The 128,930-nt window shown below is 39.7% G+C and overlaps 1 protein-coding gene and 1 pseudogene across 2 annotated transcripts; both read left to right on the top strand.

Annotated features, from left to right (window-relative positions):
• The first annotated feature begins 7,982 nt into the window (after positions 1-7,982).
• LOC119246767 (melanoma-associated antigen B2-like) lies at positions 7,983-127,034 on the top strand. Of its 2 annotated transcripts, XM_037513108.2 has the most exons (4): positions 7,983-8,154; positions 47,905-47,985; positions 123,119-123,971; positions 125,398-127,034. In XM_037513108.2, the coding sequence occupies exon 4, from the start codon at positions 125,462-125,464 to the stop codon at positions 126,491-126,493; it is 1,032 nt and encodes a 343-aa protein (XP_037369005.1). In that variant the 5' UTR covers positions 7,983-8,154; positions 47,905-47,985; positions 123,119-123,971; positions 125,398-125,461; the 3' UTR covers positions 126,494-127,034. The 2 variants fall into 2 exon arrangements, with proteins under 2 accessions (XP_037369005.1, XP_037369006.1); XM_037513109.2 differs by lacking the exons at positions 7,983-8,154; positions 47,905-47,985; positions 123,119-123,971 and adding an exon at positions 123,978-124,022.
• On the top strand, positions 42,414-44,342 carry LOC119245722 (T-complex protein 1 subunit delta-like; annotated as a pseudogene).
• Positions 127,035-128,930: the final 1,896 nt, after the last annotated feature.

Genomic DNA, 128,930 nt, shown 5'->3' with positions numbered 1-128,930 from the left:
TCTCTGAAAACAGACATCAGAGAAAACACATATGTAGTGGAGACTTCAACACACCACTATCAACAATGATAGATCAACAAGACAAAAAATAAGTAAAAGAACTAAAGCTCTAAAATAAGGACCTAGAGCATTTGGGCTTAACAGACATCTATAGAACACTAAAACCCAAAAAAACGGAAGTACACATTTTTCTCAAGCGCACACGGATCATTCTCCAGGATCGATCACATACTGGGGCACAAGACAAACATCAACAGATACACCAAGATTGAAATCATACCACCATCTTTTCTGACCACGAAGGCATCAAACTAGAAATAAATCATAAAAGAAGGCAAGGAACTATCCTACCTCATGGAGATTAAAAGCCACACTACTGGAAGACCACTGGACTAACGAGGAGATCAAAAGAGAAATTAAAAATTTTTGAATGAATGACAAGGAGGACACCAATATCCTAAATGTATGGGATGCAGCAAAAGCAGTATAAGAGGAAAATATATAGCAATAGAAGCTCACATCAAAAACAAGAAAAGAACTCAAAGAAACACCTAATCTCGAAGCTCAAAAGATCTAGAAAAAAGAACAACAAAAAACCCCAGAACAGTAGAAGAAAGAAATAAAAAAACCAAAGCAGAAATAAATGAAATTGAAACTAAAAAAACAATCCAAAAGATCAATGAAACCAAGAGCTGGTTCTTTGAAAAAATAAATAAAATAGACAGCCCCTAGCCAGGCTCACAAAGGAAAAAAGGGAGAAAGCACAAATACACAGAATCATAAATGAAAGAGGAGAAATCACAACGGACACAGCAGAAATCAAAAGAATAATCAGTAACTACTATGAACAGTTATATGGAAACAAGTTCAACAATCTAGAGGAGATGGACAAATTCCTACAACTCTACAATCACCCAAAGCTAGATAAAGAAGAAATAGAACACCTAAACAGACCAATTACAAGCAGCGAAATTGAAATGGTAATTAAAAACCTCCCCAAAACAAAAGCCCAGGACCTGATGGATTTACAAATGAATTCTACCAAACATTCAGAGACGAATTAGTGCTATCCTTCACAAACTCTTCCAAAAAATTGAGAAGGAAGGGACAATACCAAACACGTTCTATGAAGCCAATATTACACTAATACCAAAACCGAATAAGGACAACACAAAAAAGGAAAACTATAGGCCAATCTCCCTAATGAACACTGATGCAAAAATCCTCAATAAAATTTTAGCTATCAGAATCCAACAATGTATCCATAAGATAATTCACCACGACCAAGTTGGATTCATTCCAGGGCACAAGGATGGTTTAACATCCGAAAATCAATCAACGTTATCCAACACATCAACAAAAAAGAAATATAAAAACCATATGATAATATCAATAGATGCTGAGAAAGCTTTCGACAAAGTGCAACACCCATTCATGATAAAAGCCCTTGAAATTCTTGGGATACAAGGAACATACCTCAACATCATAAAGGCCATCTATGACAAGCCAACAGCCAGTATCATTCTCAATGGTGAAAAGCTGAAAGCAATTCCATTAAGATCTGGAACAAGACAAGGATGTCCACTCTCACCACTGCTTTTCAATATAATACTGGAAGTCCTAGCCAGAGCAATAAGACAAGAGAAAGACATCCAAGGAATCCAAATAGGAAAAGAAGAAGTCAAACTATCACTATTTGCAGATGATATGATAATATACATAGAGAACCCCAAAATCTCCACAGAAAAACTAATTCAACTCATCAATCAATTCAGTAAAGTGGCAGGATACAAAATCAACACGCAAAAGTCAGTAGCCTTCCTATACACAAACAATAAATCTGAAGAAGAAGAAATCAAAAAAACCACCCCTTTTATTATCGAAACAAAAAAAATCAAATATTTGGGAATAAATCTAACAAAAGAGGTAAAGGACCTATACAAAGAAACTATAAAACACTGTTAAAAGAAATAGAAGAAGACACAAAGAAATGGAAAGACATCCCCTGCTCATGGATTGGAAGAATAAACATTATTAAAATGGCCATCCTACCAAAAGCAATATACAGATTCAATGCTATTCCAATCAAAATCTCAATGGCATTCTTCAAAGAAATAGAACAATTATTGATGAAATTCATATGGAATCACCAAAAACCCCGAATAGCCAAAGCTCTACTGAAAAAAAGAAGGAAATGGAGGCATCACACTCCCAGACTTCAAACTATACTACAAAGCCATAATCATCAAAACTGCATGGTATTGGAACAAGAACAGACATACAGACCAATGGAATCGAATAGAAAATCCAGAAATAAACCCACAGATTTATGGTCAACTAATCTTTGACAAAGGAGCAAAGACTATGCATTGGAGCAAAGAAAGTTTGTTCAATAAATGGTGCTGGGAAAACTGGGTCGCTACATGCAAAAGAATGAAGCTTGACCACTACCTCACACCATACACAAAAATCAACTCAAAATGGATTAAAGAACTAGACATAAGACCTGAAACCATAAAATACATAGAAGGAAATATAGGCGAAACACTACGGGATTTGCACATCAAAGACATCTTTACAGACACATCACCCAAAGCAGTGATAGTGAAGAGAAAGATAAACAGCTGGGACTACATCAAATTAAAGAGCTTCTGCACAGCAAAAGAGACAATAACAAAAACAAAGAGAAACCCCACCAACTGGGGAGAACATTTTTGCACCCAACACTAATGATAAAGGACTGATCACAAAAATCTGCAAAGAGCTGATGAGACTCAGCAACAACAAAGAAAATAATCCAGTCAAAAAATGGGCAGAAGAGCTAAAAAGAAACTTCTCAGAAGAGGAAATGCAAATGGCCAACAGCATATGAAAAATGTTCAACATCACTTGTAATCAGGGAAATGCAAATCAAAACTACCATGAGATACCATCTCACACCAGTGAGAATGGCACATATTAAAAAACTAGCAACAACAAATGTTGGCGAGGATGTGGAGAAAAAGGAACTCTTGTGCACTGTTGGTGGGAGTGCAAACTGGTCCAACCACTATGGAGAGCTGTGTGGAGATTTCTGGACCTACTAACATAGAGCTTCCATATGATCCAGCAATTCCACTCCTAGGTATTTACCCAAAGGACACAGAAACATCAATTCCAAAGAGCACCTGCACTCCTATGTTTATAGCAGCACTGTTTACAATAGCTAAGCTTTGGAAACAACCCAAATGCCCAAAAATAGATGACTGGATCAAGAAGATGTGGTACATATATACCATGGAATATTACTCAGCATTCAAAAAAGATAAACACATGCAATTGCAGCAACATGGATGGCACTGGAAGGGATCATGCTCAGCGAAATAAGCCAAAAAGAAAAAGAAAAAATACCGGATGGTCTCACTCATAGCAGGAATCTAGAAACTTAAATAAGGGACCAGGAAAATGAATATAAGAAAGTGAAAATCAAAATCAACAAAAAAACTATGAACCAGAGACACTTTTTTGGGGGGGGGGGCGGGGGGGGAAGGATTGGGGTCAGAATGGGGCGTTTGCAATTGTATGGGGGAATATAAAAATAAAATTTAATATTTAAAAAAAAAAAAAAAAGATAACTTCAAAAAAAAAAAAAAAAAAAAAAAAAAAAAAACAAATACAAGCCACCTTTTGTTTGACTCTTCTTTGCCACTTGTGGATACACGGAAATTGTCTTGTTTTTTTTAAAGATTTATTTATTTATGCATACAAGAACTGGGATGTAGGCCAGAGGTTGTGGGAGGTGAAAGAATCCACCAGAGACGAGTGGGGAACAGAACAGGCAGATTGAAATACACTGCTGAGTGGAGCAGTGGGCGAGACAGGAGAGGTCTGCCATGCCTTATGGGTTGCTCTGCGGCTGGTGGGGATCGAACAGGCACTGCAGAGGCTGCAGACAGCTTCATAGCACTGCGCTCAACTGCCAGTGCCACCAGGGAGGCCCTTTCTTGTTCTTTTCTACCCTCTGACACATTTGCTCTGTGAGGGTTTCTCTGGATGCCCAACACAGACTTTTGGTCTGGATGCCTCTCAAGAGTTTCCTCAAAAGGGAATTCCTCAAGTCCTGTATTCTTGAATTTCCAGTCTGTTGGGGTTCCCCTTCACACCCACCTTCAATGAGACTGAGCTTGGTAGAAGTGTAAGACTCAAGTCTAACCTTTCTGTGGGTTCCAGACTGACAATTTACTCAATGCTTTCCAGATATTTCCAGAATATACCATTGATGAATAGCATAGCAAAATGCCTTGATAACATATTTTTTAGTACTTTCGAAAATTATTAGTGAGTGTATTTAAACTTCAAGCAAATAAACCACAGTGTTGTCTGGATATTGGAAGAATCTCTGTGTTCTGGAAATAGAAATCCTGCTCAGAAGACAGGTGCTATATATTTTCTCAGGAGCTGGAGCACTGTATGTATAGACATGTCCACATTACCTGTGGGTTTCATCCTCTTTGATGGAGGATGGCAGTATTAGATATCAAATAGTTTATTGGAGTTTAGATATTTAGACCTTCTAAAGTGAGCAGCAATGAGTTTATTTAGAAATTGGTCTCAGAATTTTCTTTACAAAGTAAAATATTGCCTGATTTTTCCCTTTCTCTCCTAGAATAGGAAAATGATAATTGTGTGTGTGTGTGTATGTGTGCGCACCACTGATTCAGTGATCATCCGCCAGTGTTTTTGACAGCTGTCTACTCGTGACCTTCATACCCTGTCAAACTCTCAGGAATTAAGCTTACATGAATGCAGTTATTCCTTTTCTACAAAATTGATGTATTCTTTCACAGATACTGCCCTTTGGAAATCCAAACAATGGATTTGTGATGAGCGAGTTGTATGAACCCACTGAGAAGTTAAGCAATCTTTATTCGCAGTGACACTATACTTCTCCATTTTTATTCTGTATGATATGGAAGAAATAGCACTAGGGACATTTCCAAAATTTGTAAGTGTATGACTTCAGTTCCGTCACCTACCATTTAGTATGTGATTTTTGTCCGTGTTTACAACAATCACAGCCTCATTTTTCTCATTCTTAAAATGGGAATATATTTTCCACCTTACCCCACAAGGCTTTTGCAAATCTTGTTGTTGCTACCTCTTTGATCTTGAATAGTCCTTAATATTTTCATTAATAAAACGGAAATATTATCATTTCATTCATTGGTGGAGAGACTTCCTAAGACTAGTCTGGCGAAGATGCTCTAGTTCAATACAAACTCCTAAAGCCCTGTCAGCCTAGATAATCCCATAGGAAATGGCTTTTGTGGTGAGAGTGGAGAAAATTCAACATCATGGCATTGAGGTTGGGGAAGAGGATCAGGGATATGCCCATGATTGAATTGCTGAGCGGAGAAAGTCACCAAATCCATAGAGGCATCCTTCCATAGATTTACTCGAATATAAAGGAGGCAGTTTTTGCTGATCTGATAATGGTATTCAACCCCTTCAGCCAGTTTGGTGAGCCAACTTCGGGATGATCATGCCATTACACAGTGGTGATCAGGTCTCAGGATGGCCAGTTAGAAGATGATGAGAGGGATTGCATCATCTATATAGCTTGAATTCTTGAATTGGCTAGATGTTTGTGTCATTTTATATTTTCATAGGATTTTATAAAAACACGTGTCCAAGAAATAAAATAGCAGAGTATATATTTTATCTAAGTTACTATATATTTTTTGTGAATTTTAAAGACTGAAATACATTCCAGATGAATCACTGAGAGCCTGTTCTGCTGTTGCAATGGTATTGGTTGTCAAGACAGCTGAAATGAGAGGACCACCTGGGCTGTCACAAGCCTGGTTTCTCCAAATTGGGGGGATTGCCCTATGTACGAGGGCCCTTTGAGAACTGTGCTGCTCTCCAGCAGCTGGAGAGCTGCTGGGTCAGTGATTGTTGTTGCTGTTCGTTTGTGCTGCATGTTTTGTCTGGTGAGTCTGAAATTCATCATAAAATACAAGGAAGTTTAGGGAGAATATAGGGCACAAAGAAGGTGACGTTTGTGCTGCTTTTGAAGCATAGTGGTTCAGTATTAGTCATTTTATTTGATTTGAATTTCTGTAAGTTCTGCTCCTGCAAATCAAGGTGGAAATAGTCTATAAATGAATTTGAAAATAAAGGGATGTTGTGTTGATTATATGCTCTTCCATTGTGTAGTCTATTTTATTGATAATCTAATATCTCCTGGTGATGAAGGTGACATCTAATTTTAAAAAATAGCAGTGGCCACATATAGTATGAACTCACTCTGAATTGCGACTCATAAGCAATTAAACATGCCCCCCCTTGGATTCTTTACAGCCAATGCACTTAAAATAGTTTCTTTGGCACATCCTGCACAGTTTGATACCATTCAATCTCACTGAGATGTTGAAAGAATCGTGAAGAATAAACCAAATGTAAAGTAGAAAGTTGAAATACAAACTGATGGTGAAGAGGCCTTAAACTGTTGCCAACATCATATTTCTGTTTTATCTCAAAGAGTAGTTCTCAACCAGAAGTGATATCGCCCCCAGGGGACATTTGGCATTGACCAGAGATTCTTGGTCCTCAATACTGGGAGTTGCTACCGCCACCTGGTGGCTAGAGGCTGAATGCTGCTGAACATCCTACAATGCATAGGAATAGGGCCACTCCCCCCTGGTCCCACCAAGAAGCATTTGGGCCAAAATCTCAGTGGTGCCAAAGTAGGGGTACCCTGCCCTAGGACATAGGTATCTGATGAGATCTTGGGGTTTTTGAGGTATGCATTTTTCTACCACGATCAATTTTTTTTTTAAAAAAAAAAGATTATCCATGCATACAAGAGCTGGGGTACAGGCCAGAGATGCAGGGTGGAGGGTGAGAGGACTCACCAGAGACAGAGTGGGGAACAGAACAGGCAGACTGACTGAAATACAGTGCTGAGGGGAGCAGAAGGTGAGTCAGGGGAGGTCTGCTTCGCTATGTGCATTGCTCCGTGGCCGGTCGGGGATCGAACTCGTGCTGCAGAGACTGTGGATGTGCTCCATAGTGTGGTGCATAACCCCCTGCGCCACCAGGAAGGCCCCATGATCAATTCTTAACATACATTTCAAAAGTGAAATCAACTTCTTTGATTTAAAATACATAGACTTCTCATCCAGATTCAGGAAGTTATCATTTCATACTTACCCTCCGCAAATATTCTCTGTTTATAGAATATAGATGGTGTGAAGAGAAACCCCCATTCCTAGAGGGGGAAAAATGGTATGCGTCCCACTGATGATATGTTAGCATGAAGAGATTATCAAAGCCTGAGGTTAGATCATTAGTCATTACTGTCTCTCGGGTCAGAATTGTCACACATCAGCTATATTGTATTTATTTCTGTACTGTGTCACCTGTTGTCAGAGGATCATGATCTGAAGACGCTCCCATTGGGAGAGGGGTGTTAGGATGCTTTCCCAGCAGGCCCCACTGGTATTTCCATCTATTGTGATAACTATGGCTAGAATATGAACACATTTGTGGTATCTTAATAATTAGTGACACCCTGTTCAAAATGTGTTTTTTTGTAACAACTTTTGCCAAAATCCTTTAGGTTGACGTATATTTTTTGAGCAGTATAGCTATAGCAATAGATATTGCTTGCAAGTCTTGGGAAAACCTTTATCAGTCTGATTTAGGAATAAAACAAAGTCACTATTAGAATTAAGGAAAGCAACTGGGGTATTATGGGAAATAGGAGAGTGAAGGTCTGTGAGAATGTAGCTAAAGTGTCAGGGACACTGTCGCTGTCATATCAGTGTGAAGCCTTGGCATGGATGAAGAAGCTGCCAATCCTGGGGACATTCAAGCAATTTCAACTACCCCAAAGTGGGTGTTGGCCCAGAGGCCTGGAACTGGACACCTGCGCTTCTGATTTTCATGACATATTGAACAATAACAATTTGTATTTTGTTTGTATCTTCCAGCGTTCCTAAGAGTCCCTTTCATTGGCAAATTCTAACCTGGGTCCCCAGAGGGAAGTTGGTACCGAGAAACACAATTGCCAGCCCTAGGAATGACTGGCAGTGGTGATGTCGAGCTGACCACCAGTCCGGAACAGCACAAGCCTCCTCCTTAATGGATCACTGGTCCTCATCCTTGAAGGTAGGTGAAGATGGGCATTTTAAATGTTCACAAGATCCCACAGCGTTATAGCTGCATCTCTGTAAGGATAAGTGAGGATGGGCAGCTAAAGCCTCAGGGGTTTTTAGTGTTTACTGTCTGATCATAAGGAAACTTGAGAATCAACAACTTGTAACCTTGTCAAATTTCAGTGTTGAAATTCTCTTATATAAGAAGTGTTCAACAATGGAAATGAACAGGAGAGAATCATTGCCGTCCTTGTTGTATTCAGATGATGAGAGGTGCTTCCTGGGGTAGGGGGAGGGGAGGAAAGAGAAGTTTGACTATCTTAATTGAGAAATGTGCTCTCAGGAATATGTGACCATCTCCTACCACTACAAGCCAAGTGCTGAAATGGCATGTGGACATTTTATTTGCTTTCTCTTTGACTGGCCTTTTTTCTATCTCACTGTATTACTTTACAGTAGAAAATAGAATTTAAGAAAATGCTGGGTCCACAGTTATTTCAGGATTAAAAATAGTGTAGCTCAGACAATTTCCTACTCTCTGTAGGAAGCATCTAACTTGCGAAGGGCCTACCGGGTTTCCTTCCTTCGGAGAAATGTAGCTGGTGTCTAGTCCTTCTCAATATATCTTGGTATACTTCTAGATGTTCCTATTTTTGCTTTGGTATATTAGTCAGGGTAGAATAGCCAGTGTTTATCAAACTCTCAGTGGTGAAGAACCAGTTTTTATTATTTTCAATCTGTCACAGACTGATACTTTCGTAAAATACAATAAAGATAAATTACCCGAAGAATGAAATTGAAAAAAAAAAATAAAGCCAAGGAAATCAAAATATAAACCATGATTTGGTTTTTATTAAATTCAACAGATGTAAAATTTCTCTTTCAAATTGCCATAAAAGTTTGTAAAAACTTTCCATTTCTCTGATTAAATTCCATCTTAGATTTGTAAACCAGAATATCCCAGTGGGGACCACATTTTGGTTAAGTCTAGACAAAGCTGTGCCAGATTAACCAATACAGCAGAAACTCTCATACCTTGTGCACCTGAGGCCATATGATTTCCCACACACCCCACAAACTGCAGTTCAGACACCCAAGAGAACATCTGAGAATTGTACATACGGCAAGAGAGGGGTGTGCAAGGAAATCGCAACATATGTAGTCATGTGTGGGAGAGACTGATGGAGTTCACCAATGTTCGCTCATGTACTTTTCCATTTCCCAGACTCCTTTGCAGTTGTATCATGTGACTAGTTCTGCTAAGGGTATATGAGCAGAAGTGATGTGAATCACTTTGGGACCTGTGGACAAAGTGTTAGATGTGCTCACCTGCCTTCTCCTCGTGCTACAACCTACTATGGCTCAGGAGGGGAGGTGGTGGACCCTTTTTCACTAAGGGAAGGAGCTGACTAGGAGAGTCCAGCCCAGGAATAATCACATTAGATTTTATGTGAGCAAAATAAAAATTTTGGATCTTTCAAGCTACTGAGACTTCATCTTTCATTCGTTACTAAAGCACAGCTTAGCCTAGTGTTAATTAAATGTGGCCCATGCTGTTAAATTCTGGTCTCATCCCTGCATTTTTTATGTGTGAAGAAATTAATCTCTAAGACTGTAAGTGCCCTGTCACATGGTTTGTTAGTGGCACAGTCTGGTCCCCTGCTGGTGTATTTTCCAGCAAACAACCCTGAATTTATTTGCTTCAAAAAACATTGGAAAATGTACACATGATGTTTATTTTCTCTTCCACTGACAAAACATTTCCATTGTGCGAAAGGCCATTGAACCAGAATCCTCGTGAAAGTAGATCTGTCTTGGCATTCTTCTTCTTAAGTACAATGCTTCTTTCTCCTTCACCTTCACCTTCTGCTTTCCCCCCTCATTTTCCATTCTGTTCCCTAGTTCCTCTCATTCTTATTTATCTACTTTCTCTCTACCTTTTCCAATGTCTATAAAAAGGGCAACATACAAAATAAATGCTCCAAGCAATTATCAAATTAATCTCCTATGCACCAAGAGTATTCATATAGATAAGCTTAAGTATTTCAGTCAATGAATAGACCTTTATTTCAGATTGATAGTGAATAATAGTAAATTAAATGAGTATTTCATATAAGGAAACCCAATTCCATCAAACCTTCATATGGAAATGCTTCTAAATGGAGGAATAAATCATAGCTTCCATGGACAATTGTTCATTCTTTGGAAGTATAATCAGAATTAATGAGTTGAAAAATTGTGTTTACTACCAGTAACACTGGCCAATAAATATCTAAAATGGCTATAAAATTGGAGTGTGATTGACTCTGGGACCTTCAAATGCTAACTGAAACAGAAATGAGAAAATAAGAATGAAGTTGTTTGAGTCATTGACTTGTTTGTTCTTGGGTTCTATTGGATTATCTATTGCTGTACAACTCACCACAGCATTCAGTGGCTTAAACAATGGCAAAATTAATTTTGCTTAATTGGCAATTGGACAGGACTCGAGGGTAGTTTGTCTGTTCCACATGGCATCAGCAGTCATGCCTGGAAGGCTGGAGCTAGAATTTTCTAAAGGTTCAATCTCTTACTTATTTGGCCCTCATTACCATGTGTCAGCTGGATCTTCACTGGGGCTGTGACCAGCACGCATTCATGGATCCTTTCCTCACCTTTGCTTGGCTATTGCTGATTCCTAGACCGCCGCATGGCTGACTGTTGAATCTTGCATATCTGTTACAAAGGACTGTGTTCAATTATTTCCCTATATTAAATTCCCTCTGTTGCATTATACCTTAAAGAACTGTGGTACCGAGGATGAACAGAGATGGGGTTGGGGGGGTGGGCAAGGAAGGGAGAGAGAGAAGAACAGGGTGGAAGCTGTGTCCTTTTATGAATTCATGCAGTTGGTCTCATCTGACTACATTCTGTTCCTTAGAAGTCAGTCACAAAAGCCAACCATTTTCAAGAGGAGGAGAATTAGACTCTGACTTCAGTAGCGGGAGTGCCAAATAATGCGTGAGCATTGTTTAAAATCACTGTAGTTTCCCTCCTGTAGTCATTGGCTTGTTTTCTCAGATCCAGTCCTGTGTGCTACATTTCTCAGAACCCTGGTCTCCTGGCATCTGGAGCAGCCAGTAGAAGACATTACACAAGATTGGAGGTTCAGATGAGGGAGGAATCTAGGATAGTTTTTCTTTTCTTCCTGATTCAGGCAGTCTTCAGCAATGAATGTACCTTCTTTTTGGTTCCATCCCTCACTGGAAGCCCCTAGTCCCTGTGCCGAGTACCACCTCCTCTTCCTGGAGTCTCTTGACCAGCAGTAATGGTGGGCGACTTCTGCTTTTTCTAACCCCTGGACTCCATCCCCACTCTGTTCAGATTTTTCAGGTCTTTTGCACAATACTCTTTGTAATTAGTTCCAAATATAAGCTTTTCTTTAATGAACGACTCCAAAGAATTTCATTTTACTCACTGAATATCAGCTGTCACAGAGATTAAAAAAAAAAAAAAACAAAAACAAAAACAAAAGCCAGTGAACACCAATGTAAAAAAATAACCAAGGGGCATTTCATCAAGACAGAAAACATGTTAGGGAAAAGTCGCTTTGGTCTGTGGTTTGTTATATGCTATTTCGGAGCAATAGCCATGAAGTCATACATTGTACATCCCACACTTCACCTACATTTTTGAAAAACACGTAAAGAGCATAGATCCCTGAAGCAAACATGTTACATAGGTTTTTGGGCAGTGCTGCAGCCGGCCACACCCCACTCTCAGCGGCAAGAGGAAATGTCGAGCAAGGTAAGGTCATGTGACATGTGTAGTGCATATTTTACATGGTCATCAAATTTCATGGTGGCCACTGAGTTACCTAAAGGACCTGATGTCATTTTGAAGAGATGTGGGGTTTCGTCAGTGGGGTGCTTGGCTGACCTCTGAGAAACGTTTCGGCAGAGGCACACAGTGAGTTTACCCAGAAGGTGAAGATTTGCACAGGCACAGGCAGGGGAAGGTTACCTTTAAAAAGGACAGGTTTGTTAGGAAAAAGAAAAAGAGAGGCACCTACTTAGTCACAGGCAGGCAGGGGAGCTAGGATTTGCCAGTGTAGAAAGTGTACTATGGATAGAATGTTCTTGGGGGGGAGGGGAGGGGTTCATTCCTCTGTGGGACTGTTATCTATTGTTAAATTACTAAATTTCAGGGTGTGATTAGGTTAATTTTGTAAAGAATAGTGATTCTCTATGATGGCCTGCCATCTCCATATTCCCACCTCTGGCCTGCACCTCCGGATACTTTCTCTAGCTGTCTGATACTTGCTATAGCAATTGGTACCTAAGGATTTTATTTCTACGTCTGGTATAACAACTATGTTCATCCCTTCTACCCCTATCTCCAGTTTCTAGTCTTGTGATATCTCCATCCTAAATTGTCTACTCTTAGCCTCCATCGACCAATCAAGTTCCTCAAATTCTTCTTTTCCAACCACATCCAACAATTGTTGAATTGTTTCTATGATAGAAAGAGTATTCGTGTGTTCTTTTTACATACTATCAGATTTTAGGGAACTTTCCTTTATGTTCAAATAAAGTTTTCCCTGAACGTTCAAATGTAAAAACAACAGTTAACAACATATGACTTGGGCCTCCCCGGTGGCGCAGTGGTTGAGCGCTGGGCTGCGAAGCTGCCCACAGCCTCTGCAGCGCCGGTTCGATCCCCAGCCACCGGCGAGGGTCCCACGTGGTGTGACAGACCTCTCCTGCCGCGCCCGCTGCTCCCCTCAGCAGTGTACTTTGTCAGTCTGCCTGTTCTACTCTCTGCTCTGGCTCTGGTGAATTCTCTCACCCTCCCGTGCTTTTGACTGTACCCAGTGCTTGTATAAATAAATAATAAAAATAAATCTTTAAAAAAAAACCCAAAACATAAGACTTGACAATACAAACAAAAGAATATTTGATGGTTTTTGGAGGAATGTGGGAGCGCAATTTGGAAGAAGTTGGGTGCTTGGTGGGGTGGCAGTGTAGGAGCCTCCTCCCCTTAGATTATGGATACGATTTACTTGTAATTTTTTTTCACTTTAAAATTGAAGTCACCAATCTTATGATTCCTGCACTGCCTTAACACTGTTAATAATTAATTTCCTTTGCTTGGCATATCTTTAATTCGCACCATAGTGTTTGAGCGCTTCTAGTCTGTGGATCTGAGCAAATGCATTATTGAACATTCTTCCAACCGTTCTCTTTTCATTTTGCTGCTCTGGCGTTCTCATTACTCAGTCTCTAAAACATACCAAACTTGTTGCTTTCTTACCGAGTACATTGCTGATCGCATATTCTTTTTGTATATGTCATTCCTCTTTCCCTTTGTGTGGTGTCTAAGGTTTTATTGATGGTGCTGTCAGTCAGGCCCAGTAGGTTGATGTCAGGTGGAGAAGCGTTTACCACTTTCTATTAAGTTGCAGCATCTATGGGTCCCAAAAGCATCTTTCTGAAGAAGCAGCAGCAAAGTCACCTAATATAACCCAAGGTACACACACACTATTATTTCTGAGGCAGAAGCTTGTGCAGATGAAAGGGTTTCTGGTATATGCTTCAGATATGTACTAGGCCCGAATGGGGATAGCTCAGGTACAGCTTCTAAAGGATTCTCTTAATCTCTGCCTTTGCTGTTCTCAGGTGGTGGAAAGAACGTGGGCCTGTCACAGAGTAAACTATGCCTGGCCCCTTGGGACATTGAATGATTAATAAGAAAAGGATGGTAGAATAGAAGATGTGTAGGGACCTGAAGATTGACTATTCCCAAATGTTTAGATGTAAGAGAAGATGCAAAATACCTTCAACATCCCCCACTTGTTACATTTCTTCAATATCCTCTCACTATTAAGGCAAATGATCATATTTGTTATATAGTCCAAATCATATAACTCCAGATTGTGAGTTCTACAGGTCATCTCAGAATTTGTGGCATGCTTATATCTTAATATTATTTTTTTATTTTTTTTAAGATTTTATTTATTTATTTATACAAGCACTGGGTACAGTCAGAAGCATGGGAAGGTGAGAGAATTCACCAGAGCCAGAGTGGGGAACAGAACAGGCAGATCGACGAAATACAATGCTTAGGGGAGCAGCGGTGCGGCAGGAGAGGTCTGTATGACATGAGGGACCCTCGCCGGCGGCCGGGGATCGAATTGGCGCTGCAGAGGCTGAGGGCCGCTTCTCAGCCCAGCACTCAACCACTGCACCACTGGGGAGGCCTTAACTTAATATTTTTAAAAGGCAATAGTGACCGTGTACTCATTTTAACATTTATTAAATCCCTACTCTGTGCCATGCTCTAGATACTGAGCATATATGGAAAGTGGGATATCATTTTTCTTTGCAGTATATCAATACATATTTTTGGTAATTCATTACCTACTGAAATTGCTGGTTTTATGATATTTGTACTGTCTTTACTGTTAATAACTGCACACTCTTTACAGTGTTTATTGCTTCTGCTCGAAAGTTTCTCTTCTCCCTTCTCCATCTGTGAGATCCTGCCATATTTGTTCACTCTTCAATGTCTAACCCCAAACAACTCTTAGCTTTTCCATGAGAACTCTGTTTCCTCTTCTGAGCGTCACAAGCACCGATGATTTGTGTTTGTTTGTCTCTTTTTGCATTGGCCTCCTTGTCAGCCTTGTGACACTCATCGCTAGCCCAGAACCCGGCCTGTGTTCAATGTTCCATTAATATGCAACACCAGTGGCTTGGCTCAAGCTGCTGAAGGGCCTCTCACCTGTGAGCAGTGGTAGTTTATAATTGAGTGATCAGAAAAGACTCTGCCCACCCCTGAGAAACCTGAAGGGCATGAAAAAGCAAACCCTGCCCACATCCTCAGTAAGGGTACTTTACAGTGCCACATCCTTGAAAGTGGAATTGGGCCTTTTACTCTCTGCCAGGGGCTGTGACCTTTCAGTGCTAAGTACCTCATTGTTGACACAGCTGACAATGTTTTCATCAATTCAAATAAAGAAGTTGTTTGGCAGCAGAGTCTTGACTGACCCTGGCGTGCTAATCATCTTGGCACCTTCCTCCCTTTTTTGACCAAAGGGAAAATGTTATAAGGAGCTTGCTGCCAGGGAATGAAGAAAAGCAAGTCATGAAAAGCCCCATGAACAGTCAAAAAGTGGTGTTCAAGATGTAAGAATATTGCCCAGTCTGCGGGGTGTTGTCATTTCCTCCAGCTGTCCACGACAGCATACTGAGGAATCTTGTATTCTGTTTTGTAGGCATGAGTTTCAAAAGAGGAGATATTATAAGTGAAATGTGGGAACTGATGGGTGCTGAAAGTTTTAGTTCCCAGGCTGAGTTGTTGACTTTGACTTGGAATTCAAGATTTCATCATACCTACACTTAAGTGAAAAACAGGATTATCTAAAAACTAATGTGAAAACCCACATTCTCCATCAGTTTTTGATTCAAAGAGGAGTACACATCCTCAACAGAAAGTCTTAGGGAATTATGTGGTGCCTAGCAACAAATCAGCACAGTTGAGAATTATCAAATGCTATAAAATTAAGTCAACTCATTCAGAGAAGTTGGTTAGGTGTTGAAAAATATGGTACACACCTACCCATTATTATGCTGATTTATTCCATTGAGGCTGTGTTTATAAGGAAGGTTAAAATGTCAGGGGGTGTGGTGTCCACTCTGTACTTTATAATAAAGGAGTGATACAGCACACTTGCCATTTTCATCTCTTCCCTGCATCTTGGCATGGCACCCCTATAGGTCAGCATGGCCTCTGTTACTTTATGTCTTCTGGTTTGGTTTAACCTATAGGTAGCTCTGGGATGCTGCGTGAACAGAGGAAACAGAGAACAAGGCATCTATTCTCCAAGATCCTTTCCTGCAATGTTTCTTAGGACTGGCCTTGTTCCTCAAATTCTCCTCGTGAGGTAGCTTACTTTACACAACTTTCTCATGTTGTATATTCTAGTAATTTCTTCCTCGCTTGTTAGGATATAGGGGTGGTGACAACTCTACTGTTGCTGGCCTCAGGTTCTTGCCCTATCTCTTGTTCCCCTCCATCCCAAACTAATCCTTTGTCCTTAGTGACTCTATCAACCTTCTATAAATTATTTCAATTTTAGTATGCCATATATTTCAGGTAAAAGTGAAAAGCAAAATCTCCTGAAAGTATCTGCAAACAGCACAATAGAGCTGGGTATAAATGCTCATTATGTGATAGAACACAAATTTCCTGTAATGGAGGTCAAAAGATGAAGTATAAAAATCTGTGCCTACCTTGAAAGAGAAAATAGACTCTATTTATAAGTAGAAAAAGGAGAGCAAGAGAACATGGAGACAGCTCAGACCAATTTCACTTCGCTAACATTTTCTAGGATAGTTCAGAAAGAGCAGCTTCAGACATTGCAGAGATCCTAAGTGTCATTGAAATTTTATAATGTCTCCACTTAAATTAAATCATCTTAATCATTTCTGAATGAATAGTTCTCAGTGGATAAGTAGCCCTATCTAAGTAGAAAGACGTGTACAAGCAGTTATTGTAGTTTTGGCATTTTAAAATTGACTTTGCATTCAAAGATTGGATAAAATTGTCAAAAATCACCAAAAATAAGACTTTAAAAGAATTTTACAAGCATAGCCCTGCCTTCTGAACAGGTTAACAATATTGGTGAAGTGTATCTTTTTGTGCAGAGGCTGCCAACTTTACCTTGACTGGCACAATAAATTAAACTCAGGCTTTAAGCAGAGTAAACACTGTTCTTGTATTATTTGCTGTCCCGTGTTCATTTAAAAGGAAACATTTGGTGGTGAGGAATCTTTATCTTTTCATAGCTTTTCTTTTAAATCATATTATGATTTAAATATTCAGTTAATATATTTGCTGTTAAATCCATGGATTAAATAAGTTTAAAAGATTAGAGTTATGCTAACAATGCCAGTACAAAAATATAAAGTTCCCACTAAGTGCCAGATGCTGCTGGAGATAGCTAAGCCATAGCCCTTATGCTCAGAAATTGTAATCAAAAGGAAGGCAACAAGCATGCATTTGAAATCACAAAATCCTTTAGAGAAATTAAGTGCCATGTATATTTATAAGAGTAGATCATATTGCTTGAGTTTATCTGGAGAAGAATTTCTGAGACTTAAAAGGAAATAGATCTTGAAGGATCCATAGGTTTTCAAAATGGTAGAAATGACACCAAGTATGGGAATTGAAGGAAAAGAGAGTTACATGAAAAAACAGCACAACAAAAGCAAGACAATGAGAAAGCCAGTTTAAGGGTTAATCAGAAGTCCAAATTAACTCAACATGGGATAAAAGGATTGCATTTAGCATCCAACAGACAAGTATTATGTATTTATGGTATAAACAAAGAGTTCTGCTAGTGTCTGGTAAACACAGTAGGAATGACACAATCTCTGCCTTCAGGAAGCTTGCATTTGTGGTAAAAAAAAAAATACCTCTCATTCATATTTTGAAGCCTCACGTGGTATGAAGGAGGCAAGAGAAAATGACGGTAATGGATGTGCCTAAACTTTGAAAAAGTGTGTTTTGCTTGTGAGCCTGCAAGTCCTAAGAAGGCCGAGAGGAAAGGCCAAGCACAAGCTGTGGTCTTTATCCCAAATTGTTCGAATCAGAATTCTCCAGATCCAGTGGACAGGACCCATTGTGAACTAGAGAGAAGAATAGGACTTTATTTCCTAGTATTTCCCAAAGAAGTACTTTGTGCGTAGTACATGATAAAGCAAGCACAAGAGTGAATGGTCATTTATCTTTAATGATCAAGAGAAAAAAATTCCCTTTCTACCCCGAAGAGGTAAGTCTGTAGAAAACATTAAAGATACAATTGGGAATTAAGTACTCTCTATAAAAATAAAGATATGTGGGGGGCTCCCTGGTGGCACAGTGGTTGAGAGCTGCGCTGCGAAGCTGTCCACAGCCTCTGCAGCGCTGGTTCTATTCCCCGCCGGCCAGGGAGAACCCCACATGGCACACAGACCCCTCCTGCCTCACCCGCTATTCCCCTCAGCAGTGTCTTTGGTCCCTCTGCCCTTCTGCTCCCCGCTCTGGCTCTGGTGAATTCTCTCACCCTCCCACGCTTCTGACTGTACCCCAGTTCTTGTATAAAATAAATCTTTAAAAAAAAACTGCCTTTAAAAAAATAATAAAGATATTTGTACCTACTACTAGATAAATGACTACTTGAAAAAAATACAGGAGATCAAGTGTTATTCTTTCAAGTTATTTCTCAAATTCCTCAAATCACAGAGATCTTTATGGAACTTGTATTCCAAACATCAAAATATTCCTGATGGATGTATGCACTGCTATGTTCTTTGCAGCACTATTTAGAATGGCCAAGTTAGGTAAACTACCTAAGTGTCCAGCGACAGAGCAGTGGATTAAGAAGATGTGGTATATGTACACAATGGAATACTACTCAGCTACAAAAAAAAGATGAAATCTTGTCACTTGTCACTTTAATTTGGGCTCATTTTCTTATAACTGAGTCTGAAGAGTTCTTAGTGTCTTTCAAATAATAGCATCCTTTCACACGTGTCTTTTATAAACATTTTCTTCCAGTCTGTGACTTGTCTTCTCATTCTCTTGACATTATATTTCATAGAGGAGAACTTTTTAATTTTGATGAAATTCAGCTCATCTGTTATTACAACATGTCTTTTGTGTTGTAGTTAAAAAAATTATCACCACATCCTAAGGTCACTGGATTTCACCCAGTGTTATCTCTAGAGTGTTTTATTTAAGTTTTGCATTTTACATTTAGGTCTATCATCCATCTTCAGTCTGTTTTTGTGAAGGGCATAAGGGCTACGTCTCGATTCATCTTTTTTTTTTTTAAGATTTTGTTTTTTTTATTTACACAAGTACTGGGGTATAGGCTCGAGGTGTGGGAGGGTGAGAGGATTCACCAGAGACAGAGCAGGGAGCAGAACAGGCAGACTGACTGAAATACACTGCCGAGAGGAGCAGTGGTCGAGACAGGAGAGGTCTGCCGTGCCACATGGGAATCTCCCTGGCTGGCCGGGAATCGAACCTGCGCCGCAGAGGCTGCGGGTAGCTTCACAGAGCTGCACTCAACCTGCTGCACCGCGTCACTGGGGAGGCCCTCAATTCATCCTTTTTTGTATTTGCATGTCCTCTCCTTCCACCCTCTCTCCTTCCTTTACTGATTTCTTATTCTAGTTTATCTTTGTTTTCCTGGAAATCCCTCTCTAATTAGGGAAAATTAAAAATCCTGCCATTCCCAATATCTTTTCCCAAAAAAAAAAATGTAGAAAAGAAAGAACACAGATATTTTATGGAAAAGCATTAGACCAGATTACAAGGTGCATCACAGGCAATCAGATAACAGAATGGGAAGAACTAAATTGTACCCTTTTTATACAGCAAAATGTGTGCTATTCATTACGTACATATTCTCTACATTAATTGTAACTCGTCTCTTGTAAGCGGATTTTACAACATCTTTTGCTGCGCATTCTTTCCTAGTCCACACAGTTTACCTGTCATTGAGGGAGCCATGTTTTTGCTGGTTGTGTTTTTCTAAAGGAATACTAAAATTACTCATCTCTATGAGAAGCAAATGGTTTAAAGCTCAGAGAGGTGCTTAGGTTAGACTCCCAAGGTGACAGAAAAATAAGATTACTATCTGTTCTCATGTTTACATTTCAAAGAGGTGGTTCTCAGACCCTTAAGAAAAAAAAAAAATTCTAGTTTCCATCCACCACCAAACAACTGACCCCCTTTACTTGATTTTCCCACCTCATCCCTCTTCCCCTCTGGTAACCCCCACTCTGTTCTCATAATCAAAGAATTTGTGTTTTCACTGTATTTTGTTTATCTTCCACATGAGTGGAAGGATATAATGTTTGTCTTTCTCTGACTTATTTTGCTTATCATTATCACCTCATTCATGTTGCAAATGACAAAATTTCATCTTTTATAACTGAGTAGCATTCCATTATGTCCACATAGCACAAGTTTGCCCATGCGTCTGTCAGTGGACACTTAGGTTGCTCCCATGTCTTGGCTATTGAAAATAATACTGCAATGAATATAGAAGTGCCTATCTCTATTTATTTATTTATTGTTTTTTTAAAGATTTATTTATTCAAGAAATGGGGTACAGGCCAGATGCATGGGAGGGTAAGAGGATTCACCAGAGACAGAGCAGGGAACAGAACAGGCAGACTGACTGAAATACACTGCTGAGTGGAGCAGCGGGCGAGACAGGAGAGGTCTGCCGTGCCATTGTGGGACCCTCGCTGATGGGCCGGGATCGAACTGGCACTGTAGAGGTTGCGGACAGCTTCACAGTGGGGCACTCTACTGCCTGTGCCACCAGGAGAGACCCGCCTATCTCTTTAAATTAGTGTTTTTATATTACTCAGATGACTATCCAGAGGTGGAATAGCTGGATCATATGGTATGTCATTCTCACCTTTTTTAGGAATGTCCACACTGTTTTGCATAGTGGCTGCATCCTACTAACAACGTATGAAGGTTCTTTATTCTTCCCATCTTTGCAAGCATCTACTATGTCTTGTCTGTTCAACTCTTGAGAACATTGCACCAAATAATCCCTAAGACTTTTCAATTCTCTCATTAGTGTGACCTACAACCTAGCTACTCACAGTATGGCCCCACAACCACCAAACATCAATGTTCTTAGAAATGTACAATCTCAGGTCCACCGCAGAGCCTCTGACGTAGAATCTTCATTTTAATAAGTGATCACATGCTCTTTAAAGTTTTAGCAGCATTGGTCTCCAGTACTGGAAAAGAAAAATAAAAGAATGATGGCAGTGGTCCAAAATATGAAGGACTTACTGGAATAGAGAGACCAAATGACAGTGACAAGTTGAGGAATAAGAAAAGTAAATTGTAATCTCAAAGAATTGAGAAGATTGCTACAGAGTGAGGAGTTGCTGGGAAAAGCAGCAGAGTAGAATCTGGCATAATTCGGGACCTTGAAAACAGACTTGGAAAAAATGTCAGGGAGGGGAAGAGAGTAAATGAGCATTCCATCAAGGCATACAACATTCCAAAGTCTTCTCAGTCCCAGAAAAGTTCTTCATAACCCTGGAAATGATGAAGATCCTCAGCTAAGCTTCCTGCTCCTTTCAGATAAAATGGATGATCACCTAGGAAAATGTAAATTGCCAAACCTGACTGCTGAAGAAGACACAGAGTGAATGGATAAATGCTATAAAATATTAAGAAAGTAATAAAAATATCCACCCTTCTAAAGGTAACAAGCCAATTAGTTTTATGGGTCATTGCTACCGATCTCATCAAGAAAAGAAAATATCTTTTCTACTTAAACTTTTTAGAGCATAAAAATGATGGAAAGCTTGACAATATGTTCTACCAGGCTAGTGTAACTGATATCCAAATCTTATTAGACCTCATAAGCCACTTCCTTATGAAAATAAATGTAAAAGTCCTAAAAAAAAATTTAACAAAAAAGTCCTAGAGTGAAAGAATATTAGGTCTAATGATTTATACCAGGAATGCAAGAATGATTCATATTAAAAGCTATAATAATATAATTAATCATATTAATGAAATAGAAAGGGAATTAAATTACTTTGATTAGATAAAATTATTGTGACAAAATTCAAAAACTTTTCCAAATAAAAACTTTTAATAATTCTAATACTACAAAATTCATAACTTGAGAATGAATACCTACCAAAAACCTATAGTAAACTCATAGTTAATGGGGGGAATTTGAACAGCATTTTCATTATCTGTAGAAATAGGACAAGAGTGCTCATTATCTCACAACATTGTTCTAGAAAGCCTACTCATTGTAATAGGACATTAAAATGTAGGAAGAGCTAAAAATATTAGAGAGGAAAAGAAGCAGTTGTGATATGAATCCAAGAGAACTAACCATGGAACTATAAAACTAATTAGGAAACCCATAAAAGTGGCCAGATACATAATAACAATTCCTAAGCCCTTAAAGTTTTGATGTTTCAGAAACAACCAGTTTAAAATGCAGTGGGATTCTATATTTCTGATTCATATCGTGGAAACACAATGTTACTTTAATAAAATTAATAATCAAAAAATGCATGAATAAATGGGAAAAATAGAATATTCCTTGTAAAAATAGTGCAAATACTTTCCTAAAAAAGTAAAATGCAATGGCCCCATACTACCTATCAAAAAAATGTCTCTTGAAAGTACAACAAAGAGAATTGCTATGGAAAGAATACTTATGTATATGTATGTATATAATATATACTACATACGTATAGTACATATTCACTACAAAAATTATATTTTAAAATGCCCTATAAGATTAATAAATGGTGTGCAACATCTGTTCTAAGAAAATATACTGAAGACCGTAAAAGAAAATCTAAATAAGAGTCATAATATGATACATTTAAGAATGACTAAAAATATAGCAAATAAATTCAAGGATTCAATACCAACAAAAAAACTTACTAAGATATTTAGTAATGTGTGACAAACTGAAAGGCATGTTCTTTTGATAGCTCAAGGCCAGAAGATACTTGGAAAATAGAGATATGGGGAGGGATTCTCCTTATCAGATTTAAAATGTTTTCTGCTTCCCATTTTCCCTCTCCCCAGCCATTGGCAACCACCCTTCTGCTCTTATCCTGAGTTTGACTATTTTAGATGCCTCATATAAGTGGAAACATGTAGTATTTGTCTTGTCATGGCTGGCTTATTTCATCCATGTTGCAGCATATTACAGGGTTTCCTTGTGTTTTACAGCTGAGTTATATTCCATTTTAAGCATATACCATATTTTGTTTATCTGTTCTTCTGTTGATGGGCATTTAGATTGTTTCCACATGGTGACTATTGTGAATATTACTGCAATGAATATGGGAGCACCAATCTCTTTGCAATCCTGGTTTTGATACTTTTTGGATAAATACCCAGAAATAAGATTGCTAGATATACTGTGAAGAGGCTAGATCTTATTATGCCATAATGAATCACCTGGGTTTATTTGCATGTTCCAGAGGACTTAGGCTGTGTATCCTGTCTCATTCCCTCCCTCTTAGAGTCTGCCCACTCTCTGTATTATGTCTGTGCCACTCTTGCACACATGGGGAACATTCTGAGATCCTATACCACTCTAGGGCCTGGGGAAATCAGACCTTCTGTATCCCACTCAAGAATATGCCACAGAATGGCATGGGGAAAGACAATCATAAGGCCAGCAGATGGACAGAAAATGGAGATAGCTGTTCTGTTGCTACAAGCCCCCTAGCTCTCAAAACAAGGCCATCTACACACTGAGTCAGGGCCTTGGTTGTGAGCTGGAGCAGGAAATGGAGGATCAAGGGACCCCTTCTCAGGACTTACTAATTTGTAAACTCTCATCACTACCCCTCCTGTCAGATTAGAGTCTCATCTACAATTGAGCCAAAGGTTTGTTCTGCTAGAATTATGCTTCTGAGGTTCAAAGGACAAGACTCAGCCTTTTCTTAGAGTCTTGCTGTTGATGAGACAATATAGCTAGCAGAATAGAAAAATAGATGGCACCAACCAGACATACCCAGCCAAAATGAGCTGTTACTATATCTACTTGTAATATATTTATATCTCCATCTGTTCTGGATATTTATAAATCCCAAAAAAAGCTTTATTAGGCCATACTTTAAACCAGGTTAACGAGGTTACCTCCAGAGAAGGCAATGCATAAATGGAGATTTTAATTTTTATTCTAATTCTTCAGAATCCTTTGAAAGCTGTAGTGTAGTTGATTTACAAACTTCAGCATGAATCAGAATTATTTGATGGTTTCCTTAAAATTCTCATGGCTGGGTCCCAGACAATAATTTACATTTCTAACTAATCCCAGGCAAGGCCCACAACACTGGTCTGGGGACCATGCTAGGAAAAACACTGCTTCCAAGCAAACCTATGTAACTTGTAGTATATATAAATTTACACATTTTTTAAAAATGTAAGTCTTGGCTTCTGTAGGCATTGCCACTGAGTTTACTCGAAAGAATGACCTACTCCTTAATGCAGTAACTGTTCAGCTGCTGCAGAGGGAATGGTTATATGTGGAGCCTCTGTCCTCTACACCAGCCCATGAGTGAATGGAATGAGCTTCCCCAAACTGGGGAGGGCCTTCCCATCACTGACAGTGGTGAAATTCATTTTGCTTAAATTATTCTTTTTTTATTTTTCTTCGAAAATTTCCCACCCATATCTTTTCAAAAGAGAAACAAAAACGCATTGAGGCAATGAGGAAACATTAAAACTGAAAAATAACTGCCACAGAGGGAGCCACTGTTCTGATCATTTTTCAGCACAGATTAGTTTCACATGGTCTTCTAGAATTTCATTTAATGGAATTCTGCAACACATATACCTTAGGCATATTTATTGTTTTACATTTTAATATCCCTGTAATTGGGTGTATCCTAGAAATTGGTGTTGTCTTAGCAATAAATGGCAGTATTTGCCTTTTTTAATGTTATATAAAATAATGGAGGCTCTTACAGTCTTAGATATTTGATTCGAAGAAGTATATTGTCTATAGATGGAGCAAATATGGAAAAATATTTAGAGTCAATCTTGTTGGTAGGTTTCCCGCTTTTATGTGAGTTTGAAAATTTAATGTAAAAAAGTTTACTAATACAAAAAGGGATACCACAATTATCAAAAGAAATGTTTTCCAACTATGTGTTTGATTTTTTTTGTACTGCCTATGGACATACCAAAAAAAAAGGTTTATTCTCTGAAGGATGAGGGTGCATTTATATTCAAGTTTATTGATTCAGTTCCTCTGTGTCCTTATTATTTTTTTTAACCAATCCATCCTCTGGAAACAAGTATATTGACCTCTTTCTTCCACTAACCATATTTTAAGTTCTAATAGTTGTTTAACATTTTGGTTGCTATGTTGTTTTTGGTGAATTTAAGGTTTGTAATCTTCCTTGTAACTTTGTGCTATTTATTTTAAAATTTTTCTTTATCTGATTTAGTGCTTAATCACTGAAGATGGAAACATGAACGGCTTTCTGGCCCACCATAATGTCTAATTTTCCTACTTGTTGTCCACTTCAAGACTTTAAAAATAGTTTCACTTCCCTCCTTCTTCCCCTTTTCATTAATCCTAAATTTTGTTGAAATAATTTAATATGTTTTGTACTACACTATTATTAAAATTATCTTGTAGTAGGTAAAAACTTTTAAAAAGATGTAGCAAAATGGATTCTTTGGCTTTTCTGGTCAATTCCCTCAATATGATCCGTTTACTCTGGATATTTAGTGAACTCTTACCAGCTTTCTTATCTTTTTGTGGGAAGTGGGCGGGGGCAGGATACTTGATTCTCCTTATAACCGCAATAGCTATAGAATGTCTTCCTACAACTTCAGTATCTTTTACAAGAGGCATTATTTTTTTTGCCTCAGATTCTAGTTTCCTGCATTTGTCCTGCAAAGTAAAGTGCGAGGTTTGTGTTTTTCTGAAAAGATCTCCTTAGAGACCTGGCCTGGTTTCTACCCTTTATGGCTTTCTCATTTGCCTTTCATGTCTCTGTACAGTTGTGTATTTGGCTAAACTCTTATACTTCCTGATTTTTCTCTATTCTGGCAGATAAATCTTATTTGGGAGGAATTGCTTCTGTGGATTAATGCTTTTACCTGCTATTTTCCCTTGGCTCAGTGATTCTAACCAATAAACTCACTCTTTTTATACCATTTTATTTGCTTACATAGCCAATTGAGTATTCCAGATATATGGAATATATTCATACCAATTTCTTCTTAAGCTTCTATTCTAGCATGGCTGGGACTTTCTGTCACAGGTATTTTCTTTCCATATTAGCTTTCATTTCTGTTTTGTCTGTTCTACTTTTGGGTATGTATGCTGCAAATAACTTAAGTCTCTCTCTGCCTCCTTGCTTGTTTTTCAGCAAAAGTGGATAGTAGCACTGAAGTGATGGAGTCCTAAAGTATTTTAATTAAAACTTCATATGCAGGCTAATGAGAATGTCTCATTTACACTGGTTTCTAAACCTCTTTTATATTTAATCATGGACATAGGGTAGAATGTTGTTCCAAGCTACTGCAGATGTACTCTTTGGAGCAAATAATAAAGAACAAGGAGAAATTATTATTTTAAAACAGAACTTGGCATTAGCCCATTTTAACCCTTTCAAAACTGTTTTTCAGGCCCCTAATTTTTCCTTATAAGTATATACCCAACAGAAATACAAACATATATTCACCAAAAGACATGTGCTAGAATTGTCATAGCAGCAATATTTGTAATAATCCAAAGCCAGGGCTTATCTAAATACTCAGCAACAGCAGGACAGCTGAATGTAGCATTGTCATATAAGGGACTATTACACAGCAATTAAAATAAACAGTGTAGGGCTTCCCTGGTGGTGCATGGGACGTGTCAGCACTATGGAGCTGTCTGAAGCCACTGAGGCACGAGTTCGATCCCAAGCCAGGGAGCTGGCCCATGTGGCGCAGCATACCTCTCCTGTCTCGCCTTCTGCTCCCTCTCTCTCTTTTTCCCTGAGTTATTCATTTCTTCTTTTCCCCTTTTTGTAAATAAACCTTTTATTAACCTTTGTGTGTGCTGCAGTTGTCTCATTATAAGTCCCTTTTAAGCATGCACCTGAGGACCCACAGTCAGGCCAACCTATTTCACATTGGGATTGCCTTGTAACAGAGAAGACGAAGAGAGATTTTGTGAGCATAATAGCATATTAAAATAAAACAATGATAGTTGTCCATCTTGGTGAGAAAAATATGGTGTGACTTATAGACGTTCACTCTGAAGCATCTGAAAGCACAGTTCCTGGGATGGACTCAGACCCCTGATTGAAGCTCCCTTTAGAAAGAAAAAGGAGAGCGAATAACCTAGATGTTTATCTGAGATATGTCTGGTATGTACTAACTGGGTGACTCCAGGGAAAAGACTTTTGTTTATATTCCCTTGAGATTATGAACTTGCAGGGTATTTGTTTGTGATTGGCATGTTCTCATAATAGTCTCATAATGGTGAAACTTCTCTCTGAGAATGAACTTGCCGGCAAGCTTTAAAAGACTTACCAAGTTTATGTGTAGAAATATATTAACTTAGCTTGTAAGAAGCATTAAATTATGAAAGACCTTGAAATCATGGAACAGGTGTTTAGATGTAATTTTGGAAGCAATTGAGAACTTCTAGTTTGTTTAGGGGGTTTATAAGTATATGTTACAAACATAATTCTCATGTACCTTTGGGGAGAGGAGGAACAAAAAAGAGACACGTGGGTTTCTGGAGTGTAGAATCAGATGAACGATGCATTGATGAAGCTGGCATCAGAGTAAGACCAGGAACTGGCATAAAGGGACGATCACAATGGAACAAAAGTTGTCATTTTACTGGGTCCCGTCCCTTCTGTGTCTCAAGCTAGTGAATTGCCTTTGAAGCCTTAAGTGGAATGAGGTAGTGAATTGAAGGAAAGTGTATGATAATTGCACATCCCAACAATGAATAACAGCAAGAATGACACAAAAAATTGTGGTGCACACACTAGATGGTGCATATTGAGTTTTGTTGTCAGCACCTTGTATGATAGCTTATCTCATAATGCTGGCACATTGAACCGGAGTAAATAAAACCTTCTGTACCAAGAAGACTATATTTTTATTCTCAGTGATACATGACTTCAGGTATCTTTAGAGGAAGGGAGAACATACTGGAGTTCAATAATAACATGTTTATTATAGTACTGAATGCGAAAATGCCTCAGCAGTAGCTTTTAAAAATGCATGATAAGACTACATGGCCCTTCAATGCAGTGATGATAAATAAATAAAACCCAGAGGCAGAAAAGCCTAGCCAGTTTCTGTAGTGAAAATACGTCCCCCCCAAAATGATTCATAAAATGGAAAGTTAGTGAGACTCTAGATCATATACATACACCCAATAGAGACATCCGACATAGACGTCCTATGTATAGAAATATACATGTATATATGTTTCCTCCTCTGAAATCTCCAGTCCTTTTCCTTGATTAAATTAGACACCTACATACTAGTGTAGAGAAAATGAACATGTCTTTCGTATGTATTTGCTTTGTTCATTCTTCATAATGATATGTAGTTGGTTGTGGGTTTAAGTTGTAGATTTTTGAGCTGTTAGTCTAGCTAATTGTTGGCATTGGGAAATCTGCAGCTTCTGAAATATGTTTATTATTTTTCTCTTAAATGTGAATATAGTATTATCTGAGAAAAGGTACAGTATTCTTGAAGTTCATACTCTATGGGATAACATATAGAAAGTATTTTGAAAACCATAATACATGACATTAAAATAGGAGTGTTGATGTTGATAATGATAATAGTGTCACCAGGTTCATGGAGATGTGCGTGCTAAATGTCACATATGCCTGGATGTTAAGTAGAAAGGAAAATTGTCATTTTTCTATTGAAAAAGGAAAGCTGAGATTCTCCCTGGTCATGGTCTTTTAACATAGGCTATTTTCTTTGTAATAGTCTGTCAATTTATATTTATTGAGATCCTCTGTGTGTAGAATTCATTTCTTGTTGTTTTGGAGAATTGTAAAAAGTAGTAGTGAGGTCTCTGCAGAGGAGGAATTTTATTTCCTAATGGGAAAGAGAACAGTTTAATGTGCCTAACATGTATGTGAAATAGACTATGTGTATGTTAAATTATGAACCTACCTCACTGTACACTTCCTGCCCACACATTCGCTTTTTTAGGTGCTTGCTGGGGGAATGGCACTATGGCCTGCTGGCCAAATCCAATCATCAGCCCGCTTTTGTATGGCCCTTGAGCTAAGAATGCTTTTTCCATTTTTAGAGTATTACACAAACAAAAATAGAAACAAGAAGTCTGTGTAACACAGATACTATTATGTCTCACTGAGCCTGAAATATTTAGCGTCTTGCCCATTACAGAAACAATTTGTTGACTCTTGATTTAGAGTAATTCATGAAGAAACTGAATTTTTGCTAAATTAAAGAGACCAGAATTGTCTAGGATTTGTGTGAAATGGGTACAAAGCAATCTCATGGCAGTGGACAAAGCTGGAATTAAAAGACCACCCGTTTGTGGGCTTCCACAGTGGCGCAGCAGGTTGAGCGCAGCGCTGTGAAGTTGTCCACAGCCTCTGCAGTGTGGGTTCAATACTCGGCCAGCCAGGGAAGATTCCCACATGGCGTGGCAGACCTCTTCTGTCTCGCGGGTCAGTCTGCCTGTTCTGCTCCCAGCTGTGTCTCTAGTGAATCATCTCAGCCTCCCGTGCCTCTGGCCTGTACCCCAACTATTGTATAAATCAATCAATCGATCAATCAATAACCACCCGTTTGTACTACAGTGGCCTTCAAAGCCCTTCCTAGGAAAGGCAGACATGGATGCTGAAGTCACACTCATTACTACAGGCTGCTTCATGAGCTGATTCCCCAGGCAGGTGCATGAATCTCTGTCATCTCTGATAGTACAGACTATTCAAGACATTCAGATAGTACAGACTATTCACGTAAGTAAACCTAGGTCTCCGTTCTCTCTTCACTGGCTAGTTTTCCACATATCAGCATGCCGTTTATAAACTGTGCCCACAAGACACCCACGCCTTCCCTCCGCCACTGCGCCGTGCGCTCGCCCCAGCCTCGGCACGCCTTCTCCCAAGACTTTCGGGCTCAAGAGATTCCCAGCCAGGAAACTAAACCAGAATCGCCCCCTTCCCCAGTGCATTCGGATGAAAACGCGTCCTAAAATCAGGTCCAATTGCAAGAGGAGACGCGAGAGAAGAACCCAGCTGGGTCTGTAAGGAATCGCCCGTGAGGTGGTGGCAGGTTCGGTTCACGCTGTACAGGGATGGAGGCATCGGCCACGTCGCTGCCAGCAGCCCTGCGCTGTGGCCATGTTTTCTCCTGGGAGGCTTCTGCGCCAGCTCCGTGATAGAAATGTGAGCTCTTTGGGGGAAAATAAACAAAAAAAACTGTGCCCATAAGGACCTTGGGGTGCTCCCTCAGCAACACATTAACCTCCTAGACTCAAATCCATGGTTAATTGTGACATGAATGTTGATTGAAGTTGCCATTGGATGTGACAGAAAAGACCTATAGTTTCCCAAGATTTCTTTGGTTTGTTTACCAGAAAGCTGCCTTTTGATTCAGAGCTGCAGCTGCAATTTGCAGTGTGTGACTCAGCCTTTTGCTTTATGTTCTTGCCAATGCCTTTGCTGGGAAGTGTCCTTTCATTTGTGCTACCAAAGCTTTCTTTATGGGAGTTTCTATCTATCATTTTTAATCCCCTGCATCCCACTCACCCTGCACCATCCTCCAGGGGCTCTCAGCTCTTCCATGTGTCATGGACTTGTCCTCTGCTTGACCACTTGTGTGTGTGTGTGTGTGTGTGTGTGTGTGTGTGTGTGTGAGTGTGAGTGAGTGCATCTTTATGCACTTTCTTCGCGAGTGTTCTATGTCGGCCTGCACAAACCAAAGACAGAGAGGGAATCTCTTTAGGGGAGGAAGATGATGCCTGTGAAGTGGGTAAACAAGATGAGGTCTCCATGTTGCAGATAGAAGCTTTAAACCAGGAGACTTAGCCTCCCCTAGTGTTGTGGTGGACACATGTGCCCTCCAGTGCAACTTGCCTCCCTAGTCCCCCTCAACACACCGGTGAGCAAAGGGGTTTTGACATGAGCCTGATTTGACCCAGGTGTGTTAAAAGACCAGGTGGGACCTAGTGTGGCCAAAACTCATTGGCTGGCCTCCTCTGGTTATAGTCTGCCCTTCTCCAAATTCACTGTAAAACTAGTGTCACTTTCTACTTGTGCAGTGAGCAGAGCAAAGTTAGAGTACTGTTTTACAGAACTGAGCTGGGCTCTCCTTCCCCAAGCCCCACCGATATTTTTTTCCTTGTTGCCAGGCACTTGTCAGGGTTAGAGTCAACATTCTACAAATTTCTGTGTGGTCATATGTGCCTCACAGGATATGTATTGGCAACCACCAGATGCATAAGTGCAGTGCCCTTTAGGACCACAGAGAACCATAAAAATCATTCCTTATAAAGAAACAAAACAAAGGAACAGACAAAACTAAACCAAAACAAACCTCAGAAATCTGACTGAGGCTATCAGAGGGGGAGCTTGCGGGGTGGGGAGTGAAGTAGAGAGGAAGGCCAATGGACGTAGTAGAAGGTTATTGGGGCGCTGGTGGTAGGTATGGTGGGCTTACATGCATCTGAAAAGATGTGACCCTACACTCCTCATCATACATGTGTTGCAAACCAATGATACCTCAATTAAAAATAAAACAAAAATCTCTCCAGGTGCTCCTGAAGCAATCGTTGGTGGCATTTTCCAAATATTTGAGTCAAGTCCCATGTATCTCTATGTTTTCCTCAGAGATGCTGGTGCAGGTTGCCATGATTGTTTCTATAATAAAGAGAAGATACACTTCAAAGATGCCGCCAAAAGATTTTCTGCCTGGGTTGAAGAATATTTTGAATTCACTCAGAAGATTAGACTCTTTACACAAGCCTATGAAGTCTCAAGTCACCTCCAGAGGAAACTATCCCTCTGAAGTTACAAATTCTGTGTTTGGAAACACTTCATAAAAATATGAACAGGTTCACCTTTTCATTTAGGGACTTCTCAAAAAAAGATTTAAAAAGGGAGCTTCCTAAAATTTCATAGGTTGTTGATGGCTTACCTTCAAGTGCAAAAATGGGGTTATTTGAAGAATTACTGTAATTCCAAGTTGCTGAGACCAAATACATAGTAAAGGCATCTTAGAAGAATTTGGTTTTTTATATTCAAAAGGGCAGGTTTGCTATAAAAGGGAAGGGAAATCAAACATGTTAGCACGAACACAAGCAGGCAGAGAGAGATGCCCCTGAAAGGGACAGGTTTGTTAGAAGAGAGGTCTGCCTGGTCATAGGCAGACAGTCTTAGGAGGAGAGCTGCCTCTGCTGCTTTGCAAAGGGAGAAGATTGGTGAAGAGAAACACCTTTATAGTCACTGGTGGGCAGGAGAGCTGCTGCTGCATCTCAGAAGAATTTAAACCAAGTTCAGAGGGAAATACTGTTTGGTCAAAATTTTTCAACTTCAGGAAAACCTAAAACTGCTTTTCTAAGAAGCTGCAAAGTGCACTAAAAGAGCATAGGAAGTGAGAACAACAGCAACCAAAGTTTTGAAAACTAAAATGCATGAATGAATCACATTTTAAACGAGAGCCAATTAAAATTCCTGCTAAGTGCCACATCTGTTTTTGTGGTTATTCGGCATTGATTACCTATTTTTACTTGAGCATCGGTCACATTTTTCTGTTTCTTTGTGTCTTGTATCCTGGACATTATGAATAATAGGATTACAGACTCTGGATTCTGTTATACTCCTTCAAAGATTCTATTTTACTAGGCAATGAACTTGACTGACCTTGAGTTACAAAGTGTCTCCCTGGTAGTGGGCAGTGGCTGAAATCTTTATTCTGTTATTTTTGCTTAGCTGGGTGATTTTGACTTTGCCTTGTACATATAGGGATCAACCATATAGTTGGGTAGAGTTTATATGCAGAATTTGGAGATACCCTTATTGAATCTCTCCTTTCTGATATTTCTTCCTTCTCAGATGCTGTGATTACCTAACTTATGCTCTCCCTTTAAGCCAGTAAGACTGCATATTTCTATCCCTATTGTAACCAGCTTATTTGGAACTGACAAGAGCCTGCCCACAGGAAAGGCTGTAAAAGGGGAAACTTATCCCATTTCATTTCCTACTTCTTTGGACACTACTTTAGCTAATTTTAGCTAGTCACTGCTGACTTCAAGTAGAATTTTCAATTTGGGTGATTTTCAAGTTCTTTTCTGTGGGAGGGATAATCCCACAAGAGCTAGTTCCATTATTAGAATGAGATCTTCTCCCCACAACACATAAGTACTTCTAATGCAGTAACAGTGGACTGTGATGTATGGATTTATATAGTGGTCTTCTGTTACAGAGTAAAGAACTGTGTTGTGAATTAAGCTCCTACCATCCCTCCTATAAAGGGTCTGCATATGTCCCAAATCTTTAAGGCAAGAAAAACATTGGTGCTCTCGCTTAACTCCAAGTACACCATAAAAAGAACGAGACCACAAAAACACACCCTTGAAATCACAGTACATCTATTAATTCTTAGTGCATAATTGCTGTAAATAAATATCACTTTTGTCACAGTACTAATTGTCTAGAGTGAAAGAGCATGGCAGACAGTGGTGGGCAAAGAAAATGTGGCATTCCCCAGGACTGCTTTTAAAACTTCAAAGTTTCTTCCCTATAATTAGTCCATAAACCCACTGCCACCAAGGGAAACAGTCCATGAACTGTCTTGTTCTTCCCTACTATAATGCTGCCTACTATAAGTTTTTGTCTCTTTCAAGCCTTCCCTGGGCCATTGTAACTGGATTTCCTCCATGGAAATATTTAGGAGAGAAAGAAAGAAGCACTCCCTGTGATTGGCTTGTGTGTGTGTCTGTGTGTATGTGTCTGTGTGTATGTGTGCTGGGGAAGAGATGACACTTGGAAAAGTCCTTGTTGGGTATTCAACAGTAAGGCCAAAAGCTGTCCCTGCCTTGCTAGATGCCGGTAAGACTTGCATAATCAGAAATGATCATAAAGTCCTTGTTTGTCCACAAATCACAACTTATATGCACCTAGGTATGTTCATGAAGCAAAGTTTGCAGTCTTTCCTTCACAAATATTAAGTAAATACATGTTTTCATTTGTTTTCTGTACCTTTGACTTCAGATTTCTACATGACAATTTTCTGCGTTTGTTGTAGGAGGTAGGCCTTAATTACTGTGAAGTATTGACAGCATTTCAATCCTCTCTCAAACCGAGTGATTCAAAAACAGACGAAACTGGCCTTGACATCTGTTTGGAAGAATGAGGGATTATTGCAGGGAAATATCTTATCAAAGCCAGGATACAGTGGATGTCTGTCTGATAGGTAGTTTTGCATAAGTCAAAGTAGATTGTGAAAGGACTTATCTTTCTTATTTAAAAGGTTGCTTGGTTGTTTTGTTTTATTTTGTGGTAGACAAATCATTTTGCTTATCCCAAATAAGGTGAGCTGCTTCTTCTAATTCATTGATACTTATTTGTGTGTTTCATCTGAAGGATGTTTTATATCTGAAGGACAGACTGTTTCAGAATCATAGCTGTATAACTTTCTTAAAGCTGGTCAAAGGCAGTTGCATCCAGCAGAGGATTTTGTACATAATCTTTGTCAATAAATAATAGCAATTTGGTGATGGAGATTTGTCTACACCCTTCAATAAAGAGGCAGAAATTAAATTACCAAGAGCGTGATGCATCAGTGGCCCAATTGGCGATTTAGAGGGATTGAAAATCATGACAAATTGCTTTTTCAAAGGGTGTAATTTTTCCCCTACTACTTGGCTTCAAGTCAGTTATTTTAAGCTCTTCATACTTAACTTTTTCTGCATATATGAGACATGACCATATTCCTATGAGAAGAAATTTGAAAATTACTAGATTAAAAAGATAATTTATAAACCAGCCTTTAGGTTGTAACTTCTGTAAATCCAAGGACTTAAAAGAACATTTGCCTACAAAAATTAAAAGGTGAAAAGCTTATTCTCATTTTCATGGAATCACAGGAAATCATGGGAGCATAAAATTCTGTAGAATGTCAATGTCAATTAAGGATAGTGCATTAAATAGAGTCAGAACTGCTGATGTTTTGCAAATTCACCTTTTAAAGACACTTTGGCAGAAAGTGAAAATTCAAGGTCACTTGGCTTTTTCTACTTCATTAAAATGGTGAAGGCTGATTTTTCCCAGTAAACAATTTAAAGTGTGAAATAATGAATATATTGATATGAAAGCAATGAATAAAGCAGTAACTCTTGAATATAACATTATGCAATCATATTATAAATAATGATTAACTACCAATAAAAGACTTGATTATTTGAAATGAATTCTATACACATTTGTTTAATATAATATGGCTTTTCCCCTAGATGTGGGGTGCACAAGATTGACTATTGGAGTAGTATTTTCTGCTGTTTTGTGCCATAGAACTGCTACTGTGTGTCACATAGGGAAGGTGATTCACTATTTCATGCAGTGTGTTCAGAAACACACAGAAATGTCTGCAGCATTTTGTTAACTGGAAGATTTCCATGTCTACCCCAAAAATATAGAATCAGAATTTCTAGGACCTGAAAGCTAGAAACCACATGTTGGAGGAACACATCAAAAAATCTTATGCTCACCAAAGTTTGGGAATTTTTAGGTAGAAAATCAACTACCAAAATCAGAGAATTACAGATCAGAGAAATTACACTGTTTAAAATGGAGAAATTTTCTTTAAACCTTTGCTGCCTACATCTTTGCCTGATGACCTTGTGATTTCCTCTTTTACAACTGAGGTTGACCTTAACAATTAGAAAGCAAAGAGTCTGATCAAAGAGGTAGAAGAGCGGAAGAACAAGGAAAAATAAAGACAAAAAAAAGAACAGAATATTTTTAATAGATGTTATGTCTAGCTGATAAAAATCTGAAAGTAGAAATAAAAATGAAGATAACCAAACAAAAAACCTTACATTTTAAAGACTGGTCCAGCCCTATTGAAAGAAGTGTGACGTTTCCTCAAAAAGGTAAAAATGGGGGCCTCCCCGGTGGCGCAGCGGTTGAGCGTTGGGTCGCGAAGCTGCCCGCAGCCTCTGCGGCCCGGTTCGATCCCCGGCTGCTCCCCGGCCAACGGAGGAGGGTCCTGCATGGCACGCAGACCTCTCCTGCCGCCCGCTGCTCCCCTCAGCAGTGTACTTCGGTCCTTCTGCCTGCTCTGCTCCCCGCTCTGGCTCTGGTGAATTCTCTCACCCTCCCGCGCTTCTGACTGTACCCAGTGCATGTATAAACAAAACAAACAAACAAATAAATAAATAAATAAACATGCCTCTATAAAAAATAAATAAATAAATAAATAAAGGTAAAAATGAATTTACTATAAGACCCAGCAATTCCACTCCTAAGTATTTATCCATAGTGCACAAAAGCACTAATTCAAAAGGAAACCTAGCAACACTGTTTACAGTAGCCAAGTTATGGAAACAACCTAAATGCCCCAGAACTGACAAGTGGATCACGAAGATGTGATATATATATATATATATATATATATATATATACACAATGGAATACCACTCAGCAATCAAAAAAGAAAAACTGATGCCATTTGTGGCAACATGGATAGAACTGGAAGGGATTATTATTCTAAGTGAATTGAGCCCAAAGGAGAAAGATAAATATGGGATGGTTTCACTTACATGTGGAATCTAGAGAAGCCAAATGATCAGACAGAGACAAACTGTAAGACTCACCCTTGACAGCAGACCTGAGATCAGAGACCCTCAGAAGGAGAGAGTGAGAGAAAGAGAGAGGAGGAGAGTAGAGAACAAGGGGGATGAGAGTATGGTGGGTTATGGGCACTTGGGTGGTAGGACAACTATGGTGACAACACCTAAAGGGAGAAATCCTATATTAGGAAAAAATAAACAGGGATGTTTAAAAAAAATTTTAAAACACTGAACTTATATTTTATACCAGCTTAAGATATACACAAATGTTTCAAATATATTGGGTTGTGTGATTTTTTATAATTATCCTATGAATAAAAGGAGAAGATACATTCTTTCAGATTATAAACACTAAATCTTAGAAAAATTAAGTCATGTGGCTCAAGGTCCAAGTGTACCCGACAGAGGTGGGATTAAAATTCGGAACTTGGGCCTCCCCGGTGGCGCAGCAGATTGAGTGCAGTGCTGTGAAGCTGTCCACAGCCTCTGAAGCGCGGGTTCGATCCCAGCTGGCCAGGGAGATGTCCACATGGCACAGCAGACCTCTCCTGTCCTGCCTGCTGCTCCTCTCATCAGTATATTTCAGACAGTCTGCCTGTTCTGCTCCCCACTCTGTCTCTGGTGAATCTTCTCACCCTCCCACATATCTAGCCTGTACCCCGGTTCGTATATGCATGAATAAACAAATCTTAAAAAAAAAAAAACACCTCTGAACTCATTACCCAAATTTCAGTGCTCTTCCTTTAAAATACTTAACCTGGGCCTCCCCGGTGGCGCAGCGGTTGAGTGCTGGGTTGCGAGGCTGCGCGCGGCCTCTGCGGCGCCGGTTCGATCCCCGGCTGCTCCCCGGCCACCGGAGGAGGGTCCCACATGGCACTCAGACCTCTCCTGCCGCCCGCTGCTCCCCTCAGCAGTGTACTTCGGTCCTTCTGCCTGCTCTGCTCCCTGCTCTGGCTCTGGTGAATTCTCTCACCCTCCCGCACTTCTGACTGTACCCAGTGCATGTACAAACAAAACAAACAAACAAACCAGCAAACAAATAAATAAAGCATGCCTCTATTAAAAAAAAAAATAAATAAATAAAATAAAATACTTAACCTATTGTTTTAGATGTATGTCTGTCTGCCAGTCTGTCACCTTCAGAGAACTTTTTTAAATGCTTACAAGAAATGTATTTTATTTATTTATTGAGGTTACACTGGTTTACAACATTGTATACGATTTAGAGGTACAGGATCACACCCTTCAAGTGTATGTTACCACACCCCACCTACCACCAAGTCACCCAGGGTCCTCTTCCATAGTCCATTGGACCCCCAACCCCTCTGATAGCCTCAGTTCTACAGTCATATTTCTAGGGTTCGTTATTGGTTTGGCTTTATCTGATCCTTTGTTTTGTTTCTCTGTATTCCATATATGAGTGACACCATCTGGCATTTGTTTTTCTCCTTCTGACTTACTTCACTTAGAGAGCAGGGATCTCCTGTGTTGAATCCCTAGTGCTTAACACACCTCCTAGCTCATGGAAGGGATTCACTTTATGTTCACTGAAATAGAATGGGATGAACTAATATTGATGAGCTGAGGCTTATAAGAGGGAAAAGAACACTGGTTTTACATCCTAGAAAATTATACACCCATAATAATACTTAAGTGCTCAAATTTGCATTATTAGGGGAAAAGTCCATTATAAGTATTCACAGGACTCTTGGTTGCACTCAATATACACAACCACTGTAGTCTCATGTTACTGATTATTAGTAATGGATGCTTTCTGGTTTTCCCCCCTTATCCTTCATTATCCCCCTCCCTCCCCCCAATTAAGTGGTCTTCAAGTCCAATTTGTAACCCTATCAGAAAATCTTTTCTCTACTTACATACTATAGCTCATCTTCTTGTTAGTGGGGAAAGCAATCTATTATTTTTCAACCACACAGGATAATGTATGCGTCTAAGTGAGGCTCATTACTCTTCCTTGTAAAATAGCCCCCAAAGCCACTTTAACATTATCGTAGGGTGGCTGAGATTGAGACCTTCTTATATACCCACAGTGACATCACAGCTTCTCTAATGTGGTGACCTCAGGAGAATGACACACACAAGCAGCTTCATTTCTAAGGGAAAGATGCAGCCTCTTAAAGACCAAATCAGATTTCTGGATATTCAAATAGATGAGTCACAGCACAGTGTGAGTTATTGAAAAACACCCAAAAAAAAAAAATGTTGTGGAAAGTTTTCTGCCCTCAAGGAGATAATGCTATTTAAGGAACCGGGATTCTCAACACAATTAGCAAGCAATGCGGAACTGCACTAAATTATGTGGTACAGAATTCCAGTGCTCCAGGAAGCAAGAACAAGGAAAATTGCCACAGATTCAGAAGATCAGGGAAGGGAAAGGTTTTAGGATACCAGTTCCTGTTCCTGACCCTCTTTCCAGCTCTAAATTGGGCATATGCCAGACTACACAGATTACTTCCTCTAATAATCACAAAATACCCCTTTCTTGACCTTCTTTTGATTAACCCAGTCTCGAGATTCTTCAGCTCTCCATTTTATCACATTGTATTTTTTAGTATCCTAGCTTGCATTGTTCCTGTCATGTTATATATCTGTATATAATTTTATATAATTATAGATAACTTTATATAGTTCATAAAATTCTTTTTTTTTTTTTCAATTTATTCAGGGAAGGACCACACATTTTTTTCTATTATGTCTTCTGTTACATTGGTGTGGTGTCCTCCACAAAATAACCACTCAAATGAAGTTGTTAATTGATAGAATAAAAAGACTGGGCTTTATAGATCTTGCTGGCATCTGAAAAGTACTTGGCATATAGTGGGTACACAATAAATATTTTGATGAAAATCCATCTAACCATGAAATGAATGAACTTTCTGGTCAATTTTCATCACTTTAATATCAATTTAACCTGTCAGCTAATATATTACTTTATATATGCAGGTAATGAGAAAATAGCAAGTTGAGTTAATGTAAGTGGTTGTGAGTTGGCAGTGGATTGCGGTCATTGGGATATATTACTGCAAAAATACATTGCATCTATATGTAAACAGATCACCATAGGCCCAGAGTTTGAAGTTTGTTACAATAGCTATGTCTTTGTACAACAATTCCTCATTTTTAGTGTAAATAGGGTTATAGAGAGTATTTGTCCTAAAAATTAAACACTACCCAACCATTTTTCTATGTCTCTCTTATTGATTAGTTGTCATATTGATTCATTGCTTGCTACATTTAAACAAAAGGCAAAAACCAGAAGAGGCTTTAGAAAATGCCATGCAGGGAGCAATCTACTACAACCAGCAAATGCTCACTGCCTATTACGTTTCTTCTACTGTTAGTGTCTAAAATATGTAGAGTAGTGGTTTTCATAACCTGAATTATAATGAAAACTTGTCTCTTTCACGTACTAATTGTGTGAGCTGGATTTAGCTGCTTAGTGTCCTTAAGTTTCTGTTTCCTCATAAGCAAGTATTAAATTAATAATGCATATTCCATGACCCACCATTTCCACTCCCAGGCATATATCCAACAGAAATGCATAAATATATTTTTCATCAAAAGAAAATGTACTAGAAACTTCATTGTAGCACTGTTTGCAGTAGTCCTAAACTGGAAACTCCCTGAGTACCCATTCAACAGTTAGAATTGATAAATACATAGTGGCATAGTCACACAATAGAAAACTGGAAGCAGAGAGAACAAACTACAACTGTTCTCAATCTCATGGGTGAATCTCACAAGCCTGCTGACCAGTGAAAGAAGACAGAAGAGTCTACATTTTGTTATTCTCTTAATGGAAAATACTGAAACTGGCAAAACTAATATGTACTATTAAAAGCAAGGGGGTTGGTTTCCTTGAAGGGAAAGGGTTTTGAGAGGGAAAGGAAGCAGGAGGCCTCTGCAGCACTGATACTTTTTTTTTTAACCCACTCTTTCTTTTTTAAAAAGATTTATTTATTTATGCATACAAGAACTGGGTACAGGCCAGAGGTGTGAGGGGTGAGAGGATTCACCAGAGACAGAGTGGGGAACAGAACAGGCAGACTGACTGAAATACACTGCTGAGGGGAGCAGCGGGTGAGACAGGAGAGGTCTGCTGCGCCATATGGATTGCTCCCTGGCTGGATCGAACTCGTGCTGCACTGGCTGCAGGTAGCTTCATAGTGCTGTGTCTTAACCCCTTGTGCCACCAGGGAGGCCCCAACCCACTCTTTCTTCCTCTACTTTGCAGACATTTACAAACAACAAATGGTACCTGAACAGAACTTCTTTGCCATGTTGCTATCCATGAGCTGATCCTTGCTAAAATGTGTATGCACATAGCAAAGGTATCATAGTACCCCTCACACACTAGTAAGGAGTGAATAGTAACAGAATGGAGCTTGTAATTGAAAAAAAGCAAACTACAATCAGAGCAAAAAAAAAAAACAAAACTTTTTTTTTTTAACTGGCAGGAAATTAATGCTTAAAATTGTGATTTGGCAGTCCATCTCAAATAAAATACTATGAAATGACTTCCTCCATTGTCTATTTACTAATCAGGGGCCAGCAGATGTAGACATTGTACTGAGGAGTTCTTTCTAAATCTTGGACCAAACAGTAAGTATGTCGTGGACATACTGTTATAATTCCTTGGTTCTCTGTATTTCCTTCAGATTGCCTTAAATTAAAGACTGAATCATTTTTTTAAAGAACAGAATCAAACATGACTACTGTATATGCCAAGTTTTTGTCTAATTGTAGTCAGCTATTTACTCGGGATTGCTCAGTAATGGTAGCCAACATCTTAGTTATGTTATTATATATCTATTGCCCAATCTAATGATCACACTGAAGTTAAAGGATGGTCATTGAAGGATTGGGTTTTACAACAAAAGCATTATACACTGCAGCTAAGCATCCCAGGTAATTATTTTCATGCATATGTATCATACTCTGGGGCCTTCATGTCATCATAAAAAAATTCCCATGGCAAAAATATTTTGTGGTTCCTGGAATTGCTTTGCATTTACTTTTTTATCGATACAAATAACTATATTAAGGTTTGAAGATCAATGTTGAACCTGCTTTCTGTAATCTTAAATAATCAACTTTTCCCCAGTGAAAGCAAAAATAGAAAACCGTAGAGGCCCATTGTAATTGATTTTTCTTAGAATGGCAAAAATGTGAAACAAAGGGGGAAAATCTAAAGCAATTAGATATGACATTTCAGAAGATGGACCTGTCTATCTGGAGACAAATGCCAACTGCAAAATCCTTCTTAACTAACTTTATGACAGCCCTTCCCCAAACCAGTGATACATGCTTTCATTTATAAAATGAAAAACAATCTGACTGAGTTAAGCCCAGAAATGAGAAAGAAAGGCTGATTTTGATGGAGTGAATTGCTACTGGTTTCCATGATCCTTGCACACTAGTTTTGCTGACCTATACATACATGATGTGCCCATCAACCATGGTGGATTTTATTCTGTGAACAATGTTGGCAGCCAGAAAAGGTATACAGCAGCAGAAATGTGTCCCTTTCAAAAACTAGTGTTTTGAGATTAGTGATGATATGGGTGGCCTATTTACTCAAGGTTGCTCTAATGTATGCAGCAAAATTCCCTTTTTCCTAAAAGTGGAAGTGTTAGTTTCAAGAGCTTTTAGATTTCAAAATTATTCTTCCCCAAAAAACCAAACAGGCAACAGGCATATCAAAAGGTATTCAACATCACTAATTTGGGAATTGAAAATAAAGAGTACAATGACATACATGTTAGGATGGTTATGATAGATAGATGGATGGACAGATAGGGAGATGGAGGGATAGATAGATAGATAGATAGATAGATAAGAGAGATAGACACTTGGATCAAAAGGAATGGATCAAATGATGCCACTGTGCTGAAATTCAACTGTTAGAGTAAGCAGACAGAATACTGGTGGTGCAGTTTAAGGCCCAAGATACAGAAGCAGGGGATGGCACCCCATCAGTGGTCATCATTCTTGGCTCTATCTTAGATTCCTGTACCAAGCTTCTTAAGGACATATTATCATTTCTGAGTCATGCCAGAAGGCTTTGGAAAGGATCTTGGGCTCCTTTTTTTTTTAAAGATTTATTTATTTATGCATATAAGAGCTGGGGTACAGGCCAGGGACACGGTGGGGTGAGAGGATTTATCAGAGACAGTGGGGAACAGAACAGGCAGAATGACTGAAACACTGCTGAGGGGAGCAGCGGGCGAGACAGGACAGGTCTACTTTGCCATGTGGGTTGTTCCCTGGCCGGCCGGGGATCGAACTTGTGCTGCAGAGGCTGTGGTTTGCTTCATAGTGTGGTGCTTAACCCCTTGTGCCACAAGGGAGACCCTCCTTTTTTCTTTTTAGTGAGATAACATTAGTACCCAACATTATATAGGATTTAAGTACAGTTTCTCACCTCAGCAAGAATGTATTTCACACATGCCTACTACCAAATAGCCAGGCACCGTTCATCATCAAGCTGATCTCTTCCCTCTCCTTCTTTTCTGGTAACCACCATTTTGTTTTCAGAGTCTAAGGGTTTGTTTTTATTCAATGTAGTGTTTGATTGCTTTTGCATACAGTATTTGTCTTTCTCCTTTTGACTTTTTCCACTTCCTGTAATCCCCTCAAGGTTCATATTTGTCAAAATGGAAGATTTAATCTTTTTAATGTTTGAGTAGTATTCCTCTGTGTATATATACCACATCTCAATCCATTCATGAAGATCTAAAATCTTGACTGACATGTCTTGATCTGTGAAACTGAATGACAGAGAAACATGGTTAAGTATCACAACCACTTCAATCTGCTTTCTCCAATGAGAGTAAATGTAGTGATGAAAGTGATTGATCTGGGCACAGTACTACTGTAAATCTTAAAAACTATAAAAATAATTAAGAGATTATGTGGAACAATTGATAATTGAGTTGGTGAAAGGGCTACTTCTCACTCAAAAGGTGGCAAATTCTGGCATAATCAGAGTTGAAAGGTTGAGATTGAGCTTATTTAGTTTCGCATATCTGTTCGCAAAGCAGATATGGATAAATAATCAAATAGTAGTTTCTGCCTAATGTCCAGATGGGGTGAGTGTTATGAGAGGAAAGAGTCTATATCCTAAATTTAGTAAAGCAAATTTAAAAAACACAGAATGAAATGTTCTCATACAGCTTTCTAAGAGATTCTCATAGTGATCTTGCATTATATTTCAAACAACATGAAGATTATGACGGTTAAGGATATGGAAAGAGGAGACATTGAATTCATCATGGTTGGAACCAAACCAGTTGTTTATAGTGACCAGTTCACTGCAGACTTGCTGGGATCAGCTGAGTTAGCAGAGGAGGTGAATTTAAATGGTTTTGGCATACTGCTCAAGATCACAGGCTGTGCAAACCCTGGAGCCATTGCAATTGCTGTTTTGTGGTTCTGACATATTGGTGATTGAAGAAGTTGAGGGCTCTATTGATACTATCCTTCATGTTAGTCGCTGTTTCTTGAAGAAAATAGCTCTAACTTCTGGAGGTGGTGCTCCAGAAAGAGCATTGGCCCTACAGTTAACTGAATAGTCACAAACCTTGAGTATTGTCAGAATTCTACAGCACTTATGATTTTGCAGATGCCATAGAGAACATTCCAGCTACTCTGGCTGAAAATGCTGCTCTGAATGCCTTTGCCACTGTAATAGAACTCAGAAATGGCATGCCCAGGGAGAGCAACTTCAGGCATTAATGTCCAAAATTTTGGTATTTTCATTATTTGGAGGAACCTTGTTGGTTTCAGTCAGTGCACTGACTCTAGAACTGTAACTTTCTGGAGCATTCTGAGAATCACGATGTGGTAAACACTTGGAAATCCAGATAATACTGGCTCCCTAGTACTATCATGGCCACTAAGAGTATGCCTGGGGAGGAAGATCACCTTGGTGTTGCTCATTGCCTGGAAAACTGTTTCCTCTCTGAATTCCTGTGCCTAGTCTTCCAGCTGGCATTTGCTTGATATTGCACTGATAAAATTGAATGAAAATATTGCATATTTGTTTTCAAAAGTCAAATTAAGTTATTGCCCCTCAACATTCTATTACTTCTGATACTCTTGACAAACCTATATAAGAAGGAAAAAAATTCAAAAGTGGACAATGATGTAAGAAAATAAGTAAATAAATTTAGGGGGGAAAAAGGAGTAAATGAATTCATATTTGTCAACTTTGTAGGGCTTAGTCCTGGGTACTTTTATTTAAGATATTTTAAAACAGAAAAGAAGAATGGCTTCATAGGCTCACCTCTCTGATAAATCCCCATTTCCATAAAAATATCAAGACAGTATATGTACTGTTTAAAAAGTTAACAGTACAGAAAGATGGAATATAAAATGAAAGTTTCCCTCTATCCATCAGCATAATCCATTTCTCCAAGAACAACCACTATTGTGTTAATGGGTGTTCTTTCTACAAATAAAAGTGTTTGTATATAAAAAAAAGAGATAGCAACTTTTGGTAAAGACATGGAGAAATTGGAGCACTTGTCCACTGTTGGTGGGAATGTAAAATAGTGTAACTGCTATGGAAAACTGTCTGAAGATTCCTAAAAAAAGTAGAACTATCACATGATCCACTATGTATTAATTAGAACTATCACATGATCCACTATGTATTATCTGCTATAGATTATCAGCATGCTAGGATATGGGCAAACAATATAATTTAAACACAATCTTTGCCCATAAGACCTTGTACAATATAATGGGGGAAACAGACATGTGAATAAATAACAACAGACACAACCAACAAAAGCAGGTTGTTGTCTTAGTGGCATCTTACTAATGATGTATGTAGGATTTTCTAGGAATATCTCCACCACCAGGAAATTAACCAGTCCCTTCAAAGTCCCCACTCTAAACTGTCCGTATTTCCCTTATATAATTTTCAGCTCTGAACAGATCTTACACTTCTGCTTTACTCCATTTGATTATAGATTACTTAATATCAGGGTTTGTGTTTAAATTATTTTAATTTAACACTGTTTGGCAAAGAAAGACCTGGAAGAGGGCATCCCCTGGTGGCGCAGCGGTTGAGCGCTGGGCTGTGAAGCTGCCCACAGCCTCTGCAGCGCCGGTTCGATCCCCAGCCGCTGGCGAGGGTCCCACATGGAGTGCAGACCTCTCCTGCCATGCCCGCTGCTCCCCTCAGCAGTGTATTTCGTCAGTCTGTCTGTTCTGCTCCCCGCTCTGGCTCTAGTGAATTCTCTCACTCTCCCACACTTCTGACTGTACTCAGTGCTTGTATAAATAAATAAAAATAAATATTAAAAAAAAAGAAAGACCTGGAAGAATGAAGGGATGACCAACCCTTCTATAAACATTTTAAAAAGCATGTTTAATTCTTAATTATTTACTATGTAGTAAGTGCTTTCCTAACTCTTTAACTGCTTTCACAACAACCTTATGAGTGGGGAACAGCATACTGATGTTATGGATGAAAAAACCTAAACAGAATAAAAGTTTAGGAAGCTTGCCAAAAATTCAACATGTGAATCTGTAAAACCTGACTTCAGAAATCTTAATTATATCCATCACACTTCCTGTTATATTTAAATCTGGGACCAGTGTAGGATTGCTAGTAATTAACCATTGTTTCAATTGTTGAAGAAGGAGATTGAGGAAATCCTATCACAAAATGATATCTAGCATTTATTGAAAATGCACATGCCAAAATTTATAGTCAGCACTTTCCCACTATATATTATTTAGTAAATTCTCACAAAAACTTTATAAAACAGGCACTATTATTATCTCCACTTTGTCAGGCTTGGAGAGGTTGCATCTCTTGCTTAAGGATACCAAACTATTGAGTAAAGAGCTCAGCATTCAAACTCCAGCACTTGTGCACATAATCACCGCATGATGCTCTCCACAAAGGAACCAAAAGATTTTTTCCATTACTATAAATTGCAAAAGCATACATACAAAGATAGCATAAAATACATTAATCCTGCAGAAGGAACTTAATTTTTAATGCATCTGTATTTCTGCATTCCATCTATTCATCCATCCATCCAACCACTCAGCCATTTGTCCTTGTATCCCTTTTTTATCCACTCAATAGTTCATTTATGAATGCATGCCTGTGTTCATTCACCAAATACTTAATGAGATTCCACCATATGTTAAGCACTGTGCAATTAGGTAGCTTTTAAAAGTTGACTTTGGGGGAAGACAACTGTAAAACAGTTGAAAAGTCCTAAATATTTGAAAGCTGTAAGAAAATGAAGAGCTTAGAAATTTTAATAAACTAAGTTTTTTCAGTAACCTTCCATGTGCTTTGCTGAGTAGGTAGATGCAATATAGATTTTATGTACCTTATTTTGGAGTGATTGTCAATGGCATTAATAGTTTCATTTAAGAAGGTGGCTTTTGGTATGGGATATATAAAAATAAAATTTAAACAAATAAAAAAAGAAGGTGGCTTTTGTGCTTAACTCTGGATATTAGGTCATAGATAATTTCACAATTTTCTTTGTGCATTCCAGATTTTTAATGATGCATGCCTGAAACTTATATAATGCTATAATACAAAGTTACTTCAATAATTTTTTGGGAAATGAAGATGGTGGTGAAAATTTTCGTTTTATATTTCTCCTCAAACACATACATGATCTACTTTAAAAATCCAATATATGACTTGCTATGATGTTTTCCATAATATCCTTCACTCTGTCACACTTGAGCATACAAGTTCTCTCTGAAATGTTGAAGATTCTAGAAGGGAAATTTTAGAACTATCACTCATGAAATGACCTCTTGGAAGTCTGTCAACAAGGGCTTGTGATAAACTTGGGCAATGTCATTTATTACAAAAACTTTTCCTGTACCAAGAAGAATAATAGGCAAGCTAGCTCCCTGCAGGGAGAAGTTTGCAAATGACTGTGTTTTATGCAAGCCTCACTTCAGTGGGTTCTATGGAGGGAAATGTGTGTAAATTGTTAAAGGACATTTTGGTAAGATCAAGGTCTTCAATTGTTTCCTCAGTTTTTTGCCTTGGAGCTGCAGGTACAATTCTAGCATTCAGGTGAATCAACATGTAAATTTAATTCTTAAATGAAGAGGCACCATTTAAGTATTTTATTTTCGGTCCACACAGAGAAGAAAATCCTCATTTTTATCTAGTATCGTAGTTTATATAAAATTGAGTATCCTAGGGCCTCCTCTGGTGGCGCAGCGGTTGAGCGCTGGGTTGCGAGGCTGCCCGCAGCTGCTGCAGCGCCAGTTCAATCCCTGGCCACCGGCGAGGATCCCAAAAAAAAAAAAAAAAAAATTGAGTATCCTCTGAGCAGCAAACATCACTCCTCTCTTTGCTGTGTTCATTCTGCTCAGGACTCGTCTTCATTAGGCCTTTCATCTGATGGGCTGAGAGTGGTACATCCCGACTTGTTGGAGAGGTTTCCACCTGGCTAGGTGAGTACAGAATGCTTGTATTTATTCTTCCTCATTGTCTCCTGTTCAAGTGTCCTTTTAATGGACATTCATGCAGTGATGAGGCTTTGAACCTCCTATCCAGATGGCAGACCCCTCTTTGAAGGGATATTTGCGAAGGTCCCTGCCCAACTGACAACAGTTTATTGCTTCCTAACATGCTTATTTGCTGTCATAGAGCAATGGGAGGTACCTAATTTGGGCAGCATAAACTTGGCAATTCCTGTATAATTGCTGGCTTATTGAGCCAGGGGTATTTTCACTTTTATGATTAAACTCACTTGTATATTCTTGCTAATGAGTTTTCCGGTACCTAAATATAAACCCAAATGACTTGCGTATCATTGGTCCTTATTCTCAACTGGAAATTCCTTATGCTTTCTCGTATGCAACATGAACAAAAATCAATTGAACCAATAGACAAACAGCTCCTGTATTGTTACTTTTAATTTTATGTTCAAAATATGTATTTATCTTTAGAGAAGTATGCAAATCAAAAATGAGTTTCCACAAAGTGATTGTGGCTATATAGCCAGCATTCATATCAAAATACAAAATATGACCTGGAAACTAATTTTGTGCCAAGGAAGTCAAAGTCCTCTTTCCTGGTATAACAATGAGCCTACTTCTAACACATAAATAGCTTTCTCTGAATTTGAACTATATAGAAATAAGAAAAGTGTCAATGTGTACTCTTATTCTTGCATCAAGTTTTACTGAAGATTCACTCATCATTCTGTTTGGCATATTTATCCTTGCACTTGGGAGTAGTTACAATGTGTTCATTCTTACTGCTCTATAGTATTCCACTTTATGAATATATCAGGGTATATAATTCCATTTTACTGCCTTTTGGGATTCTTACAAATGGTGCTCCTGTGTACATTCTTGGCCTTGCCTTTGGGCACACATGTCTTTTGACCTGTCTCCTCTTGCTGTAAGTATGAGAAAAATTATAAAGTAAAACAGAAGGACCCACCTAAAAAGATAAACCTGTGACACCAGCATTATTGGGAACTTGCTGTGGGTGACTCATAGTCTTTTGAATAGAAACAACTCCCTCTGCCACAGTGCTTTCCTCTGGAATCCAAACTCATTGAGTGACTTAGCAGAAGGGCCCCAAGATACTCCTGTTCTCATCTGAAACAAACCAGATTTCAGTTAGGGATGAAAGCAAAATTTAGGATAAAAATATGCAAGCTTTAAGCCATATAGAACAGCACAGCCAAAAACACTCATTAAAATTACTCACGGACAAAAGAGATTTGCACTAATTAAAATGCCTAGTCACTGTAGAGTGGGTTAAGAGGGAAGATTGACTTAGTACCAAATGGCTTCATTTTATGGCCTTACATCAAACTTTTGAAATATTTTCCGTTAAGGAAATGAAAGGAAGATGAAAAAAAAAAATCCTCATAGGGAAATGGATAAAATACCACAGACCTAAGGAGATTCATTATCATTATGGTGGCGTTTTCTATCACATTTTATGAATTTGGGCAATTTTTATCACACTTGTTGTTAAGGGACAATTGAGCAGGTGCCATTTTATGAGCAACTAATTCTTCAGTGATTCCCAAGTGGAGGATCCACACACAAGGGTCAATTATTATGAGTCTAAAAGAAACGCTGTGATTGGGGGAAAGGCAAAGTAACATTAATCTCCTCATCGCTCCCTTGAGCAGAGTTCAGCTGTCAATTTTCATCCTGAGGAGCTTGGAGACCCCCAACACGGTCAGAGGGTTTTGGATTTTTTTACATCAAGGGCAGAATGAGCTGAATATTTTTAATACAACTTTATAAAACCAGTCCCTACTTAGATTATAGGCATGTTTGAAGGAAAGGAAGATTGAATAAGATTCCTCTAATTAAAATATAGACTGAATATTTCAGTATATTATGCTGAGATTTTTTTTTAAAGATTTATTTATTTATACAAGCACTGGGTACAGTCAGAAGTGCGGGAGGGTGAGAGAATTCACCAGAGCCAGAGCGGGGAGCAGAGCAGGCAGAAGGACCGAGGTACACTGCTGAGGGGAGCAGCGGGCGGCAGGAGAGGTCTGAGTGCCATGTGGGACCCTCACCCGGTGGCCAGGGATCGGGCCTGCGCTTCGGATGATGCGGGCAGCTTCACACCCCAGTGCTCAACCGCTGCGCCACCAGGAAGGCCCCTATTATCCTGAGATTTTTAACTTTCAAATTCAGAATCATTCCTAGATTAGCCAAGTCTTGACTCTTCTCTGGCTTTTATTTCAATGTTTATGTGACTAAGCATGCAGGATTTTATTCGGGTGATATGGAATTTATATTCTTTTTTTCCTAATGAAAATCAGAACAACCACAAATTTTTCCTGAAATGGAAACAATAGATGTGAAATACTTAGCACCATCATTAGACGTTTGGCATTCAATTAAGGTTGGGTTCCATTCTGCATGTGATTGTACGATATTGGCATGTAACTTACCACATTATGAATGGGGCCATAGAATTGGGAAGAAAAGGAAAATAGAAGCAGGCTAATACTTGTTTATGGCTTCTTATGTGGGAGGTAACAAGCTCAAAATTTTATTTTTTTAAAAGATTTATTTATCTATTTATACAAGCACTGGGTACAGTCAGAAGTGCAGGAGGGTGAGAGAATTCACCAGAGCAGGAAACAGAACAGGCAGAGTGATGAAACACACTGCTGAGGGAAGCAGCAGGTGGCAGGAGAGGTCTGTTCCGCCATGTGGGACCCTCGCTGGTGGCCGGGGATCGAACTGGCGCTGCAGAGGCTGTGGGCAGCTTCACTGCCCAGCGCTCAACCGCTGAGCCACCAGGGGAGGCCCAAGCTCAATATTTTATATTTGGTAGTTTATTTAATCCTTTCAATGATGGTGGAAATTATGACTTATTAAGTTGAAACTCAGCCAGGTTAAATATCTTGACCAATGTTACTCCCTAATAAATGGCAGACTCAGGAATCAGAGCCATGCCTACCTGTGGACTATACTTTCCCATCACACAACTTGGCCTTCTCATTCTAAGTACTAATACGCAGAAGATTTGATCGTTATTGCCCTGTGGGAAAGCTTGAAACGAAAATGCTTATGGCTCACCTGCAGTGCACCAAGACTCCAAGTTCAAGGTCACTGAATCTTATAACTAATTTTGATGCTGGCAAAATTTGAGGAATCTCAGTGAATACCTACCACCTTCCAGTTATGGGTTCCAGGAGAACTCAACCAGCAGCTACAGGCCACATCTGGGCCAAGGTCAACCTGCCAAAAAAGGGACAAGACTGCTATAAATGTTTATTGCTAGGCTAACATTGCCTCTTGATTTAGAATGGCCAACATCACATTTCCTCTTTCCTTGCACCTTGTTTTTTTGTTTTTTCCTGTATCCAATGTCCCGTGACTCCTCAAGTCTCTATGCTGCTGCCATAACTCTTGAGGTTTATAAAACACAAATCTGACCATGTCGTTCCTCAAAAAAATCATCTAATCTGGGCCTCCCTGGTGTCGCAAGGGGTTAAGTGTCAGCACTATAATGGTATCATCAGCCACTGCAGCACGAGTTCAATCCCCGGCCAGGGAGGTGACCCACATGGCACATCAGACCTCTCATGTCTCACCCGCTGCTCCCCTCAGCAGTGTATTTTAATAGATTTGCCTTTTCTGCTCCCCACTTTGTCTCTGGTGAATCCTCTCACCCCCTCCCCACACCTCTGGCCTGTACCCCAGCTCTTGCATGCATAAATAAATAAAATAAATCTTTAAAAAAATCGAATCTTCATGGAATTTTGACAGCATTCAAACTTCTTAGATTAGCACACAAAAATCAGGCCCCTTCTTCTCTGATCTTGCCTCTCCTCTTCCCTCCCTTTACTTCACATCACCTTTTTCTCTGACTATTCTCAAATAACATGACAAGCTACTTCATACCTGCCTGAAATGTCCTTCCTTCTCTTTTTTTCCTAAGTAAATATGACTTTGTTTTTCATAATTCAACTGTAGCATTAACTCCTTTTGAACCTCAATGTCTGATTTGATTATCCTGCTAATTATAATAGAATCACATTATTGAATTACAATAATTGACTGTGTTTCCCATTACGTGGTAAGCTTATTGAGGACAGGGACTATGGCTTCAGGCATGTTATTCTTTGCACATAACACAAAAGCATGGACCCTGCATTATGCTTGTTGAATTGGAATCCGGCTCTACCTGTATGACTTCTCCCTTCTAAGCCTGACTTTGTTCATCTGTGACATGGAGCATTATCCACCCTGTCGGTAAAGCATAGTGTCTGCCACATATTAAGCACTCAGTAAAACTTAGCTCTTACTATGAGAACAGTAATCATTTATTTCACAATCATTTATTTCATTCTCAAGGTAGAAAAAAACAATTGTGAATTCAATAACCTCTTAAGTGAGTTGAGGGACTTTGTCACACCAATCAGAGGGACGCCTAACAAGAGCTAAAAATTTTGATATCTAACAGAGAAAAGAAACTAAGATACCTTCAAGTATCCTCGCACTATCTTGCACATGAATTACGTGGGGCCTTGAAGTATAACCATGTTCATTAAGGTTTGATCAGAGAAGCAGGACCCCTTGGGGTGCTATGGAATGAAAGCTTTGTTATATGCGTTCGACCTTGGGCCACTGTGAGGGGGAGAAGCAGCTACTTTCATTCTGGCAGTGAGTCCAAAGTCACAGTAGGTATGCAGAACCAGCAGGCAGGAAGCAAGGATGAACACTTGAGGTCAAGGAGCATGAGGGCCAACTGGAACCTTCAAAGCAAACCGGAACCCACCAGGACAAACTGAAACTCATGTTCTTCTCACACTGCCTCTATCCTTGATGATATAGTGACCTAATGATATATCATCATTGATGATATAGTGACCCCTACATAGGAGACTATGGCTTTTGTCATAGGGCCATATGCATGGTTGACCCAAGATGTGGGAAACTGAAGGGCAAGATGGGGCAGGAACTGAATGAGTTGAGGGTTTTTGGCTACTGGCACCAACAAGGCAAACCAGCAGGTCGACAGTGATGTGTGTGAGCGATGCTGCAGGGACCTTTGGAACACAGAGGCCGCTGCCATATTTCACCTTCTAAGTTTCATGTCCATTTCTTTTTTATTTTTTTAAGATTTATTTATTTATGCATACAAGAGCTGGGGCACAGGCCAGAGATGGGGTGGGGTGGAGGGGGTGAGAGCATCATCAGAGACAGAGTGGGGAACAGAACAGGCAGATTGACTGAAACACACTGCTGAGGGGAGCAGCAGGCAAGACAGGAGAGGTCTGCTTCACCATGTGGGTTGCTCCCTGGCCGGCCAGGGATTGAACTCGTGCTACAGAGGCTGTGGATTGCTTCATAATGCGTTACTTAACCCCTTGTGCCACCAGGGAGGCCCCTTCATGTCCATTTCTCTTGTGGCTGATTCTAACCTGTTCCCATTCAGAGACATTGGCAGAGTTTAAAGGGACCACGTCAAGTAATAACTCCACAAATATGCAACTGTAGGACTGACCTCAGAACCCAGTGTTCTTTCCATTAGATTATTCTCCCATCTATAAATTGCAAGGCTAAGAATATGCACATTACTTTGGAAGGATTAAGTATACACTTTTGACAATAGACATCACTGAATTTTCATGAAAAGCAGTAATTCTCATAAAATTTGCTGCGGTGATCATGAGCTGGATCATGAGGTCAATTAGGCCCAATCTCAATCTCCTTCCTCAATTTTGCATCCATGTTGGAGAAATTGGGCTTAACACTAGTCCATGCAATATTCCACTTCTCAACAAAATAGGGAAGGTAGTGTCCAGAGTTCTGATCCTTGTGAGGAAATTTTGAATCCCTCATTTTTGCCCAACATTACATAAAGCTATATATATGAGGATATAGACCAAGGAGGTTTTTGGTCTCCCGGGGATGACCTACTACGGCCACAAAAACACAAGTAGCCAGTAACCATTTTTGGTCTGGTTTCTGAAAACTTGGCAACACTTTAAATGCTACTATTTAATAGTGAGAGAAATTTTACCCATAGGAAAGCATGAAACTATGCTATCTTGGGTATAAGTAGTTTCATACAACTAGTTACATATTACCCCAAAAGCTGTATGAGAAATAGATGAATGGAACATGCAAATGAAAACCGTAAGACTTTTGAAACCAACTCTAGATGGCCTCAGAATTCTGTTTCTGCTCTGACACCTTTGGGTTCTTACTGAAAATCAATCTCTGCTATCATGAAACTACAACATGCTTTGATTGTAATCATTGTTAACTTTATGGCAAGCTGTATCTCCTTACCCCTCTCAATTCCAATTCATTTTAATCATAATTAATTTAAAGTGCTTTGTTTTGAACACACTATTCTTCCACAGCTCACATTGTGTCTGTCTCGTAGATGATTTAGTTCAAAGACATGAATTAGTAGAGTCTGATAATACTTCATACTGCACCGACTCTATAAGGCATTTTTAAAATATCCTGGCTGATTGTTTAAAAGTCATTTGCTTTGGGGAGTTTCTAAGTATAAAGGACTCTAAGTGTGCCTGGAATCATTTTTTTCCTATGTGAAATGGCAGATTCCAAGAATTTGGCTCCTTCATCTGTGTATTTGACCTTTATATAAAGAAAGAGCTTTGGTTCTGTAAACCAGGCTCCATGGCCCAGGCAGGGTGGACCTTGGTGCATGTTTACCTTGGCAAGACAACTGAGTTTCCAGGGGTGGACTGAGATATCAGAAAGCTCATTGTGAGGATGGGAGCTGGCTCCAGACCCCCGCTTGAGGGCAATGGCTTTTTCTGCTCTGGGGAGTCAGAGTTCAGCACTAACTACAGAGTGAGGACCATCTGCATGGAGGCCAGAGTCAGGAATGTCTGCAAAACTCAGCGCAGTTCCCCCTGGAGCTGTTTCTTTCCTTCTGGAATTTGTTCTGCCTGCTATTCTCGCTAATTCTTTCTATGCTGTTAAGTGAAACAAAGACACTTACTGACACTTACTGATAGTCTTAACACACCAGGTTTCCAAAAGATATTTTCACTTAATAAGATACGTTTTTAATATTAGACTGAAGCGGTGGTTAAGACCATGGGATTTAGAGTCAGGAAGATGTGGAATGAGTTTTTGCTCTGCCACTTACTAGCTATGCTCGGGGGAAGATTAGTTCATGTCTCTGAGTTTGGCTTCCTAAACAATACAACAAAAACAATACCCTGAAGCCTTGCTGTGGGAATGAAATGAAGTTCAGTGGACACAGTATTTAGTGCCGAGAGAGCATGCTGTAAGTGGTAGCCCCTGCTGTTTTTAATAGTTTATACAGAAGAGAATTATAATGGCACCTGATAGGAATGAATTTAAAGCAGGAGGTCTGGACTCCCCCTCTCGTGTTACTATCCAGGTATCATTTATGGAAGGCCGCTATGCTAACCGCTATACCACCAACACTCCGGCTAAGTATCATTTATGAATTGTGGAAACTTGGGAAAATTATTGAGCCCTTAACCTCCTATCCCTTTGACTCTTCATCTGCAGAATGGAGAGAACGGCTACTTCTTTAGGCCATTATGAAGATTAAGTTTATATATTTATATAAAGATTTAGATACAGCACTGAGGAAGGGCCTAGCATATATTGCATACACAATAAAGTTTATTGCCCTTCTAATCACTCCTCAGAGTGAGATGCGTGCACACATAAACTGAGTCTTAATACATGCATTTTACCTTGTTAGAAATTCTTAAGGAAATGCCCCTTCTGATTCAGTATAAAAAGCCATGAAAAATCAGTTTCTAAGCAACAAACTGGATGAAGTTTTGGAGCTGGACAGAGAAAGTGGCTCCTATGTCTTTCATACACATCTTTCCCATCTTGTTTTTCCTTTCACTTCTACTGGAGATTATTCTGGTGGATATGGTATTTAAGTAAGGGTCACTGGATCTAAGAGTCAATGATTCTCAGGAAAAGAAAAAGTTGAAAGTGTCAGCAATCACTTAGTGTGAGTTCCAGTTATGGGAGCTGGTTCAAAAATGCAGGACCTCAACCTGTATTTGACTATGTAGATCTAGGTCATGCTTAGTAGGTACTGACATTTTCTCTGGCACCCCAGGTGAATATGATACCCCACATTAAGAAACACAAGAGTGAAACATTTTTAAAGGGTAAAATTCCATTTCTAGGCTATCCAACTCTATAACCCAAGATTTTAATCACTACTTTATTTATTTTTAAAATATTTATTTTTGCATAGAAGAACTTGGGTATAGGACAGAGGTGCAGGGGGTGAGAGGATTCAGCAGAGACTTTGTGGGGAGCAGAACAAGCGGATCTACTGAAATACACTGCTGAGGGGAGCAGTGGATGAGACAGGAGAGGTCTGCTTGCACCATATGTGAGTTAGTTCAAACTGACTGGGCGTTCAAACTCAGGCTGTAGTGGTGATAGCACTGAGATTTAACCCCAAGGGCACCAGGGAGGCCCTTATTTTGTTTTTAAAGGATGTGCCTAACTATTTATGTACATATGTGCGTGTAAGAATGTTTGCTATGGATAAAGCTTAGCAGCAGCAAAAACATCCAAAAATAAGGGACCCATGTCATTTCTCTCTATGTGATTGAGGGATGTATAGCCGTTAAAATTAGGACTTCTTTTTACCAGTTTGCAATTTAATGGTAAGTGGAAAGAGAAATAGTAACAATAAGTACAGTATGAATCCATTCTGTCAAAAAAATATATTCATAAAGGCTAAAGGACATGCTAAGAGTTTTTGTGCTGAACTCTAGATGGTAGGTCATAGATAATTTCACAACTTTCTTTGTGCATTCCAGATTTTCTACTTTTAATGTCTAATAGGTTTATGATTAGGAATTTCAAATTATGATATTTTAAGTGTATATTGCAATACTTATTAAACATATTTGCCATGAACACTGGCAAAGATGCTCATGTGCTAGTCCCCAGAAACTGATTATGTTACCTTACACGGCAGAAGGGACTTTGAAGACATTACTAAAGGATTGTTGGTGATCTTGAGATGGTAAGACTTCTCTGGATTTTTCCACTGGATCCAATTTAAACAATTAAATGCTTAAAAGTAGAGAACTTTTCTTTTTTCTTTCTGGCTTATTTCGCTGAGCATGATCCCTTCCAGCTCCATCCGTGTTGCTGCAAATTGCATGTGTTTATCTTTTTTGAATGCTGAGTAATATTCTATGGTGTATATGTACCACATCTTCTTGATACAGGCATCTATTTTTGGGTTGTTTCCATAGCTTAGCTATTGTAAACAGTGCTGCTATAAACATAGGGGTGCAGGTGCTCTTTGGAATTAATGTTTCTGTGTCTTTTGGGTAAATATCTAGGAGTGGAATTGCTGGATCATATGGAAGCTCTATCTTTAGTAGGTCAAGAAATCTCCACAAAGCTCTCCATAGTGGTTGGACCACTTTGCACTCCCACCAGAAGTGCAGGAGAGTTCCTTTTTCTCCACATCCTCGCCAACATTTGTTGTTGCTACTTTTTTTAATATGTGCCATTCCATTCTCACTGGTGTGAGATGGTCTCACTCATAGCAGGAATCTAGAAAACCTAAATAAGGGACCAGGAAAAAGAATAACTATAAGAAAGAAAAAATCAAAATCAACAAACAACTATGAACCAGAGACACACTATGGCGGGGGGGGGGGGGGAGGGATTGGGGTCAAAATAAGGGGATTGCAATTGTATGGGGAATATAAAAATAAAATTTTAAAAAAGAAGGAGAGAACTTTTATGGGTTGTGGTCAGAGAGAAATGTGATGATGGAAGGGTCAGAGAGATGATGTGAGAACAAGTCAAGTTGCCTTTGCTGACTGTGAAGACAGATTCTCCCCTAGAGGCTCCAGAGAGTACGGAACTGCTAATTTATTCAAGCCCTGCACCCACACACTGTGGGTAGACTTCTTCCATGCTGACTCTGAGCTCATCCATGTGGCTTACATTGGCCAGTGAAATAATACTGGGCATGAAACAAGCAGAGATCTGAAGGCACTTGCATATTGGAGTTCCCCTTGTTGCTCTTGAACACTACTGTCCTATGAAGCAGCCCAGGACAGCATGTTGGAGAGGAGAAACACATGGCTTCTGTTACCCTGACCAATAGGTAGACCTGAGTGAAGCCATTCTAGATCAATTTTCACCCATCACCCCTCCAGCTGACCACAGACCTGTGCAAGTGCACCATTGGTCAGCTCTGCAGCCCAGACCTGAAGAACCTTGCATCAACCCATAGTTTCATGTGATAAGTTGTCAATTAAAATCACTAAGTTTTGGGGTGGTTTGTTATGTAACAACTGCTAACTAATACAGTGAGTACTCGGTGAGAATTAGTAATTCTTTGCTATTAAGTCCTTAACCACCAGCAATGGGATGCTTAAATAATCATAGCAATGATTAGTTCAGACCAGAGGCTCTCTACCCTGGCTATGTCTCATTAAATGTCTGTGAAGCATTAGCAAGTGGCAGGGATGAGCCTGGTTTGCCACCAGGGTAGGAGTAATCATGCGATTTGGAGTAATCATTGAGGAGGAATGGATGTCAGGATGTCAATCATCAAAATCATTACACACATGATCACACAGATGGTCAGCAGCAGAGTGAGGATTCTGGCTCTTTCTCCTGAGCTGCTGTCTGGTGGGGTTTTTTGGGGGATTTTTTTTTTTTATCAATCCATGCTGTGGGACATGGTGATACCCTCAAGCATTCACAATAAATTAATTATTGGGCATATTGTCCAACAGCACCGGGAAACTTGTTCACACTGTTTTACTTTGAGCTGCACATATTCTGAGGCAAAATAGAAAACTTCAGATACCATTACTGAGACCTTTTTTCTTTTTTTTTCCTGCATACCTAGCAGCTGGTGAGTGTTCGGCATCAGATATGAGATGTTAAGCTGAATAAACTGGAAGCAAACCTTCTAGGGAAAGCCAGCTCAGCTTTAAAAAAAAATGCTAAGTTTGCCGACTCAAGAGCCCAGGACAACTTAATAAAATTTAACAGAAAAAAACCAATTAAACACTTTAAACTGCTATTCTGGGCCTCACCAAAACAACACAAATCAAAAGAGGAAATATTCAATTATTAGTAGCAGCTGGATTTTTGTGAAAAGTTTTTTTCAGTTAAGCCAAGTCCCCTCTCTTGCTGCTTCCCAGAGGGCCAAATGATTTTTCAATCTCCTGAAAGTACTTCACTGTGGATTTGCCCCATGGGGATATTCAAAGAAATCCTAATGGTCTAATGCATAGCTCTGAGCATCTGGCTTCTCTTTTCAAAAACTTTAAGGGACTCCCCACAGCTTGTCAATACCCTCAAACTGGTAGACAAAGCCTTTTGCCACATGACCCTACCCTCTTTCTTTCTAAAGCTTCCCCTACTGCTTGGACCCTGAATTCCTGACAAGCTGTGGGGTGCAGAGTCCCCTAATAAATCCGCCCTTTGTCAACTGTGCATGGGTCCTGCCCCGTACCTGCCTCTGGCCCATTTTCTTACACATCAAGAACCTGTTTTTCAAGACCAACCTCAAATGCCAACTTCATGAAGCCTTGCCTTGTCTTTTGTGAAACTCAACAGCCACAAGCCACCTGGAATCCAACTAATTTAACTTGCAGTAATTCAGGGGGACACTGGTCACAGGAACCGTGAGGTTTTGGGCCAGTGCTGGGTGGTTCTAGGGGGCTAAAGTGGTGGGGGCAATTTCTGGATGGGGTGCTGTCAGAAAGCAGGAGCCGCTGGGTGACTGGGCATCTTGATGACGTTTATCTAAGAAGCAGGCAGAATGAAGCGATGCTGAAGCTGTCATTGGGAAGAAGCACATATTCCACAGAAGAACTAGTGGTCAGTCACTTAACTGTTGGCAGAGTGGCCTTGTCTCTGGCTCTGTTTCATCATCGTGTTTATTCTGTGTGTTCTGTTTATATACCTGTTGGCACATCTCCTCTCCCGGTGCTGTTCATCATCTTAGAATCCCCAGAGGACACACGTGAGGGAAACACCCCACACGTACATCCACATTGCCTCTCACAGGTTGTCTTTTTTTCTTTCCAGCCAACTCTGAGATCTGTTCTTTTTCGCATTAAAAACACAGCTAATTTCTTTAAAAGGCCATGTATCTGGCAAAAGAGGAAAATTTGACATGACTAGGTTTGTAGATCTGCATGAAAGTTGCTGAGTAGCAAGTGCTGGTGGCAAATAGACATGTTCTCTGCCCACATTCCTGGCCGCTCAGTAGGCGTGCCCACTGACACTGGACACAAATCCCTTACCTGCTGCTCCCTAGGGACGTCCGAGCCAGCCATCTCTACTTATTCATGTTTTAGATTAAAGGACTATATAGGCCAGTAGAAAGGATGGCAGAGGGGCCTGTAGAGGACCAGATATTAAGCAGTGCAGGCTTTGTGGGCCAGGCAGTTTCCATTGTAACTACTCAGCTCTGGCATTGCAGCAAGAAGGCAGCCAGAGAAACTGCATAAAAGGAGCACCTGAGTTCTAACTTTGTTTACAGTAAAACAGTTAGTGAGAAGGATTTAGCCCAGAATACTGGTGCTAACTTTGAGGCCCGTTCTTGCCATGTGAACATAAGCCAAAATCCATCTCTGGGTTTTGCATTCTCTACTGTAAAATGGTGATAATAATACCCGCTTTATATGTGAGGATCAAAATGAAATATTGTTATGTGAGAACATTTTTAGAATATGAAACATTTTATATTTGAATGATACTATCAGCCTCTAATAGATTTATTTCAGGAACGGAAGTGTTCAAGTTTCTGCAGCAAGATTGTGGTTGACAGGGAAATAAACCCTAGAGATATTGCTTAAGGAAGACTTGCTGTCCAAATATAGGGGGTGTGCTCAGCAGACAACCTCCAGTTATCAGCTCCTCCAGGGCCAGCCTCAGCTGCTGAGCACTGCCTCTACCCAGGCAGATATTATCGTGACTGAGCAGGCCCAGCCATTGCAGCCTCAGCAATGATAGGCAATACTCACTGCATGGCGGCTTGCTAGCTTGGTCGAGGCTTCACAGGACATGTCAGGTTAACATCTCCTTCCACCCAGTCATGCTCCCTTCCCTTGCCCTTCAGGAGTGGATCCTTAATAAATATCTTGGACCCTAGCCCTCCACTTCAGGGTGTGTTTCTAGAGAGCGCAACCTGCCAATACCATTCACCAAGATACTACTGTACATGTTGTTTCTGTGTTCCCTTTCTCCATTTCAAGGGCATAGCCAAGCCTTGATTACAGATAGTTGTGTTCTTTGAAGACAAACCACCTTTTTGGCCAAAATCTCTGAAGGAAATATGCTTGGGCTTTGAGGGTCTAGATGGAGAGAAGGGCCAAGAAGGAAGTGGCAAGCCCAGGAGCAATGGGATTATTCTGGACTAGGAAGGGACCAGTGCTTTGGGATCTGACTTCTATGAGCATCAAGAACTTCCCACCATATATTCACAACCCTTCAGAAAGATCTTAGAGGAGATGGGCATAATTATGTAACTCCAGAAAGTCTAAAACTGAGAAACTGGATGTCCACCAAATTTCTGGACCCAGAGGTCTTCAAGGGAACATGTACAAGCACATGCAGGACCTGGGAATCAAGTCAGATTTAAAATTTGAAAAATAATGTGTTATACCTTGCATAGCCTAGTTAGTGAGTAAATCCAATCTGCTGTCAATAATATCCCTTGAAAACATTTTCTGAATGAACTTAATGAATTTTGAGAAAATCATTAATAGAAGTTCAGTCACTCCTTGATTCCACAGATGTGTACCAAGGACCTACTATTTTACCTCCCTGGCCGTTTGCTGGGCACACAGTGGTGAACAAGGTAGATATGGTAAGCAGGGAGTTTGCAGCCACTTTTTCTTCTGCTGTCCGTGGTGTCTCAGGACCAGGCAGCTGACATGACCTTCAGAGATTGAGGCGGTCAAGGTCATCTCCTGTCACTCCTGGGACTCCTATTCACTTCCACGCAAAGCACTTCAGAGGTTTCTCTTACAATCAGCAACTGTGACTCTAGTTGAGGGCTTTCTCTAGCCATGTGAACATGCTTAGCTCATGTGTAGGGCAGGCCTCAGGGTGTGTGTGTGTGTGTGTGTGTGTGTGTGTGTGTGTGTGATGGGGTAGAGAATTGATGTCTTTCGGAGCAGCCCTCAACCATTGCTGACAGGAGTTTGTAGATAAACACCCTTGTTTGCTTACCCATTTGGGTGGGGAAACTCTACACCATCACCCAGAGATTCCCCAGTGGGGTTCAGCCACAGTGGCCCACAACAGAAATATGCTCATTAACACAGTCTGTCTTGGCTTCCTTCCTGTTTCATGTTCCCACTCTTGTTCCAGTGAGTCCCAGGTTCACCTTGCCAAGAAACCGCTTGCACTTAAATCTTCATCTTGGTGTCTTTTTTCTGGGAACTTCAAACTAAGCTTCTGCCACTCTCAGGTGGGGCATCTTGGCCACTACCATGTCCACCCCAGCACCAGGTGTGCAGAAAACCCAGACTCTGGGTTCTTGTTGATAAATGTGTGTGCTTATAGAACCTCGGATTTCTAAACACTTTGATAAATAATTTACTTTGTCTTCCTGAGTAGTAGTCAGTGTATCGAGGACAAATGTATAGTATCCCTTAGAGCTCAACTCCAAGCATCATCATGTTAGGCACCTCCTAGGTGCTCAGTGATGGAAATGGGTTTTCTCCACAAGGAGTCAGTCCTTACTTCTAACGAAGCAGGTCTTTGGGGAGCCAACTAGCTCTCTTAGTTAACATTTCTAGTGATGAGTTAGAACTTGAAGGAATGTTCTGTGTGGTCTCTTGACTGCAAGAATTGATGCCCTCCAGTATTTCCATGAAGTCTTAAGACATTTCCAGACAAACTTTCTAAACTGACAAGAATAGTCCAAAGCAGGTGTCCATAAAGATTTTCTGAAAAGGGCCAGATACTAAACATTTCAGACTTTATGACCAGTCATTCGCCCTCACAACTAATGAACGCTGCCATTCTAGAACACAAACAGGCAGAGACAATACGTAAATGAGTGTGCCAATGAAAGATCACTTCCAGAAACAGGTAGCATGCTGAATATAGCCCATTGGACTTAATTTTCTGGCCTCTGGTCTAAGGCAGAGTTGTCAAATAGAACTTTCTACAGAATGAAAATTGTCTATAATCTTAGCTACTCAGTATGATAACCAATATGAGGCCAGGGCTACTGAGTATATGATTTTTTAAATTTTATTTTATTTACAGATGAAGAGGTGCATAAGGATAGTAACGACCCTATCGGACACTCCATGGTATTGTTTTGCCAATCCTAGCAACCCTCTGACCACTTAATCATGTTTCTGTCAACAGTTCTGTCCCAACTGCTTGCTCATTGGGAAACACAATGTGGGAAACAATGAAAGCGGGAGCAGCACATGCTCTGTCATTAGAGTGAACCTGACAGCTTGCTTTTGATTTTGGTGTGGTTGGCTGAGCATAATACATATGGAGGAGACAAGCCATTATTTTTTCCTGGGCAAGCAACGGCTTCTAGTGGGTCTCTGCCACTAACTCAGACATCCTCAGGTGGTCTGGGCTACTAGGACAGGCCTCGACAACATGGGGACTTATGTTCTCTTTCTCAATAGGCTGTTGCACTTAACTTGCTCTGTCAGCTCCAAAATTCTGACCTTTTAGCAGTTGGTGACTTAATCTTGGCAAGCTGAGTTTCCTTCCCCTATTCTCCTTCTTAAAGTTTGCTTTTCCAAATCAGCCTAACAGGGATCATTTCAGTGTGTGATGAAGTAGGCGCTTATTGAGCAATAAACCTTTGGATTTATGCTTATGGGTTTCTAGAAGCAACTTTGCCACAATCCTGTGAAATCTTGCTCACAGTTCATTGAGCTCTGACTGGATCTTGAATTATAGTCGATGCTACAAACAGAAAGTAATATTTGTCACATTCTATAACTGTATGTTCTTTAGCTTTGGAAAACTGTGGATTGCTTTGACAGATTCACTCTCTGTTAGCACTGAAGTAACCCCTGAGACGCTGGATCATGATCACCCAGTTCTAAGACACCATAGTATTTTACAAATAATTACATAGTAATTTACAAATAATGTGGAAACTTAATGCATCTTCACTATCTCAACACAGCCATGGAGCCAGGTAATGTGGATCATTCCCACTTATTTTGAACAAGATAGATCACGGTTTTGCTTGTTTGATGGTTAGGGTTTTTTCTCTTTCTTTATGTAAATTGAATCAGTCGTGTACTCTATATCTGGATTATTTTCTTTTTTTTTTAAAGATTTTTTATTTTTTTTTTTTTATTCATACAATAGCTGGGGTACAGGCCAGAGGCGTGAGAGGGTGAGAGGATTCAACAGAGACAGAGCAGGGAGCAGAACAGGCAGACGGACTGAAAGCACTGCTGAGGGGAGCAGCAGGCACAACAGGAGAGGTCTGCCGCGCCATGTGGGAATCTCCCTCGCTGGCGGGAAATCGAACCCGCGCCGCAGAGGCTGTGGACAGCTTCATAGAGCAGCGCTGAACCCGCTGCGCCACCAGGGAGGTCCATGGATTATTTTCTTTGTGATATTCATCCAACCCATTTTACAAACAAAAAACTATATATAGCTACAGATTGCTCATTGTCATTCATGTAAGATATTCCATCATCTGAATGTTCCATAATTTAACAATTCAGTTCAGTGAATATTTGTGTGGCTTCTAAAGTTCGGAACATTCATAAACAGTGGTTCTATGGGCATTTTAGTACATGTCTTTGGTTCACATGTACAAAATTTCTGAAATATTAGGTATGGCTATACTGACTTGAGGACACTAACAGTTTTCTAAAATGTTTCTACCATTTCACACTCCCATCTATAATTCCAGTTGCTCTATATCCTCACCAACACATTTTCTTTTCTTTTACATTTTAACTATTCTAGTTGGCATGTGGCATCTTATTGTGTTTTTAATTTGCATAATCCTAATGATGAATGAAGCTGAATATTTTTTATATCTTTATTAGCCATTCATTATCTTATTTTTGTGAGGTATTCTATTTAAGACATTTGCCCAAATTTCTATGGGATCAACTGCTTTTTATTTAACTTTTGAATTTAGTTGTTGAATATAGTATCATACATATATATAATTGAATATACATAATTGAATATATAATATATATTTACAAGTTCAAAAAAAGTTTTTTTTAAGCTATAGCAAAATGTACGCCTCATAACTTTGTGCTATATTGAACCAGGTCTCATTCTTCTCCTCCCCATGAGGAACCACCTTTTATTAGTTTTCGTTAGTTTATCAGTTTCCTATGCTTTCAGGGCTTCCTTGTAAGGGTGCCCCTATTTAAATATGAAACAAGTTTTCCATGTAAATTAACAGAAAGTCAGGAGACTCCACTTTGAATAACCCAGGAGGTGGTATTACGGATGCTTTTCCATGAAAAGGGTGGGAGTAGAGCAGCACAATGACGACTGCCACCTTCTCTGCCCCCACTTACATGCAACCACCTTGTACTACAATTTCCAGCATTCCATGCTGAATGGAAGGCAGTCAACTGGGAGGAATGAGGTGGATATATAAATGGGGGTGTATCCAAGGAGAAGAGATACTTGGGACAGAGACTTGGAGGGGAGAAACATAGGTAAGACACATGGAGAGGCTGCTCCTGGGACTTTAGTGTTTCAACAGAGACAATGGCAGCCACTGTCTTGATCTTGAGGTAGATCATAGGGTATATTTTGAATTTTGGGTCTTCTCCTTTTATCCCAACTCTCTGAGACTTGCATAATCCCTTTCTTGTGATTCCCCTCCAGAAGATGCCTTAGACTTGTGGCAAGCCTTGGGGCTTCAGCTGCCCCCTTTGGGTCAAGCCTGTTTGGGTATTTGTCCACAAGGGATGGGTTATTTTCAGACTTTGATCAGGTGTCGATTATTTGAAGTCCTTTGTTCTCTTCTCATTCTCCCTCTCCATTCCCTCTATGCAACCAATTAGATATATTACACACTAAGGGTCTGTTTTCTTTGCACTTGTGCACCCAGATGGCCAGACCCTCTTTTAGAGCATGCACCCCTTAACAGTATGGGGTACCAGGGTATCCCTCAGTGATGTGCTTACAGTGAAATCTTTATTTTTTTCTGTACTGCCAATGCTATAATAGCAGCTGACATCATAACTGTTATGTACAATCATAGGGCAAGAGGCATAATTTGCAATGATGCCATATTTGAAAGACAGGAGATGCACATTACCTAATGCAGTTCTTTTGTTAAGACTAAATGAGGAGGTCTATTAAATCAAAAGATTAAAGTCCAAAAATCTAAGCTGAAAATTCTCTAAACAGTAAGATTCATTAGCATCGTAGGACTTACATAAGCAAGGATATATGATTTGCTGCAGATTTGCTGATTTAACAGATACTGGGCTCTTCACTCCCCTGTTCCTCAGTTACTCACTGGTAGTAAGTTGGACATTTAGGGGAGGTGCATTAACTCTTTTGAGCCACCTGGGTAACATTACCACACAGAAAATTAGTGTGAAGGAGATTTCTTTCTCCATAAACGCTTTTTTTTTGCAAGCTTGCTGAAGTGCTGAAGTTCCACTTTGAAGCAGAAGATAACCTGTTCATGAAGCTTTGGGTTTTTGTGTATGCACAGTGTCATAATAGTTATATTGTAGTAGAAGAGCTTTGGTAGAAGAGACCCATGTACTCTGGAAGAGGTAATTAATTTACCAAATGTTATTGAAAGTTAAATCAGCTTATAGATAAGCCACGTAAGTCTGTTACAGTGATCCTTTGCATACATTAAAACAAAGCATGCAGCACAAAATGATCTTGATTGCCCCTTAGCCATGCAGATATATGGGAAAGTCTTCAGGTTTTCCCTCTGACTTCTATGGGGGATCCTCCAGTATGACTATGATTCTTGGGACTACTGATTAATCTTTGGGGATTGCTATCTTGGAGTATGTTAGGTTCATATTTTCCCAGCAAAAGCCTCTCCCCAGAGAGCAAATCAACAAACATAACACATAAACAGAAGAATTCAGCTAATATCAGTTGCCATACAGCAGAGGAAACGATCTTGTGGTAGTTCTTTAGGCATCTGAACTTGATGGCAGGACACTTGAAGTATTTCTGGTAGCATCTGATATAAGCACCCTCATTAATTTTCATGAAAATGAAAATCTGATCATCTTTACACCAGTTATTTAGATTTATAATACATTATGTACTTATAACACAGTAACACATCTTTATGTAATAAATTAATTATGTAGTAAATATATTAACACATGTTTTTGCAGCAGCTAAAACACTCCTTAGTTATATGCTAAATTATATAATAAATTTTATAATTGTAATGTTTTTAGACCACTGCAGGGTTTTCAAATCATAAATCAATTCACAAATTTATTTTTACTCCCTTTGTTTTATAAGATAATCTGCTAGGCCAAACTGCATGTAAAATTTGTGAGTCTCAGAGAAAGTTATAAATCAAGCTAGTAGAGAAATAATGTGTGTTCCACCCTCTTACCTTGCTCTTACACTGCTCAGTGAAGGGCATCTGGTCTCCAGACTGACCCCATTCCTTCTCCTCACCTTGTCTCTTCTCTAAAAGGGTCACATACATACACACATGTGGACACTCAGCCCTCACGTCCAACCTCTGTCAGCTGTGTCCTCTGCACATGGTCACTCCTTGGCCAATTCTGAGATCTAGACGTGCATACACCACCAGACTGTCTACCCACAAATGCACAGACAAGATAAAAGCCCACATATATCTTGGAAGATGAAGTGTGGTCTAGAATGAATTCCAAGTGAACCTCTCACCCCTAGTTCATGATGTAGTTGGTAGAGGGCCAACATGGGTGCTGAAAAGTACACAAAACAAGGCAGGCTTCTTATCCCATTCCAACAATGCTACTACTGCCAGACTGCTCTGTACAGTGGAGAATGGAAGGAAAACTGTACCACAGATCCCAGCACTCAGAGCTTGCAATTTCATTGATGGAATAAGAATAAACACAACACTCAGATACATCTTACCAAGAACTTACAAGGAATTGCTTAAGAAAAGGATTTTCAATACATGAAATAGTTCTTCCTCTTAGGAAATGCTGGCAGGCAATTTCTCTTTGGAATCTTCCCTGATGCCTACATCCCTTCATGTCATCAACAACAAAAACTTTGAAAGATACCGTTCACCTACATCAGTAGTCAACATTTTTCTAGAAGGGCCAGATAGTAAATAGTTCAGGTGTTACAGGCCATATCATATAGCATATGTCACAAATACTCAACTCTATCTTTGTAGTGCAAAAGCAGCCCTGGCAATAAGTCAACAAATTGAGAATGGCTATACCCCTCTTTACAAAAGCAGGCAGTGGGCTGGATTTGGTATATAGGCCATAGTTTGCCTGACTTATATAATGACCATATAAGAAAGAAAGGTAGGAAAAGAGAAGAAAAACTCTAGGGAAAGAGACAAATAGACCTTCTCAAAGGGAGAAATATGTTTCTTAGAAGGCAGGGAAGAAACAAGTGTCTTGGAATGATATAGTCAAAGGGTGACATCTGCACAAGCACATGTGCACGCAACAAAGACAGAGGATAGTAGAAAGTGTAATAGAAAAACAGGTCAACATGCTGATCCTGGCTTCTGGTCCTTTTATATACTTTATATACAACAATATGGAAGAATACCGCTATCAAATTATTTTATTTTTTTTAAATATTTATTTATTTATTTATACAAGCACTGGGTACAGTCAGAAGTGCGGGAGGGTGAGAGAATTCACCAGAGCCAGAGCGGGGAGCAGAGCAGGCAGAAGGACCGAAGTACACTGCTGAGGGGAGCAGCAGGCGGCATGAGAGGTCTGCGCGCCATGTGGGACCCTCACCCAGCGGCTGGGAATCGAACCAGCACTGCAAAGGCTGCGGGCAGCTTCGCAACCCAGCGCTCAACCTCTGTGCCACCGGGGAGGTCCTCAAATTATTTAAACTGTTTACTAACATTTCCTAACCCCATTTTAAAAAATTCTCACATTGGGTCTCCCCGGTGGCGCGGCGGTTGAGCGCTGGGTTGCGAGGCTGCCCGCGGCCTCTGCAGCACCGGTTCGATCCCCGGCTGCTCCCCGGCCACCGGAGGAGGGTCCCACATGGTGCGCAGACCTCTCCTGCCGCCTGCTGCTCCCCTCAGCAGTGTGCTTCGGTCCTTCTGCCTGCTCTGTTCCCCACTCTGGCTCTGGTGAATTCTCTCACCCTCCCGGGCTTCTGATTGTACCCAGTGCTTGTATAAACAAACAAACAAATAAATAAATAAATAAAAATTCTCACATTGCTGCATATAAAAAATTTTTAAAATCCCAATTTTCTATTCTAAAAAGAGGGATGTTGTACTTTATTTAAAAACAGCACCTATACCTTCAAATAATAACTGTTTCTAATCACTTGTAAAAACATGCAAAACTTACTAAGCCATTTTTTAAATGCAAAATGTCCTTTAAGTAGATTACTCTGGGGACCTGGTCTAATTAAATAGAGGGCTAGATTAAGCCTAAGGATGGGGGGGCCTCCCCAGTGGCTCAACGGGTTGAGCACAGCACTGTGAAGCTGTCCACGGCCTCTGCAGCACAGGTTCGATTCCCAGCCGGCCAGGGAGATTCCCACATGGCACAGCAGACCTCTCCTGTCTCGCCCCCTGCTCCCCTCACAGTGTATTTCAGTACACCTGCCTGTTCTGCTCCCCGCTCTGTCTCTGGTGAGTCTTCTCACCCCCCCCCCCCCACATCTCTGTCCTATACCCCGGTTCTTGTATAAAAAAAAATAAATCTTTTTAAAAAGAATTTAAAAAAGAGCCTAAGGATGGGAACATCGTAACCTATGACCTCAGCATCTAGAACAATACTATCTCCTCTCTTGAATAAGGGAAAGAATTACTGGTAAAACATGCCTTCATTGAGGAAAATGTTTTTGAAACTGGGATCACCTGAGTTTAACATGCTTTCAATAAGGCTGTGAACTACATTCGCTGTGTGTTTTGCATTGCTTGGCTCTGCAATCAGCCACAGATGAGGTTTTCAAGGACATCTAGATTGTGGGAAACTGCAGCAAATTTATCCTTGACATTTCAATGAGGAGGAGGGATGACAGTAACTAATGTGAGAGTTTACTCTGTGTTATGTTTTATCTTGAGACAGTGGTGATTCTTTCTAGTATGTGGCTAGCCCTGAAAGTTACACATTTGATAGTAAAAATTATATTTTAACTTAGTCCATTACTGGAAAAAAGGTGCTTTTTGGAACTGGAAAGAGTGTACTGCCTTTCTACAGTGCTGCCCTAAAGAGCTGATGTGGATTTTCACACCATCTCCACTAAGTGAGTGTGTACTTACTTCCCCTTCAACCTCATTCCGCCAATACTTAAGAACTACATTCCAGTCCATGTTGCTATTCTCAGTGTCAAAGCGTAAATTTCCTTTGCTACAGGTTAGATAGGTGAAATGTTTTGGTGCTAAGACTAGGGAAAAATCCCACTGTAGGCATGAAAATTTACAAAATAAATTGAAAAGTCTAACTCTAAGCCCTAGGTCCTTATTCATATTTAGTCAGTGATGCTAAATTTATTGCTAGGATTCCAGATGGTCCATTTTGAAAAAAGCTTTAAAAATCATCTAATCCATCTGACATCGCTTAGCATAATCCCCTCCAGTTCCATCTGTGTCAAGAGTTCATCTTTATTAACAGCTGAGTAGTATTCCATGGTATATGTGTATGTATATACATACCACTTCTTCCTGATCCACTCATTTGTTTTAGGTGCACAGATTGTTTCAAAACTTGGCTATTGTAAATAGTGTTGCAGTAAACATAGGAGTGCATATTTCCCTTTAAATGAGTGTGTTTATATGCTTCAGGCAGACATCTAGGAGAGGATGTGCTGGGTCACATGGTAGATCCTTTTTTTTTTAAGATTTATTTATTTTTACAAGAACCGGGGTACAGGCCAGATGCACGGGAGGGTGAGAGGATTCTCCAGAGACAGCGCGGGGAACAGAACAGGCAGACTGACGAAATATACTGCTGAAGGGTGCAGCTGCCGTGACAGGAGAGGTCTGCTGTGACAGGAGAGGTCTGCCGTGCCATGTGGAACCCTCGCCAGCTGGCTGGGATCGAACCAGCACTGCAGAGGCTGCAGACAGCTTCACAGCGTGGCGCTCAACTGCCTGTGCCACCAGGGGAGGCCCACATGGTAGATCCTTTTTTAATATTTTTGGAAACCTCCACAGTGCTTTCCACAGGGGCCGAGACCCATCTACATTCCCACTGACAGTATTAAGAAGGTTCCATTTTCTCCACACCGTCTCTAACACTTGTTGTTTCTCCTCCTTTTGATATAGGTCATTCTCACAGGTGTGAGGCAGTATCGTGTGAGGTAATGTCGCTTATCTGATGATAAGTGATGATGAGCATTTTTGCATGTGCCTGTTGGCATCTGTATGTCTTTTTTGGAAAAGCACCTATTTAGCACTTCTCATTTTTTGATTGGTATATGACAATGTCTCATATGTGGGATACAGAGAAACAAAGCAAAGAGTCAGATAATGCCAAACCAATAACAAACCCTGGAAATCTACAGAACTGAGGCTACCAGAGAGGGAGTGAGAAAGGTGAGAACAAAATGGGGAGGAAGCACAATGGACTATTGTGGAGACTGGGGGTACCTTGGTGATGGGTGTGATGTGGTAATAACACCTGAAGGGGGAGATCCTATACTTCTGAAACACAAATCAAAGTTGTAAATCATGTTGCCTCAATTAAAAAAAAAAAAAAAAAAAAAAACCTGGTTACCTTTAAAAAAAAGTTCTAATCCAAATGCCTCCTTTATCATACTGGAGCAATGACACTTCCAAGGTCCTATGACTAATCTGTGGAAGAAACAAACAAATTTTAAAGCCCCAGATTGCATTCTACTTTGTTATGACACTGCTTCTATTTTCTGCATGCTTGCCACAGTTAAACCTGTTCATTCCTTTAAAATGCACTTACTGCAATGTGACATTACCTCACTTACATTAGAATGACTATTATTTTTTAAGAACAACTTTTTATTGCTACCAGAGACTTTTTTTATCAGTACATGCTTCTGACTACAATGCCTTCTTCATACTGCAAGGGGAGCTTTGGATCCAGAAGTCATTAAGCGAAATATAGGTAGGCTGGGGAGGCAGGGGGAATAAGTTTTACAGAGGAAATCGTAATAGCTTAACATAAAACTAGGCTTCTGAATTCACTTATTACATGTTTCAGACCCAAATAAAAGAGCTGCCCCAACATCTACTGATTATAAATGAGTGAAAAATGGCCAGTTTCTAAAAAGTGTTCTAATTTCATTTGTTATATAACATATTTCTTTGGTGAGCACCTGGATTTATTAACTTCATCATAAATTCTTTTATACAAATGTCAAAAATGCTTTCAACAAATCTAAGGGTGTAGTAACTATATGCCACCTGTGAGATTCACTTTAACATGAACAAAAATGGAAACAATAAAATTTTGTTTTCAACATCCAGACAATGAAATGAGACAAACACAAAAATCCACATGGTAGTATGAGTCCTTTTCCTGTTACCCCCTGTGAATCACATGGGCATTTTTGAAGCACACTTTTCAGATAAAATTGAATTTGAATCATAGATAAACTATGGCTGTAACAATGAAACAATTTGTTTGCTCAATTGCTAAAAATTTTTGAATGTTTCCTAAACAGTGGCAGTCAAGATGCAGATCAATATGCTTAAAATTCATTAAGTTTGGGGATGATTTCACCAATATGTGGATTATAAAGAAATGAAACAAAGGAACACACAAAACTAAACCAAAACAAACCCTAGAATTATGACTACAAAATTGAGTCTACCAGTGAGGGAGAGTTGGGAGTAGGAAGCAAACTGGGGAAGGGTGTGCAATGGACAATGGTGGTGGAAGATTATGGGTGCTTTGGTGGTGAGTGCGGTACAGTAACATCTCAAGTATTATAAACCAGTGGTACCTATGTAAACATAATTAAAAAAAAACCACTTCTAACCAATAAAAAAAGTTTTCAGTAAAGAAGCAAGCTAACGCAAGAGGAAGATGAAATCAGGACATGCAATAGGACTTGCTAATGATGGAATTTGAAGCTTTTAAAAAATCGTTTAACAGGAATTTTTGACAAAGGACAATCTACATTACATTTTAGCAGAGAAAAGAAGTAACAGACACTACAAAGACATTTTGTACTTTAAAAAATATTGGATCTTCTGAATTTTACAAGTTCTTTTGGCTTTAAGTACTTAAATAATGTTGAATTATAACTAGCCACATGAGTAAATTTTTTTCCAGTCTCATTTCATATTAGCCTGATAGGGTATTATCTTTTTTCTTAAGTAATAATCATCAATTAGGATGACTATTATTTAGGAAAAGCTAAGTGTTAGTGATGATGTGGCGAATAGGCAAATTTGTGCACTTTTGGTGGGGAGATATATATATATATAGATTGGTGGAACCACTCTGGAAAACATTATGGAAGTTCCTTAAAAATAGATAATGGAGGGCCTCCCCGGTGGCGCAGCGGTTGAGCGCTGGGTTGCGAAGCTGCCGGCGACCTCTGCGGCGCCGGTTCGATCCCCGGCTGCTCCCCGGCCACCGGAGGAGGGTCCCACATGGCGCGCAGACCTCTCCTGCCGCCCGCTGCTCCCCTCAGCAGTGTACTTCGGTCCCTCTGCCTGCTCTGCTCCCCGCTCTGGCTCTGGTGAATTCTCTCACCCTCCCGCACTTCTGGCTGCACCCAGTGCATGTATAAACAAAACGAACGAACAAATAAATAAATAAAAACATGCCTCTATAAAAAATAAATAAATAAATAAATAAATAAAAATAAAATTATAAAAAAAAAAAAAAAAAATAGATAATGGAACTACCATACGATCCAGCAAGCGCACTGTTGGGTATGTATCTAAGAGTGTTTGCTTCAGCAGCACACATACTAAAATTGGAATGATACATTCAAAAGAAATAGACATCAAGAACCCTACGAGAGATCTGCAGTCCTATGCTCATTACAACATTATTCCCAATAACCAAGGCACAGACATACTCTAAATGTTTATATATTTTTTTAATTAATAAATTTTATTTTTATATTCCCCATACAATTGCAATCCCCCCATTCTGACCCCAATCCCTCCCCTCCCGCCCCCCACCCCCCAAAAAGTGTCTCTGGTTCATAGCTTTTTGTTGATTTTGATTTTCACTTTCTTAAAGTTATTCATTTTCCTGGTCCCTTATTTAAGTTTTCTAGATTCCTGCTATGAGTGAGACCATCCGGTATTTTTCTTTTTCTTTTTGGCTTATTTCGCTGAGCATGATCCCTTCCAGCGCCATCCATGTTGCTGCAAATCGCATGTGTTTATCTTTTTTGAATGCTGAGTAATATTCCATGGTATATATGTACCACATCTTCTTGATCCAGTCATCTATTTTTGGGCACTTGGGCTGTTTCCAAAGCTTAGCTATTGTAAACAGTGCTGCTATAAACATAGGGGTGCAGGTGCTCTTTGGAATTGATGTTTCTGTGTCCTTTGGGTAAATACCTAGGAGTGGAATTGCTGGATCCTGTGGAAGCTCTATGTTTAGTAGGTCCAGAAATCTCCACACAGCTCTCCATAGTGGTTGGACCAGTTTGCACTCCCACCAACAGTGCAGAAGAGTTCCTTTTACTCCACACACTCGCCAACATTTGTTGTTGCTAGTTTTTTTAATATGTGCCATTCTCGCTGGTGTAAGATGGTATCTCATGGTAGTTTTGATTTGCATTTCCCTGATGACAAGTGATGTTGAACATTTTTTCATATGCCTGTTGGCCATTCGCATTTCCTCTTCAGAGAAGTTTCTTTTTAGCTCTTCTGCCCATTTTTTGACTGGATTATTTTCTTTGTTGTTGTTGAGTCTCATCAGCTCTTTGCAGATTTTTGTGATCAGTCCTTTATCATTAGTGTTGTGTGCAAAAATGTTCTCCCAGTTGGTGGGGTTTCTCTTTGTTTTTGTTATTGTCTCTTTTGCTGTGCAGAAGCTCTTTAATTTGATGTAGTCCCAGCTGTTGATCTTTGCCTTCACTATCACTGCTTTGGGTGATGAGACACACTCTAAATGTTTATAAATGGGAATATGGATAAAGAAAATGTGGCAAGAGCATACAATGGGATATTATTCATTCAGCCTTACAAAAGAGGAAATCCTGCCATTTGTAATGGCATGGGTGAATCTGGAGGACATTATGCTAAGTGAAATAATATGGACATAGGAGGACAAATATTACATGAGTCCACTTATATTGTAGCTGGACCTCCTTCCTTCTTTAGGATTAACTGATAACTCACTGAATTGTGCCTCTCTATTCTCTCCTGATGATTAACTGTGTCCACCCGTATTCCTGGGATCTTGGAAAACTGTATTACATCCTAATAAAACTCTGAGTGTGTCCCCTGGGCACAGAGACATCAGACAGTGGCATCCAAAACAAACACCTGCTGATGGCTGAGAAAACACCTCCTGGGAAAGTCAAATGTCTTGAATCATGTCCTTCTGACTGCCTGGCACCTCCTTGGACCAGGCCACCTGAAGCCCTGCACTTTGTTCACATTCTCTCACCCCTTATAAAATCCCAGCTCTCCTGCCATTCTGGGAGCCAGTTGATTTAGTATGGCTACCCTGCCAACTCCCTTGATGGCCATCTCGAACAAATCTTCATGTGCAGACAATTCTCATGATTCAGAGTTTGGCTTTCTAGGTATGAGCAAAAGATTTGATTTGGTTATTTACAATATGAGGCATCTAAAATAGTCACTCAGGGTCCCCCTGGTGGTGCAGCGGTTGAGCACTGGGTTGTGAAGCTGCCTGCAGCCTATGTAGCGCCGGTTCGATCCCTGGCGAGGGTCCCATGTGGTGCGACAGACCTCTCCTGCCACGCCTGCTGCTCCCCTCAGCAGTGTATTTTGTCAGTCTGCCTGTTCTGTTCCCCACTCTGGCTCTGGTGAATTCTCTCACCCGCCTGCGCTTCTGACTGTACCCAGTGCTTATATAAATAAATAAATAAATCTTTTTTAAAAATAAATAAATAAAATAGTCATTCAGGTGGGCCTCCCTGGTGGTGCAAGGGGTTAAGTCTCAGTACTATGAAGCTATCCTCAGTCACTGCAGCATGAGTTCGATCCCCGGCCAGGGAGCTACCCACATGGCGCAGCAGACCTTTCCTGTCTCACACGCTGCTTCCCTCAGCAGTGTATGTCAGTAGATCTGCCTGTTCTGTTTCCCGCTCTGTCTCTGGTTAATCCTCTCACCCCGCCCCTGCACCTCTGGCCTGCACCCCAGCTCTTGTATGCATAAATAAATAATTTTTTTTTTTTTTTTTAAAAAATAGTCACTCATGGGCCTCCCCGGTGGCGCAGCGGTTGAGTGCTGGGTTGCAAAGCTGCCCGCGGCCTCTGCTGCGCCGGTTCAATCCCCGGCTGCTCCCCGGCCACCAGAGGAGGGTCCCACATGGTGCGCAGACCTTTCCTGCCGCCCGCTGCTCCCCTCAGCAGTGTACCTCGGTCCTTCTGCCTGCTCTGTTCCCCGCTCTGGCTCTGGTGAATTCTCTCACCCTCCCTCGCTTCTGACTGTACCCAGTGCATGTATAAACAAACAAACAAATAAATAAAAAACATGCCTCTAAAAAAAAAATAAATAAAAAATAGTCACTCAGAAGCAGAGAGCAGAATGGTGGTTGCTGGGGCTTGCGGGGAGGCATGGAGAGGCATTAGTCAAAGGCTACAAAGATTCAGTTTATAGATGGTTAAGTCCTGGAGAGCTACCTCAAGGCATAACACCTAGAGTACACCACACTGCATTGTGTACTTGAAAACTGACTGCATACATCTGAGAAGATGTGAACCTATTCCCCTAAGTCACGTATGATACATAGTGTTGTAAACCAATATTACCTCATTCAAACAATTAAACATACAAACAGTTTCTGAGAGTAACTCTTAAGTATTCTTGTCAATAATAATAATAATAAATTAAAAGGTGGAAGGACGATTTGCAAGTGATGGATACCTTTATGCCACAGATTGTGGTGATGGTCTCAAGGAAGTCATATACATTTTGTAGATATTATTTTGTAATCCAAAGATTATATTTGATGATTTTGTGTGGGCAGTTTTTACTCCTTTTAATCTCCTTCTAAAATGTAATTTTCTAATAGTGTATATCATATGAATAATTTATTAGTGTATTAATTAATTCCCTGTCTTAGTCTTTAAGGTTCTTTCCAGTATCTTGCTATGATAAGTAACAACATCAAGAATGCGCTAATACATAAGTCCTGGCTTGAATCTTTGATTTTTTCCAATTCCTAGAACTTGAATCAGTAAGTCAAACCTGTAAAATTTAATACATATAGACCAGAAAAATAGTCCTTTTTTATTTTACCTCCCAGAAAAATAGTCCTTTTCATCCCATAAATAATTCACCAAGACAATAGTTACCACATTTTAAAAATGCCTTTCATAGGCACAAATTAGATATCATTGTTACAATTCTGTTTCCTTGGTTTATAGTTAAGTTTAATAATATATGGATTATTATCTACTTGTATTTTTTCCCATGGTGTTTTTTAATGTCCTAAAACCAATATCCAGTTCTTATAAGCAGTACTTGTTTTTCTCTTCTTTATTCCTCCCCCTCAACCCCCGCAAAAAATAAAACCAACTTGTATACATTAAGGTAGTTAAAACTGTCCCAATTTTTTTTTATCTTTTTCTGTTAACTTTGCTTATCTCTTCCCCAAATTTTAACCAATCATCTCAGAACAAATTATAGTAGTGATTCCTCTCCTTACTGAATGTTTTCACTAAAAAGTTTACAGCAGGCACTAACATGTTTTGTGTACCTGGATTTGTTTCTGAACTTTAAATTTTATTTTACTTAACTGGTTATTCTTGCCTTCATTTTACCGGTAAATTCTTGTGATTTGAAAATGCTATATTGTTGGTTGTATGAACTTCACCTTGTGTCAGCCCAAGTGTCTTTGTTCAAAGTTATCTTGGTCATTTATTCAGTCATTCATTCTGCACTTACTTGGCTCTGCTATTTGCTAAGCTCTGTTTTTCAGGTCTTGTTCCGGATTTGTGCTTTTCATAGCATTATATTAGCATTTTTTATTTTATTAGAAAAAAGAATGTATTTTCACTGGAGACATTTTTGAAAAATCAAAACATTATATAAAAATATCTACCATCTAATCATCAGTCTTAATGTTTTGAACTATAAACTTAAAAGTGATAGCAATTCACAACTGGTGAATGGATTTTTTTTAAATGTGCACTTAGTATATAGACATCTTTCATTTTCATTCTAAATATACCAACAATGTAACTGAAATTTTTTGACATTTTAATAACTCGATTATTTTCCTTAGTATGACTCTATCATCATCCATTCCATATATTAGATGTTTTTAGGTTTTGCTAATAATATAAAGTATGTTGGGATTAATATTCTCATGCGTATGTCTTACATCTAAGTATTCCTTTACTATATATTCCTGGAAGCAGCGCATCCATTTGAATTTTTGGGAGGAAATGCAAAACCATTTTGTCATTTCTAAATATCCCATTGATATTGTGATGATATTTGCATTTTAAATTCACAAATTGTTTTTCGGCCAGTGGATATCTTTGAATATTGAATTTTCTCTGCTGAGATATAATTCCCCATTTGTTCAATTCTTCTTGATTTTAAATTTTATAATTTTTCTTTAAATAGTCTTCTGTTGATAGATATTTTGCTTGGTTTTCAATATTTTGTGTTGTTATTGCAAACAGCATCTGTGTTTGGCAATATTAGGCTGTAAGACACGGCTCTACATTCAGACTGTCGTCTGGTTTTACTTCCACCTTCACAGCTTTTCCATCCGGGCCTTCCATGACAACACCAGTGTTGAGGTGGAGTGGGGAATCAACCCCACGGGGGCGCACCATCTGTGACTCAGCTCTCCCATCTACCCTTCTTTGCTTCAGCCTTCCGCTCCTCACTTTTTCGTCTGCTTTCTCTCTCCGTTTCAAAGCAACTACTCTATGGGGGGTGGGGGGTGGGGGGTGGGGGGTGGGGGGCGGGGAGGGGAGGGATTGGGTCAAAATAAGGGGGTTGCAATTGTATGGGGAATATAAAAATGAAATGTATTTAAAAACAAAAACCAAAGCAACTACTGCCTTTTGGCTTAAACTGCTGCAATAATTCCCTTCTCTGTTGTGTCTCAGCTTCTGAGATGTGTAAGCCTCCGGTTGTGTTCACATAAACAGGGAGGATCAAGTTGGTCAGGGATAATAAATAAAGATTACCTCCTCTGGGCAAGCCAGAGGCTCCTGACTGCCTCATACAGGACTGCTTTTGGGTCAGGAGCCAGTCTTTGGTCAAATTAGCTGTGGATTGGGAAATGAAGACAAATAGCACAGAGCATGGCAAACTTTGCTGTGGACGCTGCTTGGGAAGATGACTGTGGATAGAGTGGGTACTGAGTGTGCGGTTAATAAAGGACTTGTGCCATGGTATTTTAACTAATGGTGATTGTTTTAGAGAAGTAGTATTAATTTTGTATATTTTTGGTAACCAGCTGCTTCGTTGAGATTTGCTGTTTTATTTGTTTGTTTTGTTTTTGTGGGACCCTCGCCGGCGGCCGGGGATCGAACCGGCGCTGCAGAGCTGCGGGCAGCCTCACAGCCCAGCGCTCAACCGCTGCGCCACCAGGGGACGCCCGAGATTTGCTGTTATTTTAAGAGTTTTAAAAGTTTCTTCTTCTAAATTTCCACAAAGATATTTTCTGCCAATGATGATTTCCTCCCACCTTCTAGTATTTATAACTCCTACCTTCCCCTTAATGTATAGTATTGCATAGATAGTCTAGAATGGGATTGCAATACAGTAGGGACTGGCTCCATGCTTATCCTGTGCTTGACTTCAGTGGGATTGCCTCTGTATTCAATATTTAACATGGTATTAGCTTCTGGTTAGAGACATGTACACTTTGTCATGCTGTGATAGTATCTTTCTATTCCTAATTTACAAATAGTTATCATTAAAAACAGATGTTAAATTTAATCCCATGTATTTTTTTCTCCGCTGGCTAATTGGTATGATAAATTATGTTCTTGTTTTGTCTGACTGGTTTATTTTTGCTAACATTTGCATGAGATATTTACCAGTTCCTTTAATCTTTCTGTCTTCGTTTTCTTTGTCATTCTGTTGAAAATACATAGCTGTATTTTTATCTAATTAATTTTTTCAATAGGGAATTTGATATTCTCTTTTTTAAAAAGATTTATTTATTTATGCATACAAGAGCTGGGGTACAGGCTAGAGATGGGGGGGTGGGTGAGAGGACTCACCAGAGACAGTGGGGAATAGAACTGGCAGACTGACTGAAAGACACCGCTGAGGGGAGCAGTGGGCAAAACAGGAGAGGTCTGCTGCGCCATGCGGGTTGCTCCCTGGCCAGCCAGGAATTGAACTTGTGCTGCAGAGGCTGCAGATTTGGTTCATAGTGTGGCGCTTAACCCCTTGTGCCATCAGGGAGGCCCTCTGATCTTATCTTTTTGTTTTGGTTTCATACATTATGACTTTCAAGTTTTCTTGCATTTAATTTTGCTATGTGTAGTAGATTTCTCAATTATTTCTCCATTTAATAAGATGACTACATATCTTTCTATTGCCATGAGATTTTCAGAAATTCCCTATTAGATGGGCATCCCCATCAATATAAGTTTTGGGCATATGATGTGATTTGGGCATCAGATTGTCAATGGACTGATTATGCATTACAACTGAACAGAAGCAGTAAAGAAATTTGTGTGTTTCAGTAATTTCTTTTTCCCTCTGAAATGAGAAAAACATGCTCAATATCAGGGTCTATTCTTCCGAAGGGATCCTAGAAAGCAGAATAGACATGAAGCAGAGTCTCATGGTCAAATGTAACATGAGTGAAAAATAAGTATTTGTTTTTATAAGACATTGAGAATTAGGTTTGATTTATATCACAGCACAATCTAATGAAAGCTGAAGAGACCAACCACCTTCTTTGAAAAATATCGGTGTGGTTAACTGCTTTTTCCAGAGGGCTCTTAATTTAACCAGAGAAATACGTATTTTTTAAATTATTTTCTGGCCCATGGACAAGCTATCCTAATTGAGCAGAGTCACTTAAACAATAATCCAAATGTCTGATTTCTCCCAACCTTTTTGTTAAGTGAATACTTTCAACATCTGGATGTTCTTCCCTTAAATATATATACTATATGAGAAGGCATAATACATTAATTATCCTCTCAAACCATAATTCATTTGCTACTGCCAATTTCTTAGTTGCTTATTAAGTAACAGGAATGAAATAGGTATCAAGTTCTGCATTAAAGCGTTAGCCAAAAATATATGAGCTGATCTACAGCAGTCAAAAGATTTTGCAATCAAAGGGAACTTTTGTGGTATTGCCTAATTTATTCATACATCAAGCTGAGATAAGCAGGATTATAATTTGTTATTGGCCCTGTTGTTTTAGCTTATATAGGGAATCAAAGTTTATACTTTGAAAACATTTTTATCACTAGGTATCAGCAACCAATAAATGTTTGCTTTGATTCCAGTTCATACGAAACAATTAAGTTACAATATCTAAAATAAGATGTTGTCAACATTATTTTGATCTCTTTTCCAAGACATGAAAATCATATATTTAAGGAAATTTCTCTAACACCTGACTTTGTTCTCATTTTTATATAAAAATGCAAGTCTTTGTTTTCCTGGTAAATTTTTTCTCTTATTATATCTTTCATTACTGTTTCTGTTCCACTTCCTTTGATCTGCCCTTCAGATATATGATTATTTTTGCTGCTAGATCTCCACATTTATAATTTCACATAATTTTTATAGCTTTATATTTTCTCTTTAGATAATGGAAACTATTCCTCTAGCTCTTTTCCATTTTACTTACTTCGCAGTGTCAACTTTCCTCACCACTATTTCCAAAACTGGTGTTTAATATGCTAAATACTTAGTAGATTCTTTTAGGTTCAGAAGTCAGGGGAATGTACATTTCACAAAGGAAAGAAGTTAACATGTCAAATGCTGTTGGGAAGTCAAGTGGACCCTTAACCAATATGTATGTAATTACCGAATTTAGAGATAGTGATTTCAATAATGTGGTATGGTCAGAATCTGTACTTTAAAGGACTGAGGAATAAAATAGAGAAGGGGAGGGTAGTGTACATAGATAGGTCTTTAAACATGTTAGTTTCTGGTAAAAAGGAGAGAAATGGGCTGGTACAAGCAGTAACATACAGGTTAAGGAGATCCTTTTATTTTACCTTGGGAAGAAGATGCTTATGTTTAAATAATGATAAAAAAGAGCAAATTGAGAGAAAGATTGAAGACACAGAAATTAAAATATATGTGGGATAAAATAGATATAATTTTGTTACTAGAAATGAATCAGATTTCTGTGAGATGGGTTTTATTTCCAGCCACCCAAAATAGACCTTTAAATCAACAAAAGTAATTCATATTTTAGCATGCAGTATGAGAATGAAAATAAGGCAACTGTAAAAATCTTTTAAGATCAACATAGTATGATCTGTGCCCCTCACCATACCCCTTACCCAGGATATCACCATAGATTTAGGAATCATTGGAGATTTGAGTTTGTAGAGCTTTGAAAGTGAAATAAAAGTCAAGCAAGTAATATCCCCTATTTCAATGTTCTTTTAATAGGTGTAGTTTGTAAATAATGCTGATTTTTCTGTTGGAAACGTCCGAAGCATATTCCTTGTTGTTGTTTCATTCTAGTATACAAATTGATTACTGTTGAGTAGCATGATAATGATAAAAGAGAGAAGAGGACTGGGGAGCAAAAGGGCTCAGTGACAGCTCTAGTTCTGTTGCTAATTAACTGTCAGGCCTTGCCCATGCTTTTTATCTCTCCTGCCTTACTTTCCCCATCTACAAATAAGGATAATTATCATAGGACATCTATTGTGAGGAACAAACATATTCATGAGGCTGAAAATCTTTTTATTCATATAAAATGCTATACAAACCAGCTGGATGAGAAAACACAAAATCTCAGTGCAAAATGTCGCCCCTTCAACTTACAGACATGTGACTTTGGGCAAGTTCTGTAACATTTCTACTCCTCAGACCCCTCACATGGGAACTGGGGGTATTATTCTCTAGTTCTGGAGTTTTTGCTAAGATCAAATGAATTCTGAGTGAAAGGATAGAACATTCCTATCAAATGTGGCTTGATTGGAGATTCATTCTACCTATGATTTTGCTCATTCATTTTCAATATAGAGGAATAGGATTCTCCTTGAATAATTTGACATTAGACAGGATTTGGTCTCTAACATGCTAGGTCTGTTCACACCTTTGTTATTTGAAGGGTGATTCTCAGCAGCAGCACTTGGATACTTATTAGGAATACAGAATCTCAGGACCTTCCCCAGACTTACAGAATCAGAATCTGCATTTCAACAAGATCCCCTGAGGATGTGTCCATAATGAACTTTGGAGATTACTGCTTAACAAGCCACCCAGTTGGAAGAAGTGTGTTCCAGGAGATCATCAAATATACCATATTCTGTGGTGCCATTTCCTCTTTGTTTTCTTTTGTCTTCAGCCCCCCCCATATGTTTTATGACAATGAAATGAACCACAGAAGAGAAGAATGAAGTGAGAAGTTGAACAAGCTTCGAGTGTGTTTGTGAAGTGGTCTTACATTAGGCCAAGTATTAGCAAGTATTCATTCATTACATGTCTCTGCCTGGAGTGACACCATCTTAAATAGAGGCCTTCTCCTTCCTGGCCCTCTTTGTTGTTTAACTTGCTGCCACCTCAAAGGCACTAGCAGAATACTGTGCTAACAAGAGTGTCAAGTCCAAGTGTCCAATCATTAACAAACAAGGAGACCGTACTTCTATAGATTCTTCTAGTAGTTTCTCAGAGATGGTGAAATGTAGGAAAATATTTAAGCAATAAGTTTAATAACTTTTCATTGGGCATTTAGAAGTATGTCTTTTTCTTAAGTACACAGAGAATAATTTTGAGTCTGCTGCAGTACATTTCAATAATAAGCAAACTACATAGGCTGAGTCTAGCCTGAACTGACATATTGTTATTTCTATTAAAATTTTTTGACTTTGTCAAGTGATCAATTTGAAGATTGAGTAAGCTTATTGCTGTGTGCACTGATGATATTTCAGCAATGAAGTTAAGTTGGCCCGATGCTGACAAAGGTAAAGTAAGTCTACATTCATTCAATCTAAGATCTATAGCCTTTTGCTAAATATCAAGAGAGTCACCTTGTCAGCTCTCCAAAGGAAAGAGATTTACAAGTTATCCAAAATAGGTTAGCATCTTCTGGGCTGAAAAGATATGTCATGAGAATAAATGCATGTGGAGGTTATCAGGAAAGTGTTTCCAGATGACGGCCACAATTTTTTAAACTACTCTATTTTCTTCATTAAAATTCTCCCTTTAAATGGCAAATGGCCCCTTCAACATAGCATCTACAATTTTGATTTATGGAAAATCAGATGTTAGTGTAGTTTGATTTAAATGTCTTTGGAGGTAGCTATGATTTTTGAAGCAGTATACATTGTGTTTATGGGAAGGCCTCCCATGCAACATTTAAGGATTTGTGTGTCCCTTGGAGATACAGGTGGGGGAATTGTTGCTCTTTACTTCATATCATACTAACAGGCTCAATTTTTCAATTTGTAATTAAATAGCCCATAGTCATCTTGAGAGGCTGCTAGAATTGGTGCTATTCAAGCAAACCTTGAGGAAGCTGTGGCAAATAAATGCAAAGAAGATGACTGCCTGAGAAATCAAGACGATTAAATAGTCAAACCCACCAGGGTTCTCAGAATGCAGTTAGCAGTGATTGTGAGCATTTGAAAATGAAAAAAACAGGTGTCCAGTCATTGCTAAACAAAATCAAGGTTGGATAATGGATTCTGCTCTTAGACCTGACTACAAAATTTAGAACAGGAAATGTACAAATGGATGAATCTTTGCAAAATGTCTAAAAGGCAGGGAAAAGAGAGTTTCGAACAAGGGAGCAAGTTTGCTATAAGTGGCATTAGCTTGAATATTATGATTCTCGACCCTGCTAAATTGATTTTTATGTTCTAGGTATAAGGATACACTGTTCATGGGTGTCTGGGTTCATGATAAAATAGACCAACTGATGATTTTTAAAGTTCTCAACTTGCTAACCTTTTTACTTCTGGTTATTGAGAGAGCAAAAAAAAAAAAAATCCCTATGAATAAAAGCTCTTTTGTGTTTCACACCTTTCAGAAACAAGAAGAAAGTTAAAAGGAAACTAAGAAGATATTAGATACTTTGTTCTCAAGGAAAAGGAAGGAAAAAAGGAAGTAAGAAAGACAGGCAAGCAGACAGGGAGGCAACTAGCCTAGGATACAATGTGGGTTCACTAACATTTTAGTCCATCCCTTCTGGAGTATCATCAATCAAGATCAATGTGGATAAGAAAAATGGGGGCAACTGTCTTGGTAATATGCCTGGATTGAAATGGAAGATGGATATTGTCCCTCAAAGAAGTTCTTTCTTTGGGGATATCTTTGGGTAATTCCCATTGAAGTTATCCTTTTAAAAGGCAACAACAAAACAGATTGCATTCTTCTTATAGAAGTAATGCACTGTTATTGGAGAATGATTTAAAGTATAGATAAACAGCAAAAAATTGATTTTTACTTCACCACCCAAAGAGAGGAATAGTGTATACATTTATCCATTGAGTGTTTTTTTCAGCACATACACATATATTATAAAAAATAGTATTTTGCAATGTATCAGTTCCCCTTAATGATACATGGGAAAGGTTTTCTTCATGACTAAATTTTCTACTATAGGGCCTCCCTGGTGGCACAAGGGGTTAAGCACCACACTATGAAGCAATCCTCAGCCTCTGCAGCACAAGTGTGATCCCCGGCCAGCCAGGGAGCTACCCACGTGGCGCAGCAGACCTCTCCTGTCTCGCCCGCTGCTCCCCTCAGCAGTGTATTTCGGTCAGTCTGCCTGTTCTGTTTCCCGCTCTGTCTCTGGTGGATCCTCTCACCCCCTGTATCTCTGGCCTGTACCCCAGCTCTTGTATGCATAAATAAATAAATCTTTTTAAAAAGTCTTAAAAATTTTTTTTCTACTATAACTTCACTTTTTAAGTATTCTGCTTTTCTACTTTGTGACTTTGTAGTTACTGTGCTCCTCTATGGAAATATTTGCATGATTTAAATTTTCTTAGTTGTTAGAAACAGTGCTGAGGTCAGCATCATGTAGCTTAGTGATTCCCAGTCAGGGACAATTTTGTCCTCGAGGGAACATCTGGCAACATCTGAAGACATTTTTGGTTGTCACAAGGAGAGAAAGGGGGAGGTGTCATTGCCAACTATTGAGTAGGAAAATACCTTTCACAAAATGACTGACACCTAAATGAGATCCCTCCTTGTACTTATGAAGCCAAGATATTAACCATAATACTTTAAAAAGTTCTATCTTCCACATTATTCAAAGTTTCTGTTGTTTTTTTTTCTTTTAGTTAATATTAGTTTACATCATTGTTTGTATTTTGGAAATATAAGATTCCCCCCCTTCAGGTGTTGTAACCATAGTGTTCCCACCTCCAAAGCATCCTAGTCCACCACTGAAGTCCATTGTGCTCCCTCCATGTTTTGTTCTACCCCGCACCCTCCCCATTCCCTGCTTCCTATACATGTCAGCTTTCAAGGGTTTCTTTTTTTTTTTTTTTTAAATATGCGTACAAGAGCTGGGGTACAGGCCAGAAATGCGGGGGGTGAGAGGATTCACCAGAGACGGAGTGGGGAACAGAACAGGCAGACTGACTGAAACACACTGCTGAGGGGAGCAGCGAGTGAGACAGGAGAGGTCTGCTGTGCCATGTGGGTAGCTCCCTGGCCGGCCAGGGATCGAACTCCTGCTGCAGAGGCTGCAGATAGCTTCATAGTGCAGTGCTTAACCCCTTGTGCCACCAGGGAGGCCCTCAAGGGTTAGTTTTTAGTTTGGCTTTATTTGACCCTTTATTTGGTTACTCTGTATTCCACAAATGAGCAACACCATGACAATATGAGAGTTTTTTATAGGTAATGTTAGAGAAAAAAAAATACATATCAAAGAAAAACTTCCCAGATACTCATTATCAAATCCTCTCTGTGTAGCATGTTTTTACCCCAGAAAGCAGTTACTTTCTCACCTATTGTCAATACTTTGCCTTTATCTTGAAAGGATAATGTGTGATTCTGATAGATATTGGCTATTTTTGCCTTATCTCTTGTTTTACTGGTCAAGCTGTCTGGAGGGTTTTCAATTCAAGAACCTACCTTCAGTTCCATGTTGGATGTTTCTTTTCTGTTCCATCATTTTCTTGGCTTCTTTTTTTTATGCTTTCTTTATTTTGCTCTTATTTCTACCTTTGGATGTATGTCTAGTTCATGAGTTATTTTCTTATATACACATTTAAAACTACACCTTTTCTTTCATCTAAGTATTTTTACCAACATCTCACCTGTTTTGGTTTAAGCTGTTAATTATTCAAACTATGTTCTAAACTCCATTATGATATTCCTCATGGGCTAATAACTTTTCCCTTTTTTTCATATTTTTACTAGCTAACATTTTTACTTTTTTTCTTTTTTATATTGAGATAATGTTGGTTTACAGCACTCTATATGATTTAGGGAAACAGGCTCACATCTCCTCAGAAGTATGGTACCACACCAGAAAGGCACCCATAATTCAAGTAGCAAAATACACAGAAAAAAATATATAACAGGGGTCTCCCTGGTCGCACAGGTGGTTGAGCGCTGCACTGTGAAGCTGTTTGCAGCCTCTGCAGCAGGAGTTTGATCCCTGGTTGGCCAGGGAACTACCCACATGGTGCAGCAGACCTCTCCTGTCTCGCCCACTGCTCCCCTGAGCAGTGTGTATCATCAGTCTGCCTGTTCTGTTCCCCGCTCTGTCTCTGGTGAATCCTCTCACCCTCCCATGCATCTGACCTGTACCCCAGCATTTGTATGAATAAAAAATAAAAAAAACCTTAAAAAATAATATATATATATATAACATATGGAAATACGAGACCTCAAGAGAGTATGATGTAACAAGGAATCTTTTTCTTAGCTACCAGACTTATGGGAGTATTTCAGTTTTGTTGCTGTCACTTGTTAAGATCTCTGGTTTAATTGAATTCTCTGTGTGATGTCAAACCTTTGAAACTAATTGAAAAAAATCATGGCCCCGAATGATCATCTTTAAAAATGTTTTATTTATATTTGAAGAGAATGAATGTGTTGTAGCTATTGGGTGCAAATGCTATTTATTTTCATTATTTCCTAAATAGTTTTAAACCTTTTGTTAAATAGATTTAAACCTGCTGTATTCTTGGTAGGTTTTTTTGTTTTGTTTTACCAATTTCTGGTGAATGCATTTTGCAATTTTTCACTGTGATTGCATGTTTGCATATTTTCTCCCTCCTGTTGCGTATTGTTTTTTGTGGTTTGCACCTAAATTAACTGTATACAAAATTATTTTATAGCTTTGTCATGAGTACATCATTTATTATAATGATGTGACCTTTTCTTAGTGAAAAATGCCTTTTCTTTAAAAGTCAATTCCATGCAAAATTAATATAGGTACATAGGCTTCCTTGGATTTGGTATTTGCATGCGAATTTCCTTTTATTTTTTTAACCTTTATTTACTTATTAAGGTGGCATTGGCTTACATTATTGTTGATATTTTGGAAGTGCTGGACCCTCCTATACCTATTATACATAGCCCTGTTGACAATTTCCAAGTTATGCAACCAACCCAAGTACCCTTCGACAGATGAATGGATAGGGAAACTATGGAGCATATAATTTGATACATTTGGTATATTATTGTCATTTCTAGAGTAACAAAGAATTGAATAGAAGCAAACTGTGTAATTTTTAAATGAATTAATTAAAAAACAGGAAAATATAAAGGTATTGAAATATATTCCCCCCCAAAGAAAAGAATGGAAAGAAACAAATGAAAAATAGGTGGGAAAGTTGTAAGGTATCATAGTGCACCTGCCACCAAATTACCCATAGTCCACTGGGCTCCCTTTCCTCTGGAGTATTGTGACATTCAAACAACGTGACTTTCCTAAAATGATTACCCAATTCCAGGACATCAAGAAATCGATTTAACACAATGATCCAGGTATCAGGCAACTGTAGGATTAAATTCCAGTTCTATCATTTATTAGGTAAGTCACCTTAGTAAAATTTCACGAACTTCTTGTGCCTCAGTTCCTTTATCCATGAAACAGAGATAAAATTAATACACCAGTACTGCAATAAAGATTAAATGCATATGTTTATAAAAAGCTTAGCAAGTGCTTGACACTTAGTAGCAAATAGGTACTCACTTTTTATTATAGCGAGATCTCATTAAAAATTAATAGCTTCCCTCCACCCTCTTCAAGTGGATACAATCAAGAATTGCTAACAGAAGCAAAACTAATGCAAATGAGAATCATTATTCATCTAGAAACCAATAACATTATTGAAAAGAACAGACACCTGGAATTCCAATCATGGTGAGCAGAAGGTTCATACTTATAAGAAGGCAAAATTTGACTATAAATGTAATAATTATTTGTTAATGTAGGAAATGGCCATGCAGAAGAGTAGAAACGACCTTAAACATTTCAACTTGCATCAAGAGGGCAGTCAAGCAGCTGGTCCAGTTACTTGGAGTTTTTTTCAGCAATACGCTTTCCTTGCCAATGTTGAAATTTGGTGCATTGAATTGTTGAAATTCTCTATATTCTTTCTCCACATGGCTTCTGCTCCAAGGAAAATGTGGCATAAGGGGCTCACAGCTAGAGTTACTATCAAAAGCTAGGCAAGCAGAGAAATATTCATGCTCCTAGTGGATGCTTCAATTATGTAATATAATAGCAACTTTCGGCCAAATGTTTAATCTACAAGGATCAATTTGAAATGTTTGCTCCAACATTAACCTATACCACACATATTTTGCAGTTTTGTAGCCTTTCTAACAGGTTCCCAAATTTTATCGGTTCACGAATCTCCATAGGCCAAAAGAAATGCTTCATACGTCTGTTTTTTAAGCATTCAACTTAATAAGTATTTATATCCTAGCAACTTAGTAGCTGTTTGAAATAATACTTATGCTTACACTTTATACTACTTACAATTTTTAAATTTTAACCTGAAATAATCACAATTATTTACCAATGGGATACAGGAGCCTAATGGTTAGTGCACAACTTTTCAAACCTTGGAATCAGATTGGACACTGCCACCCTTCTTTCTTGTTCCACGTGGATTTTTACGTAGCATCTGCTTTTTATCACAACAACCAGCTAGCTGGAGTCTTGCTTTTATTGGGGCCTAGGATCAGGGAAGGCTCTTAGGTTTCTTGGGTTTCTTGGTGGATTCAAATCATAAGATTGGGAATTTAAAGTGCTGGAAGGAAGACAAAAGAAAAGAAAAGGAAAAAGACAAGTCATTCCCAGCTGGCTGGTTATCTCAATCAACCAGGAAGGGGAAGTAGGGGTTGGGGCGGGAGGCAGCCCAGCTCTGTCTAGTCAGGTGACTGGCCGTTCCTTTGGGTTAAACCTCTTGGAAGTGGATTCTCTTTTGTTAGGGATGTCTGGGCCAAAAAGGATGTCAACATTAGGAGCTTATAATATAAAGTCATAATGCTTCCCAATCTACTGTTTCATGAAATGACTTCAGAATCTAAGGTAAATTTTAGAGAAGCCTATCAGTTGCTTTCCAGGTATTTTGCATTATCCATAGGCACAGTTATTATTCTTGATTCAGCAAGTATTCATGGAGTACTTCATACATACTAGTCACTTATCAAGATGCTGTAGACATAGTGATGAACAAGGCAGACTCCCTGTTCTTACTGAGCTTCCATTCTAGTGGGGAAGACAGGGAGAAACAGAGATTAAAGAATAGCCTCAGGTAACTAAAGAAAAAATATTGGAGGGTTAAGGAATAAAAAATAATAGAGATGGGAGTCAAATTCGGCTTTTCAAATGACAAGGGGTGATGGAGGTACCTATGAATATCAGTGCAGTTCTAATAATCAAGTTTCTCCACTTATAAAAATTAAGGGAAGACTATTCCAAATAATATTCTCATCTATGCTCAGTTGCTATAAAAACCTGAGTTAATTGGTGTTACTCTGCAGTAATCATTGAGAAATTCTGGAAAGGAGTAAAATTTCAGAGAAATTATAATAGTAAAAAAAAAACCAACCCCTTTCCAAGACTTGTACTTACCTGTCAGAATTCAGCTTCCAGTGTTATCTTAAATCCTGTTCAAGTATGGTAGCTCTGACCTGCCAGGTTCAGAGTGCCTCACTCTCCAATTTTACAAATGTCTTTTCCATTGGCTCTGCCCTAAAATAGGATTCCCTTTGAAAAAATGTAAAGACACGTCTTTCTACTTCTGTTGCAAATGAAAGACACCTAAAAAGTCAGACACGCTTTAATTTTCCTTTTTTCTTTCCATAACATTCAAAATATTAGCACACAGAACCATATATGAATTAAACATTATTTTCATCATGAGTGGGTTTAAAAAGGATCAGCAAGAAAAAGAAAAAAACGTAACCTTGACACTGTAGAGGAAATGAGATTGAAGACGATTCTTATTTTAGTGTTTATGAAGTAGGCGATATAGCAAAGTGATCAAAACTCAAGTAAGTTTCTAAAGTCAAATTATCTGTGTTCCAATTCCAGAAATGTTGGTGATTTGCTGTATGATTTTTTTTTTAAGATTTGTTTATACAAGAGCCGGGGTACGGTCCAGATGCACGGGAGGGTGAGGGGATTCACTAGAGACAGAGCGGGAAACAACAGGCAGACTCACGAAATACACTGCTGAGGGGAGCAGTGGGAGAGACAGGAGAGGTCTGCTCACCATGTGGGTTGCTCCGAGGCTGGCGGGGATCGAACCAGCACTGCAGAGGCTGCGGACAGCTTCATAGCGCTGCATTCAACCGCCTGCGCCACCAGGGAGACCCTGATTTGCTGTATGATTTGAGCAAATTACTGGACTTTTGGATTCCTCGTATGTGAGAGGATATTAGGGTAAAACAGGAACTTAATGCAACAGCTGCAACCCACTTTACTTGCCCCATCTAGCATTTAAAAAAAACAATTGTGCACATTTCAGAATAAAGGGACTCAAGCCCTGTTAGTTAGAGTCTAACCTTATTAGTTTATCTCACACCTTGGCACTGGGCACCACTAGTTATAAAACTTCTCCTAGCTTATCTAACAGGTTAGGGTCTGGTGGTTTTGTTTAACAAATTGGCCAAATCTTATTACCCTACCTATAAATTCCTTCCCCTTTTGCTAAACAAAAGTTGCCAAAACACATTCAGGATCCCATCCATGAACCCCAGCCTCCTCAAACTAAGCCTATTTATATCAGAAACCTTAAGGCCCAAGGCATATTCTCCTCTGAATTTTCCTGCATGCACTCTTGGGTGTGCACTCTCACTACCAGAAAACTCACGTACACTGATTCCCCTGCAAATTATTTTCTGTGTAGAAACTCACGTACACTGACTCCCCTGCAAATTATTTTCTGTGTAGAAGTCGGGAACTTCCGGCTCCCTCAGCACCTTTGGGCCTCATCAGTAAGTGCATGTTCCCTATGTTCACTTTTTTAAAATGAAAAATGAGATTTATTTATGCATACAGGAACTGGGGTACAGGCCAGAGGTGCAGAGGTGCCAGGTGGGGGGGTGGTGAGAGGATTCACCAGAGACAGAGTGGGGAGCAGAACAGGCAGACTGACAAAATACACTGCTAAGGGGAGCAGCGGGTGAGACAGGAGAGGTCTGCTGTGGGTAGCTCCCTGGCCAGCCAGGGATCGAACTCGTGCCATAGTGGCTGCCGATACCTTCATCGTGCTGAGACTTAACCCCTGTGCCACCAAGGAGGCCCTCCTTACGTTCATTTTAAAGAATCTGTAAGATTGCAAATGTAGCCATTGTTGCCCACCACCAGGCTTTTAACACACACTACAGGTAAATATTATTTAATATTTTCACCGATGATGGAAAGACAGGTGTAAGGACAAAAGATATCATTCCCATATTATCTGGAAAACTTTAGCATCATATTTCCTGTCAGGCCTTTTATGATTTCCCAGGAAGGCTTCAGTGCCCTTTTCTTGTGCTCCAATAGTGTGGGAACTCTGGCCTCACAGTTTCAGAGATCCTCACTCCTGAGCTTGACAAGTGTCTTTTCCATTGAGGCTATCCTAAAATAAAATTCCCTTAAAGAAACTGAAAGAGGCTTCCTTTCAACTTCTGTTACAAATGACAGACACCTAAAGTCGGAAAGACATTCCAGAGTTCCTACTTTCACATGGCACTTTGTTTCTAATCCCACGCTAGAATTCTAAAGGTGTACAAGCAACTGTTCCCAGTGGCTACTATTGAGACAGACTGGTTAGGCAAGAAGGGACTAAGGGTTGCCCCGCCCCATAGTATGGGAAGTGGTGGTAAAAACAGGATGTAGGTAAAAATCACAAGTCTTAGTAACAAAGCTTAGGCTGGACAGCCAATAAGAAAGTCGTCACTCAGCTGTTCCAAAGCACCACAAAAAGCAAAAGAAAGGGAATCTGGTAGGAGCCCAAAGGTTCTTCAGCCCCTTCCACTCTGCCTTGAGTCTGTTCCTTTTTCTTTCTAATACAATTGTGGCTGGTCTCGCTGAATGGGCCAAAGCCAAGCACTGGTGTGATTTCAGGTGAAGTCCAAGCTCCCTCTGATCTCCCACCCCTGGAAGCTCTGGAGCCTACATTGTAACCCAGTATGTGTCATCCTTTCAGGGAAGAAAGCTGGACCCTCAGACTACCTCCATCATTCACTTTCAGCTCTCTGCAGGGAACACTTAGAAGTTCTCAGAACACAGAAGATGGGGCTTATAGGCATACAAGTCAAGGGATGGGGAGGAATCTGGAGGTAGCCCCAACAGTCTGATACACTGTCCTTAAAGAACTACTCTTTCAATGACTTTGTATTCAACTTCTCAACCCCGCCATTTTGTTTTCAAGAGGGAGTGACCTTGGAAACACCTCCCTAAAATAAATAGCATTCTAACTTCCAGTAGTAGCCAGAGTGACTTCTGACTTCATCCTGGAACAATGTTGACACGCCCTGCAGGCGCCTGTCATGGCTGACATTGCTGCTGCTGCCAGTAGCAGCTAAGGCCTGGAGTTATTGCCAGAGAATTCCACAGTCCTTCTGCAGGTCCTTTCCCACTGCTACCCCTTTCCAAATCTGTGGCTGATTCTATGGCAACCACTGCCTCTTCTAATCTACAGTAGCTGACACAGGCCTGTAAGTCTGGCTGTTTTCAAGGCCTTACTGACCACAGACACCTCAGTGGCCACCTGTTTCATCTATAGTTTGAAGACTTGCTGCCCATTACTTCTGCCTAAATCATAATATCCATTCCAGCCTAGCAGTTCCATCCAGGAAAGAGAAATTGCCTTTCTTCCTTCCAATTAAAATTTTAACAGCTCTGTCTCCTTTTCTGATGTTCCTGCCATTCCACATGGAGTTGGATCATCAATATCTCTGGGTACCCAAATCTGTCACCCAGGCCTTCTGCTTCACAGTGAGAATCTGGGTTATAAATAGAATAATTTTATTATTAGAAAACATTTTACAATTGAAAGCTTTGTGTTTAAAATCCATCATCATAATTTTTATAGATCCTATATCCATATTTAATTTTTTTTACCTTATTATTCAGGCGTCAGTGACATTGTCCCACCATATCATCATTCTCTATTATAAAATGAAAAACTCTTGCTGATAGTATATAAGAAAGAAAAGAGCTGTTCCATGATGGATATTTATTGTATAATTAAAAAAAGGCTAAAAGGATAATCTTATAGGATACTTTGACTGGAAGCCAGACTCCATCATCAAAAGTGGGTTTCCATGGATAAATGGATTGTATAGAAAGATGATAGATGATAGATACATAGATAGATGATTTATAGCCTAGATTATAAATCTCTACTTTGTGGTCATTTATTCTTCAGTATTTTTTGAGGCCCACTACTGTGGTAGGCCCTGGGAATAAAAGATGAGAAATCAGAACTGTCCTTAACGCATCCTTAATGTAAAACTCAGACATGGAAAGAGACAATTCCGATACCATGATAGAGGCGGCATTAAAAAAAAAAAAAAAAAAAAAAAACAAGAGCAAGAGGTAAGAACAACAAACATCTGTAATGACTACCTTTGTCTTGCATTTGCACCGTGCTCTGTTTTATTAATGAAGTGATGTCTCAGGGTGGGCTAAGTCAGTTCAGCCTTCCCAGGCCTAGTTAGAGTCTCCCTCCTTGTGACTCCCTTAGAATTCATCACATAATCCTGTATTGTTTCACTTCTCTGTCTCCTGGATTAGATTCTGAGCTTCTTGAATACAGAATGACATCCAATTGTCTTTGTATCCAAAGTATCCATTTGCTCCTCAATAAATGTTTGTCAATTGAAGGAATGAATGAATGAACTGAACAAAGCAAAGAGAAGGAAGCATGTCTCAGCAGACTTTATCAATTTATATTTAAACTACAAAGGGTCACATTTTGTTCAACTGAAAATCTGAAACTACAAGTGAAGTTGAAACGATCATCTCATATCATGGGCTTGTCCCGATTTTCTGTTATTGTCCTCAGTTCCAGCCTTTGCAAATTTGACCTGTCTCTATCTGCTGAAGCTGAAGGCTAATGCTCCTTAAAGAGAGAAAACAGGACATTTTGTAAGCTGTGCTGGAAAGAACCAAGTCTTTACTATAACGAGAAAAAATGGGTTTTTAAACACTTGTTGGATCCCAGTTCTGGTAATGTTTGGTTTTTAAAAAAATCAACTAGAAGGTTATTATTTGTCCCTGCAGTGCTGTCAGATGAGTGCTGCCTCAGCTTTTTGCAAGCAATTATGGCAAGTTTTAAAATCAAGTAGCTGTGCGGGGGTGCAGTTCTCCTAGTTCTCTAATGCAGTTCGACTTCATGCTTTAGTACTTGTGAATCCATTGTTATGTGATTCTTGATGGGCTTTTAAAAGAGTATTTAGGAGTAAGAGTGTTGCATTGACTTTCAGGTATTCACATATTTTCCCTTTTTTGAAATGCAATCCAAAAATTCTAGTTGCAGGTTAGAATTAACTCTAATAACTTAAGTATTCCTATCATAGAGTTTAGCTATACAGATATTCACCCAGTCCTGCTAAATTCCATAAACCATGTATTTGCCTCAACTGCCTCCTTAAAAGGTTCTAGAAAATTCTTAGTTTGGAAGACAGATGCGTTCCTGAAATTTTTGCATAATGACTCTAAAGGGGAACTTAGTCTGAGATCAACCAGACAACTCTTCTTTCCTTTTCCTCCAAAATAATCAGGATGTGGGTCCCAACAGTCTAGAGGTTCAATACTCTTGAATGGAACCAAGCCTGCCCTGTTTTTTGTTCTTTTTTGTTTCCATGTATATGGGGTTTTGGTCTGTATTATTTTTAACAATTTATTTTTTATTTTTTAAGATTTATTTATGCATACAAGAGCTGAGGTACAGGCCAGAGGTGTGTGTGGGGGGAGCTGTGAGAGGATTCACCAGAGACAGAGTGGGGAGCAGAACAGGCAGACTGACTGAAATACACTGCTGAGGGGAGCAGCGGGCGAGTCAGGAGAGGTCTGCTGCGCCATGTGGGTTGCTCCCTGGCTGGCTGGGATCGAACACGTGCTGCAGTGGCGGTGGATTGCTTCATGGATTGCGTCTTAACCCTTGCGCCACAAGGGAGGCCCCAACAATTAATTAATTTATTTATTTTTTTTTAATAAATTTTATTGTTATATTCCCCATACAATTGCAGCCCCCCATTCTGACCCCAATCCCTCCCCTCCCACCCCCGCCCCCCTAAAAGTGTCTCTGGTTCATAGTTTTTTGTTGATTTTGATTTTCACTTTCTTATAGTTATTCATTTTCCTGGTCCCTTATTTAAGTTTTCTAGATTCCTGCTATGAGTGAGACCATCCGGTATTTTTCTTTTTCTTTTTGGCTTATTTCGCTGAGCATGATCCCTTCCAGCGCCATCCATGTTGCTGCAAATTGCATGTGTTTATCTTTTTTGAATGCTGAGTAATATTCCATGGTATATATGTACCACATCTTCTTGATCCAGTCATCTATTTTTGGGCATTTGGGTTGTTTCCAAAGCTTAGCTATTGTAAACAGTGCTGCTATAAACATAGGGGTGCAGGTGTTCTTTGGAATTGATGTTTCTGTGTCCTTTGGGTAAATACCTAGGAGTGGAATTGCTGGATCATATGGAAGCTCTATGTTTAGTAGGTCCAGAAATCTCCATACAGCTTTCCACAGTGGTTGGACCAGTTTGCACTCCCACCAACAGTGCAGAAGAGTTCCTTTTTCTCCACACCCTCGCCAACATTTGTTGTTGCTAGTTTTTTTAATATGTGCCATTCTCACTGGTGTAAGATGGTATCTCATGGTAGTTTTGATTTGCATTTCCCTGATGACAAGTGATGTTGAACATTTTTTCATATGCCTGTTGGCCATTTGCATTTCCTCTTCAGAGAAGTTTCTTTTTAGCTCTTCTGCCCATTTTTTGACTGGATTATTTTCTTTGTTGTTGTTGAGTCTCATCAGCTCTTTGCAGATTTTTGTGATCAGTCCTTTATCATTAGTGTTGGGTGCAAAAATGTTCTCCCAGTTGGTGGGGTTTCTCTTTGTTTTTGTTATTGTCTCTTTTGCTGTGCAAAAGCTCTTTAATTTGATGTAGTCCCAGCTGTTTATCTTTGCCTTCACTATCACTGCTTTGGGTGATGTGTCTGTAAAGATGTCTTTGATGTGCAAATCACGTAGTGTTTCGCCTATATTTCCTTCTATATATTTTATGGTTTCAGGTCTTATGTCTAGTTCTTTAATCCATTTTGAGTTGATTTTTGTGTATGGTGTGAGGTGGTGGTCAAGCTTCATTCTTTTGCATGTAGCGACCCAGTTTTCCCAGCACCATTTATTGAACAAACTTTCTTTGCTCCAATGCATATTCTTTGCTCCTTTGTCAAAGATTAGTTGACCATGAATCTGTGGGTTTATTTCTGGATTTTCTATTCGATTCCATTGGTCTGTATGTCTGTTCTTGTTCCAATACCATGCAGTTTTGATGATTATGGCTTTGTAGTATAGTTTGAAGTCTGGGAGTCTGATGCCTCCATTCCCTTCTTTTTTTTTCAGGAGAGCTTTGGCTATTCGGGGTTTTTGGTGATTCCATATGAATTTCATCAATAATTGTTCTATTTCTTTGAAGAATGACATTGAAATTTTGATTGGAATAGCATTGAATCTGTATATTGCTTTTGGTAGGATGGCCATTTTAATAATGTTTATTCTTCCAATCCATGAGCAGGGGACGTCTCTCCATTTCTTTGTGTCTTCTTCTATTTCTTTTAACAGTGTTTTATAGTTTTCTTTGTATAGGTCCTTTACCTCTTTTGTTAGATTTATTCCCAAATATTTGATTTTTTTTGTTTCAATAACAAAAGGGATGGTCTTTTTGATTTCTTCTTCTTCAGATTTATTGTTTGTGTATAGGAAGGCTACTGACTTTTGCGTGTTGATTTTGTATCCTGCCACTTTACTGAACTGATTGATGAGTTGAATTAGCTTTTCTGTGGAGTTTTTGGGGTTCTCTATGTATAATATCATATCGTCTGCAAATAGTGATAGTTTGACTTCTTCTTTTCCTATTTGGATTCCTTGGATGTCTTTCTCTTGTCTTATTGCCCTGGCTAGGACTTCCAGTATTATATTGAAAAGCAATGGTGAGAGTGGACATCCTTGTCTTGTTCCAGATCTTAATGGAATTGCTTTCAGCTTTTCACCATTGAGAATGATACTGGCTGTTGGCTTGTCATAGATGGCCTTTATGATGTTGAGGTATGTTCCTTGTATCCCCAGAATTTCAAGGGCTTTTATCATGAATGGGTGTTGCACTTTGTCGAAAGCTTTCTCAGCATCTATTGATATTATCATATGGTTTTTATATTTCTTTTTGTTGATGTGTTGGATAACGTTGATTGATTTTCGGATGTTAAACCATCCTTGTGCCCCTGGAATGAATCCAACTTGGTCGTGGTGAATTATCTTATGGATACATTGTTGGATTCTGATAGCTAAATTTTATTGAGGATTTTTGCATCAGTGTTCATTAGGGAGATTGGCCTGTAGTTTTCCTTTTTTGTGTTGTCCTTGTTCGGTTTTGGTATTAGTGTAATGTTGGCTTCATAAAACGTGTTTGGTATTGTCCCTTCCTTCTCAATTTTTTGGAAGAGTTTGTGAAGGATAGGCACTAATTCGTCTCTGAATGTTTGGTAGAATTCATTTGTAAATCCATCAGGTCCTGGGCTTTTGTTTTTGGGGAGGTTTTTTATTACCATTTCAATTTCGCTAATTGTAATTGGTCTGTTTAGGTGTTCTATTTCTTCTTTATCTAGCTTTGGGTGATTGTAGAGTTGTAGGAATTTGTCCATCTCCTCTAGATTGTTAAGCTTGTTTCCATATAACTGTTCATAGTAGTTACTGATTATTCTTTTGATTTCTGCTGTGTCCGTTGTGATTTCTCCTCTTTCATTGATGATCCTGTTTATTTGTGCTTTCTCCCTTTTTTCCTTTGTGAGCCTGGCTAGGGGTTTGTCTATTTTATTGATTTTTTCAAAAAACCAGCTCTTGGTTTCATTGATCTTTTGGATTGTTTTTTTAGTTTCAATTTCATTTATTTCTGCTTTGGTTTTTATTATTTCTTTTCTTCTACTGGTTTTGGGGTTTTTTTGTTGTTCTTTTTCTAGATCTTTGAGCTTCGAGATGAGGTTGTTTCTTTGCGTTCTTTCTTGTTTCTTGATGTGAGCTTCTATTGCTATATATTTTCCTCTTATTACTGCTTTTGCTGCATCCCATACATTTAGGATATTAGTGTCCTCCTTGTCGTTCAATTCAAAAAATTTTTTAATTTCTTCTTTGATCTCCTCATTAGTCCAATGGTCTTCCAGTAGTGTGGTTTTTAATCTCCATGAGGTAGGAAAGTTCCTTGCCTTCTTTTTATGGTTTATTTCTAGTTTGATGCCTTCATGGTCAGAAAAGATGGTTGATATGATTTCAATCTTGGTGTATCTGTTGATGTTTGTCTTGTGCCCCAGTATGTGATCGATCCTGGAGAATGATCCGTGTGCGCTTGAGAAAAATGTGTACTCCGTTTTTTGGGGGTTTAGTGTTCTATAGATGTCTGTTAAGCCTAATTGCTCTAGGTCCTTATTTAGAGCTTTGGTTTCTTTACTTATTTTTTGTCTTGTTGATCTATCCATTGTTGATAGTGGTGTGTTGAAGTCTCCCACTACGTATGTGTTTTCTCTGATGTCTGTTTTCAGAGAGGACAACAGTTGTCTGATATATTTTGGTGCTCCTTCGTTTGGTGAGTATATGTTAATGAGTGTTATTTCTTCTTGAAGTATTGTCCCCTTGATCATAATGTAGTGACCATTGGGGTCTCTTTTTATCTTTTTGAGTTTGAAATCTGTTTTATCTGATATAAGTATAGCTGTTCCTGCTTTCTTTTTTGGTCCATTTGCTTGTAGGATTGTTTTCCATCCTTTAACTTTGAGCCTATTTTTATCTTTTGTAGCTAAATGTGTTTCCTGGAGACAGCAAAAGGTTGGGTTTTGTTTCTTAATCCAGGCTGCAACTCTGTGTCTTTTTATTGAAGAGTTTAGTCCATTTACATTTAGAGTTAATATTGATATGTTAACATCTGTATTTGCCATTGTGTTTGTCTTTCCTTTGATTTTATTTATTTATTCTTTTAATAACTTTTTTTTTTTTTTTGGCCTTCTTTCATTGTTATTCGTCCCTCTGAGGTTCTGGCTTTAGGACTCCTTGTAGTATTTTTTGGAGTGGGGGTTTAGTTGCAGTGAAATTCCGGAGTTTCTGTTTGTCTGGGAAGGTCCATATTCTTTCTTCAAAGAGGAAGGAGAGCTTTGCGGGATAGAGTATTCTTGGTTGGCATCTGTTTTCTTGGAGTCTGTTGACTATGTCCCTCCACTCTCTCCTTGCCCGTAGTGTTTCTTCGGAGAAGTCTGATGTCAGCCTGATTGGTTTTCCTTTGAATGTTATCTGTTTCTTCCCTCTTGCCAGCTTCATTATTTTTTCCTTGTCCTGGATTCTTGGGAGCTTTACTATTATGTGTCTTGCTGTATTTTTCCTTTCGTCGTGGAAGTTTGGTGTTCTTCTTGCTTCTTGTATATCAATTTTCAGCTCCTTCTTCACATTTGGGAAGTTCTCTTCAATTATCTCTTTGAATATTTTCTCTGTTCCTACATCTCTCTCCTCTCCTTCTGGTATTCCTATAACTCTTATATTTCCTTTCCTCATGGAGTCAGATAGTTCCCGAAGTCTTTCTTCGTTCTTTTTCCTTCGTACTTCTCTTTCCTTTTCTGTTTTGGTTCTTTTTATTTCTGTGTCTTCAAGATTACTTATTCGTTCTTCCATTTCATCTATTCTGCTTTCATTGCTTTTCCCAGAATTCTTTAGTTCTTCCATTAATTCTTTGATCTCCTGCATTTCTTTTACTTCCCTCTTTAGGGACTCAATTTCTTTCTTCTGACCATTGTTTTCCCTCTCTAGGGACTCAATTGCATTCTTCTGATCGTTGATTATTTTTCCCTTATCATTGTTTTCCTTTATGACTTCTGTCAGTTTTTTAATCACCGCAATTTTAAATTCTCTTTCTGGAAGGCTCAGAAATTCTTCCAAGTTATTGTCTTTGCAATCTGGGGGCTGGCTTTCTTTTTGTGGTGTGCTTTTTCTCTGGAGAGTTGCTAGGTTGCGTGTGGTTCTTCTCCTCCCTACTGTCTGTTTTCTAATTTGCCGTATGCGTTGGGACACTGTGTTGTTGGGACTGGCCGGCATCTTGGGTGGGCTTCTCTGTTCCCCTCTGGTTCTTCCAGGAGTCATCTGTCAGTTTCAAGCAGCCGGGCGGCCGGCTGTGTGCTGGTGCTGGTCTCCTCCTGGGGGGTGGGGCTCTCTTTAATGGCGCCTGGAGCTCACCTCCGCGGCGGATCCTGCAGGGTTCGCCTCAGCTCCCGTTCACGGGGTGTGGTGGCTGCAATAGTTCCTTTCCACTCACAGTCCCGCTTGCTGTGTCCCTAATTAATTTATTTTTAAATGAAGTACCTTTTTCTTACATTGTTGTTAATTTTGAACCTTATATGATTTCTCCCCTTAGGTGTGGTTTCTGTAGTTCTCTCACCACCAAAGCACCCCTGATCCATCAACAATAGCCCCTTGTGTTCTGCCCCTGCCCCCTGTTTTCACCCCTTTCCCTCCCCTCCTGGATGACTCAAATCTGTGGTCAGCTTTCAAAGTTTGTCTTCCTCTGACCCTTTGTTTGGTTTCTCTGTGTTCCATGTATAAGTGGAGCCACCTGATATTTATCTTTCTCCTTCTGACTCATTTTGCTGAGCATAATCCCTTAAGAAAGTGCTCCTGATACACCCATATGGGGACAATGTCAAAGAGCAGAAATTCATCTAGCTTACCCTCTCGTCATTCTCCTCTTACCTCAGAGTCAGTCATCACCTTCTCTCTTTTCCTATTATCTGGAGCACCTTCCTGTGACCCTGCCAAACTCTGCTACTAAGCTCCTGCTTTCTGTGAAGACACCTGTTTGACTTTCAATTCTTGTTTTTCACAAGAACTTCAAAATGTTCAAAAGAAACCATGGCCTAACTTTCCTAAGAAGTTAAATTTGATCATTTCCCTGGTGAACGTGATCTGTTGTGAGCGTATTCCAAGTTGCTAGGTATCGGCTATGGAAGAATTTTAACGTTAGTTGAAAAATAAAGATCTAAGAGTTGTATCGAGACTGTGAGTTATTTTGGAGCATCTGGTGTGTTCATACAGGGTTTTAAAATTCAGTTAACATCTGGTAAATATAAATTGAAATGTGTATCTCATAATCTGTAAAATGGCCTGGCATTTTCTGTGAAGAGCAATATAATCACACAAATAGAGAAAGAATTAATTCTATGACAGTATTCTTCATTGACTTTGAAAGTAGAAATATAGCATGTGGCGTGTTTTACTGAAAATGACCTAAGGGATAATTTAGACTCATGAGCTCACTTTGTAAAGACTAAATGTACTCCAAGATCATAGTAGCTTTTCATGATAACACCGCTGGACTAGAAGAAGTGGATCTAGGATTTAGGACTCCTGATTCCACTTTGAGTTGAGACAGTATATTTTCAGGTATTTGCAAAATTAAGGGTTCTTACACTGAGATTTCTGAAAGGGATTTGTAGATCTTCTGTAATTTCAGGTAAATTTCAATATAAATATGTATTTTTCTCTTCGGAGAGCATAGATTTCAAAAGATTCACAGGATATACTCCCCACCCCTGGAAAAGCAAGGTATAAAAATATTTAAGTCAAATCTTTTTTTAATATAAAAATCATGGACAAATATTTTAAAGCTATGTACCCTCCTCTCAACTCTATACATCTATGGAATTAGTCTAGCTTCAGTTCTAATTCAGTCATCCATGGAGATGGTGTAGGGTAAAGAAAATATCAGGCTTTTCTGCCCTTCCGCCATCAGGATAGATGATGGATCCTTGTCCTAAATGCATGCCTGATGGCGGGCACCTGGAATAGGGTGTGGGCATAGGTAGATGGGATTCAGCTGAGTTGAGACTGTGCTTTTTAAGGGCGGTGTCACGGAGACGCCAGCAGCAGCAGCAGCAGCAGCAGCAGCAGCCGCAGCTGCCGCAGCTGCCGAAGCAGAAGCTGAGAAGTAGCAGAACGAACGCTAGAGAGCCCAGATAGAGTGAAGACTTTCTGGGGGCTGGGAGGCCTGCCAGCCCCCCAGCCCGGACCCCTGCCTGCCATATGCCTGGTGAACCCCAAATAAAAAACCTGCAAAACTACTGAGGACTCTGACTCCTCCTTTACCCGGTCTGCATGGGATCAGAAAACCTGCACCATGTCCTTTCTTGCCTCTACAGATGGTAAAGGACTATAGAGTGAGAAAAAATATATATCATATACCTTCACCTTACATAATTGGTTAAGATATCTTTCTTTTATATACCCTGCCTATATGTGTGGTTTCCATATTTTCAACACATCTCCAAATTCTTCCTGAACTGTAAAGAAGTGATCTTATAAGTATACTATGTAATAGTTAGGCAGCTGTCTTAGGCAACTGAAGACCTCTTGGAAAAAATTTAATTAAGGAGTTTGCTCTTTGCTATTTTCTATTGATCTAAATTCCTTTACTATGTGCTATTCATTCTTCTGAATAACCATATTTTGACAATTTCCTCAGCTAATATGACACTATTCTCTCTTCAGCTGGTCCTGATTCCTCTTTCTTCCCCCACCTGTTGACTCCAAATATCCCAAAGCCTTTATATCTTGAGCTGCTTCATGCACATAATACACACATTCTACCCAATCTGAAGATTTACATGTATTCTCTCTTCCAAGGAACCCCAAATCTGCCTCTCCAACCTCTAGCCTAACATATTTCTAACCAGTCAGATTAAAGCCCCACTTACTATATAATCCTTTATGAAATATTTTTCATCTCCATTTATCCTCAAAGGGCATGAATCTTGTTTACAAATCAAAAGTCCTCTATCCCAACTGACTGATAACATCACCAAAATGTTCCAGTCTCCAAATTAAGCCATTCAAATGAGTTTTTGACATCTTATTCATCAACAGCATTCAAGAACTATACAAATCCTATTTGTGGCATCCACAGTATACCTTTTGCTGTCATTAGTTTAGGTGTCAAATGATTTGTGGGTGCTATGGAGGGGACCAGGATGAACAAGACTGTTTTCAGCCCTCTAAGAATTTGCTGTCTAACAAGGAGTATCAAGTATATTTACAAATCGCTACAATGCAAGGCCTTAATAGCGTTGGCAGTGGCTAACCCTGGCTTCAATCATGCTTCAATTATGCCTTGCTATTATTGACTTTGCCCAAATCCATATCCATCTCTAGGGTTTATGTCAGACTTTATATTATTTATTTTTATTTTCTTACTTTTCTACTCATGATCCTTCCAACTACATTATTTGATTTTTCTCTTCTGTTCTGGGCCTGTGTGCGGAAGGATCTGACTCTGTAATCCTCCTGTTGATCGAGTGGGGGTTTTGTGAGCCCTACTCTTTGGTAATCAGCATCAACCTGAGGATAGCCTGGACATGCACTTGCCTACCTGAAAAGCTGATTTTAATGAACTGAAGTGCCATTTCCCCAACTCTCTTTGTTTTTGAAAAGCTGAGATCATTTACCGCACCTGCTCTGGCTGTGTTTCTCTCACTGGGGGAGGTCTATCTTTTGCAGCGAGGCTAAGGATGACCTTCCAGGCCTTGCAAGACACCTAAGTCACTTCTGAGTATCCCTGTCTTCCACCGGGAACACTTTGGTATGCTACAGGCTGGATAGAGTGGTCCCTAGGCCCAAATTAGTGAGGGGGGCATGGCTACCCAATAAAGAAAACCTGGGCCCCACATTTGGCTGCTACTCAAAGAAAGAAAACTGCCAAAACCGTAACACCCATGCCCACTGATTTCTTGCTCTTCCAACATCCATATTCCACTTCAGATACGTGATTGAGCTCTTGGTTTTCCTTGAAATTCACATACTGCTATCATGAACGTTTCCTACAGGATCCCTCCATGTGTGTTAACTGCTATGTCACACAATTGGGTGGAGAGAGGACAACAAATCACTCATGCCTAGTTTTTGAGTTTTTGCCAATTCTGGTTCTCAGGCAAAAGGCTGCCTAAACAAAAATCTATTCTAAAAACCAGGCATATTCGTTTATATTTCTTCTACCATTAATTAATCTATGAAATCAATATTTTTAAATAAGAAATCAATTTTATTTAACTTCTCTAAGAGCTCATGAGAAAAACAGTGTTGAAATATGATTCTCTTTGTTTATAGGCAAATATTTTATATAAATAATTTATAAATAAAGAATGGTAATAGCCACATTCTTGGTTGGATCTTATTTCTACCTTGGAAGGTTATCTAATTGACTAATGAAACAAAGGTAGTAAATATAATTACCTTTGAAAGCACTCATTCTGGTCTGTGTGTGTGTCTGTGTGGTGTTACTGCCTGATTTGCAATTTTATATTTTTATATTCTGGGAAATCTCGCCTTTCAATTCTCTGTTTAGAAAACAGAAATTCAACATCCTTTCAAATATTTATTCCTGTAAATCTAATGGGGGGGGTGGAGTTCACTGGAAGAATTATAAGTGTATAGTGACATCTACAGGTAGCATGTATATTGCTAAATAGGATGTGGTTACCATCTGCTGAAGAATGAACTGTTCTCACAAGTCTATCTTAGATTCCTTCAAATGTGCCTTGCCCTTGGTAACCAGCAGGAAAGGTTAAACCAATTAAATTGGAATGGCTGATATAAGATATCTTGCTAAAATTTAAATCCATGTAATAAATGGACCTTTGTTTACCTAGTTCCTTAAACCTAGCTTATCCTCATTTGAGAAATGGGAATAGCAGGTTGATTGATAGTTCTTTCTGAAAATCTATGTCAGGCATACTGAGTAAAAGTAATCACTGCAAATTCATGGCAATCACAGGGAAAGAATATGCCAATTAGAAAATGTAAAAGCCGTTTTTGGTTCTCAATGAATAAAAACCCAACATAAAAGCTTTCTGTTCTAGTAGTACCAAATCAGGTTATTGTCTTTGTCAGAAGTCCTTCATTTTCTTACTGACAGGAGTGGGGAGAACAGGAATTGTGGAGGGGGGATTTAGTGAAGTTTAATCAAATCAGGCTCATTAGTATCAATAATTTTATTATATGGGTAAAAACAAGACAGGAAAAGGAAAAAATAAAATTTTAACTGGTAAGGAAAGATTATGTATTGTAATTTTTGTATTTCTTGTGATGGTTAGATATACTTAGCAAGTAATCGATCAATCAGGAAAAAATAAATATGATGGAAAGCTGTTTTTCTCTATTCTAGTGTCTGCTAATTTGGTAGAAAAGAAATAAAAGTTTAAAAATAATTGGTATTTAGCAGTCAAGCTACTGAGACATTTTTAATAGTATCCACTTGGTACAAGGTGCTACATAGACCTCCTTAAAGATGGGGGAAAAAAATCAAACTTCTTAATTAGTTATTACTCCTTCATGTCTTCTTCTTCCCATATCGTTCTACTTCCAATACTTAACATTAAGGAAAGATACCCTAAAATATCCTTTCCCCAACAATTTCAAATGTTTTTCCATTTGTGCTTTTGTTTATATGGTTTTGTTTTATAATCTAGAATATATTTTCTTTCCCCAAATTTAATGTCCAGTTCAAATGTCCTGTTCTCTATGAATACTTTCCTGGGTCAGTCTAAACAGAATTACTTCTTCATTTTGGAAAACTCATAAGTTTTCCTCATGTCGCCTCTCATCTTTTACCATAATATTAAAAAATTATATCTCTATTTTAGCTCTTCTTGGCTAGCTTGAGAGCAGGGACAATGTTCTGGGCACATTTCGGTGCTCAGCATATGTTGGATGCACAAAGTGAAAGATTCATGCTATGGAAGTTGAATAATGTCTCAAGAATTAGATTATAAGATAATATTTACAAAAAATGTGCTCACAATGCCATTAGTCCTTGTTTTAAGGGATTGTCTTTATTCCTAAAGAACCCATCTTTTGTCATAAATCAAAATCTTAATCACAGGTTAGAATTTCACTTCTGTGCTTATCTTAGAAGGAAGAATATGGTAAAAGTCATAGGGATGGTTGGAGAGAGAGGAAGGCAGTATGACTGAGCAGTCTGAATTCCTTCCTTTTGGCATGGGAAAAGTGTGAAGTTCCAGTGGTCACTGCCAAGGTTACCTGGCTAGAGCAATTTTGCTGCTAGCCCAATCAAGGAGGCTGGAAAACAGTTGAGGCCCCCTCAGCAGCAAAAGGCTGTGGAATAATGTTCTATTACATTAGGGAACAGAATAGTAGAGAGACTACTTGGAGACCAACCAAGAACCTACATGTGTGTGAGCCAGACTCTGCCCACACCTCCCAACTCAAACGCAATAGTCAGGACTGCTCTCCAACCTGACCCGAGGATAAGGAAAAGAGATGATATTTAGTACAACTTTGAGAATAGTGCTTTACTTTGAACTCAGTTTTAATAACCGAAAGTTGCCATAAAGTTATTGCATCTCCACATATTGCTGTACTGAAAGCGAGATCCAATAGGACATGAGAGAAGGCATTGATGGAAAACATAGCAGCTGCTTTAGTCCACCAAGCTGAGACATCTCAATAAACTCAGTTACTTTAGTCAACAAAGGATTTTCTTAGTCTGCTAGGGATGCCTACAGGATTTCATATACTGGGTGATATAAACAACAGAAATTTATATTCTCACAGTTGTGGAGGCTGGAAAGTTCAACACCAAGGCTCTGGCAGGGCTCATTTTCAGGTGAGAGTTCTCTTCCTTGCTTGCACAGGGTCTTCCTGCTGAGTTCTCGCATGTAGAGAAATATCTCTGGTGTTTCTTCCTCTTTTATGAGGACACCAGTTACTTCTATCGGTCAGGGCTTCCCCTTTATGGTCTCATTTGATCATAATCACTCCTTTAAAGGTCTTATGTCTAATACAGCCACATGTGGGCTTCTGGGAATAATTTTAGGAGGACATTAGACAGTCCATAGGAAGGACCTCTTGCCATGTGGTACAAATTGTTTGGAGACATGATTGGATATGGACGACCATGCTAGAAAATGATTTTTCCATTCCATGTCAAGGTCACAATATTGCAATTTTATTTTTATTGAGGTAACAGTGGTTTACGAAATTGTATAAGACTTAGAGGTACAGGATCACACTCTTCAGGCATAAGTCACTACACCCAGCACCAGGGCACCCATAGTCCCCCACTATAGTCCACTGGGCTCCCTTACCCCTGTTTTCCCACCTCCCCCTCCCTGTCATGTAGTCTCTCTTCCACAGTCAGATTTCAAGGATTTGCTATCGGTTTGGCTCTGTCTGCCCTTTGTTTTGTTTCTCTGTATTCCACTCTGTAAGTGAAACCATCTGGCATTTGCCTTTTTCCTTCTGACCTATTTCACTTAGCATAATCCCCTCCAGTTCCATAAATGGAAACAAGAACTTTCAGGTCTTCGTTAAACTTTAGTTGTCTGGTCACAATGAAGATGAAAGGAACTGAAAAGCTGACTGGAAATTCAGATTTCAAGAGGTACATGATGCTGCCAATTCCTAGAGTTTTGGGGAAGGGATTGTCAAAGAAATTCATCATGGCATGAAAGTCAAAATACATTTTTCAAATACTGAGATGTGCCACTGACTGGCAGTCTAAAACTCAACAGCAGCTGTTAGTCAGCAGTACACTGGAGAATATAGGTAGTAGGAATTATATTGGAAAGTTAAGGCCAAGTAGAAAGAAAGGTTGTATCTGAAGGCTACTTAAGTCAGAATAGAAAGTTAGCTCTTAAAAAAGCAATAGTTCTCACTTTCACTTTCAGAGATCACATGTAAAGAGCTTAGAAGTGCTCACTTCTGTCCTCACAACAATAAACAAGCTGTTCTCAAACTGGAAATCAGTAATTCTTCTTAGAATCATCAGAGAATTGAGGTCACAGGGCAAACTCCTGCCCTCAAAACTGGAGAGACAGACAGGCAGATGCAAAGAATCACTGGATATTAGAAGTTCTGGAGCAGAAGCCCACAGCTGAACCAGAACAGTAGAAAAGCTTTACATTCCAGTTAATGAATTGCTGGAGGCATGTTGTATTCTGAGTGCAGAGTTAAAAATTCCAAAGGGGCCCATTCTTTTTTTTTTTTTATTTTTTTTATTTTTTATTTTTTTAATAGAGGCATTTTTTTTTATTTCTTTATTTATTTATTTGATGGTTTGTTTATACATGCACTGGGTACAGTCAGAAGCGCGGGAGGGTGAGAGAATTCACCAGAGCCAGAGCGGGGAGCAGAACGGGCAGAAGGACCGAAGTACACTGCTGAGGGGAACAGCGGGCGGCAGGAGAGGTCTGCACGCCATGTGGGACCCTCCTCCGGTGGCCGGGAAGCAGCCGGGGATCGAACCGGCGCCGCAGAGGCCGCGGGCAGCTTCGCAACCCAGCGCTCAACCACTGCGCAAAGGGGCCCATTCTTAGGGAGGCCTGAGTTTTCCCTCCACAAACCTTGTTGTTACAGATATACTTCCATGAAAGCGAGGCACCATTTTCCTCACCCTCTCCTTGTATGTATCTACCCTGGATGACAAGCCCCATTATGCTGTGAGCTGGTATTCCTTAGTGGGGGAGCTGTGGAAAGTGAGGAGTGGAATTAAGCAGTCGTTCTTGGCTTGTAACATGGAAGGCAAGTGGACACATCATTCTTGCTTCTGTGATCCCACTTGTAACCTAGTGTTGCTGGGAAGGAGACTTGGAGGAGACACATGGAGAGGAGACATGTAAGGGCCCTTGGAAAAGACAGGGTGAGAGACACGTGGAAAACTGTTCTTGTTAGAGACAGTGGTGGCCACTATCTTGACTATTAGGTATTTCATTTTCCATTGTTACTCTTTCCTTCTATCCAGCTCCCTAGGACCTGCATAATCCCTTTCTTATGGTTCCTTTCCAGAAGGTATCTCAAACATATGGTAAGCTGTTAGGCCTTCATGGCCCTACTTCAAGCCAACCCTGTTTGGCTAGGCATTTGCCCATGTGGGTTTGGGTAGTTTTTGCAGTTTTATTAGGAAACTTTTATTAGGAATATCATTTCTTTTCTTCTCTTTCTGTGCCCATTAATTCTATGAAAGTTCTCTCACACTAAGAGTTTGCTACTTTTGCCTTTGTGCAGCGAATGACTGGGCCCATTTTCAAGCATGCACCCCTTAACAGTTTGGGGTTCCTGGATGCCCTTTAGTCATGCACTAATGGTGGTCAGGCACTCACTATAAAAGTCAGAGGAAAGGGCCTCTGCTGGTGCTGCAGGCGGTTGAGCGCCGTGCTGTGAAGCTGTCCGCAGCCTCTGCAGCACTGGTTTTATACCAGCTGGCCGGCGAGGATCCCACATGGTATGGCAGACCTCTCCTGTCTCGCCCACTGCTCCCCTCAGCAGTGTATTTCAGTCAGTCTGCCTGTTCTGTTCCCCACTCTGTCTCTGGTGAATCCTCTCACCCTCCCATGCATCTGACCTGTACCCCGTTTCTTGTATGCATAAATAAATAAATCCCGCACATCTGGCCTGTACCCCAGTTCTTATGTAAAATGAATAAATAAATCTTAAAAAAAAGGCAATTCCTTATTAAAAAACAAAAAGTCAGAGGAAAGTCTCTTCATACTTTAGGAAGAAGCAGGAGAAAAAAATTACACCTTTGAAATAACCCAACCTAGTCCTCTCTAGTCCCCCACACTGGGTAAAAGAAATACCCAACTCAGGCTCACTAAAGGACTGAGACCTAATTATAGCACTAGAGAATGCTTCCCCCACCCCCAAAACCTACCACCACACCAATTGGGCTCAGGTACAATAACAGGGGGGTTGCAATTAAAAGAACTGGGTGCCTCAGGCCCTATTTAAGGAGTTCCCGAGCAAAACCCAAAGACAATAAGGGAGGAAAAACAAAGATACCAAAGGAAATTTTAGCAGGTCTCCACACAATTATGGCAAAAAGTAAATATAGCATAAGCTACCTCAGTTCCTTTTTTCCTATACATCATGTTTGGTTTTCAACAAAAATTTGAAAGGCATGCTAGAACACAAAAGGTGCAGTCTGAATGGACAAAGCAAGCATCAGAACCTGCCACTCAGATATGGCAGATTTTTTAATTTTCAGACAAGGAATTAAAAGGAACTATGATTAATATGGTAAGGGGTTAGGGAAGGGAATAAAACTGGTTGTGTTTACAGATGACATGACTGTAGAAAATCTTTAGGAACTGACCAAAAAAAACCTTGAGTATATTAAACTCAAGGTTAATATACCAAAAAAAAAAAAAAAAAAAAGTCCATTGTTTTCCTGCATACCTGCAGTAAGCAATTGGACTTTGAGATAAAAAACACAATACCATTTACATTAGATAAAAAACACAATACCATTACATTACATTTACCAATACATTTACATTTAAATATTTACAATATTTAAATACTGGGTTTAAACTAACAAAATATATATGAGAACTTTATGAGGAAAAATGACAAAGCTCTAATGAAAGAAATCAAAAAGATTGAAACTAATGTAGAGACAATCCATGTTCATAGTTAGGAAGACTCAATATTGTTAAGAGATTGCTTCTTTCCAACTTGATCTGTAGATTCAACATAACCCTGATGAAAATCCCAGGAAGCTACTTTGTGGATACTGACAAACCAATTCTAAGCTTTCTTTATATGGAGAGGCAACAAATGGTGCTTAACAACTGCATGTTCACATTCACAAAGATAAATCTAGACACTGACTTTATACTTTTATGAAAATTAACTCAAAATGCACTATAGACCTAAACAAAAAAATTTAAAAACTTCTAGAAAATAACTGAGGAGAAAATCTAGGTGATCTTGAGTTTGACAATGAATTTTTAAATACAACAATGAAAGCATTAAAAAAGACAACAAAATAGAGAAGCTTGACTTCATTAAAATTAAAGTACTTCTGCTCTGTAAAAGACTCTATTAAGGAATGAAAAACAAGCCACAGACTGGAGAAAATATTTGCAAAAACACATCTGATAGAGGACTGTTATCCAAAACATACAAAGAATCCAACAACAACAAAATGAACAACCCAACTAAAAGTTTGGCCAAAGATCTGAGCAGAAAACATAACAAAGAAAATGTAAAGATATAAAAAAATATGTAAAGATGTTCCACATATGTCATTAGGGAATTCCAAATTAAAACAATAATGATAGGGCCTCCCTGGTGGTGCAAGGGGTCAAGCAACACTGAAGCAATTCGCAGCCTCTGCAGCACAAGTTTGATCCCCAGCCGGCCAGGGAACAACCCACATGGCGCAGCAGACCTCTCGTCTCGCCCGCTGCTCCCCTCAGCAGTGTATTTCAATCAGTCTACCTTTTCTGTTTCCCACTCTGTCTCTGGTATATCCTCTCACCACCCCCTGCATCTCAGGCCTGTACCCCAGCTCTTGTATGCATAAATAAATCTTTAAAAAAAAAAAGAGATACTACTAAAATACTTATTAGAATGGCCAAAATCTGAAACACTGACAACACGAAATGCTGGTGAGGATGTGGAAGAACAGAAACTCTCATTCATTGCTGGTGAGAACACAAAATGATACAGCCACATTGGAAGTTAATTTGAAAATTGTATACAAAATTAAAGTCTTACCATATGATTTAGCAATTGTGTTCCTTGGTATTTATCAAGGAAGCTGAAAACTTAGGTCCACACAAAAATATACAAGGGAATGTTTATAGCTGATTTATTCATAACTTTCAAAATTTTCAAAAAGCAACCAAGATGTCCATTGATAAGTGAATGAATAAACAGATTGTGGTGTAATCATGCAATGGGATATTATTCACTGGTAACAACAAATGAGATATTAAGCCATGAAAAGACATGGAGGAAACTTAAATACATAGTGTTTCATAAAATCAACCAGAAAAGGCTATATACATTGTGATTCCAACTATATGAAGTTTTGAAAAAGGCAAAACATATAGAAACAGGAAAAAACATCAGTGGTTGCCAGAGGTTGAAGGGAGAAGGGAGATATGAATAGGTAGAGAACAGGGATATTTTGTATTTTTTAGAGCAGGGAGACTATTTTGTATGATAATGAAATAGTAGCTAAATGACATTATATATTTGTCAAACCCCATGAAACTACAAAACACAAAGATGTTACCCAATGTAAACTATGAACTTGGGGCCTCCTTGGTGGTGCAGGGGGTTGAACACAGCACTGTGAAGCTGTCTGCAGCCTCTGAGGCACGGGTTCGATTCCCAAACTACCAGGGAGGTATGCACATGGCACAGCAGACCTCTCCTGTATCGCCTGCTGCTCCCCTCAGCAGTGTTTTTGGTCCATCTGCCTGTTCTGCTCCCCGCTCTGTCTCTGATGAATCCTCTCTCCCTCCCACACCTCTGGCCTGTACCCCAGTTCTTGTATGCATAAATAAATCTTTTTTAAAAAAACTATGAATTTAATAATAATCACTATTAGTTCGTCAATTATAAATGTAGCACATCAATGCTACATTTCACTTTTACACAATGTATGCATTTTCATCTTGGTTATAGTCCCCCTGATGGGGGCAGGGTATTATGAACACTCTACTTTGTGTTGATTTTTTTCTGTAAACATGAAGGTACTCTAAGAAATGAAGTTTATTAAATAAAAATAAATACATACATAAAAATAAGGAATAATATCCATATTGAGGAAATCACACACATCTAAAATAGTCACTAGAACTGCAAAACCAGGATTGAGAATTTGGTAGCTGACTCATCTCCTTCATTATAATCATCAAAGAGGAATGATCTTTGACTTAGGGCATGTTTCAAAATATGCCAAAGTGTTTCCTGTGGCTCTACCTTTGCTGACCTCTCCTCTAGGAAAGGTCTTCTTACATTGTTTTCCAAGATTAAGTGCTAGTTTCTTGTTGAAACTTTCCCTAATCACCGCAGATAGTCTAGGATACCACTATACCTACATTTGTTCTACTTATTTGCAAGAAAGCATTTATTCATTTTGTTATTACCTAAGTTTCTTTTTTTTTTTCTTTCTGTCCTAGGTAATTTTATTTTTTTCTTGCATTTTTTTATTTTATTATTTTAGTTCCATTGGGTAACATCAGTTTACAACACTGTATATGATTCAGAAGTATAGAGTAGGATCAAAACAAGGTGGGGGTGGGAATTGTATAGGGACTATAACCAAGATGAAAATGCATACATTGTGCAAAAATGAAAAATGATGTAAAAATATATAAAATTAAAAAAAAATTAAAAATTAAAAAATGAACAGTGATATAAAATATATATATAAATAAATAATTTTTTAAAATCCCTAAATCTAAAAATAGATATTTAAGGCAGCAAATAGGACAGATAAAAAAATAAATACAGCACAAGGCACCATGAGACCTCAAGTGAATATGTCATCACAAGGAGAGAACAACTTCCTAGAGTCCAAAAACAGAAGGTTTTTATCTTTCTATCAGATAAGGGTACAAAATAGCCATGATAAAGAACTTTAAAGAAATGGAAGAAAACACAGGAAAAGCAAGTCAAAGTGATACAAGAGAACTCTGACAATGAACCAAATAGGTATAACCAAACTCAGAAAAGCAAATGAATGGCATCGGAATTAAAAGTAATGAACAGAAAATAGAAACTGAAGCTTTAAATAAGAAGTTAACAGAGATTTGGGATGTTATATCAAATAAAATAAAAAAGAAACACTAAAAATCTTATTGGAAAATTGAGGCTACCACAGTGGGCAGGAAAGGGTAGACAGCGAAATGGGAGGGCTTCAGTGGACTGTGGTGGAGAAATATGGGTGCTTTTGTGGTGGTATAGTGTAGGAGCATACATCTTAAGAGGTGTGAACCTCTACTTCTGAATCATATTATCTAAGTTTCTATTTCCCCGAGTAGTCCATAAACATCTAGGTGTCGGGCCTTGGGTATTTTTATAGTATGTTCATATATTTCCCAACATAGCATTAACATAATAAGTGTTTAGATGAAAGTTAGAATGAACAAGAACAACAAAACCCTTAACCACATGTGTTCCATATCCTGAATAAACAAGTAACTGTTAGCGTTATTAACTACCCAACAGGATCATGTTACTTGCCACTTAGAAAGCCAGACTCTGCACCACAAGTTTGGTTCCATAAAGGAAGCTTTTTGTTAGTGAGTGGCACCACATTGGGAGAATGACATAGTTAGTACTCAAGAAAAGACCATCTCCCTCAGTGGCAAGTATGGAAGATTATATAGGCAAGAAGGGGATACTGACATATGTTGCATCGGGCAACACCACACTGACAAACGGGAGTCGTGGAGCAGGCTGCACAATGCAGGATGCTGCTGAAGAGCAAGATCCTGGCCCTTTTATTGACACACATAATTGGTTTTTAGGAGATTAGGGAGATTAAGGAAAGGGGAAGGGTGTAGATTAGGGATTGTGAGTCTGCCCTCCAGGCACTTCTAATCTACTTGATGCTACACCCTAATCCCCAGCCATGGTTCTAATCTCATCAACAAGGCCCTCCACTGATCAGCTTCTGGGGTCCCTTGTCATACATCGGTCCTCAGCCCCCTGGGCTTTCTGGACATACCTCCTGATGCACATGTTATGCATTGGTCCTCAGCCCCCGGGCATTCTGGACATACCTTGTGATGTATAACCTTCCCAGTGTGATCCAGCTTTGTGCTCTTATTTGATCTGAAGAGTTTAAGGGTTAGGGCTCCTGTTCCTAAGTGGCCGGACCACTTTGGCCTTGTTTAGGTGACAAAATGGTGGCCGTATAGGCTGCCTAGGAGTAGCAGACCCACAGACATAGGTGGAGTTTCTTCATTCTCAGGTCTGGACGGGTGCCAGTCAGTCTAGGGGCAGTGAGTGAATCACAAGCTTATTGATGCATTTCTGCAATAGTGTGCCAAGCACTCCAGGGGAAGTTAATCACAAGACTATTGATGATATTTCTGGAATATTCTTTTCTGTGTTCCCAATTTAAAATGATCTGCAGGTGTTCTTTAAGTGCTGATGTTATCAGCATCCTCACAAGGAACAGCAATAGTTCACTAAGCATTAAGCAACCCATTTCCATGGCCCTGAGGACTGTAGCACAGTGTCTTCTAAGGCAGGGATCATGTTATCCTTGCCCAGAAGGTAGTGTTCCAATTTTTTTTTTTACTTTTATTTTTTAAAGATTTTTTAAATTTATTTTTGCATAGAAGAACTGAGGTGTAGGCCAGAGGTGCAGAGGGTGACAGGATTCACCAGAGACAGAGTGGGGAGCAGAGCAGGCAGATCTACTGAAATACACTGCTGAGGGGAGTAGTGGGCAAGACAGGAGAGGTCTGCTGCACCATGTTACCAGCCACTATGGCTTATATGACATAGATATGTCTAAGTCAGAACTTTCTGTAACTTAGTATTCTCATTTGTAAAATGTAGACTTATAGGATAGTTTATTGAAAATATTAGTTAGCATGTAATTTTCCCATATATTAAGAACATTTAATGAATAAGAGTTTTTCTAGTAAAGTATGCTACATAAGCTTTGCAATATGTACACACTAAATAGCTTACTAGCTAGAACATCAGCTCGTTATGAGTGGGGATTATTACACTCTTATATACCAGTATAGTTCCATTAATAATATAAATGGTCTGACCCATTAGAAGATAGCTAATATGTATAAAAGAACTGTGAATAATTGGAGGAAGGGAGGAAAGGAAGGAAGAAGGGAGAAAAGAGGATTGGTATTGATTAATGCTGTGCAATAAAATTTTCTATATTAATGGAAATGTTCTATATTTGCACTTTCCAATATGGGAGCCACATTTTTTTAAAATATTGATTCATGTAAAATTAAATAGCCACATGTGGCTAGTGGCTACTGAATTGAACAGCACAAGTATACATACTTTTCTCAACTGAGAAAATTCAATGTTTAAAAAAGTCCATCAAGAAAGTCTGCATTGAGTATCTACTACAATTAAACTGTCTACCCACACATTCACTAACCTAGATAAAATGCATAAATTCTTTGAAAGACAGTATCTTCCAAAATTCATGCAAGGATAAATAGAAATCTTAATAGGCCTATATCAAATACAAAATTGAGGAAAAAACACTACCTTTGAACATTCTGCATATTAAAGAAATAAAATGTGTTCCTCCTCTTGAAAATTCATTTTAAGGAGAAAAAAATAAGTATTAGACAATTAAATAACAACTGAATAGTAACCTATACACATAATCCCTAACATTACTTTCCACTGTTAAGGCTATTTTTAGCCATTAAGTGTAAGGTTATAAAATTAATTATAAATATAGAAGTAAAAAGAGGCTAATAAAGATAAGGAGAAGTTTTAGGAAGGAGTGGGAAAAACTAAATGTAATATAAAACCTGTTTTTATTTTTAGCTACCAAAAAAATCCTAAACACCAATAGTACCTTCACAAGGTTTCCAATAACATTCTAAGTCATTCTTATTTCATTCATCCTGACACAATCTAGACAGTTTCAGGCCTGTCATTTAATAAATGTCCACAACCAGCTAAAAAAATTCATTAGTGAATGAATGAAAATGATCACAAAAATTTTGAAAGAAATTCCAAGCGTTAAGACATGAGTGACTCCAAATTTGGTTTCTTCTAAGAATCATTTCCTTCTTAAAATCTAGATCACAAGGTTCCTTTGCATTCAGAGTTGTAGTGGGCCTGAAATCTGCATTCTCAATACATGCCCCAGGTAAATTTGCTAATCAGGGGGACAGACAACCCAGTACATTTTTTAAAACTAAATCTGTCAGTTGTTCACATGACTATACAACCTTAGGGTTGCATTTTAACTCCTCTGTAGGGACACATGCTTTACTCACTCTAGCCAAACCTCCAGTGTCATTGGCATCTCCCTTCCTTCCCTGTGCCTCCCTCCCTCCCCTGGTTCCCTCTGATAAGTAAATTTTTCGCGAAGTCTAAGATTTGTTTTTGTTGGATTGCCAAGTCGTAGAACCAACCAAAATGCCCATCAAGAAACAAGTGATTAAGGAAATTGCGAAATATATTCTCAATGGACTACTACTCAGAAAGATGAATTAGTGCCTTTTGGGACAAAATGGATGAGCTTTGAGGTGATTATGCTAAATGCAATAAGTCAGAAAACAAAAGACAGCAGATGGTTTTACTTATCTGTGGAATATAAATAATCAGAGAACTCCTTGCCTTTTAAGAATCATCCAGTTCTGTTGTCTGCTGCTTTTCCTGAGCTAATGCTGAGAGACTGGAAAGAACTTACCACTTCCCCAGCACCCTGCCCTTTTGCCCACTTCTTTTCCTACTCTCTCCCACACAAATTCATGTTTCCTCTGTATGTGTGGCTCGCTGCTGCTGAATGATTATCTACACCAGATGTGTGAGTGGATTCTAACACACATCTTCAGTTACATCATAAAATAGCTCCTTTAATTTCAAATATATATTTGTAAAGATTTTTTAAAATTAATTTATGCATATAAGAGCTGGGGTACAGGCCAGAGGTGTGGGGGTGAGAGGATTCACCAGAGACAGAGTGAGCAACAGAACAGGCAGATTGACTGAAATACACTGATGAGGGGAGCAGTGGGTGAGTCAGGAGAGGTCTGCTGCCCCATGTGGGTTAGCTCTCTGGCCAGGAAGGAACTGATGCTTCAGTGACTGGCAATAACTTGGTAGTGCTGAGACTTTAACCCCTGCACCAACAGGGAGGCCCAAACTATATCTATTAATGAATATTGTGATGTCAGCTTTATCTTTTATTGATTGATATTGTTCTGGATTTTTAATATTTAGGGTTTTTTCCATTAAACAAAGATTGTTTGGGTTACTCTTAGTGTGGACTCTATTTTGCTCCCTAAAGAGCTCACCTATGTCTTCCTTTTCTGTTAGGAGCTGCGAATCAGGGAAGTCTTAGTTCTTCCACTTTGGAATGAGATATACATTGGAGATAATCCACAACTGAAGGCCCCACTTTTCAGGGTCCCAACCACTTGATCGAGACACCTAGCTTTCAGTCACAGATGTCACTTCAAAATCAACTCATCAAATAAATATATAACATATGTAGGACACTTGGTCATTGTGTGTTTAGACAGAAATTACATTCTACATTAGGTGTTATCTGTCAATCACTGACAAAGCCTGAAGTTCAAATCCTGATGGTGGATTTTGTTTTCCTTTATTCTCACTCTCTGAATATCCCAAGCAATGTTTAAGCTATTTTCTCCCTAGGATTCTTTTTAAAGAGAAAAATCATTGTCAACAGCTTAAGCAAAGCCCTGCAGTAATCAAAACAGTGTATAGTCATTGGATGGAGAAAGTAGGGAGGAATAATTTAAAGCACAGCGTTCTTTTCTTGGGGCTAAGTCTCTTAACCCATCTGCAGACTGAAAAGAACTAACTAGGTGGTAGGATTTGTCATTGTTCACTAGGTAGTTTGTGTATGCCAACTTGACATTTTTATTTCAGTCTTCCAAAATTGCCTAATAACAAATTTAAAAACTAGTTTGACAACAGCAGATGTGTCTGAGCAGTGGAGATTATATTGTTATTATTGTTTTTCTTTGTGCTTTTCATCCCTCTATTCAATGATCATTTTAAACAATAAATGTTAATAATTTCGAATAGGATTTTTTTATGAAATGGAGAAACCAATTAGAAGAAACACAAGAATGATTCTCTAAAACAAAACCGACACTTGGAACAACTGATAATCCACTTAAACATTGATTGAGATGTTTTGATTTTTTTCTAGGTATTCTGTTCTGTAATATAGAATGTGGTAGCACATAGTTAAAAAACTAGAAATTGTCTCCCAATATCAATGGCTACTTTATGGATATATTTTCAACTGAAAAGATTTTTAGTAAAGTCACAAAGCCCTGTTCCATTTCCCTGATGAATAATTTTAAAACATTTAAAAACCATACACATATCCAAATATAATGGAGGGAAATGTTAAATAGTAAATCCCAACGAAGAGGCATTGCTAAAATATATGCCAGAGGCACATGTTTCAGAAATGGTCATATTTAATATCTTTATTAATTAGCTAGAACATGACTAAAACAATATATTAATGACATTCATGAGGTTTTTTCCACTGGGAGATGAAGACACTAATGAATACTAAAATTACCCAGGAGATGCAATAAATATAGCTCTAAATATGTTGCTCATATGCTGTTTTTTCAAATGTTGGCTATCTTGAGCCACCATCACATTTCTCTGTTTTTTTTTTTAAAATGCTTTGAAATACAACATTTAAGAAAAGTAACTTGATCAGCTCAACACATTCTAGTTACCTGTATACCTTAATCGAAATCACAAAATGGGCCTGTGTTAGAGCTCTGCCTAGGAAATTGTTGAAATTTTTTAATGTCTTTGAATAGTAGGGAGGAAAATGGATGGGTGTTTTCAGCTGTTCCCTTCTAGACTTCTACAGGTGCCTCCGGGTCATTGCTCTGAATCCGTCTCCATTTCCTGTGTTTGCCTTTCCGAGACTGATCCATGTGCATCCTCTGCAAGAACATGTCCTGCTCTAATTTCTGAATTAATCATTACAATAAAAGCAGAAAGGATATCAATAACTTCCATCCCCTTATCGAGAGGAGCCCAGAATCTGCTCTTTTGAAGAATGCCATACCCTGTATCATTTGGGTGACTGGGCACTGGTATAGCTTCCACCTTACCACATCCCCACTAAGTAAAACCAGTTCCTAAAATGGACTTTTTCCGTGTTCTCCAAACATGCCCATTCTCGACCGAGGCTGAATGCCTGCCCCATACTCGCTACTTTTTTTTATTAGGTCCCCTACAGCTGGGCTAGTTCTAGTATATTTTCCCTTTTGGAGGTTTGAAGGCTGAGAAAAAATGGAAAACTTAGGGTGATCCATATTTTTTTGTTTGTTTGTTTTATAGAGGCATGTTTTATTTATTTATTTGTTTGTTTGTTTATACAAGCACTGGGTACAGTCAGAAGCGCGGGAGGGTGAGAGAATTCACCAGAGCCAGAGCAGGGAGCAGAGCAGGCAGAAGGACCGAAGTACACTGCTGAGGGGAGCAGCGGGCGGCAGGAGAGGTCTGTGCGCCATGTGGGACCGTCCTCCGGTGGCCGGGGAGCAGCCGGGGATCGAACCGGCGCCGCAGAGGCCGCGGGCAGCTTCACAACCCAGCGCTCAACCGCTGCGCCACCGGGGAGGCCCAGGTGATCCATATTTTTTAAAGATTTATTTATTTATGCATAGAAGAACTGGGGTGTAGGCCAGAGGGGTGTGTGGGGGGGTGGGTGGGTAGAGGATTCACCAGAGACAGAGTGGGGAGCAGAACAGGCAGATCTACTGAAATACACTGCTAAAGGTGAACAAGACAGGAGAGGTCTGTTGAGCCAATTGTGGGGTTAATTCCCTGGCCAGGGATCGAACTCCTGCCAAACCTGTAATAGCGTGTTAAACCCTATGCCACCAGGGAGGCCCAAGGGTGACCCATTTTTAACATTACCCTCAGGGGGCCTCCCCGGTGGCGCGGCGGGTTGAGTGCAGCGCTGTGAAGCTGTCCACAGCCTCTGCAGTGCCGGTTCGATTCCCAGCCGGCCAAGGAGATTTCCCACATGGCTCGACAGACCTCTCCTGTCTTCGCCCGCTGCTCCCCTCAGCAGTGTACTTCGGTCCTTCTGCCTGCTCTGCTCCCCGCTCTGGCTCTGGTGAATCGTCTCACCCTCCCACACCCCTGGCCTGTACCCCAGTGCTTGTATGCATAAATAAATCTTAAAAAAAAAAAAAACACATGACCCCGAGACTGTCTTTCAATGATCAGGCACCTGATTCAGGTGGAAGGGCCACTGGAAGGCAGGGAAGTTGCTGATCCTTGGGAAATTTTAGGAACTTTGTTGCGTCAAATTGGAGACGTGTAACTCACACCCACATTGAACCATCTATCGCGCGTTTTCGTTGTTAAGCAGCATTTAGGATATGACTCATCCTCAGCTCCACTTTGTAGGTGTCTAGAAGTCGAGTACCTTAATTTGGTGGGAGCAGCCTCAGGTCACTAGAGAGTAGAGTCCCAAGACACGTCAAGTGTCAAAGTGAAGATTTGAAATAAAAAGGAGGAAACCATCCATCCCGGAACAGAGGAACCCCAAAAATTCTTCCAATGCTGTCAGCAGCTGGAATGCCCCGGACAGAGTTTTAAGGAACAGGAACCCGCCTCAATCTCTCTGGAGTGTTGCATGGAGAAGAGAATTTTGGACAAGGAAGGACAGTTCCAATTCTGCAAAAAGAGAAGACCCAGGCCTTGACAAGGATCCCGCGTGTTCTGAGAGGACCCCCGCTAAGGAGGTGTAGGAGTCCCACCCTATGTTTCGCTGTGGGAGACGCCAAAAGAGTGATCTCAGGGGAGAAAGGCCCTTGGTCTGAAGAGTCAGCCACCGTTCTGCAGAGGGAGGAGGCTTGGCTTTAACTAAAGTTATGGACCCCGAATGCTGACAAAGGGACTGTTTCCAGAAAGCGGGGCTGCCAGCGCACTTGAACGTCAGGATTCTGTGGCCCAGGGAGGAGTAATCGTGTGTGGGATGATCATGTGGTGAGGACTTTGGAGGCGGTCCCCGGCGGGGCAGTAGATACTGGACTCTGGCAGATACCAAAGTGGGGACGCCGAGTGCAAATGCAGACACTGCAGACTGCGCATCATCCGGGTCCCACAGAACCCCGCCTCTGCTGTCAGTCCTGGGTGATCTCGCGCGGTGACCGGATGTGGCTCCCGGATTTCCGCTTTGAGAATGAGATCGTCGATGTAGTCGGTGGTGTGCTGTGCCGCGAGGAGGTTGGATTCCGAGGACTGGCGTGGCGGCAAGGTGAGCGCCCCGAGTGGGAACCGAAGAGAATATTCGCCCTCCCTGACAAAGGTGACTTGAAGTCCCACTTTCGTGGTCAGGTTTTGGGAGCCGCGGCCTCGCCTCCGTGCTGCAGGCTGCATTCTGCCCAAAATGGCTCGTGGAGTGGGGGCGGGGAGGGGACCGCAAGGAAGGCCCGGGTCTATGGCGGGAGCCCAGATTTGCCATGGGGGGAGATAGAGATCATAAATCCAGATGAGGCCATACCGTGTGTGTTCATGAGCAGACCCCCACCCAGCACTGCTGGCCACGCTGAGCGGCGCCCAGACGGTCAGCTCTAGGAGACACCCCACTAAGTGAACAGTCGTGGAGCGACCTAGCCAGCCCTCTAGTGACTCAGGGAGCTCAGGGCTACACCCCAATAACTCCCAAACTCAGTAGAGCTCCTGTGCACAGTTGGTGCACTTCGGTGCCCCTACCCTTCCTTTAGAGTGGTCTCGGCGAGGGCTTTGGTCTAATGGAGTTAGCCCAATTCGGTAAAAGGCACCCAGCCCCTTAAAGGATGCAGGGTTGTGACATTGAGTGAGGATAGGGGTCCCCTCCTGGAAAGGAGGGGACCACATAGAGCCTTGGGCATACGGCCATAACGAGTTACGTTCAGTTCTTTTCTGGACATCTCAGGGAGGTGATGGACCAGGTCGAACGGGGCAGCCTGATGTCAGCAAAGGGAGGATTTTTGAGTACTAGCAGATGTCATGGTTGGAACCTTGACAACTGTGGACATGTTCTACCCCATATCAGTGGGGGCCTCAGAGGATCCTCCCTATTATCAGCCCTGGAGGCCTCAAGGACAGGTGTCAGGTGGCTGTGCCCATCAGTTCTCACTTAGGTTGAAATCAGATGAAACCCTTAGTCTGAAGGTGTAGCTACCAGTCAGCAAAAGGCGAGTCATGCCAAAATGTGTGGAGCCAAGTGTGGCCCCTGAATGAGGACTGAGGATGCCACTGAGCTCTCAGCACTGAGTGCTTCATGGTGGGAGGTGCACTGGGGCACCTGTTCAGTCCCTTCTGAGTCCCAGTGAGCTTTGAAGTATCAACCTCAGAGAAGAAGAGGGAGGGTGCCCAGGCTCTGCCTAGAGTTGACGCAATAATACAGACAATGAACTGAGCAGAACCCTCATGCCACAGTACAGGGGGTCCCACTTCCAGCGCCTGCTGTCACCTAAGTAAATCCAGGGCAAGGCTGGTTAGGATGCAGAGTAAGACTCACTCAAAGGAGTCCTTGATGGGATATTTAGGGGAGAGGCTGGTAGAAGAGCGAGAGCCCTGAGGGGTCAGGGGTCCTAGAGCTGTGCCCTCAGGTAAACCTCCAGGGGCAGCCTTGGTTAAAGCCAAGGGGGCATCTCCCTGCTGAAGGTCCTCACATTATATCATTCTCCCTCCTTCAGGTGCCACCATCACTTGTTCACTAGTCACACTCTTACCTGCTGTCCCTGACCACAGCTATCAGTCATGCCTCGCGGTCATAAAAGTAAGCTCCGTGCCCGTGAGAAACGCCGTCAGGCCCGGGGAGAGACCCAAGATCTCACAGCTGTTCAGGTCTCTGAAGCAGAAGTAGAAGAGTCCCCTTCCACCTCCTCTTCTGCTTCTGGGGGTACATCCCAGGGTTCCTCTGTATCTGGCCCTCCCCCGAAGCCTCAGAGAACCCGATCCACCACTAGTGCTACAAGATCTAGCAAAAGTGCCAAGAGCCAAGATGAGGAAAAGCCAAGCACCTCCCGGGCCTCAATTTCTCTCTGGGGCTCTCATAATGATCCTGTAAGTACGAAGACAGGAATGTTGGTGCGGTTGCTGCTGTACAAGTATAAAATGAAAGAGATCGTTACCAAGGCAGATATGATGAAAATTGTCAACAAAAGGTACAAGGAGCACTTCCCCGAGATCCTCAGGAGAGCCACTGAGCGCATAGAGCTGGTCTTTGGCCTTGATTTGAAACCAATCAAGCCCAGTGGTCACTCCTATAACATTGTCAGCAAGCTAGATCTTCCCAAAGATATGGGTCTTAGTGGTGGCTGGGAAAATCCTAAAAATGGGCTTCTGATGCCTCTCCTGGGTGTGATCTTCTTGAATGGTAACTGTGCCTCCGAGGAAGAGATCTGGCAATTCCTGAATATTTTGGGAGTCTATGATGGGAAGACTCACTTCATCTTCGGGGAGCCCAGGAAGCTCATCACCCAAGATCTGGTGCGGGAGCAGTACCTCAAATATCGTCAGATACTAGGCAGTGATCCTCCACGCTATGAGTTCCTGTGGGGTCCAAGAGCCCACGCTGAAACCAGCAAAATGAAGGTTTTGGAGTTTTTGGCCAAGGTCAACGGTACCATCCCTAGCGCTTTCCAACCCCATTATGAAGAGGCTTTGCGAGACGAGGAAGAGAGATCCAAAGCCAGAGCTGAAGCCATGGCAGTTGAGGTGGCCAAGGCAATCGCTGCTGTCAAAGCCAGTCATGCCAGGGCCAAGTCCAGTAGCTCCTCCCACCTCTAGGGAGGTGAGGCAGATTCTTCCTTTGTGCTTGTAAAACTACAGGTGGTGCTCCTGATATGTGTGAAAAACTGTTGAGTTCTCTTTGTTCTTTTGAATTTTTCAAGTTGTTCCTTACAATAGAAAGTTTATTTAGATTCAGAATGTAAGCTTGTTAGTGATACTAATCACCGATTTGTTTTATTGATGATTATCAAGTTTAGCAGTAAGAGTTTTGGTATTGAAATACAAATTGCAAATCCTTAAGTCACTGTCATGACGCAGAATAAGATTGCATGTCATTGGAAGAAGTATATCCTCCACACTAAAATAGTTGGGATCAGGGACAGAAAAAAGTAAAAGTTGACTAATTCTTGGTTTGCCTTACTCAGCCTAGGTTTTCCTTTTGTGTGGTGAAGAATTGGATTTTTAGTGGTGAATTTTATGTAATGTGTACACATGAAGTATAGTATGTGTCTGATTAGTATGTGTAGCATATACATAATTATTGATTTATAATGATGCACACCTGAAACTTAAGTTATGATGCAATATTACTTCAATAAAAGAGTAAAAAAAAATTTTAAATACTTACCTAGATTTGCTTATGTTGTACAAGCCCCTGCCAATGCAATGATAGATTCTAGGAAACTATCATTATGGAAAAGGGTGAGATACTCTCAACCTCATAAAGAAACAATCAGGGTGAAGAAGGGATGCACAGAATATTCTCTTGAGTATGTTTTCATTGCTCAGCAGAATTTGGGCTGGATGGGAGGGTTTTTTTTTTTTTTGCTACAAATTTATTCTTTGACATCTCCTAGATTTAAAAATAAAAATCCCAGCTTGATAGATGGTAATAATGCCTGAGGTCAAGGTAATCAAAGTAATAACTGCCATTCCCCAATGTCTCAGTGCAAGACCAGCACAGTATCAGAAGCGTTCCATACAGTATGCATCTCCCCAGTCCTTCAAGATGGGGCCTAACCAACTTCAAAAGGAGAGCCAGAGGCTCAGAATTAGAGTTTGGCTAGGTGCCCAAACCCATAGGGCTAGTAAATGACTAGGCTGGAACTGGACCCCTGGTCTAAATGACAGTAGAGCCCAGACTGTTCTACTGCCATCCTGAGGCAGGTCCTGTGTCTCTTACTTCATCTTTCTTCTCAGTACTTCAAAATGTGTCTTAGGCGAGAAAAAAAGAACGTCCTTGTACCCAAACTATGAGATTGGATACATAGCCAGAGCAATAAGAATACCAAAATAATTGAGAGATATAAATAGAACAAAGAGCTATTTGGTGACAGTATGGTCATCTACATTTGTAATGTTAGATAACTTGAAAAGATCAGGGGGGCTCTCAGAAACACCCTGAACATCCTCTTCCCTGTAGAAAGTCAGTCTATCAGAAGAGAAGGGATAGATTAATGTATTTTTTTATCTGACAACCCACCATCTGTCCACCAATCTCACGAAATCTCACGTCACTCCAGCGACAGGCATCTATTCTCTGTAAGGTTTGCAGAGAGGAAGTTGCTCAAGAGTTTGCATAGATGTGGCATTTGCCAGGAAACCTTTAGTCTGAAAGACATGAACCAAAAGAAGGTTCCATGTAGGAAGACTGAGGAAATCAACACTCCAGATTTATGGGGAGGGTCACAGGAACACCTTGTCCCCTCTGGTCTCAGACTCAGAGTCTCAGACAGCTATGAAGTTGAACATTCCTTCACTTATTCTTGAGGCTTCTCCGGGGCATAAAAGCCTTGGTCTAAGAGCAAAGCTCTCAGGTCAGCAGAGGAAGAAGTAACCATTGCTCATAGAATTGAAGGTGATAAAGATGAGTGAGGATAATGGAGGGACCCAGCCAGAACAATAGGAACCCATAAGGTCACATCACAGTTGTCAGCCTTATGAGGACCATGACTTCCAGTTCACATCCTGAGTGAGACCTTTGTATGTGGCTGTTGCCTCAGGTCAGCAGAGAGTAGTCTGAGGAAGGCTGTGGAATTATGCATGTGGTCATGAGGCCCATGCAACCCTCAACTGGTAAGGCCAAACCCTCCTCGCTGTTAGCCCTGGGAGGCACAGGTGAGAGCAGGCAGGCTCAAGGGCCTCTGGCTTCTGCCTGGAGGGTCTCAAGGAGATGAGGGCCTTGGTTTATAGGCTAACTGTTAGGCAGAGTGGAACCCCCAGGCCATGGCAGTGTCATGGTAAAAATCCTGTAGAGGAGTGAAGCAATAACTACCCCATAATAGAGATATCACTAGAAAGTTCTGCTCCTGTAGTCACCCCTGGGAGGCCACAGGCAGACATTTCAGATGAAGGGTACCCCTCATTTCCTGAGGGGGATGGTCTCAGGGACTTAAAAGTTCTTGGACTAATGGGAGGGGCCCCACTCAGCAGCAAAAGGAGACCAAATTACTAAAAGAAATCAACATGATGATGATGAATGACCTTGAGAGGA

This window comes from Talpa occidentalis, unplaced genomic scaffold (genome assembly GCF_014898055.3).
Source record: "Talpa occidentalis isolate TD23 unplaced genomic scaffold, MPIMG_talOcc4v2.1 talOcc4.15, whole genome shotgun sequence".
Taxonomy (NCBI): Eukaryota; Metazoa; Chordata; class Mammalia; order Eulipotyphla; family Talpidae; genus Talpa; species Talpa occidentalis.
The sequence above is the reverse complement of the archived record's forward strand: the minus strand, read 5'-3'. Positions and strand labels throughout refer to the sequence as shown.

What these genes read in the sequence shown, in the direction of transcription:
- LOC119246767 (XM_037513108.2), top strand. Translation starts at nt 125,462, where the DNA reads ATGCCTCGCGGTCATAAAAGTAAGCTCCGTGCCCGTGAGAAACGCCGT.